This window comes from Melanotaenia boesemani, chromosome 3 (genome assembly GCF_017639745.1).
Source record: "Melanotaenia boesemani isolate fMelBoe1 chromosome 3, fMelBoe1.pri, whole genome shotgun sequence".
Classification (NCBI taxonomy): Eukaryota; Metazoa; Chordata; class Actinopteri; order Atheriniformes; family Melanotaeniidae; genus Melanotaenia; species Melanotaenia boesemani.
Window position 1 is genome coordinate 25,533,408 of NC_055684.1, and position 122,284 is coordinate 25,655,691.

At 38.2% G+C, this 122,284-nt stretch overlaps 5 protein-coding genes across 14 annotated transcripts; 4 read left to right on the plus strand and 1 right to left on the minus strand.

Annotated features, from left to right (window-relative positions):
* The first annotated feature begins 9,816 nt into the window (after positions 1 to 9,816).
* LOC121635225 (migration and invasion inhibitory protein) lies at positions 9,817 to 17,428 on the plus strand. The gene is made up of 9 exons (XM_041978324.1): positions 9,817 to 10,336; positions 10,833 to 11,038; positions 12,467 to 12,572; positions 12,668 to 12,779; positions 12,866 to 12,945; positions 13,043 to 13,169; positions 15,537 to 15,633; positions 15,824 to 15,943; positions 16,677 to 17,428. Exons 1-9 carry the CDS (start codon positions 10,105 to 10,107, stop codon positions 16,776 to 16,778), a joined length of 1,182 nt encoding a protein of 393 aa, XP_041834258.1. The 5' UTR covers positions 9,817 to 10,104; the 3' UTR covers positions 16,779 to 17,428.
* Positions 17,429 to 20,314: 2,886 nt separating this feature from the next.
* On the plus strand, positions 20,315 to 29,202 carry tnfrsf1b (tumor necrosis factor receptor superfamily, member 1B). 2 transcript variants are annotated; one of them, XM_041980520.1, is made up of 8 exons: positions 20,315 to 20,533; positions 22,784 to 22,889; positions 24,821 to 24,946; positions 25,064 to 25,222; positions 25,530 to 25,623; positions 25,701 to 26,062; positions 26,243 to 26,306; positions 27,770 to 29,202. In XM_041980520.1, exons 1-8 carry the CDS (start codon positions 20,483 to 20,485, stop codon positions 28,293 to 28,295), a joined length of 1,488 nt encoding a protein of 495 aa, XP_041836454.1. In that variant the 5' UTR covers positions 20,315 to 20,482; the 3' UTR covers positions 28,296 to 29,202. The 2 variants fall into 2 exon arrangements, with proteins under 2 accessions (XP_041836454.1, XP_041836455.1); XM_041980521.1 differs by having other exon boundaries at positions 20,318 to 20,533; positions 26,243 to 26,301; positions 27,774 to 29,202.
* A 329-nt stretch (positions 29,203 to 29,531) lies between these two features.
* On the plus strand, positions 29,532 to 64,694 carry trim62.1 (tripartite motif containing 62, tandem duplicate 1). Of its 2 annotated transcripts, none has more exons than XM_041980522.1 (6): positions 29,532 to 29,602; positions 30,754 to 31,298; positions 50,755 to 50,850; positions 54,126 to 54,382; positions 56,082 to 56,197; positions 60,947 to 64,694. In XM_041980522.1, the coding sequence occupies exons 2-6, from the start codon at positions 30,891 to 30,893 to the stop codon at positions 61,495 to 61,497; spliced, it is 1,428 nt and encodes a 475-aa protein (XP_041836456.1). In that variant the 5' UTR covers positions 29,532 to 29,602; positions 30,754 to 30,890; the 3' UTR covers positions 61,498 to 64,694. The 2 variants fall into 2 exon arrangements, with proteins under 2 accessions (XP_041836456.1, XP_041836457.1); XM_041980523.1 differs by having other exon boundaries at positions 29,576 to 29,602; positions 30,771 to 31,298.
* A 6,126-nt stretch (positions 64,695 to 70,820) lies between these two features.
* Positions 70,821 to 81,380, minus strand: LOC121636530. 5 transcript variants are annotated; one of them, XM_041980072.1, is made up of 5 exons: positions 78,332 to 78,467; positions 77,904 to 77,945; positions 76,653 to 76,810; positions 75,950 to 76,099; positions 70,821 to 71,918 (listed from the first exon to the last, which is right to left on the minus strand). In XM_041980072.1, exons 3-5 carry the CDS (start codon positions 76,660 to 76,662, stop codon positions 70,825 to 70,827), a joined length of 1,254 nt encoding a protein of 417 aa, XP_041836006.1. In that variant the 5' UTR covers positions 76,663 to 76,810; positions 77,904 to 77,945; positions 78,332 to 78,467; the 3' UTR covers positions 70,821 to 70,824. The 5 variants fall into 5 exon arrangements, with proteins under 5 accessions (XP_041836006.1, XP_041836008.1, XP_041836009.1 ...); XM_041980074.1 differs by having other exon boundaries at positions 78,338 to 78,397; XM_041980075.1 differs by lacking the exons at positions 77,904 to 77,945; positions 78,332 to 78,467 and adding an exon at positions 81,365 to 81,380.
* Positions 78,527 to 104,321, plus strand: znf362a (zinc finger protein 362a). 4 transcript variants are annotated; one of them, XM_041980069.1, is made up of 10 exons: positions 78,527 to 78,594; positions 78,977 to 79,084; positions 82,275 to 82,338; positions 84,241 to 84,481; positions 84,672 to 84,797; positions 90,334 to 90,661; positions 92,998 to 93,222; positions 95,496 to 95,574; positions 96,785 to 96,943; positions 97,039 to 98,837. In XM_041980069.1, exons 3-10 carry the CDS (start codon positions 82,276 to 82,278, stop codon positions 97,156 to 97,158), a joined length of 1,341 nt encoding a protein of 446 aa, XP_041836003.1. In that variant the 5' UTR covers positions 78,527 to 78,594; positions 78,977 to 79,084; position 82,275; the 3' UTR covers positions 97,159 to 98,837. The 4 variants fall into 4 exon arrangements, 3 of the variants coding, with proteins under 3 accessions (XP_041836003.1, XP_041836002.1, XP_041836004.1); XR_006009743.1 differs by lacking the exon at positions 78,527 to 78,594 and adding an exon at positions 104,310 to 104,321 and having other exon boundaries at positions 78,907 to 79,084; positions 97,039 to 98,002; XM_041980068.1 differs by lacking the exon at positions 78,527 to 78,594 and having other exon boundaries at positions 78,907 to 79,084.
* The last annotated feature ends 17,963 nt before the right edge of the window (positions 104,322 to 122,284 follow it).

A 122,284-nucleotide genomic window follows, 5' to 3' on the forward strand; every position in this document is an offset into this window, starting at 1 on the left:
AAATCCTGTTGAAAACCTGTGGGCCCTACTCAAACATGAGGTTTACTGTGTGGAAAGAAAATACACCTGTATGAACAGTATTTGAGAGGCTGTGGTTGCTGTTTCAGCAAACCAGACAGGCTCCTTTAATGGTAGGCTCGTGGCAGCCAGTGAATAGAACAGCTTTGATATTGATCACTGAATATTTCTGGAAAGCAAAAAACAGAAAAAAAGGTGTATTGTCAATTTGTGTTAATTACCTGTTACACCTATTCTAAAACTGAGAATAAAGTGACTACAAACTGTACATATATATATATATATATATATATGCACAGTTTGTAGTCACTTTATTTGTATATATTTATTTATATATATATATATATATACGGTAGTATATATATATATATATATATATATATATATATATATACTACCATTTAAAAGTTTGGGGTCACTTCCCTATTGAATCCCATGGCACAGTGACCCCAAACTTTTGAACGGTAGTGTATATATATATATATATATATATATATATATATATATATATATATATACATATCTTCCCATGATAAAGACAAAGCTTTAGACATTTAGGTCACATATTTCAAAAACATTTTAGACTGTCTGACCCTGTACTCATGCATTAATAAAATTCCCATTGTGAACTAAAAATCACCACCTTGATTACGTAAGGATGGTTCATTGCCTGGAATAAATAGCAGTATTGATTTTTGTTAAGCACAGGTGGCTGCTGAGGCAGTCTGTCTGTCGGACATGACAGTGTTAGTTGTCCTTACACACTCTTTTGTCAGCTTGGTGGCATTCAATTAGATTCATTGTGCTCCCTCAGCCTGAAACAAAGGTTGTGATTAACTGGTATGTTCCCCCTCTTTTGATTTACTGCATGTGTTTAATAGACCTGAGAAAGGCACACAGGCCATTAGGCACAGAGCTGGCATAAAAGCCACTAAATGAGGTCCTGCTGCAGACTGACTCTGAGGAACAAAATGTGAAGAAAACCTCAAGGACCCCACCTCACAAATCAGCATCTGTTAGATAACATCCCAGGCTGTAACATGTTGAAATACGAGTGACCAGAACATTGTTTTCACTGGCACATTCACTCCTCACACAAAACATAAGCATGACAGAGCATAATTGCGTTGGGGATAGACTATTTGAAAATCGCATACAAGCAGGTGATTTGAAAAGAAAGAATTTCTGCTTACAACTCTCACTTTACTTGTACAAATAGAAATAAAAAGCATATCACAAAAAGGAAACTTAATTTGATTTAAATTTTTTGGAAAAAGCCGTTTCCTGATCTTGTCTCACATTATGTTTGTCGTCGCCTAGACACAGCCATAATAAACAGGACTTCCCTTAAATTATTTTGAGAAAAGAAAGTAAAACTATACCAGAGTACTCTGATAATATTAAAAGAGGGAGGACAGTGTGATCTTTCTCAGCTGAAATTAACAATGTCAACATAATGTATGTATCTATTTATGCTGAAGGAATTAAGTCAGATAAAGTTTCTTCAGGCTAAACAATATTATATCATTCTTCACTTCACTATTTGTTGCATTCTTATTGACAAAATGAGGATATAGGAGAAAATGTGGTCTGTCTGAACAGGCCACCTCTCCCCATTGCTCCATGGTCCTGTGCTGACACTCGCATGTCCACTGCAGGTGCTGTCGAGGTGGACAGGGATTAGCTCATGCACTGTGATTGATCTGTGATTGCACAGTTCAACACACAGTAAACTGCAATGCACTGTGTCCTCATGCATTTCTATCAAAGCTTGCATTAAGCTTTCTGTAGATGCTCTTCTCTGGGATGAGACCACTCAAGAGTTCCCAGCAGGCCAATCTCTGCACCTGTGACCCTTTCTCTACTTTAAATCGGTATTAACCACAGCACACCCCACTAAACCTGCTGTCATGGAGATGCTGTGATTGAGTTTACATGGGACTTCTCATAGATGCTCAAGTTCTTGCACACTGCTTCCAACAACTGTGGCCTTTCATACTTCACCCCTTAACAGTGGTTGGAAGGCTGCTACAGACCAATTCAAGGCAACAGCATTCTCTGCTGGCAGTGACCTGTTTCAGCAGGTTAATGTGACATGTCATGCTGAAAAACTTGTCCTAAATATGTCACTCCTTGACAGTTGCAGTTGTAATGAGATAATGAGTGTTATCAGTGGGATGTGCTGAAAGAACAAATTGGATCTATGGGGACCCTGTCCTCAACCTGAAGGATGTAAAGATCTGTTACTGATTGGTTAAAACCTGATACCACAGGACCTGGAAGTGTTGTGGACTTCAGGCTTGACCTGTTTTGGTGGCACCAGCACAGCCAAAGCCATTTGATTTGAATGTTGTGAATAATCAACAACACACGGTTGTTCAGGAATAACATTTTTAGAACCTGAAGTCTTGTTTGTGTCATTTCTCAGTTAAAAGTCTAAGAGTCATTGCAGTTTATTATCTCCATCAACTTTTGAAGCAAATGGCCGCTATTTTCTCCACATTGGTCATCAGCGAATTGTCTGTCTGCTGTTTGATTCTAAGCAAGTGAGTTTGTAGAAAACATCTACATCTGCGTAAAACTGAGCTTTTTACACCCCTAATTTAAAACTATTTGGGATGCTGAGTTCCATGTATATAGAAACAAAATGTAATGAATTGACAGTGTGAAATCTTATGCATGAGAAATATAGGCTTATCTTGAATTTGATGACAGCAGGACATCTTAAAAAAGTTTGGACAGGCTTGTGTTTACCACTGAATAGCATCCCCTTTTCTTTTAACCATAGTCTGTAAACAGCTGGTTGGAGGCCTTTGAGAGAGGGTTCTTGTCACATTCTTGTCTGATATAGAAATCTACCTGCTTGGTTGTGCAGAGCCTTTGTGATATTTTGTGTTTTATGATACACCAAATGCTTTCTGGACTGCCAGTTGGCCAGTAAAGTCAGCAGACTCTGTTGGCCATAAGCTATTCTGTGTGCATTTAGCACTGTCGTGCTGAAATATGCAAGGTCTTCCCTAAATATAAAGTTATCTGGACTGGAGTAAATGTTCTAAAACCTACTGTATATACCTTTCAATACTGATGCTGCTTTTTATAGATTTGCAAGTCAGCATGACTCATTTAGTTTCTTCAGTCACTGAAAGGTGGGCTGACCTCCCCTCCGGGCTTACTCTCCACCTGTCCTTCAGGTTGTGGCAGCTAGGACAGCATTGTGGCAGGTCTAATCCTCCTTATCTTAATGGCATCCTGCACTATCGGTAAAGCTGCAGGGACGATCGACCCTTTCCCTTTTTTATCAGCAAAAAAACACCTCCTTCACCAATCCTGGTGGTCATTCTTCCTGTCAGAGCCCTCTATAATTACCATATCTGCTTGTATTCGATCACAACCTCTGTGTTATTTATGCAGAGATGCCTGACTCCAGGAAAATATAAAAAACCTTGTTGGGAGGTGGTCCTGTTGATGAAAAGGACAAATGCCCATAAACAACCCAAAACATGCACACAAACACAGAATACAGGCTGAATGTGTTCCTTGGCTGTGGGTTGTTGTCCTTCACTTTCTCATATTCCCTCTGTGACTATGGCCACTCTGTAACAGGGGAGACATGAGAGACTTCTCAGATCAGATAAAAAAGCAGAGATATCTGCAAGCAGAATATCATGTTTAAATACCAGACAATATTTTTCAGACCTCACACAGTGACGCTTGTAAAATGACAAACTTTTGTTTCCCTGGATGATTGAACTAAAAACAATTGCTGCAGTAGTGTTTTAGCAGGCATACTCTTCAAAGTCATGTCAAAGCATTATAGTGTATCGATGGTGAAACCCACAGAGCTTTGCTTTAAAACAATATTTACTCTTAGACTGCAGTAAATAAAACCAGCAGCTTAGACTAAATATATGTTAAAACAAGCAAACTTTCATTTAGTCTAAGGGATGTCTTATCATCAGGAGCATTTCTGGACAGAGGGGTCTGTTGAGGGTTGGACCCCTATCATTTGGTTCATTTTTTGGGCAAGAATATTTGCTGCATTAAGGACATGTGCATTGCAATGTGCTACATGTGGACCTTCTTTGCTTTAAAGATACTCATGTAAGTCAACATGAATTAGGAATAACCTATTTTCAGGCATGAAAGTGATGTATTTGTACTTAAATGGTACATTCGCTCTAGCAAAAAAGGCTGGTGCTTGGTGTGTTGTTCACCAATTCTTCAGTTCAAAGTTGAGTTGTGTCTTATTTATGGACAGTGGCAGAGGTAGACTGTTATACATGGGGGGCCAGAGGGTGGGCAAGACTTTATCGGGAGAGAGATGTGAGAAATATAACAAATTTAAGTTAATAATCTGGATCAACAAGTAGAAATGTTTGCAACAAGTTCTAAAAGGTCCATAGAAAGGTACATTGGTTGTTTATTGTGGCACAGTATGTCCGGCTTGATGTGGTAGTAGGAGGATCAATGATTTCTCCCCCTATTAGCTCTGGCTTACTGTCTGGTGGTAGACTTGGCCCTTGGGTCTCACCACACTGACTTATGTGGCTAGCTCTACCCTGGTAGCTATCAGGCTGCTGACACTGGGGCTTTGTCTCGGTCTGAGCTGTGTCCTTCTTAACAAAAAAATTGTAAATGTCTCCCTTGTGCTTCATTTTTATATCTTCCTATACAAAACAAGACTGATTACAGGCTATTTTTCTTCACATTTTCATGCTATAGCTTACTTTATAGTTTTAAAGTATGATGTAAGATGTAAGATGCTGTAAGATGTTTGAATTGAACTGGAACATGTAGCTCTAACTTAGTGCTAAGTGACGTGGATACTGAAGTTCTCGGAGCATTTGTTAGATTTTTTTAACCTTCACTGTCAAAATCTTGATTAACTGAGTTGATGTGTATGGTCCCTAAACAATAACTGAAAACTAAAATAACATGATCATCCCACATTATCTTAAAACTAATCCAGGGCTACCTAGCACTGCTATGTAATCTCGCACTGCTACGTAGCTTCATGCAGAAAATGATTTCTGATAATAAACATATGGTTTCATTAATGATTTTTTTTCATTCAGAAGTTCAAACAGTTCAGCAACAGTTTGATGGTTCTGTGTAATATCTAAGCAGTGTTAGACAGTGTATGTCTCATCCACAGAATGATAAGAATCTGATTAGTCTTCTTCTCTGATACATCTTTTTGAGCATTTAAGGAAAACAATATTTATAGAAACATCACAGTTACTTGCTTTTTAGGGAATTACTGGTGTCACTTTTAGAGGTGTAAATTAAGCCAGTATTGTCTAAAATGAACTGCAATCTATCATATCAATAAATGATGGGGATCTCTTTTTTTTTATAAAACACCATTAACAAATAAAAAGTTTTTCAAAAACTGACTTGGAAGGACTAAAAGCAAAAATTATAATTATGAGGGAGGATAATTATAATATCAAGTGTACTGCTTTGCAAGTGGTAAGCTCAGCTGTCTTTAACACAAAACAGAGGGTATAACCTACATTATGTAGCGTCCTTTACCTCCATAAAAGGTCAGTTGTTAGTTCTACACATTGTGTATGCATTTAACAGACATGTGAGGAATATAATATGTATGGAACGGCAGTTAACTGACTGTCAGTCTTGTATGTGGTTTATATATAACATCAATAACACTTTATGAGCTAAACAATGCCCATTATAGCCTTTAATTTCAAATATGTGGTCCACTTTATTTATGGTAGGTTTCTATGTTACTTTATCATATCTCTTTGCCAGCAGCAGTTAATTGTTTTCCTTCTACCAGTCAAGTGAAATAAGACATTATGTGTGAAATCAATGCCTTTCCCTACTCATGAGCATCTGAATGATAGATGATAGATCATTTTGTTCAAATAAAGAGTTCATAGAGGAACACTGGAGTAATTGATATGACTATTTTATTGACTTTTTAAAGCTATTTAGAAATTAATATTGAAATAATAGACTGTGATTAGAAATGTCACATAACACTTAAAAAGACATAAGACTTAGAAAACAGGCAGTCTTGGAACCTACTAAATATGACGCTGGAATAACCCTTGAGCAAGGGTCTGGTCTTCCCTATGCAACAGCTTCAATCTCAGGATAACTAAAAGCAAACTATCAGGAGGACTCAGTAACCTCGTGGCACGTGAATTTCTAATGGGTTGGAAAGATACAAAGAAACCCCTCTTCTCTCTTTATAAGGACATGCCTAAATCAACTATCCATAAATCAACACAAGTCCTCAACAAGCCTTGTCTTCTTTCATGAGGTCTACCAACCTGCCTGTCACCTCAGTTCACACTCTGGCAAACACAACCACCAAAACCTCACAGCAAGTCAGTTCAGGTTTGGCCATCTGGTATGACAACCCGATTGGCCACAGCCAGCTTCAGACCTCTCACCAGCCAGCTGATCTTGAGTGAAGTAGGCAACACACACTTCAACTCACAGAGTTAAGATTCCTTATTTACTTATTGTAAAACAGTAAATGTGTCATATTGGACAAGAATATCTATTTTCCAGCCCAAAATATAATATTGTTCTGCTCAGAGGCCTGTAGGAGCTGTGGGCTACAGATTTGTTTACATTGCAGTGACCTCCAAGTTCACAGATAAATATACATTATAAGCCCTACATAGAGCCCGAACTTACAGCAGACATGACAAAAAAAAGCCGGTTTTACCTAAACACATCAAGAAAAATATAAAGGATGATTAAGCAATAATTTCTCAATAGTCCATCCAAGCTCTGCTCCAACACAGGTTGATCAATTTGTTGGCAGTGGAGCCTGTGGCCAGCATTAAGTTCCTGAGCATCCACATTTCCTCTGATCTCTCCTGGACTGTGAACACTTTACACCTGATGAAGAAGGTCCAACAACTGCTCTTCTTCCTCAGAAAGTTGAAGTGGACTCTCTTCTCAGCTACTCGTGAACTTTTTGAGAGCATCCTGTATCTCAGTGCGTCAGTGTGGTATAGCAGCTGCACAGCACAGGACAAGAGTAACTTTGCTTTGATGGTGAGGAAGACTCAGGAGATTGTGGGCCACTATCTACCAGATCTGGACTCCATCTATACCGCCCGAGTCCAGAAGAGGGCCAGATGCATTGCAGTCAACCCCACCCACCTGTACCGCTTCCACCAGAAAAGCGGTACAGGAACATTAAAACCACTACAAAAAGACTCAGAGACTGCTTCTTCTACACATTCTCTACCTTTAAAATCAGGCTTAAAACCTTCCTCTTTGATAAATCTTATACTTAGGGGTGGTCTAGCCATCCCTTTGTTATGCTGCCATAGGCTTACACTGCTGAGGGACGTCCCATGATGCACTGAGCACTTCCTTTTCATCTCTCTGCTCCTTATCTTCCATGTATAAATATATGACACTATTGGCATCATTAATATATTTCTCCTCTCTCAGCAAGTCTTCCAGGCTAAAAGATGCAGTTTCTGTTGGTCTCTTTTTCATGTCCTCTCCACCCCAACTGGTTAAGGCAGATGGCTGCTCTCCCTGAGCCGGGTTCTCCTGGAGGTTTTTCCTTCATGTTAAAAGGGAGTTTTTCCTTTCCACTGTTGCCTCTTGCATGCTCAGGATAGGGGATTGGATTGAAGTCAAGATTTGATGCAATGTCCTGGTTTTCCTTAACTACTACTTTTATTTATTATGAACTGGTTCGAAGTGATTTATCTGTAAAATGTCCTGAGATGACATTGCTGTGAAGTGGGACTATACAAATAAAGCTGAATTGAATAATATCAATAATTTTTGCTTTGCAAAATGTCTTCAGCACAAGTATGAGTAATTTCATGTTTTCTTAGTTGTTGTTGATGTGTCTGTTATCTGTGCCTAATGAACAATGAAGCGTTCTGGCAGTGGGCAGTAATTGCTAGGAGCCCACAGTGGGGGTGTAATTGGAGAGACAAGCAGGACTATATGACTTCACGACCAGCCCTGTTTAACGATAATGGGGTGCAACTCCACACTACGGTGGTCAGCTAATCATACTGGACTGGTCGGGACAGCTCTAAACACTACCAAGCCATGACTGGAATACTGAGCAGCAGCTCACCCTCGCAGTTCCACACCATTCCCTCTGCGGGGGATCAGGCATATGATTACAGCTGTGACCCAGCGACACGGCCAACATTGTCATTAGTGCCAGTGTGGATGGACAGGTTAATTGTAAATAAGCTAAAAACTACCAAAACGATAAATGCAGTGTATACCAGTGTCAACAATTTAACAAGCATGCTTGTGCCTTAAGAATGAGAAACATATCATGTTGATCCATTAATGCTGTTCATTTAACAGTAAAATTTAGAGACAGATGGACAGAAAAACATAGGCACTAGTAGTTTTCATGTGAAATTTGATTATTCTGCTCAAATGTTTTTGAGTTTCTTTGTAATTCTGATAAATGTAATATAATTCTCAATAAATTTTCACACAAATCATAATAGTCAATGGTGAGAACTTTAATGAGAGAAATGGGACTATTATTTAACTTCATGAGGCTTTTAAGTGACATTTATTTTTAATTAGGTTGAAATTTTGATGTTTGTTACTGACTTATTGCTTATTACTTACCCTATTTTTTTCTTTCTTTTTTATTGGAAATTCAGTTGCATCTCAGTGTAACAGTGGAACATAGCAAACCACATCAAAAAGTAAACATATGATGCAATAAAAAGCTCTTTCTCAAAACTGATGTAATCTAAAGATGAAAGTGCCCAGCTGAGGTATTCTCTCAAGTGACTTGTGTCCTCCCTCCAGACAAAAATAATACCACACTGTTAAGTGGACCTTGTCACCTGATGGGTTGCAGAGTTATTAAAGAGGCTGCATTTGCAAGCAATAAATCTGCTGACCAAGTATGATTTTACGATGAGCCTTTCCACTTCTTAACCTAAATTGGTCATGAAAAGAATGAGCTTGACTTGTGATTGTATATTTTAGTTTGTTGATGTTAAACTTCCTGACTAGAAGGCCTAGGCTTTGATGTTGACCCTGGTTTTATTGTTTGATACCTCTTGTAGTTCATGTAGGAGTATGTGCCACACTGTCTGGCCTCTCTTATACCTAATTTGGTTTTCTTGGGAGTAGCTTGTGCTACAACGGTGTACATATAAATTAACTGATTCCAGCCTAAAAAACAGCAACTTTTCAAGAATGCTTGCATACATCGTAATCAGCATGACATGAAACTTCAACGCCATAAACTGGGCCATGTATAAGTATCTTTTTTTTATTATTATTATTCATTTAGTTCAATATGCAGGGTGCATGTTCCAAAAAGGAGGAAAAAACTAAATAAAATATTTAATTCAATTAAGGTTTTTATAATCAATAGTGTTCAGAGTAAAATAGCAAATATGATACTATCTATTCAAAATATTATCTTTAATTTGAAGCTATATATAAGTTAAGTAACTTATTCACTCCAACTAATACTAACAACTTGACATAATTATTCCTAATTATAAAAGGCATGATGCATTTTCATTGACAGAAAAAAAAAAACTTGCAAATGTCCATAGTTTTTTATGACACTGGCAGATGACCAACAAAGTTAATTTTGGACCTGTAATTAGACTTCTGGATGATTAATCTGTCAATGAGATATAGATGTTTTTGGACTACTGAATTGTGCAACAGAAGTATAGGTTTTGTATATCTGCGGGAACTTAAATTGTATTTTTATATATATATATATAATTGTACAGTGTGTATAATTAAGGCTCTTAACACAGACATAATAAAGTCATAAATACTAAAGCAATAAATGATAAAGTCTTCTGTATTTGGACCATAAAGTTTCCCAGCAGTCTGTGGTATGAATGCATAAGTACACCGCGCCCTCTGCTGTTCACCGCTATGAGGTGCAGCTTTTATTTAAACACATGCCTGTTACTTTAAGAAAACCCTTCGAAAAGCATTGTGGGTAGCGTGTTCACAGCCAATCAAGTCGCTGTTGTCAGCGCCTTGTTATTGAGTTTGTGGAGTTTGGTTTAACTGACAAAAGGAGTGGAAACTTTTACTGTATTTGAGCATTTATTTCAGAAAATGTTCACAGATCGACTGGACGATCTGCGAGAGCGTAACAAACATTTACTGAAGAAGCTAAGGCAGCACAAAGAGAAGCTTGAGCAACTGAACGGCTGCAACGAAAACCGCAAGAGGGGGAGAGAGCATGAGGATGAGGAGAGGAGGCAGCCCGAGGTGATGGTGACCCTGACCGATGGAGACCGTCGTCCTGCCAAGGCAGCCCTTGCAAGGTCTTCCGTGAGATTTGCTGGTAATTGAATAGTTTGTTTACTTGTATGTAATATTTCGAATCAATTATTATTTCAGTGCTGCTGGTATGTTAAAGCATCAATGCTAATGCCATAATCCAAAATATAAAAGTAAAACCCACAGAGGCAACTTTGATATTTCAGGCAAATGTACGTGATATAATCTGCTTAATCTGTCTTAATCAGTCACAAAGGAATGATGCAATTTAAAGCTTCATAGATAAAACGTTTGGAGCACTGACTTCATCACAGACATGGTGGTAAATGTCTGATTAAAAATAACTCGATAATAAAATATTTTCTTTTAAATTTGATTGACATGTCTTTGGCCTTATTATATTGTCACAATGCATATCAGTGCTTAGTGTTTTGTTGTTATTTTGCACAGGCACTTTGATAAAATTATTACCTTACATTTCATTGTTGTGTGCATTTGCAGAGTAAAATAATCCTTCCAAACAAATAAAAAAAAAGTATGTTCTGCTCTGTATTCATCAGATGTGTGTGAGACAAATTGGAATGAGACACGAAGGAATGACACAAGAAAAAGCATCCAGCACACTACTTCCACATCTTATGAGACCTCTAAACACACGAGATTAGCTACTGAAGACAGCCACAGAAATATTCAAGTCCACAACAGACTGCAAGGAATAGAGCCATTCAGTGCTACGTCCTGTCCACTTAGACACAGCAAAGACCAGGTAAGCCAAAGAACAACAACCATGGCCTTAACTAATATGGTCTAAAACTGATATCTCAATATTTTCAGGTTTTATCCCGATGTACACGATATACATCCCGATGTCGACCTGCATGCGAACATTTAAGAAAACCCAGTGTTTCCCTGATCATTACATTAAAGGGGCGCCCCAGCCTCCCAACAACCCTAGAAGATCAAGTTTATTTTATTTTTTATAATTACTCAATATCTGATATATTTTTTTCATTCTAATATTTTATATTAAAATATTATTTTATTGTTTAGGTTATTTTAATTTTGCCCCAGATCACAACAGAAGTAATTTCAGGTGCCCTTTTCCTAGAACAGGTTTATATTTAATATATATGGTTTTATTTATCTTATTCTTGTGTTGACATGTAATTTTGTCATGTCTGTACATGTCTGTGCATGCACACACAGGTGAGATACACTCCCATCAGTCACATGAACCACCTGTAAAGCTGCCAAAAATATCTGGTTTAAGACCAGCTCTTATTTAATAATAAGAGCAGCTGGAGGAGGAGAAGCAGGTGGAGGAGTTTTCCTGCTCTGGTGTATCAAGAACTTAATGCCCAGTGGGAAACACTCACAGCTGAACAATCAGTCTCGTCATCATTGTCGTTATGTTTGAGGCATATTACTGCTTAAAATAGACGTCTTGCATTCAGCTTCTATCTCTTAACAATCTTAACTAGCCTGCTAGCCAGCTAGCTAGCTGCATACTCCGTGCTTCTTTTTTGTCTCCCCTGAAACAACAACTTGCATGTGTGCAACAGTTTTCTGGGCAGAGGAGTGAGCTCTCTGTCTGCTGTAAGTGAGAGAAGCTAAACTACAAAAAAAAATTACATGTAGATGCTTTAAACGCTGCCCTGTCAGTTTGTACTCAATGTTCGCGATATAGATATTTTATATATCGCTCATAAAACTTTTCAGGATACGTCGAGTATATCCGATATATCGCCCCGTCCTACTTTTCAGTTAGCAGTAATGTCACATAACTCGGTAAATAATTACCGTAATAAGGTCTCCAAAGACCACTGTTGCATATCAGTTTTAGTCTTTGTAAGAAGCATGCCATGGTCATCAGCTATCTCACAATATTCTTGTCATAATTTAGTTTTTCTGAAGCAGACAATTACAGATTTTGTCCCAGTATATATGTTGACATGCCCTATTTTTTCCTTCTGTTAAAAGAAGCAGGGAAATATTAAGGAAATATTACACTTTGGACCCATAAGTTAAAAAAAGATTTGTCCACATTATAATAATAATAACACAATAATAACCCAACAATCTCCTGCCATACAGTTCAACATACTGCCTTCCCCCAAAAAAATCTGAATCTAAAAATGACTGTCCGGGAACATGCTGACTACTAATGTAACACACCACATGTTTGCTTTTGTAGAGGGAAGTCCAGAGTCGAGTCACATTTCAGTCAGATGAATGTGAAGACATACCTGTCTCAGAGAGGCACCGTTTGCAGCCTTTACTTGGATATGACTGGATAGCAGGTAGACCTCTTAAGTTTGTCTGTCACACAGGATCTTCAAGCACATTATGTAGACCTTATGCTTATTTAGTTTTTTTTTTTTCTTTACTCTGTAAGGAGTTCTGGATTCTGAGGACTTGTTGGTAGATCGCTCTGATGAGTTCTTCAATGATTTGCGTGTGTTTCGATCTCTTTATAAAGATGAGTGTGTCCGCAACTCACAACCAAAGTGAGTCTTTTCAATTTATCACACGTGTTAATGATTATTTACAAGTGATATGTAACTGATGAAAGTTTCTTCATTGACTCTTGTAGATTTTCTGAGGAGAGTCATCTTCTCCCCCCACTTCTAAAAGATAAGGATGACCCAGAGGCAAACGTGGATACTCATCAATGTAATACGGATCATTTATTTGATTCTGTGTTACTCTCTAATTTTCTTTAATTACAGCTAAACTAGGACTAACCTCTGCTCGCTCACCTTTTGTGCAGGTACATTCTCCTACAGGATTAACAGCAGACTGTTCCCAGTGCCGCTTCACTCTCAGGAGTGTTGCCCAGTGTGTAAAAGAAAGAAGTCCTCTCACCCTCACACTGCTGCTGAACCAGCTCTCATCAGGTACCCATTTAACAAGTCCTACTCTGCTCCCATATGAATACAAAAGGCAACAGAGATCTAATTAGAGCTGTTACCTCAACAATGTTTTATGCTTTATTGTCTCTGCATGTTTCATACCTGTGTTATTCTAAATTTAGTCGTCTTTCAGCATACTGGATATGGTACATTTACATGAACAGATTATCACAACACTATGTTCCAAGGCAAGGTGTGTGTGTGTGTCTTCAGCAGTCCCTATTAAAATATGTCCATCCATTCATTTCTGTACCTGCTTACTCCAATGCATGGTCACATCTGGCCTGCCTGCATGCTCAGTTAAATCTCTGCAGATGATCCAGAATCCAGCAGCACGTCTGGTCTTCAACCAGCCTAAAAGAGCTCATGTCACTCCGCTGCTAATCGCTCTTCACTGGCTTCCATTTGCAGCACGCATCAAATTCAAAGCTCTGCTTCTGGCTTACAAAACAATAACCCAAACTACTCCTATCTACCTTCACTCCTTAATCCAGAGCTACACTCCCTCTCGACAGTTACGCTCTGCCAGTGAAAAACCCCTAGTGCTCCCACTACAACGTGGTGCAAAATCAGTAGCTAGACTCTTCTCCTCTGTTGTTCCCCGGTGGTGGAACAATCTACCAAACTTCGTCCGATCCACAGAGTCCTTATCTACTTTTAAAAGCAAGCTAAAGACTCAGTTGTTTAAGGAGCATTTCTGCACTTAGCTTAACTCTGCTACTCAACAGAATGAGTTAGAAAGATTTGTTCAGCTCTTTAGCTCAACTAAGTACTGAAGAAGCTGCACGCACTTATGCCCAAGATGATATTGCGTGATGAAATCGTGATCTTGTATTTGAACAAAATGACTTACAAAAAACTAAAACTAAAAAAAAAAAAAAACAGTTATTATATGCACTGCCTCTAGCATTACATGACAGCACCTGGGTCCAACTGGACTCACAGCAGTCTGACTTAATTATGATGTCCCATCTTGGTTGAATTCTTGCTTGTGTTGTTCTTACTCTCAGATGTAAGTCGCTTTGGATAAAAGCGTCTGCTAAATGACTGTAGAATAGAATAGAATAAAATAGAATAGAATAGAATGGAATAGAATAGTGTCATGGTTCCTGGGTTTGGTGTGTTCTTATGTTTGTGTTAGATTTTGATCATGGTTTTGGTTTGTCATGTTCTGTTTTGATCTTAGTTTCTAGTTCTGGTTTTTGTGTGTAGTTTTCTGTTAGGACCATCGTTTGTGTCATGTTATAGTTTTTGTCTTGAGTTTTGGTTCATAGTTCTGGGTTTTGTCACGTTTAGTTCAGTTTTCTTGTTTTCCTTCTTGTGTTCCTGTGGTTTCTGTTTCTGGCTCGGTAGTTCTAATTACTCATCCACTTCACCTGTTCCTTGTTACTCCCTCTGTGCATATATACCCCATGGTTTTCAATTTGCTCTTGTCAGATCCTTATTTGTTTTATCCCTGTCGTGTGTGGTGCACTGTCCTGAGTTTAAGGAAATAAAATCACTTGTCACCTGCACTGTTCTGCCTCCTGCCTCGACTGCCTGCATTTGGGTCCTTACCTCCTTTGACATTCATGACAAATAGGATAGGATAGAATAGAATAGAATAGAATAGAATAGAATAGAATAGAATAGAACAGAACAGTGGGATGGAGCCTTTCCCAGCTGCTACCCACCTGCTAGGTGAGAGGCAGGGTACACCCTGGACAGGTCGCCAGTCCATCACAGAGCCAACACAGAGAGACAAACAACCACTCATGCTCAACTAATCAAGCTAACATGCATATCTTTGGATAATGAGAGGAAGCCTCAGCAGTACCTGGAGAAAACCCACACATACATGAGAAGAACATGACGACTCCCATTAAAATGTGTTGACAATAAAATTTGTAACACAGATTTATTAATTCCTAGTTTGGTAAATTGTATTCATTAGCTAAAATGAAAGTTTAATGATTACCAATAAGTTATCTGTGGTGGTGCCTTAACTACTCAAGTTATTTTAATGATTTCTAAGACAAAGCCAGGATTCAGGAGTCTTAAACAGACCAGGCCCAAAGCATAAGCAAACTAATGACCCTTTTCCACTTAAAAATAATACTGGTTTAATCAACTCCTGCTGCCCGTCATACGGTACATACACAAATACAAGTTCTGTATAGCCCACTCATACATCAATCTGAATATTAAAAGGTGCAAATTAATACTTATCTATTTCACTTTCATGTCATTTAAGACATCACCTGCATGAACAGTATAACAATCCATGTGACAATAGCTACATTTTTATCACCACATAATACATTTCTTCAATATATTAACTCATACTCCTCTTTTCACTGTTTGATTTTTAAGGGTCAGCATCCCTCGCACCACCTTGTTACCATCTTATGAATACAAAGCTCATCGGCGATGCAGCTTTGATCCTTCTGATAGTTTGGGGTTACCATCGGTGAGTTACAGTATTCATAAAATAATCATTCTCTGTGTATGATTTAATCAGTGAACCATTTCTCATGACAGGTTTTGAGTTTATACATTGGGTGGAGTTTGAAACTACTGCTAACACTTCTATTTATTTAAATATTAAGTTGATGTACTTCCAGCTTTTAGTCTTCATGGTTCTCATTGTCTTTGTGCAGCACTGTCTCTCAGGCTGGTCAAATAAAGGTCAGACCACAGTGCCACCACCATGCAGCCTAGATCTGCGGAGCAGCCTTCAAATGAAGAACTCTGATGAATTACTGAATAAAGAGCTGGAGGTGAGACACTCCAAACTGTTTTTATTTATACAGTGCCCTAGAAAAGTATTCATTTTTCAGCCTGACAGTCACCATAAGCATGATGCTAAAACAACACTTCAGTAGTTTAAGGTGAAACATTTAATTGTCCTGAAATGGCTTAAATGTGGTTTAATCTAACTAAGAATCTGTGGTATGGCCTAAAAACGGCTGTATACCAGCAGAGCTCATCAGCCTTTTACAAGCTGGAGCAGTTTTCCCCTGAGGAATGAGATCAAGTTTGTTTTATTTTCCATAACAGAAACCTTCTGCTGCTGTAACTGTTGCTAAAGGAAGGCCTACAAAATATTCATGCAGACATGCAGTTCTAAATATTTTATACTTTTAAAATGGTAGACACATTGTGTTGTTACCAAACCTACTGGAATTCCAGTGTGACAAATGAGGAAAAGATCAAAAGAAGTACTGATTTCACAAGTTCAGAAGCTCCAGAAATATGTAGAGGCTCAACTGACACCAACAATCAAACCTGTTTAGATAGTTTAGGTTTATATGAACAGTAGCTCTGTGGATTTCTTTGCTGCCACATGATTGGCTGATGGATTATTATATAAGAAGGTTGGTATACACATGTAATAATAAAGTGCTTAGTGAGCATTTACAGAGCACATCAAATCAAAATATGTCATGTATCAAAAACATTTTTAGCACCTCATATGGCACAAATAAAAATCAGCTGTCTGATATTTTTCAGGAACTGTCTGGACCCAAAGGGTCTGAAGGCCAACTGCTTGACCGGATGTCAGATGTGTCGCGCTTGGCTCGTCACAACTTTCAGCACTTCCCCAAAAAGTAAACTGGGAAGCACATCTTAGCCTTTATGCTGACAAAACAACTGTCTATTGATTAATCGCTGTAATTCAGTTCACAACACCCTAAAATACTTACCAGTTTTTACACCCAGATTTCTTCTTTATTTTAGGTTTTTTTGGGGGGGGTAAATGTTTTATATCAGCAACACTTTTGCCTCTGATCAAGAAATTAAATCAGTTATAGTTTTAATGTGGAAACAAACAGAATGTAAAGTTTGTAATTCTCAGGTCTTCTCAAGTAAAATAAAGAAAAGAGAGTAAGAAAAAAAACCTGTGTCCCAGACTATTTTCCAAAAACTATATCTATATTATATGACTATGTTTTGGGTCGCTAAGTAATAACTTTAGGATGCTGGGCACACCCATACAGCTAAATGGCATCATGGGTGGCTGCACTTAAGGTGGAAGAAAAAGTTGTAATGTTTACACTTAGTCCATGGCTGAACAAAAGGTGTTAAAAATTTTAAATGGCTTTTTTTTTTTCAACGAGTTAGAGACTGTTAAGATTTATGAAGAAAACAAATGATAGTATTGCTTAATGGATGTGTTAAACAGGCAATTATTTGGGCTGAGATGTTGCTTTTCTGTGTTGCTCACTGTTTAACATTGCATCTTTAATAAAAAGCTGTGCATCTATTTACTCGTAACTGATTTGTATTAACTGCAGTACCTGGAACTACAATCTTTGCAATAGCATACATAATTACTACATAATATGTTTACATTGACATTTTTAAAAGCATTTAATAAACCTCTAGATCAGGGGTGCCCAACTTTTTGCAATGGGCCAAAGTGAAAATGTACCAGTGAGCCGCGGGCCAAACACAATGATTTTAGGAGTGAAACACAAAAATATGTAAATCGCGGTTCTTTTAATTATTGTTAATGCATGCAAATGCATTCTTGTCCTCACTGCAAATAACACACTACAAACATCAGTATGGCAAAATAACAATAAAGGCATAGTTAGAAGGACAACAAACAAAAATTGCAGACACTAAATTTTAGCCAATTATAGTGCAAAATGTCGTCAACAAAAAGAAAAATACTGCATGTTCACTAAATCCAATTGCTAACACTAGAGAGGTGACTGACTAGGTGAATATGTCATTGAGATGTGAGCCAATATTTCAAGTCTGACATACTTAAATAGTTTTGATATCTAGGTGGTGGGCCAGATGTAATGAGCTGGCTGGCCTAATTTTGCCTGCGGGCCCTACTTTGGGCACCCCTTCTCTAGATGTTTGTACTCGTGTCTGTATGGCCTGAATAAAACAACTTGTAAATGTAAGTATGGGACTTCTAAACAGACATAGTTTTGGAAACCTGCTTATTTTATGTTGTATTATATTTTTCATGTGACTTGTTGAGACAGAAGTTGTGTAAAATGAAAGCCTGAGTATATTTAACCTCCACATGTGACCATGTGAGGCCATGCTGAAGTTAAGCAAGTGATTAAGGTTGCGCCACAGTGGATGGCGAGCGCACTTAACACATGTCGGCTGTTTCAGACTTGCATAGTGATGGCTAAACAACATACAGTATTTTCATATCTTGACCTGCAGCATTAAGGAAGTCACATTGACTCATTTGAACCCTTCGTGCAACAGTTTAGCCTTTCCAGCTTTTTTTTTTCTTTTTTTTGACTCCCTGGTCCTCACATACTTCTGTTTTTAACTTCCTTAGCGTGGGAAGCAGAACACTGTAGTTAGCAAAGGCAGGGCATTGTACTTTACAGAAGCTGCTCTTTGCAGGAAACCACAACCACCTATACTTAGTTAGACTTGTTATGTACTTTTACAATCCCACCCATGAGAGTGTAGGTTTGTTTCTAGAAGCATTAACACGTTTAAATATTTTGCATATCACAAAATCTACTAGGTGGTGTTCAAATCATTTTAAAAGGGTGAAGCAAAAGAAAATGTGTTTAAATTGTTCATATTCCCATGTAAAAATGTCATAATCTTCTCAGTTTGATCTGTCTTGCTCGGCAAATCTTTGCCAATAAACTGGATCCAAGATGACTTAAAGTGGTATGTTCCAGAAAGAGGTCATTTTACAGAAACTCACAAGGTGTGCTCACTAATTTACCTCATGAATACCTTCAGCCATTTTTCCAAGCGTTGCTGTGCTGCTTCTGAATGGAAATGCATGGTTCTTTTACCTTAAGGGAGAACCTTGGTTACCATGGAGATGAACAGGATTTGAAACTCTCTTGAGACTGATAGAGCCTCACTGCAAACATCATCCCCATTGTGTCTGCACAGTAATGCCAATACAGAAGCCAGTTTTGATTTGATAGGTGTGCACTGCATTCTATGTCTGCATGATACACACATCTATGTTAGAAATAAAGGCAGGCAGCGTTTTCAGTCCTGACCTGAATACATTTCTACTGTGTCATTCAAAAACTGTGCTGTGCTGTGCTGTATGCACATTTGGAAATTACTCATCAGTACAATGAGTGAACTAAATCAGTGCAGTAATGTAGCATTACAAAAAAGAAGAAAAAAAAAAGGATTATAAAACAGGTTTCACATCTTAGGGGTCCTGTTTTATACTTTTTGTACAGGCTGCATTAAACTCAAGTAACATTGAAGCTGTAAGTTTTACAATCTGCTCAGATTGATGCAATATAAAGGATATGATGTTATGTTACTCTAATTTAGACAAGACATAAGACTGATGGATAGCACGGCAGAGACCGCTGTAGTTGAGTAAGTCAGAAAATTCTGAGGATGTGGGAGGGGAAACTTGCATGTGAAATGTCATCCTCGCACATGAACAAGTAGCAAGTGAAGGGGGTATTAAAATGGGCAGAGTGTGATCTTATACAGTACTGTGAGGACACATTCTAGCCAAGCAGGTTTTAAGGGTGGAATGTCAAAAAGCAAAATTATTTAAGCCTTTGTTTAACAATTCCCATGGCTACAGGAAGGTCAAAATGGAGAGGATGTTGTAAAGTTTAGTGTTGACTAAGCCAAAAAATGCTGTGGCTGCCATAGACAGCCTGTGATTCAGGTTTAAAAACTGGATTCTCTAAAAATTCTTCAATAGTAAAGAAATCAACACGTTACTTTTAGACTGTAGAAACCTAAACTGATGCATAACTGACTGCCTTTGTGTTTACAACCTTTGTTAATTATATTTAGAGGATTAGTTTGTTACAGATCAGTTTTTTTCTTTTCTTTGTAGGCGATACAGCAGGATCTTGGATTTATAAAATTCTTTCTTTCTTTCTTTCTTTCTTTCTTTCTTTCTTTCTTTCCTTCTTTCTTTCTTTCTTTCTTTCTTTCTTTCTTTCTTTCTTTCTTTCTTTCTTTCTTTTTTTCAGGTCTGTTTTTACCCTCCCATTAAACACTTTGTCTCTGTTGATCAATTACAAGAAAACCTTTGACACGCCACACTTCCTGTAATCACTGGATCAAAAGACTAATTTATTGTAGTTTTATGCTGTCGGTGCACTGACACCACATATCAGATCAAATGTGTGGAAGCAGAATTTTGGTTTCTAATACTCTCTAACCTCATCAAGACTACAGTCTGTCTGCTCATTTCCTTCCTTCAGTTCTTGACTCAGTTCAAGGAAATAGCTCCTTCTGAGAGCTGACCCGCCTTCATAATATGAACTATACAGCACACACGCTGGTTGCTCAATCCTCTCCTCTTAATTTATTTAAAAGAAGCCATGAAGGACATACTTGTACTACTGGTTCTGCTGTGTGTCCAAACTGCTAAGGTAGGTTGTCGCATGTTTTTATGGCATTAATTACAGACTGTTTATCCTGTCTGGATATCAGCCAGACAGAATTCAGCGGATGACCAGCCGAGTGTTTGGTTAAGAAGCAGTCGTCTGAAGAAATTCCAGAGCACGTGCTCTTAAAATCAAAGTTGTGGCGCTCATCTTATAATTAAAAACATGAAACATTTATCTTTTTATTTGCCATAGCAGTGAATTTTGTCACCTGTACAGACGCCAGCAAAGGGTGCATTTCTCATTTCTCAGGAAACATTACATAAAAGTCCCCTTCCATAACAAAACAGGTTTTGTCTTCAGCATGATAAGTAAATTATACTGTGGAAATTTGATGCAGACTATACAGCGTGAATATCTGGTTTCGATTACTTGGCATTTTATGCAGTTTCAGACCGCTTCATAGCTGAAATGAAGCTGGCACTTTTTCTTTTGTCTTCACATCCAGTGTTATAGTTAGCTTAGGCATGCAGTCATGAGAAGAAGGGGAAATTACACAATGGGTTTTGAGTTAAGATAAAGTAATGAGACAAAAGTTCAAACCCCATCTAGTTGGACACAACATAGGCAGAAGTCTGATCTGGAACTGAGGGCTATAGGTTGCCGCCTCTGTTTCCTGTAAGATGAGAAATACACCGCTGCAGTCAGCATATTCTTACTTTTGCTTGTCATTGGAAGGTACTGTGGTGAGGTCAGGTATGCACAGAGCTGCTGTGTAACTATTCCTTTCACCACATCAGTGCTGAGTTTTAGTTTGAGTCAAAGCGCTGATGCACATGTGCAGTGACCAGCATTCCAAGATTTTGGAAGACATGAAAGAAATATTCTATAGAAGTAAATTTATAATTATGGCTGCTTATTTGATACTGTCTGCAGTTCAGGCCAGGAGCTTTACCAGAACGGAAAAAGTAGGTGTAGATGTGCGTGGTCTGGTACTACTTTAAGCTTTATTTTTAGAAAACCATAACCACTCATTGGCCATCTTGTCTGTTCCACTCATTATCCAATGATTAAACAGGATATTTTAAATTACTACCTTCATTTATTAGTTGGCTCAGGTTAAGTAGATGCAAGTTGAAGAAAAGTGGTAGGCAAATACAAAAAGTGGACTAAAAATATTTTCCATATTATTTAAAAATGAATAAATGTGGAGGTTCTCTTTGGGAGTGACAGGGATGGATAGGATCACAAATGAGTACTTTAGAGCAGTGGTTCCAATCCTGGGGGTCTGGGACCCCCCAAGGGCATCCCAATAAAGAGCGGGTTCCCTGAGGCTTTGAACATTCAGAGCCATTGTGATTAATGTCCACACATTTTTTTCTATATTTTAAGAAAAAAAAGAAAGGCTAAATGTTTTTAGTTAACTTTGGCTTCATCAAAGGACATGACTCAACCAAAATACATTATTTATGGTGAGAATCTCACTTTTGAAGGCATAAAAAGTGGCAGTGGAGCAGGGGGGCCATGCCTTTTAGTATTTGCATGAAGGGGGTCCCCAAGGAAAATAGGTTGGGAACCACTGCTTTAGAGGGACAGCGCATGCTAGATGTTTTGGAGACAAAGTCAGACAGGCCAGACTAAGATGGTTTGTGCATGTACCATCCTATATTTCAGTGAAGGGATGTTGAAGTTGGAACTACCAAGATGGAAAACTAGACGAAGCCCAAAGAGGAGATTTGGGGATGTAGTAAAAAGGTCATGTTGGTTAGTTAGTGGAAAAGTTAGTTAAGTTAGTTAGTTGGTGGAAAAGAAGAGGATGCAGAGGATAAGGTTAGTAGGGCTGGGCAGACTGATCCAAATATCAATAATATCGATACCAAGGCTAGTATCATTCAATACCAGCGTGACGAGATCAATAGTTTACTTGCAGAGGGCTCTGGAGGCAAAAAGCCAAAGAAAGTGAATAAGAGCCAACCAATAGTAGATTTGGCTTTAGCTTAGCTAATTTGCACTGTTGACTTTATATTTCTCAAACAATTGTGTGATCAAAGGGAATAACGTGTCAATATCATCAATACTTACCCTAGATTTACTTGTTATCAGATCAATACCAAAATTGGTATCACTAAAGGTCAGATAGAGGCAGAGGATTCGCTGTGGCAGCCCCTAAAGGGGGCGGCCAACAAAGAGAACATAAAAAAAGACTAAATTATTCAGGCAAAAGACTGTTATGTTCTTCACAATCTTCAGCTCAAGAGCAGAAAATAAGTTGTTCTTATTCATCCTCTGTCATAGGTCTGCTCCCTGCCTTATGAGGCAGACTCGGAGGGAAATTGCCGTAACACACCAACAGAGTACCTTGCAGATGGTTCCAACTTGTGCTGTAAGAAGTGCCCACCGGGTAAGAGTAATCCCAACTAAACAAGAACTATAATTTAGCAAGTTTTACATTATAACAGTAATGTTCAAACACATTTACCACTGGAAGTGGTATTAGCATGAAAAGTACTTGATGACTCAGATTTTGAAACCTGGTGAAAGTTTGTACACGAGGGTGTGAGAGAATATAAAAAGCACCTACAGTAGCTAATGACATTCATAAGGTGTTTTTTCTTTATGTCAAGACCACGAATATAAAAAGTTTAAGTCGTAGTTATGTAACTATATCATTTTGCTATGTTTTCAGACTAAAGTTAAAAATCTTAAAAATCTGCTGATATGACATTATTGTGAGCATGAGTTTGTTTTCTTACTAATGAATAATTGAATTGAATGAAAGAATATGGCCAATGGTAATGAATGGAAATACATTTGCCTGCATAATAAAATGATACAGCCGATCACTGTGCAAGTGGGATTTACATACACTAGCAATTTATTTTGGTTAAGGCAGTTTGTTCCTCATTCATTTGCTTCAACCTGACATGATTGAAAACTGTCCTGACTCTCTTCATTTTCCTGGTAGCAAGAATCCTGTAAAGGGGTTTAAATGGTTTTAAAAGTCCAGCAGTTTTAGTATTTTATATGTATATATAACACTGGAGATACTACAACTAAGTACACATGGCAGCATCTGGATGTGACATGGAAAAGAGAAAACAGTATTATCCCTGTGTTGTTGAACTTTACCTTAGAAATAAAAAGAGAAAAGCCTTTTGGGACAACACCTGATGTAATCCTTCTGGCTCATGAACCGGTTCTGTTCAGGATTCTTTGAAACTTATAGAGAACCAACCAGAAATTCCACCAGTTTTCAGTAGAACTGTTGTGGTAAGGACATGATATAAAGAACAGGATTATCAACCCAGTCCTTCCAATCTGAATATGACACATACACTGGTGTCATCATAGTTTCTATTTCCAAGGAAAGAAAACTTTTTTAAATTTATTGTTGTTGCTCATGCTGGGAACTAAAGTTTTGGGGTTTCAAATTAGTTGAATTTTTGTAAGTAAATAGGAAAACAAAAAAAGATCAAAACCCATTTATTTCATGTTAGTAGAAAAGAGAATAAGATCATCCAAACTCTGCTATACAGCAATATTTAGCAGAAGATATATATATATGATAGTCCTTAGGGGCTTTTCCGTTGTTCTTTTTTCTCAATTTTTATCACATATCCTGTAACCCAGAAACATTAGTTTGATACCGGTGTACTGTTTGATGTTGAAAGAAATGCGTTGGTTAGATAAACTAATTAGCCAGGCATGCTTACACTTGTAGCTCTGAGCAGAAAACTGCTGCTGTTTTATCTGTGTGAACAGCCACAGACTGCATTTCCTTCCATGTTACTAATGGTAATTTCAGTCATTTTTATTTATTTTTTTATATGTTTCTTCTATTATGTATTAAAGAAATAAGGAACAATTGTAGCTTCTGTATGATTATGTGCTTCGAAGGTGAAAAACAGTGACAGCAGGGGTTTGAGTTGTGCAGAGCAGGCATCTCTGTCCCAGCTCTTGCATAAACAATACAGTAACCTGATCTCATGTGCCTGCTAATCTTATCTCTACCACTCAGTTTACACTTGGTTGCTTTACACCTACTTCTAGTGGATGATTCAGAGAAGCAAGCCAGTGTGTTTTAGACTAAAGATGTAAAATGTGGGCATTTCATCTTGCAGCCACAACATCTTACTGCATTTACAAATCAGATTTATTGCCATTTTATCTCAGAAAATAACATCAAAGCAGGACCGCATTACTCTAGGACTAACAAAGATTTGTTTTTGTAATATGTAAGTGTAGACTGTGGAGACGTATTCTGTATGATTAATTTATGTTACCCAGCCTGATATTAGTGACTGAATAATAATTAACTGGATGTTATTACAGGGCACCGACTGATACAACAGTGCACTAATGAAAATGACAGTATATGTGAACCATGTGGACCAAACTTGTACATGGAGAACTGGAACTTCGCTTCAAACTGTCTCAGGTGCACTGAATGCAAATCAAGTCAGTAGACGCACTGAAATTCTCTGTTAATATTTTCAGATTGATCCATTGTTTTGTTAATTTTTTTGACAAATAACTTTTCATGTAAGCAAAACACACTTTTTTATATTTAACCAGGAAAAGGCCTTCAGAATGCCCAGGAGTGCACTTCTACGATTAACTCCATGTGTGTTTGCCAGCCTGGGAAGTTCTGTCAGATGGGATTCAATAAGCCATACTGCGAAGACTGTAGGCAGTACAGACAGTGCAAAGCTGGTTTCGGTGTGATTGTGGCAGGTAAATACTTTCAATCAAGTATTAGGAGTTTGGCTGTTTACAAGATAGTTAATTGCTATATTTTGCTTTAATGTTTAGGGATAAACGTTTTGTTGGATGAGCCATTGTAAAGAGAACAGAAATATCATTTTTAAAGATTTACATGAGTTCTAAAAACTGTTTCATATGGCTCCTAAAACTTTTAATTTCTGCATATTGTTTAACAAAAATCTGAAATACATTGTCTTTCACTGTATTTTTTTTTTTTTATTATTTATTTTTATTGTTTTTTTATTTAATTTTTTATTCATTTATTTTTTTAAATCAGGAACGCAAAGCACTGATGTTAAATGTGAAAAGTGCCCACACGGGACATTCTCCAGCCATGCCTCTGACACCGATCGCTGTAAGCCTCATAAAAAGTGAGTAGAAGACGAGCGACATTTGTATGCTATTGTTAGGAGCTCACATATATGACCTCTTTTGTTTTTCTCTCCAGCTGTAACGGGAGGTCTGTTGTTAGAAAAGGTGATGTTATCTCAGACACCGTATGTGAAGAGCAAAACACACCGACATGGCTTTCTACTGAGTCTGTGGTCACAACTGCAAGTACAATGAAGACCACAATCGGTGCAAACGTAGTCTCAACAGTGCCATATGGAACAAGTGGCTCAACTAAGTCTGTCAGATCTTCTGTTACAGTCAGAGATTTTAACACAGCAACATATATGATGACAGCTGCACCTGACAGTGACCGAAGTATGACTACAAAAATCAAACTAATAATCGTTGGAGTCATTGGGTTCCTCCTCATCTTCTTCTTGCTCCTGTTGTTCCTTTTTAAAGGAAAATGGAGAAGAGGTACCACCATCCTGCAAAAAGCACATCAGTCATATGCCTGATTTGAGGAAAATTTCAGCTTGTATATTTAACTGTATCTCTGATTACAGAATGAAAACAATCATTTTTTTCAACTTTAACTACTCACTCAATTTTCTTGTGCTACTTCAACTGAATGTTCACTTTTTACTGTTTTCCCAGGTTCTGTCAGAATTCTTCCAAAAATAGATGCAAATGGAAACCATGAGAGTGCAGAAAAAGTAAGTCTCATCTTTCAGACAATTACCAACAATAACAAGACTGAAGCACATCACTTCCGTGAATATTCACACTGTATTTCTGTTCATGGATCTAAAGATGGCTCCACAACCTGACTTAAGTGTCTAAGATCATTGGACACTGTTAAGAAGGCACACGCCTGGCTATTTTAAAGTCTAAAAATTGATGATACATGGAAAAGCAGAAACCAAACCATGACGTCAAGACAATTCTCCAAACCTGTAAAACAGGATTTGGTCAAAGTACAAGTCTAGGGAAAAATACAAGAGCATTTTTGCAGCGAAGTGTTTAAAAGCATGGTGGCCTTTATTTTTCTTAAATGTAAAAGCTTTGGAAACAAATATTTTTTTAGATATATCTGCCAAACTGAATCATTAGTGATGACATAAGACATGTCATCATCCAGATGATGTCATTAATGAAATCCAGATTTTCTCTCTAAAAATGGATAACCCTACAGAAAGAAAACCATCACTGAAATGCTCCACAAATCTGGCTTTCCCTAGTAAAAATACTGTCACTTAAGTATAAGACTACTGGTTTCATGAGAAGTCAAAGACCCTCAGAGATGGATGGATGGATGGATGGATGGATGGATGGATGGATGGATGGATGGATGGATGAATGGATGGATGGATGGATGATGAAGGGAACTTCATTCATTCATCCAAGTAGCACTGTGTTACTTTCTGACCTTAAAAATATGCTTCTGATTAATTTTGATGGCAGAGTAACATTTATTATGTACATTCGAGCTGTCATTGCCCTGCAGCGTCTCCAGGCCGACAAACAATACTTCAACACTTATTTACTGCTGCATCCCTTTACAGCAGCATTTTGCTTTATGACACTGTAACACACCAGTAACAGGATATCATGCACAGTGTCTTTTGCTTGCTGGAGAAAGCTCAGAGTATAGGATGGAAGCTGAATTAGCAGTTGTTAGGGGTGCCACACTGAAAAATCTGCTTCTTTAAAGCCTGGAACTGTCATCAGTTAGAGCTGAAGATGGCTGGTATTACAAGAACCAAGAAAAGAAGTTCATTTGCTTTTTAATAGAGCACTTTAGAGCAAATTTCAAAGACAGTGTAGAATTGATAAAGGTACTGCCTGAATACTGTGTACATTGGATATTATTTTCTTAATTGATTTATTTATTTTTATAAATTCACAAGATTTTTTTTTTACATTGTGGCAAATTTTATGTAGACTGAATGAGGGCGGAAATGGTTTAATTCATTAAGAAGAAAACTTTGAAACATGCTTCAAGGGGTCTGAACACTGTCAACTGTAAACAGAGTCTACAACATCACCACCATTATTATCTAATCTACTACCTATCTATTATCTATCTTATAACGCTATGTTGAACTGTATTTGGATGAGGAGGTGTGAGCATGGCTGTGTTTTTTTTTAAATCTAAAAATATAACTTTCATTTCTTCCACCTACAGAACCATATGAAGGCACGTCAGGGGACATCTTTAACTGTTACCCCAGAACAAGTCTGTCTGCTTGAGAATGGGAAGACTAGTAGCAACCCAAGTCAGTGCAGCAACAACTCTGAAACTTCAACCAGAACAGATAAATATAGCAGCCACGAGTCAATCAGCCCTTTACAACCCACTTTAGCTGTTGACAATGAAACCTCTGCCCTGTCGGAGCCCTTGACTTTACTGTCGAACATAGAGCCTGCCACTCCCCCTCCCAGCATCACAGCACAATCTTCCTCTCAACCCACCAGTCCACAGATCATCAGCCCAGTGACGAACAGCCCCCATGTCAATGTCAACATCACTTTGCACATAGGAAATGGGTCTTGTGGGGCCCCGTCTTTCATTCCCACAGACTTGAGGCAAGCAGAATGTCAACTTCCGTTTGGAGAGGAAGAGGAGTCCTTCAGCACCCCGCAGCAAGAAGCAGGCAAGCAGATGTTGATGTCTGTGCAGGAGGAAAGTGCCAGTTTCAATTCATGAAGACTCATCTACCTAAAAGACTTATGAATGTCCTTATAAAAAATGCCCTTGTACTGCAGAACCAGAAGGCTAAATCCTTTGCCCTATTTTCATGTCAAATACTTGTTTTTATATGTGTATATAGTATGCTGTACAGAAATATGTGAATATAAATCCCTTCCCCAATGTAGGAATATGCATCAAAAGTGAGGAAACAATGTAAATTTTGAGTAAAATGATTAGCTAACTGCTTTTATTGCTTTTATATGTCAAATGTCTCTAAGTCATTTGGGACGGGGTGGCCATGCCAATGTCATATCATTAAAAGTATGGAAGAGAGGAAAGTTTGGCCAACAGAAACTATAGTCCTTCTGTCCTTTATGAGTGATGATGGATCTAAGAGCCACAAGAAGGGCCAGGAATAAGGCCAATATCCATGCACAAATCTTCCTCAGTGAAGTGTGTATTTACCATCCAATGGCATTTTAAACCAAGATTTGTTATGTATAATTTGGAAATTGTTCTGCACTTTATGTTCTTTAAAAATATAGAAAAATGGGACCTAGGAATTCTGAAATCTGATTTCCAATGAATGCACCATCATTCTGCCTTTTAGTCCTTTTTTAAGATGCTGGATTTATGTCTATTCAGAAGTACTTGTTTCTCATTTTACAAGTTGTATTTTCTATTTTTTGTTGTCTTGTTTCTCACAAAATATAAGTACAGTCTATATTTGTAAAGAAGTTCATACTTCTTTCTGAATAGTCAAGCTGTCAGTGACTGGATTGGGACACTTAGATTCATTCAGATGTCAGAATTGGCACATTTGGCGCACAATTGGATCCACCCATTTTTATGAGACATGTAGTTGTTTACTTGCATTTTGTTATTTCGAAGATTTGCATTATAAAGTGTGTACTAACCCCCATCCTATGTGTGGTGATTTTTCTTCACCACTCCGTCTGTTGATTGTGTTTTCTGTAGCCTCTCCTGACACCTCCTGTTTGAAAGTAGGAGGTGCAGTGGGAAAACGAGCGGAGAAGTCTAAACCACTTCATCGTTATAGGGGGATAGTTTACATCTAAACATTTACCTTTTGTACATCTTACCGGCTCAGAAAATATTTTTAATAGTCTTATCTGACATACTATATCTTTTATTCACTCATTTATTATATGCAAGGACGAATTGCGCTTGTTTTGTTAAAACTGTGACCAGGCTCCCCCCATCGCTCAGCCCAGTTGGTTGCATCTGTTGCCGCTGTGTGTTGCTCTTCTTCCTGAAAAGACACTTGAGTTGGAGCCGCTGATGTCCGTAAGGAGATACTGGTGAGTTGGGACACCCTTTACTGATTATATCCGTCTCTGCTTTTAATAATAACCACATTAATGAACGTGTACATTATATATAAAACCAGTAATTTGAATATATCTTAATAATTAGCCTTTTAAACTATTTTTTGTCATGCTCTTTTTGTACCTATTCATCCTACCGTTGTGGTCGGCGGTGTCGTGGGACTCGCTGGTTGTGTTTATACAAATCCAGCTAGCAGGCAAGGTGGATCAAGACAGTTAAATAGAAAATATGCTAATCTGCAATGTATGTGTTGGCTCGATTCTTTGTGAGTTGATAGCGGGAGTTTTAATGTTTGGTCTGGGCTGTTAAAACCCTACTGATAAGGGAGTTTAAAGGAAGCTTTTTAGTACAGGGCAGGGAGGTCGACAGCAACGGAAAACACTGCTGCAGGTGTTTGCCTGTTGGCTGCCTGGTTGCCGCAGAAATCACTGACAATAAGTTGGGGGGGAAAGAGAGATATGACAAAGAGGAGAAACGTTTTCCTATTCGCTTCAGAAGTTGCTCCAGGTAAAGGAGGAAGCCAACAAAGTGAAAGTAAATTGGAGTTATTCTCGTATGGCAGCTGTATTACAAGCACTAAGCTATATATAATTTCTAGATTATTGAAGTAGGAGTGTTTTAAAATAAACGTGCAACAGCATGTTCACTACCTTTGAAGTGGTGGTGGTTTTCACAGGTGATTTGATGAGTCATTTTCAGTTTGATTTGTTGGTTCAGAACAGAGATATTCTGCATACTAACATGTAAAAATGAAAAAGTCAGATTTGGGAAGCAAGGTCGTGATGTTTCTGAGTATCTGCAAAAGAATCATTGAATTAATTATCAAAATTGTTGCTACTTGAAAGCCTGCACTGATCAGAAAAATTGTACTTTCAAGCCCATAATCAGTCATTGTTAGCTGTGTCTCACTTCATATGACTGTGATGGCTCACCAGAAGTTCTTATAAGAAAGATTAAATATTAAATATACTCACACTGAAGTCCATTTAGTTAATGTATCACTTAGTGAATCTGCTGCTATTAGTGATGTCTGTGTTATACATGTTAACCATGCTATTCTCAGATTAAAGATTAGATGCATCTTTTTGTTACTTTTTTCTGACATTTATTGTTTTTCTAACAGTAATATCTCATCCCAAGGTTGCTGAACGTATTGTCAACCTCCACATGGCAGAGTACCACCCATTTACAGAATAAACAAAGTGCCATCAGCTCCAGAACATTGTGCTCTTAGATGCCGCTCAATCTCTGCGTTTGCAAATGGCTTGCTGTCTGAAGGACGAGCTCCTCTGTTCCATCTGCCTCAGCATCTACCAGGACCCTGTCAGCTTTGGCTGCGAGCACTATTTCTGTAGAAAGTGCATCACTGAGCATTGGAGCAGGCAGGAGGCTCACGGAACGCGGGATTGCCCTGAGTGCCGGAGGACCTTCGCCGATCCACTCCTTTCCCCAAGTCTCAAGTTGTCCAACATTGTAGAGCGCTACTCGGCCTTCCCTCTTGACGCCATCCTGAATGCTCAGCGGAGCTCCTACCCCTGCAAGGACCACGAGAAGGTGAAGCTCTTCTGCCTCACTGACAAAAGCCTGGTTTGCTTCTTCTGTGACGAGCCGGCGCTGCACGAGCAACACCAAGTGACAACTATTGACGAGGCGTACGAGGAGATTCAGGTCAGTTGTAGCACATGAACTCCTGACAGCTCATTAGTGAAGATAAGGCTGACATTTTGTTAAAAACCATCAGCACTCTGCATTGCATTCAGGTAGTTGCACTCAGTCACCTCACAGGAGCTGCACAGACTGTTGCTATCACAGAGCAGCTCAACTTAAGCAGTTTGGAGATTTTGTGCTTAACTCATGAGAACTTCAATTGTAGTGGATGTTAAGCAATGAGAGATGTCTAATTTGCTTTTCCCAGCTGCCTGCATGAGTTGTCTGAACTTGGGTCATAATGAGATTCTGTTTGTAACTGGAATGTTATGATCAGGGCTTTTCTGTAGTGAAAATTGAAAGTGTGCAAAGAGATTATTCAGTATGCTGTACATGTTGCCAAATTTACTTGCAAAAAGACTTGAAACTAAAGCAAGAGGTTAGGAAGTTGATGAGTTATTTATTTATTTTATACAACTGTAGCATTGACTTTTTAGGACATCAGTGCTGTTTGGGAGTAAGTCTTTACTGCAGGTGTATGAGTGTATTTGCTCTGTTTGTGTGCTTTGTTCAGCGCTGTAGGTTTCTTTAAAATGAAAAGACATTTGGTTTGTTGGGCTGAGAATTAAATTTGAATGTAATAACAGACCCATAGTGTTTGCTGAAATAAAGGATGGGAGAAAGGGGAAGAAAAATGACACTATCCCTCAATGATTAATTTAATTTTTGATCCAGGTTTCTCAACAGTAATTGGCAGTGGCTGTGAGGATATGAACTTCCCTACAAAGATTAAATGTGTCGTGTGTGTGTGCACTGACTCATGTTTTCCACATGAACAGGAATGGTTCAGTGTTTGCTTACTTCTCACTGTTTGAATAATTCCATTCCCACTGAGCCAAAATCCAATAACTGTGAAACAAAGCTCCTAATCCTGTTCCTTCCTTGCTCCAGTATGCATAGCAACACATTCCAGACTAATGCTACGTAGTCTATCCCAATTTTCACGTCTGCTGCTAACAATCTGCTCCATGTCGCCAGAAACACCTTGTTCTGGCACACAGGGAAGTTTCTGGTTAGAAGTTAATAGAATTTATGCTGTCCAAATGTAGCGTAATGTACAGGCTGCACTGTTATGATTGATATAAAAACACTGCTCATTGATTACAGCTATGCATGTTGCTCTTTTATACAAATTCTGTTTGCAGCACCACTTTTCATGTTTGACTGTCCATGCAGCTGACCTCTTTGAGTCACTGAAAAACAAACAATCAGCAAGCAGACTGTATTATAAATGATCCTGTTTACTGAACTATAAACTATCTCATGGAGAAAAATTGCTGAATAATGGGCAGAAGTTTACTAGACCTCTTAAAGCCAGGTGCATTTGGAAGTTGCTGAAAGAAATTATCTTCCAGCTGGTTCGGGATCCCCCCAAGAGGAACTTACTGGAGACCAGGGTGCACTCAACAATTTAAAAAATAGTCATTTTATATTGCACATCTAATCTAGTCATATTGTCAATATTTTCAGTGGAAACTGATTTGCTTAACTGACAGATTGATTAGAGATGTATAGTATTTGTTAGTAGCAGCTAATACATACTTGGGTGCTACTAACCATTTTGCTTCCTCTGATGCTGCAGTTGTAATTTGATTTTGATGTGCGAGATCTGCATACAGTTTAATGTTTTCATTGTATTATAACCAATTTGTCCTAGCAGGGTGCCTGCCAGAGTGTAAGCTAAATGATTTAAACATGATATTAACAGAAACAAGCATAGTTAATTCAGTCAGATAATTACGTATAAACTGAGTCAGGCGGATTGTTGGTAGAATGAAGCTACAGGTATTTCTCTCTGCATTGATTATTGTAATTGACAACAGTGTTGTGAACACCAGTGCATTCTTTTTTGGTGTCCAATCATGTTCTGCTTGGGAAGCTTGAGAAAGGTCAAAACTGTGTGATCTTGGAGCAGAAGTAATTAGGCCCGGCACAAGATGTTTCTCTTTTCTTGGACACCAGCTCATCCCTCTGCTTGGAGATCTTTTCAAGGCGGCAATCTGGCATTTTGTATTCTGGCAGGAGCTTTGGATGCCTCCCAGATCCACAATACTGAGAGAGGGTATGAACACTGAGGGCCCCATCGGAAACAACCATGACCCTTGATGAGCTTGGCATGCTTGCCCTTTTAGATGGCCTGTTACGTAATGTCTCGTCCAGGGATCAGACAAACAAACATCACAAAGAGGAAGCCTGCAATATTAAGATGATTTGCTTGTCACATTTGTCTCAAAACATAAATGTTATGAGGAATATGTACATACTATGGCAACTAAACTCTTCATTAATTAAAAAATGCCCAGTGATATTAGGGAACTTGCATGCTTTCCTTTTCCTTTTTTTTTCTATGAGCAGATTAGAGCTGCACATGAAAAGGAAGCAAATGTGTGAGAGCTGTGCCTGCAGGCTGAAACTTCACTTAGCATGAGCCTTGACGATGCTTAACAAAATGCCAAAACAGTATGGTGAAAATGTGCTAAAGTGCAACAGCAATCAGCTCAATGTGCAGCAACAATGTGGCCAGAGGGGCACATGCTACGTCAGCTTGGTGGCCCATTTAAAATTAACCTCAGAGTTTTTGTGGGGTGGGAAAGTTTCCTTATGAGTGGAAAAAAGGATTCAGTAGATCGAGAGCCAAAGCTTGGCCCCTTTGTGTTGAATTGTTTGGAATTCAAGAGTAGCTTTTACTTGTTTTCTTCTGCTTCCTGTGTGTTGCTCCTGTGTTTGTCTTTGTTTCGAGGATATGTATATTCTCTAAATGTTAACAATAAATCTCTATATGTAAATCTCTATAAATTAAATGAGTATGAAGATTAGTAGATTCATCTTTTGGCAAGGGCTGAGTGACAGACTGGGTCAGAATTGCCTGAGCTCCAGATGGTTTGGCCAAATGCTGCACACTTCGACAAAAGAACATATTCTAAAAAGACCTCACTGATGCTCAGTCCATTAATTGTTACATTGCTGAATTCAGTCCACATAAGAATATTGAAGGTGTGAACTGTGGTTCCTTCTTCAACATAAGGCTACAGAGCTGTAATGCATCTATATAAATGAGAGATTAAAAAAAAATAAAAAAATTCTTATTTCCAATATTTTTTCTTTTTAATGACTTAATTAGATCATTTGAAATTAGAACCATTCTTTTTAGTTTTTCTGACTTAAGATTTTTTTTCGATAAAAAAAATAATTTTGTTCCTTTGACTCTCTTCTGTAAAATAGATTTGTTCTCAAATAATCAACACCACTTCCAATCTATGGAATATTTTGCATTGTAAGATTTCCTAAGGTTTCATATGTGGCTCTGTTATGTCATACCATCACAGCCTTGACTCTGTGTTGATAATGTTTTGGCTGACCAGTGTCATACGTGTCTTTGGTTAGCGAGTGTCTGGATATAATCTCCTTAGCCTGGCATGTCATTCGGTTGACCTCAAGCCCCGAGTCTTGTTACTGTGTTGAGAGCTTTACCTCATGCTGATTTACATCCTTTTGGCCTCTTAAGCACTTCTGTAGCCCAAGCTGCTATACACAAATGCATCTAACACCTGACTTGTGCATACTGATGTCCATACATCTGGCACACTGGCACATAATAGCTTGCTTGCACAGGAAGGGTGTTGCAGAAAGATCCAGGAGGGTTTGTCTGTGGCTCTGCTGTTTGCTTCAGGGAGCGGAGATTTCAGTTAGCTAATATATTTTGATTAGGATTGGTTAATGTGATTAATATGATATCAATTGTATTGAATGGCATGGAGTAGGATTAAAATGCAGTGTACAAAATCAGAAAACACTCACCAGTAAGTTATTTCAAATTTTCTGAAACATAACAGTAACAGAGCCACAATCAGAACTGAAAATATTCAGGTTTTATACAAGCACTTAATAATTAATTTTTCATTAAATTACAGATATATTTTATCTATTAAAAAAAAAAAAAAGGTTGCAAGTGACCAAGGGAGCCTTTATGCAGTCTTATGTAAAGAGCCCTGCTCTTTCACCCTCCACAGTATTTGTTGTACCTTCTAGAGAAAAAAGCAAAACTTTGATATAGGCAACAAAACTCTCATTATCTCCCTCACTCATGCGACAGTGGGAGACCTGGCGCCATCTTAAACAGAGGTTGGCTGGATTTCTGTATCACTAATTGGGGCTGGATGAAGCTGTGCATTTATTACCACATCTCTGCGGTGTGAAGTTGGCAGCAAATTCCTATGGAGGACAAAATGGAATCCGCTGCAGCCACCATGCTTTAATTGTGATGATAGGGGCAGTCGGTGAGCTGTGTGCATCCACAGTGTTGCAGAACTAGACAGACTCCTCTTGCTGTCAACTCACCCTAGGGATATGTTTCCGCTTCACTTGACAGCGGTGTAAGACCAGATAAGAGGGAAAATTGACTGCAGACCCTGGTTTTCCATGCATATTTAGGGACTTAACTTTTTTTTTTCTATAGACAAACTCTGTAGGTGTTTAGAGAATGACAGCAGGCAGGAATGCTGGACTCTTTGCCTGAAGCCCACGCTGCAGAGGAAATAAATTATTTTCTTTGGTTTTGACTCGCCCACGCATAGCTGTCACTCAGCATTCACACATACACCTGTGTGCTGTTCCCTATTAATACCAGTTTTATTACTAGATGCTCCTTTATCAGGCCACAAACATGAGGTTAATTGCAAAAAATGTATTAGCATTTCCTCATCTGTCTTGCTTTCATGCAAGGTGAGGATGGAGGGATTGAAAAGAAGAATCCGCATGCTTGTCTTTGAAGCGTTCCTTTGGTGGTTTAAAAAAAACAGGCCGTCTTTCACTCTCCAGCTGTCAGCGCCTGACCGAGAGCTCTCTCTGAGCCTGCCATCACCACGCATGGCCGTGCTCCTGCAGTAATGAATCAGGCAGTTTCAAGGGCACCCACGGCTGCCATCTCCCCTGTGGCTTTCCTCAGTCTGCTCTTCTTTCTTTTTGGTGGCTCTATCTCTTCCCATCTTTTCTTTTTTTTTTTTTTTTTTTTTTTCTTCTTTCCTGTGCTTTTTCTCTCAATAATGTCATGCTTTCTAAAATTCTATGCAGTTTATGTGGTGCCACATATTTGTTTTGGTGACCAGTTCTTTTGATTTAGTAAGTTCCCAGCCCCCACCCTAAACAAATGAATTTTTCCCAGCTTGGCAGCCATTCGTGGTGGTGTGGCAGAAGGACTTCTTTCATGCAGAAATGGAGCCTTTAAGTAAAACAGATCATTCATGTTCCATTAGAGAAGACCTGGAATAATATTTTCATTCCCCCCCACAAAGAAATGTCTGTAGCTCACACTGCACTTATTTCTGGTAGCACTGATGGTGCTTGAGGCAGAGCTACGTTTCATGTTTACTTCAGCTTATGTTAGATTAGCAGATAAACAACTGCACTGATGGAAGGAAAAAGGGAGTTGATGCAACGTCCATCACAGAGAGCATTTTGCCTTGTTTACATGATTACTTGGCTCGCATTTAACTTAAGTGAGGCAGATGTCTGTGCATCTGTTGTACATCAGAGATGCTCTTGTTCCCATTCTGCAAAGAGAAGTACATTTTCGAATTGGCTGTATGTCTCCTAGTAGATAAATTGTCTAATTTAAAAAACATTGCAGCTAAAAGCTGTTGAACAGCTACACAATGTACAGAAAGGTGACAAATTAGAGGAAAAAATGTTATGTTGTGGGGGACTTTTTGCCTCCATTGTTGATGTCCTCTTCTCTTTTTGAAGGTAAAAATTCTTGATTTTTTTTAATCACCTCTTTATTTTGTGATGAAACATTTTTTTTTTTTTTTATTCCGATTTTAGAGTCTTTCTTCTAGGATGATTCCTCCATACATGAAGCATGAAGAGTCTCTGAATGGATCATTGTGAAAATTATTTTATTCAAATACGTTTCCAGACACAAGATCTGAACACTGAACACCTTTGAGAGACTTCGAGCCCATATTATAAGTAGTGTTCTCCACAGTCGTCATCAAAGCATTAAATGAGGGAATATCTTTTGGAGAATTGTATTTTTATCCTTTTTACAGAAATTATAGAGTCTTGTGAAGTCAACTGTCTGATATGTGAAGATAGAGCTGGGCGATATAGAAATTTTTCATATCACGTTTTTCATTTCAGGCGGTATCAGTATATATCACAATATAAATCAAATCACTATATTTGTCAAATTTAATGGTTCCATTGCTCATAAGATAGATGTGAAATCATCAGCAGCTTGCTTTGTCATAGGTTAAACACGACCGATGTGCTGAAGGAACATGATAAAACTGTTTCAGATAACTAAAAAAAAAAAAGAAAATGTACAAACTATACAAAAAGTCAAGGCAAAATTTTTCAAGTTTCAAAAGAGAAAATGAACAAAACGGACCACTAAATTGCTTGGTCAACTCCATTTTAAAAACAAAATATTAATTCTAAGAATCAGGTTTTCCAGGAGAACGGACATAAAATGGACATATAAACATTTTTGTCGATATTATAATGATTAAGCTAGAAACTAAAAGCAAATTCTCAGAATCTCTTCTTATATATTTTATTTTAAATTGCTTGTTTTTAAATTAAAAAGTGAAATAAAATAGAATAAAAATAAAAGTGAGGCTAAGGTATTGTCCCGACGTGCGACTTGACCATGTGGTAGCGAAGTATGACACGCTTTGCAGCTCCTTCTCAACAATCTCTTGGCTCTCTGAATAAAGCTTTGGAAGTGCTGAGAGAAATGTTTACACCCAGGGAGTTGGTAACGAGGGTCAATTACCTCAATTAGCTGCTTGAATCCGTCATTTTCGACCTTGTTTATTGGTGTTTTCGATCATGTCTTCGTCATTTGAACCATGATCTGTGTCCTTTTTAGTAAGCTGGTCACCCAAGTTCTGGTTTTCTCCAGATGGAGCACTCATTTTCTCCGTTGCCGAGTCGGCTGCTGCAGCCAAAACATCTAAACGTGTGCCTCTTGCTACTTCACTTGTGCTGTAGGTAACACGTCAACCTAACTTGACGTGGCTCTGTTTCCAGAGCCACGTCAAGTTAGGTTGACGTGTTATTGGTTCGTGATTGGTTCGTGATTGGTTCGGTACGGCGCTACTTAATTCGGATTAGCTATTCTTATGTTTATAAAAAAAAACAAAAAACTGACAAATGAGTTCTATCGCAATAGTCTCACATTTATATTGACAAAAAGTTATTTCGCAATACATATCGTTATTGTTTTATCGCCCAGCCCTATGAGAAGATGTAACTGTTATGAGGTTAACAGAAATCAGTTATCCATACTGTGTGTCATAATCTAGCTTCTGTTTTTTGAGTGCTAGTCCAGACATCTCTAGGCTTGTCACAGTTGTTGCATAATATGGTTGGCATCAGCTCAAACAACTGCGGTCGGTTAATGTAATCAACTTTAACAAAAACTAAAGAGATCTTCCAGATTTCTACCGATTGCCATTCTCTTTAATGACGTAATCACACTTCTTTTAGTTTTTCAGTGACATCAGTAAAGATGCTTTATGCATTTTCTACAGGCCATGTTTCCATGAACGTTTGTTTACATTAACATCGTGGGTCTAGTGCCAAAGTCCAACACTACAGCACTGCTATAGGCACATGCTATTTTAAAGGAAGAGACATTGACATGACTGTTGTGATTAGTCAGTTTTGTTGCAACACGTTGGGTAAAATACTCCTTTTAATTTGCCCAACAGCTGCACTACCATCCTGCCAAGTGTTAATTGTTGAAACTTTTTAAACAAGACTGTCTAGATGTAAAATCTGGGGGTATCAGAAGTTGCCCTGCAAGAACAATAAAAAGCAACTTCATATAGTTTTTATCTTATGCCCATCTTATGTTTTTCATGCTATGTGTTTTTTGTCAGTGATTGATGCTTATTCTTTAGGTTTAGGTAAAGTCTTTAACTGAAGTTATAGGTTTGTTCTATAATAGTTGCCTTAAAATGAGCTGAAAAACTACCATAAATTCCTAATAGCAAAGGCTTGACATTCAATTGTCAACTTTAATTTCATAAACACGACAGCCCTAAACATGATTTAATTAGTACATGTGTGCCTTTCTATCAAGATGTCTTGGTTCTGACAGAAAGGCATCACAGTGGAAATCGTTTAGTGTCAGAAAGCAGAGTTAATTTAAACTGAAGCACAATCTTTTCCTAAACCTAACCACACCCTTTTTCAACCTTTTAATCAGGATGTTATGTTAAGTTTTGGTGATGGCGAAACCTAACCAAAAATCATAGCCTACTATATTTTGAAATCTTATAACCTTTCCCACACCTTTCCTCTCTGCCTTATTAGGATGATGTTGATTGGTGTTTATAGTCAAGAATTATGTTTGCTGTCAATTTTTTATACTGCTGCAGTGTTGTGTCATAGCACAGGCACCAACGGACAACTTGTGTGCATCTTAGGGAGGCCACATCCTTTGACAAACCTGCAGTATTTGATATCTGAGAGAAAGCTCTCACATATGCCCTTTTTATCCAGATGATTCATAGTAATTTAGTGTATGATTTTCTGTTGTTTTACATTTACCTTTTTGGAGATTAAACTTTCAAATCCCAGGAGTGTTGGCTCTGCTGGAGCTGGCATGGCAGGCCAGAAGTTATTAGAAGAATCAGTGAAGAGTGGAGATTTACTGGTCATCTTGCCGAATGAAAGGAGAAATGCTTTCCTTTAAGTTTTGCGGCTTAAAATGAGGCTTAATGCTGAGCCCTGTTTTTCTTAATGTGAGGCTGATCAGCAGGGAGAGCAGCCTGCCCACAGTGATGCTGCTTTAAAGATTACATTAAATTTGAAAGACTGCAGTGAAAGGTGTTGTATAAACAGTTCATGTTTTTAAATTCCCTTTGAGGTTGAATAGGCACTAAAAGGTGGTGAATATGAAATAATAGTTTTGAAGAAGTTTGCTTTGGGCAGAGACAATTGCAGATCTTGGAAAATGTTAAAAATTTAGAGGTGAGTGATAGTGGATTTTTTTTGTTTCTCTCAGTTTGATGTTTTGGTGGATGTGAGCTTCTTTACCCTCTTGCTACAGCCATGAAACTCTGAGCCCTGGGTTGATTAGCTGGGGAATTAAGGCAGATTACAAGCCATTGTTCTCAGGGGGTCCAAGCTGCCCTGGATGGGACCGTAATCTCTTGTAATGCCCTGTGTCCGTGATTTTTTTGAAGATGATTTAATTAGGCTTGCTGCTGATAGTAGTCCTTGTTTAAAGCTTCCAGTCAGTCAACCACAGATCTGTCTCCACCTCGCTGAATTAACTGGTTGCAGTGAAGAAGACAGATCCTGCAAATCTTTAACTGTTCTGTTTTAATGAGGTGCTGGAACTGGACTTCTGTTTAACTACAAATCTGTGATTTTCTTCAGCGTGGGAAAAGGCAGGAGACAACTGATGGGTGGAAAGGTACTGGGAAAGCTCTCACGTAATTAGTTTTGTGTTAGCTAAAGAATTGTCAAATTTTGCAACAGTTCTTCGCTTAACATTGGTATAATTATCATGATAGTAAATAAAATGAGTATCGGCCATTATTGAATAAAGTGAATAAAGTTTCAGAGGATTACCCTGGGTTGGCTTGTTTACTGTGTAAAAATGTAAACCTCATTAAAGGGAAAGTGCACCCAAAAATGTGTTTTTTGAGCTGTAAACAACACAGTATTACTTAATTGTGATAAAAACTTACATATACTGTTGATAAAATTATTATTTTTTTAACTGATTTAAAAAACAGGATTTTGTGGGTAAAAATGGTTCATAATGCCCTCTACAGGGTAAAACCAGGTTATGTTTTTCGTGACATAGAGAGGTTATCTACGTCATGAGAAAATTAAAAAAACCCACAGCCCCGCCCTCCAGATACAGATAGATGGCTCCCCGCCTTGCATTGTGAATCTCACTTTCCATCTTGCCACTGAACTGCTGTTTATGCCTGTGTATCCTGACCCACCCACTCTTTGCTTACTGATCACCCCAAACCTCCCACCCCAACCCAGTTTCAGACATTTTTCAAATTCAGCAGTGGTGGGAGTTACGCAGAGTCAGGGTGTGTAGTTACACTTTAAGCAATTTAGACACCCAACTCCCCAACTCCTTATTAGATACAAGGCTATTTCAAGCTCATACTACAGTTATGAATTCTTTCATGCACTATGATAAATATGCAATGTTTTTTTGGTTCAGTCTAATTTTTTATGAAGAGCCTGCTGCACCTCCTGTCCTCACATTGGCTTCTCATTGGTCTAGGCTGCACATTAACATTATAATTATATATAGATTAAATTCATACAACTGTGCCGCCACAGTCTACAGAAACCATCTGTTATTTTACAGCGTGACTTAACGAAAGAGGCATGGTCCCAAATGATGTCAGGAAACTGAAAGAGAAGCAGGCATACACTATTTGGTCAGGTAGAGCTGTTGGCGAGCTGAAACCTGCACAGTGCATACACCAGAATAGCTTTCAGCTTCACCCATATGGCTAGGATCATGTCTTGGCAAACAAATCCGTTTGTTATCCCTGTCCTTTGAAGCTAGCTGTCATGCATTCATTTCATGTTTTTTTACATGATGATTTCTGTGCCTGACACATACATGGTTTTATGTTGTTGTGCTAACTTTTTTTTTTTTAGGTCTGACTAATCCTAAGAAGCTTTTTCTGAAGAATTACATAAGCTTGAATTTGGTTGAAAAGCTGCTAGCAGTGCAATGTATCCAGGGGTCATTTATAGGGTGTGTTTACTGAGTGTGACTAAAAATGTCATGTTGCCACTCTACAGAAAGAAAGGATTGATAATGGTAGTAGCATCAAAAGCAATTCCTCAGAAAGTGATATCCATGGACTAGTGGTGGGTCATACTCTAGAAGAGGCAGCATTGATATAGAAGGAGACATCCAGTCATTCATACTCAAATCTAAACCTTTGAACAATTTAGGGCCCCTATTAAGTTCAGAGCTGCATGTCTTTGGGCTGCTGGAAGAAGCTGAGGCTTATAGAGACCATGCAAATATAATTTCTAGGAAATTGTTCCCTTTATTTCAAAAAGTCTCCAAATCTTTCCTCTTAAATCTGCCATTCTTCAGCTTTTTTTTTTAAATTTGTGCTTAAATTTTCATTTGTTCCCTTTTTTAATCTATTTAATCTATCATCCTTATATGGAGTAAGATGCATGTATTACTCTAGGGAAAGTGTCTTTTCTTAAGTTGTCAAAATTTCAGTAATCAGGGATTTTGAGTGAAATCTTAAGCAGAACGTGGAATGTCTGTTTTCATTTTGGCTGAATACTCAAAAATTTATGAAAATGAAAAACTAAAACTCAAGCTCAACCTATAAATAACAAAGCAGAACTTTCTAATAATCAAGATAAGAAATAATTATAAACCTCAGTGACTAATGTGAAAATCTTGGTTTCTTTTGATTTTATGTTATTTTACTAGCCTAAAGGAAGTATTTTTTAGGTACTAATGTTTAGTTTTGTTTTGTTTTTACATCAGTTTCCTGTTGAGATTATATATTGCCTTCTTCAAGATTAGATTCTTGCTCTTGAGAGGGCTGATTGATTGATTGCTCTTAACAGAGGGGCTGAGACTAGTTGCTGCAGTGGAAAATTATTCAGAAATTTCAAATTCAGCTTATACGAATTTGAACTGGCTGCCTGTCAGTTTATCCACTGCAGGTGTGAAAAATGTGAGCATATTGGAGTAATTTAAATAGGGTAGTTGTAGAAGCTAGTTCAACTCAGCAGGCAGGAGAGGACGAGCTGTAAAAGCCTGAAGGCTGAAGGGGACGCATTGAGTGACTTTAGACAAGCAGCATACTTACTCTTATCGGTCAACGCCTCTCAGATTTCCACTTTAGTGCCAACAACAATTCTCCAGCTCCTAATTAATGGCTTGTCTTGCTCTGTAGGTTATCAAACTCAATCTTGATGCCACAAAGATCTGTTTTTCTTTCTTAAACACCATCAGACATCCACTACCTTGCTTTCTTGGTAATGCCATGCACCTGCTTCAGCTTATTGTAGACTCTGTAGATCTTTGTCAGCAATTCTGACTTCATGATTTTTTTTTCATTTGAAAGATAAATATAGTAGAGCCCATTTGTTGTTTCTCCTTAGCTGTTGGTGTTTGGGGTGAAACATTTGCATGCTGTGTGCCCTTTTTCAGTGCTGGAAGTGGAACAGCAGCCTCTGAGCATTCATCATTTACATGATTTGCCCTATATTCAGAAGACTGGCGAAGGCCACGGGCAATAGTGTTTCCACTCAACTAACTGCTTTTTTCTCCAAATGCTACAGATGATATTTAAGTAGTGAATAAGAGGTTCATTTGTGAACAGACCCGTGAGCATGACATATGTGAACAGTAGGGATGTGCCATCTTCCAACCTTAAGATTTGATTACGATTCAGGATGCTTCTATTTAATTATTTAACGATTATCAGGATTTTCAATGCATCTTTTTTTCCCCTTTCAGGATTTTTTCCCCTCATTCTGTGGCTACTTCATATTTTAAATCCATTCCATATCTATTCATTCAAGTAACCAAACAAACTTATCTCCACTCCCTTTTATTTATGTCAAACCATAAATACATCCAAAACATATCCAACATATTTATCATGTTTTAGTAATAGTTAAGAGCAGCAACAGGTGTTCTGTCGGTTTGGCATACGCTGTCAGGATAGCAAACCCTTGGTTGGTTGTAGCACAGAAAACTGCAAATGACCCATTAATTCAGAACCACTGACTGCTCAGAAATTGCATCAGCATACAGTAAACTGTGAAGTCACAAGTTAGTTTAGTATATTTTAATACATATTAACTACACATTGCTCAAGTCAAGTGCATCTCTTGTATAGCTAAACTTGAGGGGAATGCACTTAAAAACTCAGGTGAAGTGTATGAAACTAATACAGTTTTTTTTCTGTTAATCTTTTTGTGAGGTTGTAAAGTCGTATAAACACGTATTGTAGCATCGAGTGACTCCTACCAAAGTGGCAAGATGGAACATGTAATGATTAACTTTGAAATAACTGTTGCTTAAAAAAAAATTTATATATGTATTAATATATATATTTTTAAAATTTTCTTGTGATGTATAGAAGCATCAAGGTCAAGTTCGGCTAGGGCTGGGCAATATTTCCTAAAAATAAAATCTCAGATTTTTTTATAACCAAATCTGATTTCTGATTTAATTGATTTTTTTTTCTTTTCTTTTACAAAACATGAATAAACTTATTAAAAGCATTTATTTATTTATATAAATGAATGCCAGCAAAAATAAAGCATATAATGGCATAACTTTTCCACCATATAAACGACTTCATATCTTACATAGAAATATGCAACACAACTGCATCTGTGATCTCTTTCCATCTGGATCCTTATCATACAGGATCCACTGCAGAAATAATTCCCCTGATGAAGGTTGTCTCTTAACTAGAGTTCGTGGGCTAAAGTTGACTTCTGCATCTCATAGAGAGCAGCATTTCTCACTGCAGTTATACCCAAAGCTAAATCCCGACATGAGTGAAGGGTCACTTCACTGAAAATTTGTCAGACAAACACCGTTCTGGTGTGGAGGGAGGGCTAAGTCTGCTGCTAACTAACTGGAAAAAAATCCAGATTTTCATAAAAATAAATTTCCAGAAATGGAAAATTCAATTCATCGATTTTTTTTTTATCTATTAATCGCCCAGCCCTAAGTACGGCTCTACATTACGAAAAACAAAACCTGGTTTTACCCTGTAGGGGGTGTTATGAACCATTTTATTTACCCTTAATCCTGTTCATTTAATGTTTTTTCTTCTTCTTCTGCTTGTTCTGTCTGGCGTCGTAGCAGGCAGAATGATTGTCTGGCTGCTGTGTTGTGCCAAGGGTAGCTTTATGGGTGTAAGTTATGATAATCTTATGTATTTATTGAGAATTATGGAATTTATATGATCTTACTGGACTTGACCGGAGTGGGCAGGAAAAAAAGGAGAACCATGAAGAGAAGTAAAAAGGAAAGTGGAAAGAAGGAAGAGGAGACAAAAACAGTGGGTAGAAGAAAGGCAACAACCCTTCAGTCCAACCTAACACCCAACAACCAACTGCTACACCTGTACAGAAACAAAACAGAATTTTCTACAGCTTTTTACAGGTAAACTAAGCTGACAATCATCAGGAGTTGCTAAAACAAAAAATAACCAAGACAGCAATGACAACATGTATCACAACAACCAAAGTACCAGAAACGCAGACAAAAAAAAAACCTAAACAAAAGTAGCTCTAAGTGTATAAACTCACTGACACTCAGTAAATGTGTCAGCATGCAGAGAATGAGGAATGAGGAGTTATCAGAGATGAGTGTGATCTTGCAAATGCAACCACACCTTTACAAAGGTTAGAGGCAGACTAGAACGGCCCAGAGACCCGAGTGATCAGCAGCAATCACAGAGCACGAACAAAAGCCACCGCACCACGAAAACAACCCCGGACCCACCCAGAGGGTGGCAAATGAAGGCCCCAGCCAGAGCCCCCTGCAGTCACGGGGCACAGGCCCCAGCAGGCCAAGATCAGCAGCCACTGACCCCACCAGGCACCTGCCATCCAGGGCGGCCAGAACGAACGGTGTTCACGACCCCCATCTATGCGACGTGATATTTGTGATTAATTGTTTGATATATCAAATAGATGATCTTGCAGCCATCCTCCAGATGTAAGATTGGAAAACTGTCAGAATCGTCATAAATTGAAGGGTAAAGTGGTTTTTGGTGGTTTACCGCTGTGACAAGGCACCTACATGCCCAAAAACTTCTGTCGCAGAGATAATGTCAAACTCAGATTTTTAATATGACATGTGTACTAACTTTGTTGTTTATAAGTTTAATGTGTTAAAAATTAAGGAGCTAATTTCCATTATTTATCTCTTCATTAATGGTTTATTTTAACAGCTCTAGTAAAAACCCTAAATTTATTTGAAAAATGTTGGCGATATATTTTTCTAAATTATCTGGCAACCCCTTGAAATCATCTTGCGACCCTCATGGGGGTCCCGACCTCCAGTTTGAAAACCACTGCTTTAGACAACTGTGGCTAGATAATTACTGGTCAGCCAGCCCCCTCTCAGTGTTTGAGTTTTCTAATTGAAAAGATTTGGGATCTTCTATTCCCCGAGGCTGCATACAAATACTGTGAAGCAACCCAATAGGCATGCTTTTTTTTTTTTTTTTTTTTCCCCCCTCTCCCCCAATCAATTTTCCTTTCAGGGTCCACCAGATGTTCGCTCTCCCAGCTCTGCAAGTTTTCTTAGTTCACAAGTTGAAGCTAAGTGGGACACAGCAATGTACAGGCTGCTCTTGTCTCAGGCTGACCGTCTCTCACCAGGACATATGTTTGAACTGAATAGTGTGTCCCTGTCTGCCTGTCCTCTGGGCCAGGCTTACTCAGTCAGCTCAGCTGTTCTCTGCCTGCTCTGCTGGCTGAGCTCAGGCTGCAGGGACATAATAGTCCCCCTGGAGAGACTGCAGGCTCTGCTGATGTTTGAAGAAGCAAGGCTGTGAAAAGTAAGGCACAGTTCCAGCTCAATTTCTATACAGAAAATACAGCACAGTTTGCAGCCTGACACAGCATTTAGTTGTCCTGCTTTTGTTTCTTTTCAAGAAGCCACTATACCAAATCCTTTTGTAGTTAAGGGTATTAAGTAAATCATCTACCATATAAAAAAGACTTCTTATGGCTTTGTGCAATCACAGTTTGTTGTATTTCTGCACATCATTGGTCTGTTTAGCTGGCCGGCTGTGTGAGGGAACAAAGCTTCAAACATGACAACACAGTATATTTAAATCCTGCACCTCAGAAGACACAGCTCATATCGAAGCAAGTATTTCTGTGGTTGTGACATCAGTAGTTGCTGTTTACTTGTTGGGGTCTGTTGTTTACGTTCTGACTGAAGACTGAGTCAGTGTCTACAGGCTGGCATTGAGATTCTTGAACTGCGCTGACAGGACCACGCACAAACTAGTCACTTGTTGTCATGTCATCATGTCATCATCAAAACAGGCTGCCATGAGATAAGCTGCACTAGACACTGTTATTTTTGTTTGGGTGTTTTTGCAGCTTTTTTTCTGCCATCTGACTGCCAAAGCCCAGTTTAAAATCACTCACTCACTCACTCACTCACTCACTCACTCACTAACTTAATAAACTGTTTCATTTCAGGCCTTAATAGCTTTGAACACACACTCGGTGTTTTTGATGCTGTGAGTTTGTGTTGTGTTTCTGGACAAGATATTTCTAACTGGGTTCATGACAAATTACAAGAAACCCATAAAGCTTGCTGTCTAACTGTGATGGTTTCGGTGTGTTATTGGCTGATGTCCTGTTTACCCACCCTGTCACCTACCTGGCAGAATTACACCCTCATCTCAGTGAAGGTTATACAAACTGTCCTTGTGAAAGTCACTTGCAGTGGACTGAGTTATTACGTCCTCTCCTCTGGCTGGCCCTTGTTCCGTCACAATGAAAATTATTATTATCCTTCTATATTCTATAGATGAACTGAAAGATTTTTTTGTCCCCATCAGTGCTTGTGAATGAAATGTTTGAAAGCTCCTCTTCTGTGAGGAAGCTCTCCATCCTGTGAGCTTTTTATTATTCATACTGAAACATTGGATTTGTTTTATTTTCCTCTTCGCTGAGGATGACAGTACAGTCCTATAAATTCTGAACAAGCTGCCAAATATAATCAAGCTTACATCTGTAATGACTGATGATTATGTGGAGCCTTATGTGAAGTGTTCAAGAAACGTGTACCAAAAGCCTGTTCATTTGTTCTGTTTTTTTTGTTTGTTTTTTTTTTTAATTTACTCATATATCTACCTAAGAGCATGTGACATGACAGAAGAACAGGAGGAAGAAGGAAATGACAGCAGGATGAAATGAGTTTTAGATTTATAATCCTTCAGCCGTAACCCCCATTTCTTGCAGCTTGATGTCCTGGGGAAATGTCATGTCAGACTTGTGTTGGTCAGATTAGATGGACAGGAGCGAGAAGCCTCCACACACGACACAAAACACACACACACACATCACCACACACATACTCTGCTGTCAGTGTCTGCTTATACCAGCAGTGACATGCCTGAATTTCTTTATGTTGTCTTATGATAATGATTTGCTTCTACTGGCTTTTTGTGTATGTTGTAGTTCGAGACATTTTATTGTCCCAAATGAGAAACTCTACAGACAGGACATTACAACATGAACTGATAAAATCCACTCGCATACACAATAAAGTCTCCAACAAAAGCAACTAAGAAAATAAAAACCACTAAAATTAAATAAAAAAAGAAAACAATTCCCAAAATAATCCTATAATAATAAAAATACCCAAAATAAAACACTATGTAATACTATGTAGGATGATCTATGTTTCCAGGAAGGTTTAAGAGGATTACATAATATTATCTTATGAAGGAGGTTCAGGACCTCGAAGTGTATGACGATTATTCTACTAAGGTTGATCTTTTTTATACCATTAAAGTCAGCTTTGCTTTCTTAAATACATTTTAGGTACACATGTTCCAAGTGGAATATATTTTTACTGAAAAGTGCTACTTGGTTTCTGGAAATAACTGGATTTTCCTAGGTTGTAATGCAGAGAATTACAGAGAATGAATGAATCTGAAATGTAAGTTATTGGAAGAAGCATTTTGCAGATGATTGGAGGTTTGTGTAAAGTTGTGATGGTCTGAGCATCGTTAGTACAGCAGCAGTGACGTTGTCCTCCGCTGACCAGTCAGTCAGTTAGTGAACAGCAGAGAAATGGATGAGCATGTTTTCTCTGCCAGTCTGTCAGCATTCGTCTATCTCATTGTGCAGGAGCGACCTTTGACATGATGCAGACTAATGTGTAGCGACGAGGCAGAGAGCCCACTGAGCTTGCCGCACTCCTATCATTAACATGGAGAGTCATGCTCTCGCTCTGCACCAACAATTGTTTTCTGTTTCTGTCCTTGAGAGGAACCATGCTTTATTTCCAAAAGCCTTTTTTAATTTTTCGGCTGATGATAAAGGACTTTTTCCAATTCATCTCTTGGTAACAGTGGTTTCCTTGAAGATTGTGTAGTAAATTATTATTTATTTTTATATTTCTGGCAAAACAATATTGGTAGTGGTTTTTATTAGCCCTGCCAACCTGACATGATCAGTTTAACAGATTTTTGCTGCAGTTGGTGATCACAGAAGATGGCATAAAGACTTTTTTTGCAATTGCATCAGATAGTCGGACAGCAGGGAGGCTAAGCAGGAGGCTTGATGTATATTTCTCAGATTATTTCCTTAAATTTAGATCTTATTTTTCTATGAGTCAAAGACTAAATAATGTTGACCGTGCAAAGATTTTGTTTAATTTGCAGATGTTGTGTGTAGTTACCTCTTTGGCTGCAAGACATCCTGACCTCAATCTTTAAGCACTATTTCAGGAGTCTTTTCTTAAATTCATTGTAAGATGAATTTATGAGGATTTCTGGATACTTTGCAGTCCTATTCTGGGCTCAGATTGGTTTAGACAAAAGAAATCACATCAGTTTGAGAAGGGCATGGTCTGACTTTTCCAGGTCAGGGATATATTTTTCCTTATTTTGTTCATTGTGGTAACAAAACTTTATACCTGTGCTACATGCATGTGACTGATTGCTTATTGTTTTTATAAGACAGCAATGTCACATTTGTTATGCTCTTTATAAAAGGCGATTTTATCTAAAAACATTATTGCAAGTTGTTTTTCGGGAATATATTTGGACAGTCTTTATCGAAGTTTATATTTAGTCAGACTTTGTTTATGCACATAATGGTATTCACTTGCTGATCACCTCAGGCCTAAAAGCTTAAAGAAATATTTGTGTCCTTTTCATATGGGGCTTGTTAAAACTGCACATAAGTGAAAGCAGTTGCCCCATCGACATACCAAGTCCAGTCCTTGAGCTACTTTCCTGCAGCTTTTGGATGCAATCATCTTTTCACATAGGGACATGTGGGCTTGGACTTTTTTTCCCATAATAATAATAATAATATTTAAAAACTGCATTTTGTGTTTACTTGTGTTGTCTTTGACTAATATTTAAATTTTTTGATGATCTGAAACATTTACGTAAGTGTGACAAACATGGAAAAACATGAGAAATCAGGAATGGGGTAAACACTTTTCCACACCACTTTATATCAACATAATTTCAATGTAATTTAAGTGTTTTTGAGATATTACTGCTGCAACGCAGAAGCTGAGTGTTTTTCATTTTAAAACAACGAAGAACTCCAGATTAATTTTTATAAATATATTTAGCTCCTCTGCTCTGTCGTGTTTCAGTCCAGTCACCAGTTGCTTATGTGTGTCTTGCTGTTTGTGCTGCAGAGGGAGATGAAGGAGCAGCTGGCCACCCTGCAGGACAGTGAGAGGGGACACACCGAGGCCCTGCAGCTCCTGCAGAGACAACTTACTGAGACCAAGGTACTGTAACAGTTGTCCTTTAAAATATCTGTTCTCATACAAAGCTAAACCAACCAAGAATTGCTGTCATTATCTGTAAGAAAATGGTAATCTGAATGTTTTTCTCTTTTTTAGTTATTTGTAGAGATGCAACTCATGATTATAGTAATTTTTTTTTAATGTAGAGCTCTTTTTACGTTGGCCAAAAAAAGCTGCTAACACCTGCTGACTTCTGGCTGTGTGTGCACTTGGATACTGTCCAATTGGCATTTAGTCCTGCATCAAATGACTCTGCAGTAGTTGCTTGTCTTAATTGGCTCCGATTGGCAATGATGGCATCACAACACCCAAGTGCACACATTGTTTTTTAATGAGGGTGCTGCCTTAGGGCTGCAAGAGTGCACACTGCTCTGATTTTCATTATAGAAACACAAGTTTACCAACTATAACGTCCATAACAAAAGAGACATAACTGGCCAGTTTTAGTTGTCTGGCATGCAGCTGTATGGACTTATTTCCGCTTACTCTTCAGAAATAATTAACTACTCTCATTATCTCAAAATTATAACACAACACAACCTGCAGGATGTAGTGTGATGCCATCCAATCGTGGTATCAAAGTACACACTGTAAATTAAAAGTATTTTGTTTGCTTTGCAGCTGTTGATTAAGTTACTGGCGATGATCAAATAAGCACACATGCTGCACCGGCAACTTGCACTCAGTGGTGTTCGTGTACTACTGATGATTGTTTAGCATAATTTGGCTTCAGGGAGATTTGGAGTGGTTTATATACAGCTACAATGCAGCACTGAGTCATACGTTCTTAAAAACTCTTCTTGAATACAGTTTAACTCTACAGTTGAGTACAAAATCAGTCTTTTCTCGTTTTCTAAAACATGGATTTTGAAATCAATCTTTGTCACTCGGTTCAAGCAATATAAATGTTTCCAGTTAGGTCCATTTGGTGACAAATAACTGATTTATCTCATCTCTTACAAAGTTTTGCCTCTTTTTTTTGGCATTATATTATTCTAATAAACATTAAATGTGTGTATACATGAAAGAACCAAGACATTTGTTGGGATAAGAACCACTCTTATAGCAAGTTATTTATATAATGCCAACAAACATCAGAGCAAACTATATGCATATTTATCAAAGCAAGAAATTCTTGCTGTCGTTTTAAGCACTCAAAAGCAGACACCAGAACACTCCTGCAAGTTTTATTTAAGAAAATATCTCATTCAGAAAATACAAAGGGCATGTCTGTTTTATGTTTTTTTTTGTTTGGTTTTTTTTTAAGAAAGCACACTGAATGATTTATGGTTCGTTGTCCTTCTGTACTGCTGTGGGTCATCAGTTAAATTCTAACTTATAAATTGGTCTATTGAGCAGCTTTTTAATTTCGACATCTTGTTTAAAGTCAGTAAACCATGCGCATCTGCTCAGTCTGTCAGTCATTCAAGCTGTCTCACACACACCGTTTTTACTCTCTCCCATAAGAAAACTGGAGTTATTGACCAGGTAGGAGGGACTTGTGATGTTGCAGCCCTCTATGTTTAGGCATTTTTGGGGGGAAAGTCTTAAAAAAAGAAAATACCCTGCCACCTGGAGTTTGCTGCATCACTCACCTTCGTGTCAACCTCTGCAGGGGGACCTAGGGCAGTCCATTGTATGGACTCTCTCTAACTGCGAGATATACGCCTCTCAGCTCATTGGAAATGAGCTGATCTCATTAGTTTTCCATCCATTTACACAGAGTGCTCTTCCTGGAAGAGAGCCACGCTGTGACTGCATTGATCTTTGATGCATTTAGGTAGCTGACAATGAAATGTTTTCCTGCATTTCCACTTGGTTTTGTTAAGTATCCTGACTTATTTTCATTTATAAATGACTTTTACTTTAAAGATAAGTTAGTTGCTCTTTGTTGGTGGTATTAAGATTGAGTTCAGTTCTTGAATGCGGTGCCTTATGCTCCCATCTTATTCCTCTACATATGTGTGGTGAGGTGCCTGGTGCCCACTAGGGATTCACTTGATAATGACATGCTCCTATAAAAGGTGGCCAGCCTGCTGTCTCCATGGGCTTTAGACACCCACTCAGTGCCATTGCAGCCTGCTGGGCCAAAACTGCAAACATGTCAGTGTGACTGATAGCTGGTCTGCTGCAGTCCTCCTACTCCTATTCTACACCATCAGTTTTCAGCTCTTTACCAGGCAGGAGGGCTGTGTTGCAGGCCACCTTAATGTCGGAGTGTTCATGCTTGCTGAGAAATAGTCATCATAACAGGTTCCCACAGGCAGACTGAGAATACCTGTCTCTGGCTTGTGATGAACAGCAGGCAGCCTGCTGTTTGAAAGGGATTGATTGAATCTTTGGGCAACTTGAATTAAAGTGTGGATCACAGCATGTAAATGTAGCTCCTCTTGTGAAGTTCGGTCGATCATTTGAAATTCCCCACAAACAAAATATTAACTGAGGGTTCATACAAAGAAGGTTCATGTTATTGAATCTTTTTTCTGCATCATTGTGATTCCATGTTAATTTTTTTTTTTTTAGTCTTTTTCTGAGTTGCTCTTTGATGTTTGGATATTTTTTATCTTTGAAAAAAAAAAAACATGAGTTTTTTTTCTGTAAAATTGTTTTTGTGGGTGTGTATGTGTGTGTGTGTGTGTGTGTGAGAGAGAGCAAACATTTTAACAAAATATCCAAATTAACATACTCAAAAGCTTCTGAATGGGATCTTTCTGCTCTTCTCTTTGCAATATTTATGCACTTTTCACATCACACCTCTTTGTTCTGTCTTTGACCCTCAGATTGCTAACACTCAGATGATTTATTCTGTTTTATTTCTAAGCTATTTCCCTCTTCAAAGACGATACAAATCATTTTCTTTAACTCTTTAGTTTTAGTTCACTTTCTGTTTGTTTCAACTTTTCTGTTTAACCACTTTTCTTTTCTGTTTAATGTACTTTCCTTACTATATTAGTGTAAAACATTCTTTGTAAGGAGTGACTACAACCTTTTAATGAAACAGAGAACCTCTTAAAATCAATACATGTACATGCTGAATCAATGAACAGCTGTTAATGTAATATTAATACAATTTAGAGTATTCAGCCCTGTGAATTATTGACCCTCGTCTAATTAGTCATGCTGTTATAAATTAAACACTCAACCAAGCAACTAAATACTGTCAATAAATCTGCATCCTTTTAATGTTGTTTGTAAACAATGTGAAAGTGGTTAATTTTTTTTTTTTTTATGAGTGAGCTGTGTTTTTACTTTTTCAGTCCTCAGCCAAGAGCCTGCGAGCAACCATCGGCGATGCATTCGAGCGGCTTCATCGCTTCCTGCGAGAACGTCAGAAGAGCATGTTGGAGGAGTTGGAGATGGATACAGCCCGCAAGCTAGCTGACATCGAACACAAGATCCAGCGTTACAGTCAGCAGCTGCGTGACGTTAAGGAGGGCATCCAGATCCTGCAGGAGCGCCTAAATGAAACAGGCCGCCATGACTTCCTGGAGGGCGTAGCCGTCACATCTGAGAGGTGTGTTTATTGCTCTGAGCTCAGTCCCAGATGTTGTTGTAAATAAATGTACTCTCAGAAGGATTAGACTTACTGAGAATTAATTGCATTAAAATAGTGAACTTTAAATGATACCTTAAAACATGCTAAATGCTTGTTCAGATGTCACTAAGGGTACTGACATTTAGGAGAAAGTAAAGATTTGAGCAACAGCATCAGCTAATCCCTGAACAGATGGCGCTTTAGCCCTGAAATAAACCAGCTCTAATGTTTAATCAAGAGAGGCGCACTAAGGACGATTTAATTGAATACTTTTTTTTTTCTAAAAAGTACAAAAACACTTCAAATTATTTGTTTACACTAAATTATTTATGATGAGTGTAGTGGAATTTTATTTATCAAGGATCACACACTAAGTGAGAATCAAACAAAGCATTTTATTAAGAGCTGATCAGCAATGAGAGTCACACAGTCAAACAGCTTTGGCTGAACGAATCCGCAGAACTACACATGGGCTTGGTTAATATAGATTCGCATGGCATGATATCATTCAAGGTCGTTGAAGCAGGTTCTCAGTACACTGTCTTCAAACCCTGCACAGCCTGGTACAAGGTTTTCTAAAGAGTGTTATCAGTGGTGGGAGAGGAAAAGGAGAGCTCACTAAATATTATCTGGGTACATGTCATACATACGTTCTCCTATTCAGTGAAACAAAAGTCAAGGTTTTAATAATACAAAGTGTAAACTACAGAATATAAGGGTTATGTGTATAAAATTTTCCATTACATGAGTCTTCTAAAAGAAATTGGTTTGTCTTTTTTATTGTCAAGTATTTGCTGCAAAAATGACCAAACATGGTCAAGCATAAACTAAACGATTCAGGGATCAAGAAAAAATAATTTTGGGATAAGAAATGTTTTTTTATTCTTTAGCATTATTACTTTTTCTTGAAAAATCTCTTAAAATGACATCATAGCTAAACTTTAGTCCCTTTCGCCTCACTAATGGAGAATATTTCTCTTTGAATCTGTATGTGAAGGACCTGAGTTTCTACAATGTGATCACAAGATTAAGACGTGAGTTGATGGCACACAGTCTCCAGCTACATCATCCTTACATTGTTTAATCAGGAGATGAATTATGCTTTTTTCTCCTGACTGAGATCCAACCAAACACTTCTGATCATTGATCAGTATTCAAGGTTTTGTGCTGAGATAAGTTAACTTGTCTCTAAAGAACACAAAAAATGCGAAATGGTGAGAACTCGAACATTAAAAAGCTATTAAATTATAGTTTTTTTTTGTATTACACATATGAAAAATGATTGGTATTAAAATGTCGGAAAATTGAAGTTTTTGTCCTGTAAGTGCAACAAACGGAGAATTGCTGGGATGCAGCATGTTTTCATTGTGGGTGCAACTCGCTGAACTTGGAACTACCTGCAATGACTGATTCACTTGGAGGTTCATACTGAATATTTTAATACTGTTGGACTGTAGCCTCCCATGCCTTCTCTCTGATGCAGCCATCCATGTTGCTTGAGGTTGTTGAGACAGTTTGTCAAGTACTAGCATTGCTTGATGTCATGAATGCCACTTTGCCAAACTGCCAAACCAGACTCATTTCATAAAAACATGAGTCTGAGAAAGATGCAGCGTCATGCAGTAGAAAGCATCTGACTGAATTTGAACCTTTTTACTGATTTGTTTTTCTGACCCAGGATTAAAGGGAAGATACATGAGACCAATCTGACGTATGAGGACTTCCCAACATCCAAGTACATGGGGCCCTTACAGTACACAATATGGAAATCACTTTTCCAGGACATTTCACCAGGTATGTGAGCTCAACTTGAACATGAACTACATGGTTCCATAAGTGTGCACACGTTTTTATAATAAAAAAAAGGCTATCTTCACACTCACCCAGTTAAGTAATATTTAGTTTTTATGTTTAATAGTGGCTAGGGCATTTCCTTTAGTTTTATCTTGACTTTTTTGTTGCCTTCAACTGCAAAACCAATATATTATGAAGCTTTCAAAGCCTGTGCTGAATCTCATGGTTGAGCAGAGTTAATCAGAAGAGAGTCACAAACCATTAGCTATACATACCCGAACTGAAAGAACAGTTTATCAACAAGTAGAGAAAATGTGGCTTGTCAGTGATGCAGCAGATAGAGGAAAAATCATGAATGGTTCCAGACAGGAATCAGTGTGAGGGCAAAACTACATGAAAGCTGGAGGTAAACATTTTGCCTTTCAGCACAACAACAATCCAAAGCGTACATCCAAATTAAGAATTCTTACGCCGAAAGATCATTGCACTCTTAGAATAAACCCGAACCCAGACTGGAATCCAGCTGAAAAGATGCTAAATGAGCTGAAGAGAAATATAGAAGAGATGCTTTGCCAACTGATCGAGTCAGAATAATTCTGCAATTAAGAGTGGGATAAAACTACAAACTCAAGATATAGCAGGCTAATTGACTTGTTTAGGAAGTGAAAACATTCAACTTCTTAACTTAAAATACGGGAATATCTTTAGTTCAGAAACATTGATCAGACATATGTGGTGAAGATGCCTTTTAGTCCTGAGGGGAGCTCTGCTCTCTACAGTCAACACAAGAGATTACTTCAAATAACATGCTGAGGATTTTGTAAGTTCTTTTTGATTTCATTTACTCTCACAATCGATTCTCCCATTTTAGCCTCCTGCTGGCTGAGGGGAGGCCAGGAGGTTTCTTGGCCTGCCATGACTGGCTGCCAAGTGGAATAACTGGTTACGGTCCATTAGCAGCAGTTGCCAGAGATCCAACAAAGACACCCCCCTCCCCATCATCTCTCAGCTCTTGCTGTCACTGATGGGTCACCTATTGTGCTATTTTTATTTATTTATTTATCCCCCCCCCCTCTTGTGTTGAGCAAGAAAACTGAAATCTTCAGAAGTGGGTTTGCATGCTTGTTTCTTTATGTGACACCAACAGGCACTCAAGGTATGAAATTTTAATGACTTGATTGTAACAAACACTTAAGTTTTCATTGACTGCAGAAAGTGTTGTCCCATCCACTGGCAGACCGCCAGACATTTCACCTCTATCTGTCCCAGCTCACATGCACCAGAGCTGGAAAAATGCCTTTCCTTCTCTGTCCTGATCTGCTCATGTAAAAGAAAACCAAGGGAACAAGCTATGATTGTTTGAGCTGATGTTCTTTTCTAATAAGTGAATGTTTGCAGAGGGCATGTCTACGCTAAAACCAGATAACTATCCAGAGACCTGGCCTCCTACAGACCTGTGAGCTGAAGCTGCTCCGCCCATCTCTGTAATTACTGCTTCACTGTGTTGTTTGCACTCCTGCGGTGGGTTAATATGACAGAAACAGAGCCACCTTCGAGGGCTCAGGAGAGTACTTGACTTTGAAAGCTCTTATTTATGCATGAAGATAAAAACAGATTATAAGAAATATATGATGGTGTATTCAGTCACACGTATCACACAGCCCAGTGTTTCATTTTTCTTCAGAGCACAGCAACTGTTGGGTGTGCTGTATAAGAACAAACCATCAGTCATCTTTTGCCCCAGGGCATGACTCTGATTGCCTCCTCTAAATCTGGCAGCGGTGTTGGGTATAAAGCATACTGTTAGGTCTTGGGATTGTTCATCTTCACCCATCAGTTCACCTAAAATATAAAACAGTATTTTTTCCACTGACCTTCTGTAGTTTTGTGGCAGATTGGCCCCTCTGCAATACACTAGTAAAATTCAGGAAATCCATGACTGAGAAGAAAATGAACAAACATAAATGCATCCCTTGAAAAATAAATTGGGGATAAAATAAAATAAAATCTGACTTTATTATTTAATCTGTTGGATTTTTGTCATCTGTATTCTGTGGTTTAGTCATGTTAGTCAGATGCTGAAATCCTTTTGTTTCTCATTTAACCACAGCATTTTAAAAAAAAAAAAAGCTGTTGCCCAATCTTGAACCAGTTCTTTGCATTTTAGCCAAAAACATTTTCTTTCAGACAGAAAACTAGTTTCCAGAGCAGTACCAAGTCTTTCCTGCTCATATACAGGTCTGGGGTTGGGATTAAGGTAACCAAGCTGATGGAAAAACAAACAAAAAAAGCATAGTAAGTACCATGCTTGAAGAGAAGTGAAACTGGTAAGAGGTTCAATCATTCTCCTTCCAGAAGAAGGTGCTAATGTAAGGTCAAAACAGTCAGTGAAGTCATTATTTGTCTATTTCTCACCGTTTAAATATTTTAGTCTTACTACTGTATTGTTTTTGAAATATTGATCAAAGTTTAAATGCCATTTACTGGCATTCATAAATCCTGTATACATGTCAGCATTAGCTTTTTTTTTTATTTTTCCAGCATTTATAGACGATTCCTCGAGATCAAATGGCTGGAAGACAAACTGCAGTCCTCTACAAAAGAACATAACAAACCAGAGGCAGAATAAACTAAACAGTAACGTTGGAATCAGCATAAACAGTGATATAATCATGAGGCTCTCTGTCTTGAAGTAAAGTTAACACGTTCCCAGAGGGTTCTCAGGCTCAACCAAATATGATCCAGTAATAACACAAAACCCAGTACAAAAAGGCTCTTGAACTAAACTGAAGATTAAAACAAGATCAGAGGCCTGTACTAGGAAGCTGGATTTTCTCTTATCAAGGTAACTTTAGGGTTAACTCTGGGTTTCGGTCCTTCGACGCTGGTTGACGTCTTACTGGAGTAGCTCACCCTAGCAACTTCTGCTGAGCGTCTAACCTGCTAATGAGCAAGTTATCTTCTGGATATTGATCATCGAGTATAAAAGCACAACCTTATTGCCAATCAGTGCTCTTGGAAAACGACCTGCCCATTCTTAGAATGTCCTTTGGACATTGGTGCGCAGATTGTTCAAAGACCCGATTAGGAGAGAAAGAGTTTTTAGGGATTGATGCAATTCTTTTGATAAAGAAATAAAGGCTTGTCACTGACCGCTTTGGAGTGTGTTTTTGTACTTCTTCTTGACTTGTTCCCAAGTCCATTTAGGGCCACTAGGGTTGCATCTGAAATAACGAGGTTAATAATAATGGTCACAGATGGCTTAACTGCACAACTACTTGTTCCGTCACGGCGAGGAATTAAGTCTGTCCATGCTGCAACTTGTTCTTGAATGAGTGAAATAGGGCTGCAACTAATGACTATTCTTATGGTCGATTAGTCACCGACTATTAAAACGACTAGTCGACCAATCGGATTCTGTATCTCATGATTATTATAAATGGAACTTATTTCACTTTCAGCTTTGAAATTTTGCATAAGGTTGTTAAGTCTGACGTGCCTCCTCTTTAAATGTTCGAGCATTGCAGACGTACTTCCGTGGTACACAAGGTCCGCTTTACAAATCTCACATGTATTTAATTTATTTTGTAAGTTTAACGTGAAGTCATCCCTGACTTTTAACATTTTCCGCCGCCGTTTTCTTCCCTAGTGCCCCACCACATTTTTCCCCTGGCGGACTTCACTGCGCATGTGCAACTCTCAGCAGAGATTAAAAAAGAAGACGATGTCTCACTCTGTATTTTTTTTGTCCCCCCTCTTTGCCCATGTGCATTGTGCAACTCTCAGCAGAGATAGGATTAGAAGACGATGTTTCACTCTGTAGTTTTTTTTTTTTTTTGTTTGTTTGTTTTGGTTTTTTTGCCGACAATAGTCGACGGCTAAATTCGTTGTCGACTATTTTTATTGTCAACTATTGTCGACGACGTCGACTAATCGTTGCAGCCCTAGAGTAAAAGAGTTTCATTTTCCTCCGAGGGGAAATGATAGCAAAAAACTGCAGCTCATATTCTAATGCTATTTATTTTAAAATAACAAAAGGTTTTCTAATGTACCAAAAGTTATTTTAAAAATTTGACAAAAACATTATTGTAGTTTTGATGAACAGCAGAAAACTGCACACACACTAATTTTGTTCAAATGTGTCCACCCAAATGTTAGTAAGCGTATTTCCTGACTTTCCGTATGAATTGTTCTTAGCTAAGAACAAATCAAAGATACGAAGATTGAATGTCACAATATTCGTTAAAAGTTCATAAGTAGGACTTGAGAACAAATCTGTGTGTAACAACAGTTGATAAATGAGGACCCTGGACTACTCAGATTGTGTTTCCTGATATATTAGAAATATAGAAAGTAAGCACTTCATAGTAAAATCCAAGAAACTGAGTCTAAAACTTTTGTAAAGTTGGTACTTCCTGAGACGATGGTGTCCTTTTAATCAGCTGTCAGATGGACTCAGTAGGATCAGACATTGACTGAGCAGCCTGGATGGATTTATTTACTGCTGCAGCATAAAATGGTTGATACAGCAAGAGCCTGACAAAGACAGATGAGGCGCTGAGAATCACACTGCTGCCCTTAGCTGAGTCACAACATATCAGTGTTTAGTTTCTACTTTTTTATACTCCACGTTTTCATGGTGGACCTTTTCATCCAGACAAGCGGCTCTTTCTGTAGTCTTGCATTTGAAGCAAATGCTGACTCTCTAAGCTAACACTGTCTCTTCCTTTGTTTCCTTGTCATCTTCAGTGCCAGCAGCATTGACCCTTGACCCTATCACAGCCCACCAAAGACTGATCCTCTCAGACGACTGCACCATTGTGGCCTATGGGAATCTCCATCCTCAACCTCTGCAGGACTCCCCTCGGCGCTTTGACGTGGAGGTGTCTGTTCTGGGTGCAGAGGGCTTCACATCAGGAGTTCATTACTGGGAAGTGATGGTGTCGGAGAAAACGCAGTGGATGATCGGGGTGGCCAGCGAGACGGTGAGTCGCAAAGGCAGCATCCAGATCCAGCCGAGCCGCGGCTTTTACTGCATTGTAATGCACGACGGGAACCAGTACAGCGCCTGCACTGAGCCCTGGACCCGCCTCAACGTCAAGAGCAAGCTAGAGAAGGTGGGGGTGTTCCTGGACTACGCTAAAGGCCTGCTCATTTTCTATAATGCAGATGATATGTCCTGGCTCTACACCTACCGAGAGAAATTCCCCCTGAAGGTCTTCCCTTACTTCAGCCCAGGCCAGAGTCATGCTAATGGCAAAAATGTGCAACCTCTGCGTATCAACACTGTCCGTCTTTAAGAGCAACACACTTTCGTGGTGGCAGTTGTCCCGACAGTTATGGGTGAATTCACAGAACATGTGTTTAAAAAATGCTTAATAGGGTGTTTGAAATGTTTGTTTCTTTCAGTTTGATGTTAGAAATCATGCTTGATGTTGCTCTCAAAATTTGTGCTTGTTTATTATTTTTCTAATCCTTAAAATGATTGCCTCATTTGCATCATGTTCTACCAAAGTGCTGATTCAGTTTTGGTGTTTGAGCTAGGTCTAAGTAAAGAGGAGGCAAAGAAGTGGTTTGATTTTTTTTCTTTTCCACAGCAGCGTTATTATGTCTCTTTACATCTTTAATCCCATACATGTTTCGACCCACCGTCTTGTGTATTCTGAATTTTGTAAAGGACGACAGTGCAGGGAGGCAGCTAATCCTCACAGGTTACAATATTTTTCCCATTTTTCCTGCAAACCGGTGTCTTAATATCACCAATCTAGTTTATAAACTGTAGCAGCTGGTGTTTGTGAAAGCTGCAATGCTAACAGCCGTTTCCAAACCCTGACCTGACCGGTATTAACGATGCCGCTGTAAACACGGTTTATGCTGCTTTTAGCAGGATATATAAACCCTAAATGGTGAAATGGGAATGTTAAGACATGTGACAACACTTATAAATATAGTTGCGAACGTGATTAATTCTGTTTTAAAATGGTGATTGCAAATGCCGTACTACTTTGACGGCAGCATTTGTTTACGCAATTTATAACATAATATTGATCAGTGACAAATCAGATGAACACACAGCTCTTGTGTTTGCTGCTTTGATTTCACATCCGTGTTGAAACTTTTTTTTTTTTGTTAATTCTCTCTCAAATTAAATAGACCAAACATTACCCTGACTCTGGATTTAAACACATTTTAGTTGCTCTAGTTGTTGCTACTGGTGCACCAGATTTTCAGAGCTGGAGCCAGTGCTTTCTGAGATTGGTTTGAAGTTGGGTATTTAACTCTGCACCAGCACTGGAGCCACTTTGGTGGAAAAGCATCCAATAAGAACGGGAAACCTCCCTTTTACAGTGACTAAGGCCCACCTTGCACTATGTCATGGGGCTTCCTATCAAGCTCTTTGCTTGTTAGACTTGACATTCCTTGTTTTTTTTCACTAAACAGAGAGAATAGTGAAAACCGATCACTTATCTTCTCAGTGCTGTTAAGTTGGTTTAGCTTTTTTTGTGAAATGTGATGTGACACCACTCGTATTGGCTTTTGGTGAGCCATAAATCCACTCTGGTAGCATCAAGTCTGCTGGCTTCCTTTGTTTTTTATAATTATTATTAAAAACTAAAAGCAATTTGGCTTTGATTAGCCCAAAGTAAATAAAGCAACAATCTTATTGATCATGAACTCCATGATCTTAGCTTCTCTTGCTAATCACTTCCACGTGTTTCTGTAGAGTCTTTATCAATGTAAGGAAAGTTCCTGTTACTCGTACCGGCCGTTATTGAAAACTTTCAGTGAAAGAAGGAGAAGCACATACTGCATGCTGTCCCTCTTTATCCGGTGCTCAGTGGTAAGTCTTTAGAGGAGGTAGTTTGTGCAGAAATATGCTGCTAATGTTGGAGGAATAAGTTTGATGTTTGTATTTAAAATATCAAAGTTAAAACTGACTAAGTGTCTCATCATGCTGGCTCATGTTTAAGTTTCTGCCCTTTCCCCCAAACCTATCATTATGGTAAAAATCTCTTACACTACATCTGCGGTGTTTTGTCTTCTTCTTTTTCTTCCTTTTGTTAATTTTCATTTTATGTTTTTTATTTTTTATTTTTATTTTTTTGGTCACTTTGGTGTTAAAGTGAAATACTGTACTACTTCCAGACATGACTATTTTATTTATTATTTCGTCTTAATATCATATAAATATTGAATCGTACTGTCAGATCAGATGAGACCTAACTTCTCAGATGTGAAACACTGCAAACTTTAAGATCTTTTGTTGCTCAAAAAGCTGCAAATGCTGCAAAGACCAACTGTTTTCGTTTTAAGTCTCATCATTAATCAAATGAAATTGAGCTGAATGTTTCGGGGAATGGCAATTGTCAACTATAACAGTGATGGATGGGTGAAGTTTGCACAACGATGCAGTTGCCCACATTGCTAACTCTGCTGCTGTGTTGCATAATGATAACAATCACTGATAATTCCTCTGAGGCTCAATTCGTGTTTATGTCTCTGCCCCCACGTGCCTCAAGTGCTCTTGTTTATCATTAGTTAAACACAAGTCCAGTAAAATCTGCTGTTAGAGCCTGTAGTTCCTCAGCCAGTTCCAGCATACCAAGAGTGTGTGTTTGTGTGTGTGTGTGTGTTTGTGTCTTTGGTTGGGTGTGCCTGTGCAGCCTGGCTCAGCTGCAATTTTAAATCCAGCTTTGGCTGTTGTTGTAAAAGCCCATCTTGTTCTCCAAACATACCCATGCAGTGGCCAAAAATGTTAATTGCACAATACTTTTAGATCAAGTAAAGTTCAACTGATTTTTTTTTTCCCCCTCCTCTCTGAGAAATCCACATATGAACAAAACAAAAATGACAACCTTTCTGTGCCACTGTAGATCTTTGAATTTGTATGTGTGTTGTCTGTGTTGTCATATATAAATGGGGGCAGTGCCCTTACTTTCATAGGAAGTAATACTGGTATGTGCAGTATGATGCAAACTAGGATCAAATTGTGTTCACCTGCACAATATTCTTGGTGTCTGTTTTAACTTGCAGTTAATGTCACTGACCAACACCTGATTAAGTTAATTTTCTAAATATCTGTACCCAGACGAGCCTGCTTGTGGATTTATTGAAGATTTTCAGGATTATTTGTGTAAGATATTTCAGTTATTTTCTCTGAAAAATCTACAATGTAAATCTCAAGCAGCTGCAGCTTCATGCAGGTTTGAACAGTTTGACCCCAGTCTGCCGTGTCACAGACCTCGGTGGACCGCTTCATCAAGACTTTGTGAACATTAAGAGGAAGATTAATGTAAGGTGGTGTAGGTTTACTGGTGATGGTGGTAAAAGCTAATGGTATAAATGATTATAATGATCATAACTATGACACTTTTAATAACTATAATGATGATTGTGATGATGGCCACTGCACACCCATCATTGTGTGAACACACTCTGGTGTGCTTTTCTGCTGGAAGTTTGTGAGAAATGTTTTAATGTACAATAAATGACTATAAAAATCTGACAGTGTCTTAAACTTTATGTATTTGGATGTGCATTAACATTGGTGCTGTAGGGCAGTGGTTTTCTTTTTTTATACCTCTTAAGATACCAGTTCCAATAACTCAGCTTAGGGTGAATAAAATAAATCTGTCTATAACCGCATAACCCCCCCACCCCCCTCCAGGTAATAAAAACTCTTGTCAACAGTCTGCCAAGAGCAAATTAATGATTGTAGAAATCTTGAATTTGTTCTTCGCAGTGATCAGACACGTGTTACTTAATGTAAAGTAATTAACTTGACAGATCTATTATGTCAGATGCCCACCTTAATTCCAATAGGGAGGTGGTGTCAAAATGATCAATATGAGACAGATGGAGAAAATAGCCTTTTTAGGGGTTTCTTGACAAATGTGTATAATTTAATGTAATTTTGTATTAGTGTTACAGAACAAGATACAGTACATTAGAGAGAAACCCAGCCATTACCTTTTGACCAAACGGTGATATTAGGGAAGGATAAAATGAATACACTAACTCCCTTTATAACAGGGAGGATTAAAGTTGCTGTTTTCTGCCTCCACTGGTTGAGCATGAGGAAACAACAATAAACCTAATCAGGTTGATCGTGCAGAAAAGTGCAGGCCCACTTACAGACACCTGCAGAAATTTACACAGAGGGAAACACGGTTAAAAATATGGAATAATAGGATACAAGTGTGTATCCCATGTTGACCCACATTTGTTTAATTTGAGCCAAAGGACATATCCTGTTCAAAAATTTTCCCAAGGTTACTCAAAATAGTACTGGAGGACAAGTTAATGCCACGACTACGAGTGTGTTTCAAATTGGTTGACAGTTTCAGATGTCTGTCTGCTGATGTAACCAAATGCTACCTAAGGAAGAAAAAACAACCTCTGAGAGGAGTCACCTTCATTCTATAGAGTCTGAAAACTACTTCTGTAAATAAAATAGCTGTTATAGTGCTACAGGTTTAATGTGATGTAATAGGAACACATTCTATCACATTTCTGCAAAAACTAGGCCTTCAGTTGAATATGAGATACTAAAATGAAACATGCAAGTCAGATGAGCCCTGTTTGAAATTTACAAAGGCTTTGCCTCTGCTTGTTAATACCTGCTCCCGCTCAGTGAATGTTTCATGTCACATATTTTAGTTGAGACGTGCCAAACTCCCAGCTCTGCTATGCTATCCAGCAGGGAAGCTGTACAATCGTTTTCATTACTTGACTGCTCTCAGGGGGGTGACGTGAAGAATAGAAGAGATATTTGCATTCCCCTCACTGCAGGTGAGCCTCCAACAGGTCCTGTTCATTCAAAATCTGTGCCTTTTCTGAATCGAATGACTTGTTGAAATGCAGAAAAATGTTTAAAATCTCAAAATCAGGACAGAGAACTGGTCTCTGAGTCATGCTCTGCGTCAGAAAGCCAGACAGTACTTCTGATCTGCAACCTGCTGCTTTGTTTTTTGTTTTTTCTTTTCACACTCCAAAGCAATTGAGTTTTGTTGCATCAGAATTACAGCCGATCTGCAACAAATTTTGCAGTTTAAAGAGGAGTGCAGTTTATTTAAAGTCACCCCCCCCCCATCTTTGGATCTGGATGCTTTTCTCTGCTCATTCCTGAGATTTTATCAGAGGAGAAGGCGTTCATCCTGTCACAGACAGTTTATACCTGAGGGAGGGAAGTGTCCATTAAAGAGTGACTGAGCTCTCCTTTGAGATACCGATATCTGATTCCAGTCTGCTGTGGTCCTCCTGAGGCAAGTGTGTGAGGTTTCTAATCTTGTACATGATGGAAAAAAAAGAAAAAAGGAAGGGAATACTCACTTTTATCAACACCCTGGAGAATGTGAGCTTCAGCTGTAATGCTGGTGGCATGAACAGACTAATCTATATTACCGTATGTTTTTGTATTATCTGGTTTAGTAAGTGATTTAAACTGAAAACAACCAAAGGGTTTTACACCATTTCACTGCAGAATAAAATCACTGATAAATCGTTTTGATAATTCATCAAGCCTAAAGGATAAACATTATCTGGTTCCAGGATCTCAAATATGAGGTATTGCTTTTTTTCTATTATAGTGGTATTATTAAGGGTTAATAATCGTTTCAGTTGGATATTGTGGAGTTTATAAAATGAGTATTTTAAAGACAAATAATGGACTTGAGAAATATTTTGTGAGTTTAAAGCTCTAGCAGTTTACGAGAAATTTAAAACAAAAAAAGCTTTGCTAATTCTTCCCTTAAAGAATCTTGGTGAGAATGCACCGTTTATTTATGATGGAGTAATCAGACTTCTTCTTTCTACTTTTTCTATGCATGTTTAACCACTGGACTTACAAGAAGAGCGGTAACTGTGATGGTCTATGTTGATCTAATGTTGAAGCTCTTCAGATCTCCATGAAGAAATAAAGTCTTGACTGTGCAAGTTGAGAATCTGCAGACTACTGCATGTAAGAATTGAAAGCAGAAAAACCGTCATGTGTAGGTGAATCAGAGGATTAGTCATCTGGTGGGGAGCAGTTAAAGTACTTGTGGGTGTCTTCTCAGCACAATAAATTTAACAGCAATGGGAGCAAAAATAAGAAAATGTTTGGGCTCCTGAGCTACACTGTGAGCTCCTGATCTCAAAGAGCCTTACGGGTGTCACTTTGCATTTGAAAAGTGGTGGGGTTATAAGGGCTTAGATAAAAAAAAAGAAGAGTGTTTTTATTTTAAGGTCTTGGGCTCAAGAGGATAATTGCTGGTGGAAAATAAAAGATTCAGAAGAGTGCATAATAAGAAAGTGCTCAGTCTGAATCTGTAGAAAATCAGCAATATGATAAGAGCAAACACGCAACAGCACCTGCCACACTGGAAACACTCATTCATATGCATTTTATTTATAGCAGCAACACCATGTATCACTCACAATGTTGAAAACACCAGTTCCAGCAATCTTCTAAAAGAGGACAAAAAAGATAATTGATGGAAAAATATCAACAGTATTTGATGAACTGAAGATAATAACGCAGTCTTTAGTTAATGCTTGCAGTAACTTACTAATGATAATGCTATTTAACAGGAAAAATATAAAGAAATGTGTGTTTGGTCAATTGTTTCTCTCCTTTAATAATACCAATTGTTGCTGGAAACACATCGCTGGAAAGCTTGATTAGTCACCTTCACAACAAGATATAACATGTAAGGATTGTGCTTCTGTGTAATGAGCAACACAACCAAAAATGTAGGTTGAACATCTCCAAAATTTTCCCAAATCCCCTGAAATGTTCTGTTTGTATTGACTATTGTTTTGAGATTCAAATGCTGCCATGTAGGTGCCAGTGACAGACGTAGGTTTGGCACCGAATTGATTGACTGACATATTGGAATGAGATTTTCTAGCCAGAGGTGATCCCATAATCTTCAGAATCTTGGACCTAACGTCATCCTCCAGAATGACAACACTCTCCACCACAGAGCCAAGATCATCATCTGATCTCCAAAGATGGGGCGGAAAGGATGGCCGCTTATGAATCCAGACCTCAACCCAAAAATAACATTTGTGGGATTGATGTGCTAGAGTGGCATACACAGCCACGTTGGTTGACCTTTAACAACTCCTGGTTGAGGCATGGGATGCCATTCCACAGCAAAATGTGACCAGAACCATGAGGAAGTAAGCTGTTGTAGCTGTGTATGTATCTTCACATGCTACTGAAGACAGTGGATAATGAATAGTGTGTAAAAATGGACAATATTTTTTGTTTTTTCCTTATTATTGTGGGTGAGTGCAATCATCCAATCCACCACACAAGTCAAAACAACAGAATATTGCAGGGGATTTTGGCCCATTTTAGCTGTATTGCTCATTCCACAAATATGCAACACTAACAAGTTTTATCTTGTTGTAAAAAGGACTAATCAGGCTTTCCAATACGACATCAGTTGGTATTAGAATGGTGAAATAATCAACCAAACACCAATTACCTTACCTTTTGTGCTAAGTCTAGCATGCTCCTTAAGAAAATGGGGACAAATTGAGGAGTAGAATGTAAAAATAAAGAAGGCACTGACTCTCAATTCCTTCATGACCAACTTAGGAAGCTTAAAGCAATTATTCCTCTTAATGTCATGCCCTCATTTGAAAATAAAATCCTCAGACACATTCAAAGTAGCTACCCTCATTAATCTTTGACTGCTTTCTCAGACGATCTTGTCAAAGTCAGTGTGTGCAACAGTTTTAAGCATCCATCTGCACAAGACTGCATTTTGAAACAGGGAGGCCTGTGGCTCATTCACAGGTGACTCAAGCCTCCTTTATGCCCCTATTACTCCTCCTGTCAGCTGCTGAAAGCTCTAGCCAACATCTTCAGGGTTTGGGGCCTTTACTGTAGCAGGAGTGCCCTCTGGTGATGTTTCTCTGAGTTTGGTCGACTCTGCTTATAAGTTCAGCAACATTCTTTCTTTTACTCAAACTAATTTATTTGCTTATTGTCTAACGGGAGCTGCACTGATTTCATAAAAGGGCTCTGTTTCATAGGAATATTTAAGGGTGGGTTTATAGGGTTCAGTCAATGTAAAAGTTGCTCTTAGATTATTCTAATGAAAGTTGAAAAGTTGAACAGTAGCTCTGGCATGTAAAACTCTGACATGTTACTACAATGATACCAGTTGGAAAATGAAGGGAAAGGACAGCAGAGTGCAAAAAACTCTTTAGTTTACACTAATTTCATAGCTGGTGAAGAAGAGAAAACTGGCATGTTTCCTGTTAGATAGCAAGAAGACTGCTAGAATCACTTGGTATAAACAATAAAAACACAGGACTCAGTTTTCCATCAAAAGATCATTTATAGACTGTTCTCAGGGTCTTGTGCTCCTTGGAATTGCATCGGCCACATTTTCCCAAGCTGTCATGTAAAGCACATAATAAGAACTTTCAAACATGCTTTCCAGATCCTTACTGATGCAGTATACATTGGGATTTTAATTGCGTTTACATTATTCTATATGATTCTCCTCATTTTTATCCAGGGTTTTGCTGGTTTGAAGCTGTGCAAAGAGGCAATGCACAGAACCGTGCATTACTCACAGGTGTAACGTGACATACAGACTATGCTCATGTTCAGTAAAAACGGCTGGTCAGCCTGACCTAATAATTTGGTTAAACATCTAGATAGAGATCTGATCCCTGTCATCCATAGTGTTTTTTTATTATTATTCTTAGCTTTACATCTATCATCTTCAGTGAGACTTTGGTCCAACAACACAGACTACTTAAATGCAGTATTAGTCCAAATAAAGATATTGTACACAGCTTCATAGGCCACAGTGATCTCTTAAGAAGCTGCAACTAGCACTACACATCTCTTGCATTTCATTTTGGTTCTTTTGTTTCTCTTTGACGGAAATAAGCAGTATTGTATTGATGGGAAAAGTGGGATTACTCTGTACCCAAAGGAACATTCAGCAATCTGTCTATGGTTTAATGTTACACCGTGTCTAAAGGCTTGGTTGCATGGTTTGTTTGTTTGTTGTTAGCTGCAAAATCTCAAATCCCAAAAATAAGTATAAAATCTTTAAGGTACTAGAAATTTTTATTTATCTTTTTTGCACTACACACATGAACGAATCTGGTTACTCTCACCTCTGATAAGAGTTTTCTTATTTTTAGTTCAACTGATTTATAATCAGGAATAAGACAAAGGAATAAAAACGTCTAATGTACCCTCAAGTCATTTAGTATCAACTATAAACAGCTTTATTCACCCTTTGTGTTGTGCAGACTTCATATTACAAAATACTGCTTGCCCCTGGATCAGCTGCATCTAAGCTGGAGAGTTTTGTAACCCATTGTGTGAGGATAAATGGCTGAGGAAACCAAAGCTCTGAACAGTTTAGCGAGCCTTCCAGCCATCTGTTCCACTAAGGTTTAGTGTCTCTACCAAGCACGCCTCAACCTGCCTCCTCAGCACCTATCAGCAGGTTATTCCCAACATGCAAATATCTGCCTAGCAAAGTGTGTTTACTCTCCATTCAAAGTAGTGTTAGAAGGTAGTGTCTGCACACATTAAATATGGATGATAATTTCATGCAAACTGACACCGGTTATCGTTCACTTTTTTTTTTTTGTCTTGTTTTTCAAACTTGTGCTACACTGTGTGAGGTTGATGAGTCTCTAGTGTTTGCTGTAGATGAAAGTAAAGATGTAATGCACCATTCTAGCAGGACGTCTATAGTCCTGATCAAAAGAATATTCACACTAAGATTGAAAGGTAGCATCAAAATGGAAAGCACGCCCACTAACCCTATCATTACATTCACCTCCAGGCTTGGAAAACCCCACCATTGCTGCTCACACTGGCTGTGTGGTGAGTCCACGTGCTTCTCGGTTATAAATGTCAGAGATATACCTCTATGTGAGCTCTCATGCTCCTGTCTTTCCCTTTTTCCAGAAAAACAATCAGGGGAGATGACATCTCCATGGTGACACGTTGACATCTGCACGCTGTTCCAGGAACATGCTGTGTTACCAGTGCAGCTGCTGTCTGTTTTCTCTGGATCAACACACAGTTTTGGCTCTACCACTGACATACCAGGATGCAGAGGCTTGAAAGGTGCTAACAACACTGAAATGAAGTCCTGCCACCAGTAATCACCATCTTTCTCTCCATGTGTGCTCTCTGCCTGTGCAGGGGTCTGGTGTTGTCTCTGCAGGCCTGGGCTGATGGTCAGCAGCAGTAGGAGGAGGAAGAGGAAAGCCATGCTCCAGAAGGGATTCATTGCACTGGGCATGGATGCAAGCAGGTTGGGCAGACATCTGACAAGTGAGTCGGTTGTGTACAAACAGTCCGCAGCCCACTTTTCCTCCACTTTCCAACGCCATCTGACATTCAGGGCGACAACGATCCACACCGACAAGCAACAGAGGAAGCCGCCAACTTGATGCAAGCTCATGTCATTATCCAAGCCGTCGATGTCCTCCTCCTCTTCGACTTTTTCCTCCCCAACATGACACTGCTGTGCACCAGTTTGACTCACCGCCCTGTGACTGACAACAGTGTGAGGCCACAACAGTCTGATCAGATTCTCCGCAGCAATCAGAAATGTACTCAAGAGCAGCACGGCCCCATAGGTGTGGCTGAGGAAGAGCAGGAAGCGCAGAGCAATGACGTCACCTGTTGGGCTCACTTCAGTCAGCCAAGACTCAAAGATGCAAAGCAAACTTAGAAAAACTGGAAACACAAAACAGAATGGGTGGGTTAGATAGCACAGACCAACAGAGACTAGAGCAGACATTTCAGAGTGGCTTTGCTCATCACAAAACAAAAGATAAAGCGAAAGGTCTCTTCTGTAAAGTTAGTTAAAGTCACCGTAACTGTCAGGGATTACTGAGTGTAAATGGAGTGGACTGGCTAGAGCTAAGTGGTGTCTAGATAAGAAGTTTTGATAAGATGAACAATTGTAACTCTGACCAAACACTTTTCAGTCTGACAGCATATGAGACAACAGTGCATGACACATTCAGTGTGCCAGACTATAATTAAGAAGAACTTTCAAAACATTACAATGTATGTGTACATCCTTATTTTCCTTGATCCAAATTTAGCTCAAATCGCCCACCTTCCATACAGCTCACAAATATTACCAATACTTTCTTTTAACAGGTCAATTTTTAAAAAAAAGCACCCTAAAATTCTTGTAGTGCAGCTCAACTAGCTTCCATACATGACTGACTACATTCCTAGTAGAAAGTAGAAAGTCAGCATTATTTGTATGTGAAAGGTGGAGTGATTGCATTCTTTCTTTGTCCTGCAACTTCAGTTAGCTTCACTGTTAGCTACATTTTCCACAGTGTGTAATCTGCGTTGTATTTAGACATTTGTGTATTACATAGTACATGTTAAATATGTATTACTGTGGGTGTTGGCAGACTGCAGGCTTGACATTAAAGAATGCTGGATTAGTGTGCGCTTAAGTCAAAACACCTGCTTTCACTGGAGGACACCATCGCTTGGGAGGTGACCAGAGGCGAGTACACCTCAAGTTCAGACGGTGGTTGAATATGTAAGTAATAAGTAAGTGTTTTCTTCTTCTTCTTCTTCTTTTTGTCCCTAATAGGAGGTCCTCATAATATCAAAAGCATCAAATAATACAGTCCACTCACACGTCAAACATGATTGTCCACTGGAATTACCAATAAAAAACCACTGAGGAAATAAAACTACTAAAATGAAAATTAAAAAAGGAAACAATACAACAATGAACCCTTGAGTAATTAAAAATGCTCAACGTACGCTCCAAATACACTATATAAGCAGCACAGTACCATTAAGCTTGGTAGTTCCTTGTAAAGGAGGGAGAAAACTTACTTAATAAAATGTTTTGTGTATGTTGTGCACTAACTGATATGTGTCCTATGTGCATAAATATACAGCTAACAGGTAGGCAAGAATTAAGCCTCACCAGCTGCAGGTGCCTTACAGGCTGCAGCTGCACACATCCTAGATTTTTGGGACAGTTCCCCACGCTTGTATGGACCAATTCCACCTAATGTCTAGATTTTACCTGGATAACATTCCCTTGTCTGATTGTTCAAATTTTCTCTGCAAGGAAGAGCATTTTTACATTTTTCTCCATCCATTTATTTATTTATTTATGTAAAGTTGTCCCAGTTTCACTCTGCATCTGCAAGTATGGTGGCCGCATCCCACAATGCACCGCAAGATGATGTACTTTTCTAAGCTCTATTACCTCCGCCATAGCGATGTTATGTTTTTGGCAGCATCCGTTTGTCTGTCTGTCTGTTAGCAACATAACTAAAAAAGTAGGGAATAGACGGGTTTTGAATAAATGTTCAGAAAATCTTAGAAATTGATTAAAGTAATTATATCTTGGGGGTGATCTGGATCCAGAGGGGGTTATTTTGACACCGCGCAGAGGAAGCATCACAATCAATTTTTCCCCTAAAGTTCCTTTTACTGTTGAACAGGTTTATACTTTGTCTTTCGATTTAAAAACTAAACAGTCTGATGTTGTTTGATCGGATTTACATGATGGCATGTCATAGCGGCAACCAGTGTTGCTCTGTTCTGATGCCACACATAGACTTGTGTGCATGCACACAGTTGAGCACACTTCCGCCAGCGGATAGAGTGGCATGTCTGAAAACCAGCTGAAAATCAGACAATTTTTTAACTCACCCAGGGAGGTGAAGATGGAAACACTCACTCAAGAGAGAAACGGGTGAAGTATTTGTCCTCCGATGTTACACAGAGAACTTCGTATCCATCGCGGGCACACGCACAGCTGAACAAGCAGAATCTACCATGACCGTCATTGTAGTCAGTCATTTCTAAGTCGTGTTATTCGACCTAAAATAGATCCAAAATTATTTATAGGTTTTAACTTCAAGCATATTTAGTAACTCCATTGAATGAAAAGGTCTTTATCAAGACATTTGCAAAGATTAACTGTTTGTGCCGCGTTTATATCTATATTATATATCTATATTTTTTGTTTGTTTGTTTTTTTCACTGCCTTTCACTCATTTCTGGAAAATTGGTCTGTAATAAAATTTTGAAATGCAACGTGACTTCACAGCTGAGTCTAGCTTTCATGTGATGTTTAAATAAGGCTATTTTGCCATTATTGTGTCATATTTCCACTGTGATGCTGTAATGGGTGGGTAACATGTTACAGCTGCTGAGTTCATGAATACCTGATACAGCAGAGCTGATTATGAGGTTGAGGTTTACTCCCTGTTCATTAGACTTGTACCTAAGTTACACATATGAAACTAAAGTTTATGTTCAAGACAGACTAATTGTTATTTGTTGATGGCTGGATGTGAGTCAATGTCTCCCGCCCCCTCAAGGCTGTGAACCTTGGGGAAACACTGATAAACGTCGCTTTTACAGAAACCAATTTTTCCCCCTTTAAATTATTTTAATAATTCATAAGTAGACAAAGCTTTAATAAATAAATTATTAATTTGTGGGATTACTTTGGGCTTGTAGCTATTTCAAATAGAAAATGTCAGATAGGCTACTAACTTATCAGCTAAATTTCTTCTAGTTGCAGCTCGAGATGAATACTGTCTTGGCATCATGTCAAGGGTGTCTACTTCTATCTTGGTCCTCTTGTAGTAAGAGTAGCTGATCATTTCTCCTCCATCTGAGTCGTCCTCATTCATTTGTTGGAGCATAGTCAAATCTTATTCTGCATTCAGTCTTCTGCTTTTGTTATTATTTTTTTATGTTTTGGCAGCATTAGTTTGTCTGTTAGCAACATAACTGGAAAACACTTATGGATACGTTTTGATTAAATTTTCAGGAAATGTCAGAAATGGAATAAAGGACTAATTGATTAGATTTTAGGGGTGACCGTCTGGATCCAGCAATTTTTTAAGGATTCTTTACTATTGGGTGATAAGAATAATTTTGCCATTGCAGCTTCTAACTCCTCAGATATGCCCCAAATCACTGTCAAAAATAAATAAAGAAATAATTACAAAATGAGATAGGTAGATGTCTTAATCTGACATTGTTTTACCCAGATCATGTTGATATTCTGGATCTGATGGCTTCTAAATATAGAGGGTACTGGATGGGCTTTTGGAGGTTTTTCTCAGGTGAGTGACTCTATGTCTTGGCAGAGATCGTTGCTCTCTGAGTGCTTCTAGTTTGTACATGTGGAGCCATACCTTTTAGATCATATTCAACAACAAATGCTGCCAAAGTTCAGACAATAAATACATTCCATAAGGTTTTACAGCATCACTGTTGTTCCTATCGAACATTTACTTTACATTTGCAGGGTGTTACAACTACTCATGAGGAAAAGGGTTAGCATGAAGCTTTGTGTAAGGTGTATTAAAAGAGCTGCTTAGTGGCTGTTTGAAAGCACCAAGCCTGCTACATTGCTGACTGTGACCAGCACCCTGGTTGGGTGTGGTCAGAGATATAGTCTGTTGCACCTGTAACCACAACTGTGAGTGATGCCACAAGGTGCTGGAGTAAATCTGCACATCACAGCAGCAGAGAATGAGCTGAAACCATCACAGGTCAGAAATAGATTCTCTTGGAGAGCTGTGTTGTATTAAAATATGAAGGTACACGTTGCAAGTATTACAAGTAAAATTGTAAATCGCAATCTGTGTTGGTCTATTACAGTTATGGTAGTACTACAAAGCAATGAATGAACAACCTTTAAAATATATACTAGCTATGAGGTCAGCATTAAATACACCTGGTCATGTCCTCACCTGTGACCTGGAAGTCAGTGAAGATCAGGAGGCAGCAGCAGCAGAAGCTGACCGAGCTATAGGACGCCGTCAGTGAGGGCAGGAAGAGAAGGCTGCAAGCCAGTTTACATACACACAACGCCACTGCTCCTTCTAACACGCCATCCATAGCTGCAACACAACAAAAAATACAGGCCAGCATTTATAAAGCAGGTTTTTATCTTTGCCTCAGGGTGAAGAAGCTCAGGAATGCTAAGCACTCTGCTGAGAGTAAAGCCACAAAAATAGTAAAGATTTCTGCATTTATTTGCGTGTTTTACACAATCATTTCCATGTCAGTGAAACTTTCTGCCTCTTAGTACTGGATCAATATTTCTTTGTGTACACTGGAAATGAACCTTAGACCAGGCTTGAAAAATTCAAAAGTTTAGTAACAGTACCTGTGTGCCTGTGTTAACATGCATAACATTTATTTGCAAACTACACCAGCAATGAATAAGGAAATGCCTGGAAACTTTAGTTATGCAAACAAGTGCATGTTTTGTAGACCTGTCTGCACAGACCTGACCACAAACATGTCCACCTGACACTGTTTAATCAGACTGGTTCAAACTGGAAAAACCTTTCCCTCATCTTTAAAATAATTTGAATTAAATCTATCAGAAAAAAATCATCTAGATATAAAATAAAAAATATGAATTCAGTGAAGTTTATCCATTCTTACCTGTACTCATATGAGCCTGCTGAGAAGCATGCCAATATGTGCTTCAAATGCTTCATCCGCTTTTTTTTTACCTCCCCTTTTGCTCCACCCTCAAAGGGATAATGAGCCTCCCTCCTCTTCGTCGCCTCCCCCTGACTTCTGTGTTCGCTGCACCTGGCCTGTGGAGGTGAGAGAATATGTGCGTCTGGGAGGGTGTGGTAGTGTTTGTGCAGGCAAGAAAACCAGTCCAACGACTCACTGACTTAAACATGAGACGCAAAGCATTGGTCTTTAAATGTGTGTAACAGTACAAACATGTTTCATAAAAGTGTAGAAATGTTTAAAATTAATTTAATTAAGTTAAATAATTGGTTAAATTAAATGAAGAAAGCAACATTTTTATTGTACGTTTATTAAACCTCCAAATTAAATAAAAAAAACAATAAAACATGCAAAAATATCATTTCAGCTGAGATGTAGCTTTTTGCAGTCTGTAGATGTTTCTCTTGTCATCAGAACTCACTTCATTAAGCTGCAGCTTGCATTTTCTTATCATGTTCCAAAGCTGAGATCAGCTTGTGTTTTACATGGAAATCTAAATACTGTATAAACATAAATTTGTGTACTTATCAACAACAACACTTAAAACACTGACATGTATCAGATGGTTGTGAGTTACACAATGCTCTTCTAGAAAAAGCTGCATCATGTTATATAAATGCTACTCTGGTACTTGTCCCCTACCTAACATTCTGCAGGCCAGTAACACCCATTTATCAACAGCAGCATGTCCTGAATAGTCTTTGTCCATCCTAACAGGTCAGAACATTTTCGGAGAAAAAACCTACATATAATACTATAATGTTATGGCTGGTCAGCGTGCGTGTGTGTTTAAATTCAATTATAGCCATCTATCTGTGTGTATGCTATCACCAGTTAAAGTAAAGATGATTACATTGGAAATTATGGATAATAAAGAGCCTGATTAACTTCAGTTGGTGGTTCAACACAGACCTGTAATAAATCCATAAATCTTTGTTTTCAATTAAAAAGCTTACAGTTAAATAATTACTTAAATAAATAAATAAAAATCTAATAAGTAACAATTTTTCATTTTTTTAAGAAACGTTAATAAGCTGCCCATTTGAAGTGTGCATACATATTACCAAACAGAATTGTACAACATTAGAACATGAAACGCAATGTTTTTGTTGCAGTTACAACATCACTTGTGTTAAACATCAAGCAAATATTTCAAGATATGATGCCAACCTCAGCTGTGCTGACACTTTTGCATCTGTGCATGCTTGCTAGCTGTAAAACATGCAAAGAAGCAGAACTTCCTTTAGGTTGCATGCAGTCCTCATTAATACACGTTTGTTCTATTTCAAGTCAAATTGTCATTGCTGTGTTAATATTGATATTGTAATCACTTTCAATTAATTGTGCAGCCCATTGCAATTATATAATAACATTCATTGCAAAGTAATAAGTGCTGTGCTACTGATAATTTGTTTATACAGTTTAAGTACTAACTTTACTTGCAGTTTTACCAAAATGCTTGCCGTGATTTAAATGTAGTTGTAAACCACAGTATCTAAGGCTCCAATCCAATCAACACCTTTCTAAAAACATTTAATCTTGAAACATAAACTGCTAATTTAGTGTGCAATGAAATTATTTCAAAGAAAAGACTTTACCAGCACCATGTGTGGTTGTTAATTGCTCATTTTTCTCCTGTTAATAGTATCTCCTCGTGCTTTTAGCTCTATTGGAGCAACGTCCCCACCAGCTGAGGCTCCATGGTTCTGCGCTGTGGCAGCAGTGCCATCTCCTGCTGAGCTAAGCACAGAGCATATTAGCAGCTTGTCATGCGGCTGGGGCTGAGAGGATTACACTTCATATTTACTGCACCGATGTGATCTGAGATAGACACTCAGCTTTTGCACAGTCCATGAAAAAGGTTACACCTGCATCACCTTTCCCTCCCACGCACTAAAATCCCGGTGCGTCTGTCGCAGCAATGAACATAAAAATTGATTAGGCTATTTTATATGTTTTTTTTTTGTTTGTTTGTTTGTTTTGTTTTGTTTTTCAGAGTATGGCACTCAATTATCCTATTTTAGGGTATATAATATTAAAACACCACCATCGGGGAAGCTTTGTTAGCGTTCCGTGCTTGCAGGCAGGTTTAAGTCCAAATGTACAAATCAGCATCTGCAGGGAAATAGTTAGCGTTCATGTTTGAAAGCAGAAAAATGGGTTAAAATCAAATGAAGCACAGTGTTTTTTCTTTGTCTTTTCTTTTTTTTAAACTTTACACTGAAACAATTCCTCGCCTGCAGCACCCAGAAGTGAACAGCAGGCGACCCGGAAGGTTTGAAGTCCGACTGGAAGCGAGCAGAAAGAGGAGCCTGAACCGTTATTAAATATTTCGTCGCTCCCTGGCGCAGGTATGTTGGCCTCTCTCCGTGCAGATTTTCTTTCTTTTTTTTTACCCCCCGTTTCAGATACTCACAGCTGCTCTGCCGCTTCGTCAAGGTTTTAATGTGAGCCGTGCAAAAGTTGGATTTTTTTAAAAGGCATCTACAGCCGATGGATGATGTGCTACGGAATTATTTCTGTTAAAACCATTCACATCGCGTCATAATCATCATCATCGGCTGTCGGATTTATGGCTCAGCAGCTACACAACACTCAGCAAAGGCATGCTGATTGTTGTAGGAAGTGTCGGGTTTTTTTTTTTCCTCCCCTCCCCAAGCCGGGCTATTCAAACCTGCAAATCAAAGTAAACAATCATTCGGACGCTTAATGCAAATATGCCGCATGCTGTCGCATCGCAAAGGCGTCTAATGACATCCAGAGAGTTATCTGCTTACAATATTCGGATCTGCAGAATATGGCGTCCATTGCTTATAAAAAATAAGACGGGGCTGCCATTTTTGTTTTCCTTTTGTCTGAATTTTTTAATAAACTGTCTGAGAATGTGGGAGAGGCGGCGGACAGATCGAGACGCTGCGCAGGATTGCTCCTCTTTAAGAGAAATGCTCGCTTTTAAAGCAGCTAAAATTATAACAGCATATTCCGTTTATCTTTAGTTAAAAGGGTGGAAAGAGTCATCTCTGTGCGTACGAAAACGTAAAAGTTACTACCCCTAACTTTTGTTTCTGAGATGCGTTCCCATTTTTTTAAGCGTCAAGGAGCAAGGATGCTCTTTGAAGCTGAAAATGGAGGTTTAACATTTGTTTTTTGGCTGTAAAGGACTCACAACAGTGTTTTATCTCCTGGATCTAACAGGCTTATTGTAGCACCCAACATTTAAGCGGAAATCATTATTCTATTAATTTAATAATAATTACTGCGCTATACTTGATTTAAATTAATAGCTGTCGGTTTGGGTTCTTTTCTTCGCAATGAACACTGATTGTAGGCCTATAATAAGACTTTTGTCTTTTCCATTAGGCATAAGTAATATGTCAGTATTTTTTCACTTATAAACATTTAAAATAACCAGCACTAGATACAAATAAGCATCTATGGGGCAGTTTATTTCCTCTAGTCTGGAGGTTGGTCAGGTTGTGTGATCAGTCACACATGTTTTTCATAACCCAAAAGTAATCTCATGTCTTATTGTTGATAATGATTATGTCAGTGGTAATCTCACACATACAAGGGGTCAACCCACATAAATAAACCATAAAACGTTTAGAAATGTTCCAAATGAACAAAACTTTCAAAGATACACAGAAAATCATCAAACTCCACAACTACAATCCACTTGCCTTAATAAAATAAAGCTGTTTTTAAATAATTATCCATCCAAATGACGTCTTCAGAAATAATTGGGGTTTTCTGCTTTGAAAAATGACTCATTAACTGTTGTAAATGTGATTAGTCACAATGGAAAACCAGTTATAGAGGGCTGCATATTAGAAAAGACACATTTGTTTCTGTTTAATTTCTCTTTTAACTATTGAAAAAAAATTTTAGAAAGAGATAAAAACCTTTTTGAAATGCAGTTTGAAGTGTTGACTGATTGATAGTTAATGTAGTGGTTAAACTAAGTATACCTGGTGTACCGTTATAGTTAGTTTTAAAAATGTATTGGTTATCATAGATGTCTCAATAACACGCAACAATATTCCCAGATGTCCCGCTATCATTAATGACAATTTGATGCTGGTGTTTTTGTCACATAAACTGAAATAAACACCATTCAGGCAGCAGTTGCAGTAACTGTAGAAGTAACTCTACAATTTAAAAAAATGAACCCTGACTGGAAAACCTCTGCAGTCTGAAGAGAAACACCAAAGACAGCAAAACACACAAACTGTTAAGTTTTATACAGAATCTCACTGTGAAAACATGTCAGTTCAGAAAGTGGCACAAAGATGTGCAACAGCAGTTAAACTCCCCTGAGACAGAAACCTGGAGGAAGAGAAACCAAACCCCACTGGCATCATTAGAAAAATATTTTGTGAGGTTCATTGTACACTCATACCTCTAGACGTATTGGTTTTGTTTCTCTTGGCTAGCGGATGTGGACTGTGTTATGCCTCTGCTAAGCCAAACAGACTTTGGAATGGTGCAGTGTGCCAAAGCATGCAAAGCAAAATGTTTTAAAAAGAACTTCCTGCAGGGTTGAAAAGAGAAGTTATAGAAAGAAAGGCCCTCAGATTACAACTAGAATTGTATGTATTTCACTCTGCCTTAAAAATAGGAACATTTCTTACCATCTGGTCAGTTAAGAAGAAGCTGGATCAAGCATCCTGTTTTCCTTATGTAGTAATTGTCACAAATAAATGTAGTATGTTGGTTTAGGTTTGGACTCAAGTCTGTGGGGAAAATGCACAATTTTCTCATTGGGGCCCCTTTTTGTGAAGGAGGAGACACGGAGCGACAGATTAGTATCTGAGCCACATCACCCTCTGTTTTCTCAGATAACTGTTTCAGTAAGTTCCTCATCTAATGTTAGAGCCTATCTCCAAGGCAGCATGCCCATCATTCACATTTTTGATAGAGAATCGAAGAAACTAAACATAATTTACAAAATCATTCTCCTTCTAATAAAAAAAAAACTAAAAAAAAAAAATCCTGTTGACTTCACTCACCATGGCGGGTTTTGAAACATCCTTCCTTCTGTCAGTGATGAAGTTTGTAGCTTGAGGATAGTGCTAGAAAGCAAGGTTGGGTGAAATCGAAGACCCCAGAACAGAATGTCTGTGAAAATGCCCTATCACAAGACTGATTATCACATCAAACAGTCAGCTGCTGTCTGGGTGGAGAGCGGTTTTTAACCACGGTATTCAACACTAACAACAGATCCATACATAAATATACTGGTCACAATGTTGAGGAATATCTTACAATATGACTGCTATCCTTCCTTAAATAAATAAGATCAGACAGAAAACATAAAGCAAAGCGAATCATAAAAATTAAAAAGAAGAAGAACATACTATGTAACCATAAAGTATTAGTAAAAGTTCCTTCATTTAACAGGTTGCAAGCTTAAAAAGTTGAAAATTACTTTCATACAAGATTAACTTTAAACATGCGCTTGTACAGGTCCTGATCAGAATTTCACCACCGACCGAGAAGCTGCCGTCATCCTGTTTATGACCGCATTTGTATTTGTTTCAGGATGGCTGAACCCCGCTTTAACAATCCTTACTTTTGGCCTCCACCTCCTGCCATGCCCAGCCAGGTGAGCGACTGGTATTCACACTTGTTTCTGCACACATTCACACAGTGATGTAGAAGGATTTTGACCTTGAGTATTCTTGAAATGACATGCTTTTAATAATAATTATTATTATTCAAAACCCAAAGGAGTTTTTTGACAGTTTTTTTTTGACAATTTTGACAGTTTCAAAAATAAATAAATACATAAAGAGCTAATACTCGTTGCTTTTTGCTCTCCTTATATAAGTATGTAATCATGATGTAGGAATCAATATGCTGACTCAAGTATGTCCAACTCCATTGTGACAGATGGTGCTTGTGCCCTCTTTGTTTTGAATGTATTGGACTTTTCTGGTTGAGCTGTTGCAGCACAGGCTCAAACAGCTGGCAAACATTTACAGTTGTGAGTGGTGAACTGGACAGCTTGACTCCACATCTCTGTAAGAGACATTTACAAATGACACGCACATCATCAGGTGGGGTTATTCTGTCCCCTGCTTCCTCTGGTATTTTCAGGTCAAAGCATAGGATTGGAAATGTGAAGCATTAACAGAGCACCTGACCAGACTGAATTCAACTAAATGTCAACATGCAGGAGTAAACAGACATTCTGCATTATCTGATGCCGTCATAATACCCGACATGGGTATGGTGGTATCTGTAGTTTTGGGTTGCAAAGTTAGATTGCACACTCAAAAAAATGTACTGATCTCCCAAATATGGGAGCATATCACACCCTTGTGGTGGACTTAGCCAACACAGCAGTGGTGCTTACCTTGCTAACAAGGACTTTTTGCATGTTTGCACATAAAGTTTCAGTTACAGGTCAACTATACTGAGGAACGATGGTGTGGATAGGGAAGTGCATTATTCATTATCTCACAATAGTTTGATGTTGTCTTAGCAAGGCCTTCTCCAAAATAGACATATGAATGGCAGCGGATATTTTTCTTATAACATTAATCTTTCAGTGTTGAGTTTTCACAGCTGTGAAAATTACCAATACAAAAATCAAAGTAGTGCCAAGAATCTCATCTGGATCTTTGCAAGAAAGTGGTGTATTGCATATAGAGGGTTTGCCGTTTTGAGGTGCAGTCGGAATTTATATTAAGATTTAATACTTAAATTATACCAAAATGCACCTTAAACTTTTGTATAATGTTTATGATCACTGACCCAATAAACTAAAAGTATCATTTGTATAATATATTTTCTATAAGTTAAAATATATCCTCTATGAAGCTTCAGAGTCATATGTTTGTCTTTTCCATATAATATCAGGCCCCAGATGAAGTTGAAGCTGTGGAGTGAAAAAAATGTGCTGAATGTAATGTGATTATGTAAGCAGAGCAGAAAATCACAACACAAATAGCTCAAGGCATTTAGTATCTGTTTATTTGGGAGAGACATTTCAAATACACTCAAAACAAAAGAAAAGTTGCACCAGATATTTATGGACTGTTCCATTGTGTAACTGCAGTAATGCCATTAAAGGTACAGAGAAAATGTCCAGAAACCCTCTGAGGTTCCAAGGTGAACTGATTAGGTCTTTGGTAGATGTGATGTAAAATATTTACAAAGGCTGCAAGAAAAACCTTAGAACAAGTCAATCTCAGGACAATATTGCTTTAAATCCTCTAAATGAAACAAATATGAGCATTAAAAATTTTGTCATCACAACTTGTCAGCAGGTAGTATTAGAACGAGCTCATGAAAAAACAATTATTCTTATAATTATATCTTATATTATTATAAAATAAATGGTTGGAAAGAAAGCAGCTTTGTAAAGACAGCCCTGGTTTGTTGATGTTATGGCTGCAGTGTCAAGTTTGAGCCACTAGAGGAAACCATTGCCTCTTAAGTGACACTGATTAAACTGATGATGGCTGTTCTCCTGTCACTAATGTTGTTTCCTGGCTGTCAGCTGGATAACCTAGTATTGATCAATAAAATCAAGGAGCAGCTGATGGCGGAGAAGATCCGACCTGCACATCTGCCTGCTGCTTCATCCGCTTCCCAGCAGCCCTTAATGGCTTCTCCAAGCCAGGCTGAAGGCAGCCAGCATGGGATGTCCAAATCTCACCAGATGCCAAACCTCCAGAGCAACAGCCCCTCTCAGCCGGATATCGCCCTGCACGCCCGTCCTGCATCAAGCTCAGTCACAGGTACTCTGACTGCTCACAACCTCCACAAGCCTGAGTTAAGCTGGGTAGAATGGCTGCAGTAAACTCAACAGACAAAAGTGTTACACAGCTTAGTGATGCTTCCTGCAAATATACAGGAGTGTTTTATACTCTGATGCAGCTTTAATGTGCATTTCTACATACATATATTCATTTTTGGTGACTTTACCAGGTCGTATTCTGGGAGATGTTAACTTGAATTTGGATGAAAAGGCAGCTATAAAAGCCAGAGGATTATGGGAAGACTGGCATCTGCGTCAGCTCATAGACCATCCTTCCAGAACAAACCATGTCTCAGGTAAACAAACACTTTTCAGCATGCTATTTCACAAACAGAAGAACAAAGATGGTTGTTTCACCCACATCAGCAGGCTGTGAGCTTCATACATTATTAAGAAAGTCTTTAGAGTTGTTTTACATAGTAAACCGATAAGCTAGGCAAATTAGCTTATGGTTATAAATAATAACTGTACATAAAGGAGTGTTTGGTTTATAGAAACTCTTTTGTCAATGGCCAAAGGAATAATGCAAATTACTGTAGTTATAAACTATTTCTTTTAGTTTTTTTCTGTAACACAGGCCATAAAAGCACGATTGTGTTTACTTCAGCTAAAATATTTCAAATATACTTTTTGGCTCAGATTAAAAAAAATAAAATTAATTGATCTATTTTTACATAAAAACTACTCAATACGTTTCAGAAGATTTTTCCCCTCTTTAAGAACATGTATTCAAATTTATATTTATTCTGTAATTATGGTTCAGAATTGGATGGCATATATGAGTGAGGAGGAGTCATAAATCCTAACAGAAGGTCATATAACAATTAGATTTGCTTTGTCAACCATTCCCAGTCCATAAATTAAGAATATTGGCATATCAGCATACTGAATAGATATGAGAATAAATGAATGTGTTCTTCATTTATGCTATGTGATAGTAAATATGTACATTTTGCTAAATAAATATTAGCTTAAAAATGGGTCAGATGTTTGAGCACTGCGTTTTTCACTTCATTTTTACACCAAATAGTTTCTGTGAACTTTGCCGGCAGCCTTATTTTTTAACATGCTCAACAAAACGCTTGGTAAAAATAAAAAAAATCTGAGCCATTATCCTTTAAAAGTTCAGGAGAATTTTGATCGTTTCTACACAAAACAACTTGGATGAGACCAAAGCATATTTGTAGATTAAACTGAAGCTTGATAGGACACAACAGCATCATATTTATTAAGTAAAATCAAAAAGTTAAAATATTTATATATTTATATATTAAAATAACATCAGCAGCTAGCTGTGTAGAAACATTATGTCTGTCGGATAGTCTTGCGTCTGCAAAAGTCTGTTCAACCCAGCAAAAGTTTAGGAGTGTAAACTTAGGCTGGACAGAAAGACCAAATAGGAGATATTCTAAATTTACACAACTGGTTAAATGTTTTAGAACATCCCAAATTTTCCAGGTTTTTAAGTGAAATTCAAGCAGTTCAAGCACAGCACAAATAAATAAATTATGTTAAAAAGGAAAATTTAAATCCAATTACAAAGTAAAATGCATTCTAATCCTTTCACTCATCAAAGTAGCCACCTTTGGCAGATATCAGCCGAACACATTTCTGGCATTCGCTCTACAACGGGAGTAAAAATGGTCCTGGGAACCGGCCATCACACAAGCTGATGACTCTCAGAAACCCGTCTCTTGTGGCTTTGGGTCTGCCTGACCCTTTTCTGTCAGAGGTTTCCCAGTTTCTGATTGCCTTTTTGTGGTGGAGATTGTACTCAGTGACACCTAGAATTAATTCTCTGAATAGGGAAAGACCTCCACTTTTTAGTGTAATGATAGTCTGTCTCTCTTCCATTGTTAATTGCTCTTTTCTTGCCGTTTTTTAGTGCAACACACTACTTTCTGCATTACGATTTAAAAATGGTCCCAAGGGTATGGTAACACTGTGTGTCCCAACTCTGCTTTTAAACAGGCAGAAGAGTTAGTAGTCAAAATATGTTAGGAGACTTTTAGGAGCTGGTAACATCAACTTCGAAGGCGTATAGCCTCCATTGCTGCAAAACAGCTTTAAGTTGTTAATCCAGTTTACCACTAAACCTAACTTTTGATTGGTAGTGTATAGTTCCTTTAATATTTTCTGAAAAAGGTGGGTTTCTGAAGCTGAAGAAGTGCAAGGTGAGCTGGGGGTAGAGATGTGGAGGAGGATAGGACTGTAAACTTGAAGTGTCATGATGGGAGCTGCAGAAGAGAGGACTGGGTCCCCACCCAGTCCTCTCTGTTTTGAAGCTGTTTTGAAATCATTTCACTATCTACAATCTGAGAACATTCATAACGTACAAGATCATAGTTCATAACAAATATAGTTTCCTTTGGTGCCCTCAGTGAAAACTCTCAACAAAGATCTGAGCTGAAAGTTAGAACTGAAGGAGGGTGGGGTGGTTCTTCCAAGAAAGAGCTAATGAAACTGCAGGGACCGACTGGACTTCAGCCTGAGGAAAATTAGCATAGTTCTGGGAACTACCATAGTTCTGGTAACTAAAGTTTGACCTTCCTAGTACGCTCACAAACAGACAATGTAAGGTGGCTAAAGTATCAACATAAATAAAAGATGTGGTTAGTGGATCTTCTCTTTATTACCCACAGACATTTCAGCAAGATTCTTCTATGTTTCTTTTTTCTCTCTCTCTCTCTTTTTCTTGCACATTTAATACAAGAAAAAACCTGTTTTGGGGAGTGTAAATTACACTGTCTGACTCAGAACTGCAAGGAAAATTCCAGAGTGTTAAACTGCACTGTGGCAAGAAATCGCTGAACAACAGCTACTCAAGTGACTGCATAGTTAAAGAAACTTCTTGCCAACCCATTATAAACAAAATGGTTGATCAAGATCAGCTGGATACCATGAAAGTGCTGCAACTGCCAAACCTTTTTTCTCCACCATTCAATGAAAACACATTTAAAGATACAAAGACCAGAAAAAGGTTGACATCAGACCAGTGAAAGTTATCTTTTCTGACACATTATTCTTCATGTTTCGTTTTTGTTCAGAAAGAATGTATGTATGAAGGAAGCCCAAAGGAGCTTTGATTCTTGTAATCTGACCTTAAGCTTGAACCTTTGAAGTGGTACTATGATGGTTTGTGTCTTTATAATGAAACTCTCCTGTAATAGCACTGCCTAATGGAATTAATTCTAAGGAGTATGTCCATTTTGGGCAACCAAACTCACTCAATAATACAGTTGCCCAGTTATGATGCCACCATCAAGGAAGATAATGTGTTAATTCATTCAGCTAACAGCTAAAAGCACTTCCCAGTTATTTAACACATTTCCATTCATTATACTGATGCAGAGCATTGATCTCACTGTTTCCAGATGGCAAAGACTGTTTGGCCTAAATACTGTTTATACTGAGGTGAGCTGGGGGTAGAGGTGTGGAGGAGGATGCGGCTATAAACTTGAAGTATCATGATGGGAGCTGCAGCAGAGAGGACTGGGCTGGGAGAGGGGCCAGTTACTGGTCAAACCTGTTAAAGAACTTGTTCACATCAGATCAAACTCCACTGATATCATTGTGTTGCAGCTGTGCAGAGAGGCATCTGAGGAGGAAGATTAGGGAGGGGAAGAACAACTACAAGAGGAATATGGAGGAACACAGTGACATCAGTGGAGTTTGGTTTGATGTGGACAAGTTCTTTAACAGGTTTAACCAGTTATCTGCCCCTCCCCCAGCTCAGTCCTCTCTGCTGCAGCTCCCATCATTGACACCTCAAGTTTACAGCCCTATCCTCCTCCACACCTCTACCCCCAGCTCACCTTACACTTAGCCCACAAAGAACTGGTGGTGGATTTCCGCAGGCAGACCATCTCCCCGTCAACATCAATGAGCATCTAGGGAATGGAGATAGATATGGTGACATCTAATAAGTACTGGGTGTTCACCTGAACAATAAACTGGACAGGTCACTGCCGTAACCGACCTTACACAGAAGCCCCGCGAGTATAAATCCAGCTTTATTTTAAGAAGCACTGCTCCCAGCAGACCAAAAACACACAATGTGCAATTTTCTATTTAGATACTGGACCAAGGCTTTTAACCCTGCACCTCACAGAAATAGTCACTTCTGACTTTACCTTCAATTCAAATCTGTAGTGATGAATATATCTTTGTGATAAATCTTTATTTTCTATACATTAGATGTATTTAACACAAGAATGGCCGAGACAGTCATTTTGATCTAAAATGTGTATATTCAATAACTTTGTCAAATGAAACCATTAAGCCTTGCTGGTCCCTGACTTTTCCTAAAACTACATAAGTTTTCGCTAAAACAAGTTGTAATATTTAGTATGTAAATCTACACAGTTTATTATGAGGCTAAAACTATTTAGCAGTCGCAGCCAGAGCAGACCTTGTTTCTTCTCCTGTTGCAGCACTGGGTGCGGCTTTGCTTAGATGCTGCCGGTGTCTAGAGTTTTTATTTTTCTCCCAGCTTCTCCGTACATGGCACCTTTGGATTGTGTTGAAGCTCACTGCTAGACTTCATATAATAAAACAAGATGGTTTAGAACTTACTGGAGGTTTCCTTCTTCTGATACTATTTTATTTGACTTGCCGTTGGTCTCTGTTACATCAGCTGATCACTATGCTGGCACGTCAGCTGTTTTGAAATCATTTCACTATCTAAAATCTGAGAACATTCATAATGTACAAGATCATATTTCATAACACACATAGTTTCCTTTGGTGCCCTCAGAAAAAACTGTCAACAAAGATCTGAGCTAAAAGTTAGAACTGAAGGAGGGTGGGGTGGTTCTTCCAAGAAAGAGCTAATAGGGCATTTACATGTTAACATGCAGCTGAGGTATGAAATGAAACCACAGGGACTGACTGGAGTTCAGCCTGAGGAAAATTATTGTAGTTCTTGGAACTCCAGTGTTAAATGTAAAGTTTGACCTTCTTAGTACGCTCACAAAAGGAGCTATACAATGTAAGGTGGGCAAAATGGCTACAGCATCAACGGAAATAAGAGATGCGGTTGGTAGATCTCCTCTTTATTATCCACAGACGTTTCAGCGAGACTCTTCTATGTTATTTCTATCTCTCTCTCTCTTTCTCTCTCTCTTACCCATAGATATATTTATTTATACCATGGTATGGGCGACGGTTCACGCTGCCGCGTCATCCATTAATTTATGATAATGGACACCTCGTCGGGCATTATCCCACACACACACACGCACACACACACACACACACACACACATATATATATATAGCCGATGGGATAGGCTCCAACCCTCCAATGACCCTATATTAGAAAAAGCTGTCATTGAGTATAAACATGCTTCCATTTTACTGGTCTGAATGTAGTATGAAAGTATGAAAATGAGTGACTTTCTGACTTCCAAAGAGGACAGGTTGTTGCAGATTGTCCTGAAGGCATAGTTAAAACAATAAAAAAAAAACCTGTTTTGGCAAGTGTAAATTACACTGTCTAACTCATAACTGCAAGGAAAATTCCAGAGCGTTAAACTGCACTGTGGCAAGAAATCGCTGAACAACAGCTACTCAAGTGACTGCATAGTTAAAGAAACCTCTTGCCAACCCATTATAAACAAAATGGTTGATCAAGAGCAGCTGGATACCATGAAAGTGCTGCAACTGCCAAACCCTTTTTCTCCACCATTCAATCAAAAACACATTTAAAGATACAAAAACCATAAAAAGGTTGACATCAGACCAGTGAAAGTTATCTTCTCTGTTTTTCTAGATCACTTTTTTTTTTGCTGATTGTATTCATGTCCTTATTCTCCATCTCATATTTATCAGGTGTCGCACTGGCATCCAGAACAGGCAATCTCAGCACCTCAGAGATCATCACCCCCACAACACCCACCTCAAGCAGCCACAGCCGGCTTGGTGGAGCTCCCACTCCTCACCTCATCTCAGGGCTAGCGGGCAGCCACAGGATGGATCCTGGGAAAAGCAACGGGGGACTTTTGGGACTGCTCGGACCTCCTCCAAAGGAGGAACGAGGTCGCAAGAGGATCAAGGCAGAGAATGGGTCTTCCCTATTGGTGGTGCCCTACCCAATCCTCGCATCGGGCAATGACCAGTCTTGTGTCACCATCACTGCCAAAGAGGGAAAAACCTACAGGTGAGAAAAGAATTTTATACAGCAAATCTTGTTTTTCTTACATACTGTAACTAACAAGACTTGTAAATTCATAGTTGACCAAACTGGCTCTAACTTGCTTTTTTGTCAGATCACAGTTCAGAAATTATGACAGGTTTCAGATTTCCTGCTATAGTTAAGAAAGTTAGGAAAGACAGTGACTAATGGTTAATTCTGCAGAAGAGAATTAAACAGAAAAAAACACATAGCCATGCAGCACATTGTACAAAAGAAATTTAGTAAAATAGCAACTCTAAAACATATATTATTAATAATCTAAATGTATAAATCTAACTGGTAAGGAAAGTAAACTGGTAGGGTTGATGGACCTGGAATGAGGGTCCATGTTAAGAGACAAGCCTGTTTCTAAGTTTATGATTTTTTTTTTTAGTAAATGGACGCATTACTCTGCACCTCATTTATTTAAAAAAGAAGTTAAAGGCAAACCAAACACAACACTTCAGACTTGGTACCTCCTCTTCTTTACTGTCAAGTTTTGCTGCATTATTCACAGATTAGATTAAATAAATATAATTTTCTACCGTTCTGTGTTTACTGATAGAGATGACTTTTGGGGAAGCTTTTTCAGAGTTACTGACTTGGAAGTCTGACTTCTTATGGTGCTTTCACGAAACACTGCCAAAGTTAGTTTAAACTTGTGCATTTGTGGGATGAGTAACGCAGCAAAATGTGGGGGTAGTGCTGCAAAAAATTGCCAACATTCTCCTGCTGGTATTCACTAATAACTTTTTTCCATTTTTTTTTAAATACACTGTCAAGGGCCTCAGTAGCGTGTGGAAGATCCATACACAGCCTTAATAGCGTGGCACCTCCTCCTTATGCAGGTCCTGGTCATATTTTCCCATGACATGGCATCCTACTCTTTAACCCCCACTTTGATGAAGGTCAACCAGTGTGGTTCTGTTAGTGAATCTAGCATGTACAGTACACTCAAGCTGATCCCACAGGTGTTCAGTTTAGATGGTCTGAATTCACAGCAGGTTGTTCCATCATCTCCATTCTGAAATTCTGGAGGTGTGATGGAGTCAGGTCTTTTAGGTAGTATGATGATTCTGTTGGGGGAGAGCGCGTTATCATCCTGAAGAATGGAGTTATGGTTCAGATAGTGGCGATATTGTCATGACTGTGTAGAGGGAGGGCTCAAAGGCGGATCCCAGCCGAACAAAAAACAAAGAAGACTTAAAGACTTCTTTAATGAAGGCAAAATCCAAACAAGAAAGTCCTTAGAAAGGCACAAGGTCAATTCAGTCAACGGGATCTGAGGACAAGAGGTTATAATTAGACTTTGGTCCAAGACGGGATTCACTAATGCAACAGGAGCTGGCTTAGTACCACATGGAGAGTTGTTGTCAGACTCGCAAAGAGTGGCTGGAGAAACCAGGCTTTAAGCTGGAGTGTGATGGGGTGATAGACAGCAGCTGTGCTGCCTTCCTATTGAGCCATCAGCACAGCAGTAGATGGAGAGGGAGAACAGGGCGAGCGAGGCGCCAAGAAAGCCAAAAACTGCAGAAAGGAGAACGAAAAAAGGACAGCAAAGGATGCCAAAGAGGCAGGGTGGCAGTGTCCCATGACAGATACTTAAAGGTATAAGAGCTATAAGTTATACCTAGTTGTAAAAGTGACTACTCAGGTTTTCCAAAATGTATAATGCGACTCCCACTGGTATCAGATCAAATTTTATTTCTAAAACCTAATAAGAACAATTTATACAAATTTTTAAAAAAAGCCTTCACACACCAGAGTATATAACAGCAATTTAAAAACACACACCTCCATTATAGTCTCTCACACATGCGTACTCACACACACACACACACGAACGAAGCGCACGTACACTCCCCCCACCCCTACCCTATTTGGTACAAACGTGAGCTCCCATCCCTAATTTATTCCTAATCAAAGGAGAAAAAATAATTGACCAAACACAAATTTCCTTCATTTTTGTGTTAAATTTTTAGATTCAGTTGTTCTTTGTCCTACATTTAAAAGATTTTTTTTATTGTTTATCAGCTCTTTTGTACAATATACAGCAAAAAAAAAGGGAGTGGGGGGTTATATCTCACTGATCTCTCACACTAAAATTTCAACCAGAATGTGTGAACAGTAAATGTTGTGCTGCAACACTTTGAGGGGTGGGGACAAAAAAAAAATAGAACTGGCAATGCATAATTTCAGCCTGCTTCCTTCTTTTCACCAGCTATGATTTGTGTGCATTTGAACATGTGTCCAAGCACACTTTCCTCTGGGCATCTTTTTGATGCATGTGCTCCTTCTGTGTCACTGTTTCCTTATTGCAGGTGTAAAGTTTGTCCTCTGACTTTCTTCTCCAAGTCAGACATGCAGATTCACTCCAAAACACACACAGAGGCGAAGGCTCACAGGTGTCCTCACTGCACAAAGACCTTTGCAAACCTGTCCTATTTGGCCCAGCATCTGCGCATTCACCTGGGCGTCAAGCCGTACCGCTGCTCCTACTGTGAGAAATGCTTTCGCCAGCTTTCCCACCTGCAGCAACACACCAGGTTTGTTCTTTGACACAGTCGCGCTGCATTTGTTACAGTTAGTTTTGTCATACTGTTATGGTTCAGTAGCAGATATACAATATGTTGATGCTGTAGCAACACTCTTTAATGTACTGTTTCACTAGCAGCCCAGCTAAGCTAACAAAATCTAATTGCAAAATAACATGAGAGTTAAGCCACTACTATTCATTCATTTTAAACGAGTAGATGTGTCCAAACTTAAGTACAATAATTACACTGGCTCATATTTTTTGGATTAAGATCAATTTTCTAGGCTTTAGGAAAGTGAGGAAACTTCTGTTAACTTTCTTCTTATTACTTAAAAAACAAACAGAATTTTCTTTAAGAGTCTTTTTTTTTCCAAAATTTTTATTTAGCAGTACCAACTCAGCTCAAGCAGTGACAAGTTTGAAGCTGCGGGTAATGCTCAGTGTGATGAAAACAACTTGACACATCCATGTGTGAGTCAGGCATTTTAGAGTGGGAGAGGCTATTAGGTGAGGCGGTATTCTCAGGTGAGGCTGTTGTAATACGTCCCTGCTCTGATTGCATTTGGTAGCTCATTTCACCATCCAGGAATAAAAGCGGATAATAGTTTAGATTATGGCTGCCCTGCTTAATAATGGCATTACCAGATGATGTTCCTCAGAGCAGCTAGCCCACACATCTTGACTACATAAGGAACAGGGTGGCATACTGAATCAGATAGGGTTGTTTTTCTTATGTTGTAAAGTTCAGAGTCAGAATCGTCTGTCCCGTGAGCCAAAGCTGCTGCACTACCCACGAATGAGATTGGAGTTCAACATAGTTTTGCTAATTATGTTAATCTTAAATTAACTTCTGCTTGGAAGGCACTTAAAAACCATTTCCAGCTTTTTTTAAAGTGATCAAAATTTAATGGGCACGACCAATCCTGTCTGTACCGTTCTAGATGAGATAAATTGAATTCAGTTTTAGGTACATTTCCTACAAAGTATTTACTCAAGAACAATGACTACGTTCTTTCTGACGTTAAATAAACATATCTATTTCCCAGTCCAGGGTCACTGTTGGCTGGAGCCTGCCACAGCTGACACCTTTAAAACACAACCAAAGAAATATTCAGATTATTATAATTACTGCATCACATATTCACAAAAATATTTTTATTTTTACAGCTGATGGGTATTTTTCTATCATAAAATAAGACACAAAGAACTCAGAGTGAAGTCAGCTTCATCATGATGGGGAGAGACGGTGGTTCAGCACTTAGAGAGTGTCTGGTGTCAACTCCGAAGTCTCAACCCCAGCGCAGCCTCTTTATTGAGCAGATATCGCACTTCAGTAGAGCAAGCAAAGTTCAAACAGGGAAACACATCAGCATAAATCACTTCATGACCCTTATTGCACAGAGCAGTGACCACCACATCCTGTCCTCTGCAGGGCGGGAATCCGCAAATTATTACCCAACCTTAAGGGAGAAACTTTAAACTGTCCACTTCTGCTTACTCTAACAACAGCCAACAACTTCTAACAGTTCATTTTAACAAAGACAGAGATAAGGCGTAATTTGCTGCTCCAGATCTTATCTGTACCGATGTCTGATTTGAATTAATTGATGTTGTTAGTTACTGACTGTTACATTTACACTCCATGTTGTCATCTTAGCTGTGCAAACATCACAATGTCCTCTTGTGTGTGAATAACTGTAGTTTCTAAACTACAATCTGTTTTTGTTTGGCTTGCACAGGCTGAAATCAGTCATGACTTAGGAGAGCTGTGCAATGATTCAGTTGTGCTGATTTAATGTTTCGCATTAAATACATTAAAGCTTAAATAAGTTCATTTAAAAGTGTAAATACTGGAAAGAACAGATCTTTGTTTGTAAGTGTAGGAAGTAGAAGTTATTAAAAATATGTAAAATAACACCGAAGCAGTCTTTGGAATCCCAAAGATTTCCTAAAGAACTCTCAAAGGGTTTAAACAGACATATTTTTTAAATGAACTATACTGGATAAACCTTTAGAATAAACTTTTTATTATTGTATTAATGGCGACTCAACAGCAGCTTTAGTAATTATGATTTTTTTAGCAAAATCCTGTAAGCGATTATTAAGCAGTTATTTTTGGGCTGTTTTAAAACAAGAAATCTTAAGACTTACCAACTAAGTAAGTATAAAAAGACAGTTAAGAAGACTTTTGTGCAAGAAAATGTTTTCAGGCTGCTGGTTGGTGTTGAGTTTCTTCAGCTTTCTGTGTGACCTGTTTCATCTAACTCATTTTTATTGTTTCAGAATCCACACGGGTGATCGGCCATACAAATGTGCTCAACCTGGATGTGAAAAGGCTTTTACCCAATTATCTAATCTGCAGGTAAACATGAGCTACTTTTTTTTTCCTTTGACTGTTTTATCCTTCTGACCTGTGTAGGAGAGAATAATGGGTTAGTCAGGCTTGAAGTGGCAGTTTTGACAACAGAGGTATTTCTTTCCTTATCTGACATGATGTTTCTGTAATAACTTATGCTGATCATAAAACCTGCTTCCGAGGAAGAAATGTTCGAAGGATCCATTTTAAACTTAAAACATGAAAGTTAAATTTCTTCCATATTGACTACAGCTGTCACTGTGAGTTGTAAGAAAAACATGAGTCAGATGATCTGGAAGCTGCCTCTGATGCAATGCAGGGAGTTGTTTGTTCAGACGTTTTGTCAAAAGATATCAAGTTCTGCTATAAAACATTGAAAGCACTTGTTCGATTGATGTTGAATAAATCCAAGACTGGGAGCCAAAGCTGAGAGCTAAATTGGAAATCTATCAAGTTGTATATTAAGTTTTCTTTGGACATATTTTCCCCCACAAGTTGGTTTGTGTAAATTACTTATAAGTAGTCTGCTTCCCCTTCAGTAAACAGCAATCAGAGCACTATTAGTTTGCAGAAATTGGAAGAAATTCTGGTGGGAAGCTAAGCTAGAAGTTCTAAACTTAGTGTTCTTTACACCTACCGGTGTAGCATCTCCCCGCTGTATCCTGCTGTTGATCAGGATTAGACTTTTAGTCTAAGTCCAAAATAAAATTGACGAGATGGTAAAAAAAAAAAAAAATAGTTGGATACTGAAAACACAATCAAATTAAATTTTTAAAGTCTTTTCAAAAGTATTGCCCAACCGTGAGCTTTTCAACCGGTTGAACAGCTCCCGGCTGACGCAGCAGATCAGCATCATGGATGTTCAGAGAATGGTGGCAAAATAAAGAACTGTCTAAACCTGATATGTTGTCAAGATCACATTTGATCAAAGTGCTACAATTTTGGGAGTTTGAGTTGATTTAGAAAGCAAAAATCTGCTCTTCGGTTACCCCTATTTTAAGTGTTAACTTCCATCATCAGAATTCCTCCCTGATTCCTCCCTGATTCTCCAACCTAAGCACGGTTTGATTGCTACAGTCTATTTAGTGTTAGATGTAGATGCAGAAAAAGGGTCTAATGATCTGTCAAAAGCCCATTTTTTGGGAGTGTAGTAGAGCCTGCAAACAACACAAAAACATGGCTGTGTTGATTACCTATTTTTTCCCCTCTTCTGAAGTCTCATCAGAGGCAGCACAACAAAGACAAGCCCTTCAAATGCTCCAACTGCTACCGTGCCTATTCAGACTCTGCCTCGCTGCAGATCCATATGTCTGCGCATGCCATCAAAAATGCCAAGGCCTACTGCTGCAGCATGTGTGGCAGGGCGTACACCTCAGTGAGTGCAAAACCATGTAATTAGTTTTCTGTAACATGAATGTGCTGCTTGAGCAATTTTATCTAAAGGAGATGTTTATTTCCTGTCCTTTCCAGGAGACATACCTTATGAAGCATATGTCCAAACATGCCATGGTGGAACATGTGGTGCCCCATCATTCACCTTCGCACAGGACAGAGTCTCCCACCATTCCTATACGGATCTCCCTTATCTGATCTCAGCCATTTCCTGTCCTCTAATCACACTCTTCTTGTGATCACATATTTCTGCTCATTTCATGGACAAGATTACCCAGAAATGGGCTTAAAAAGATGTGCCAGTATTTTGAGAAGAGGCGCTCCCTTGGCGAGTGTATCCTACTTCCCTTTCTTGCTGACCAGATAGTATTAACGGGGACATCCAAAGATGATTTCTCAGCACTTTGAGGCCTGAGACTTACAGGCCAAAAATGTCTTTTATATGTGACTTGGACAGAAAAAAAGTATTGCTCCAGGCAGCTACATGGAAAATCTTTTTAAACTTTGTGTTTTACAAATTACTTTGTCGGTTTTTTTATGCTCCTTTATTTTTTTTTCCCTTGAGTTTTTGCAAAAATATATATTTGCATCAGAAATAGTCTTCCATTAGCTGGGTGGTCAACTTAACATTAATGTGTATGTATATGTATTCATGTGAATCATACCACCTCTCGTATTGGTGTTTGCAAACACATAGCTCTGATGAACACAAGAAGGATCTTTTAGGATTTTTTTTTGTTGTTGTTGTTTTGTTTTGTTTTATTATTTAAATTTTATTTTGTCATCCCAAAAAGTTGAGGACAGAGTGGAAATTGAATTTTTCAACATATTTGAACAAGAAAAACAGGCGACTATGCCTGCAGGTTTAGGAGGCATACTTTAACACCACTACATAGGAAAAAAATAGGAATTAAAATAGGTTATCTAACCAAACAAAAGATTTAATGTTAACAGAAAAATGTAAGTGCACTCTTTGCCTAAAAAAGCCTGACCTTTTAGCAGATATAACTTCCTGTGGGTTCTTGTTTGGCATCACAACACTGTTATGGTAAATGGTTGGCACAAATACAGGCTGCAGGTGAGAAATGCAGGTGTAGGAACAAAAGTAAGCTTTACTTAAAGGTGACATGCAATGACAAAAGTCCAGGATCCTTAGCAAGATCCAGTAAGTGGCAGTCAACTATTAAGGGACATGTACAACACTACACACTATTTGAATGTGGAAGCATGGTAGGATGCCGCAGAGAGGGTATGCATATTATAAAAGTAAGAGGCAGAAATGCAAATATTTAAACAGATGATTTGATGAGATGTGCTTTAACATTCAACGCAGAGCAGGCAGTAACCAGCGAGAAAGTGAAGCCAGACATCACACACTAGGAAAATACTTTCTTTTGAATAAAACAGGAAATACAGCAAATACAAACTAAACACAAACTAATAGGTATAAAACAAGAAAACCAAAAGTAAAATCTATTGACAATAACACCTGTACCTCCTACTTCAGATCTCCTCCAGGCTTTCACATCAACTACAATTTCTTCTTTGTTAAGGGGTCTGGTTGTGTACCCTTGTCTTGTTGCGTCATTGGGTAAATTTTAGTTCAGCTTCAACTTTCAGTGAGCAAGACTGTCATTTTTTTTTCTTTTTTATTACATGGTACACACTCTGGAGCTGAGTCAGTGTCAGCAAGCGGCCTACATATACATATATAGTCAAAAATAATGCGGTAACTAATTTATGTAATTAATTGCGTTAAAATTTTTAACGCATGTGCAGCATTCGTCGTTTATGACAGCGAGACATGGAGGTATCTAAAGGTGAGCTGGCTCACTCTATGGATGGGTTTGAGGGTGTCACCCCCCGTGGAGGATGAGGATGTTTGAACACCCTCACTTTTCATGGTGAAAAGGTTCAACACTCGCCTTTTTTTTTTTTTTTTTTTTTACCTCACATAGTTTTGCACAAACATTACTGTTCCAGTCATCTCTGTGCTAGCCTCCCCTCGCTCTCCTGTTGTGAATGACGGCTGTTGGTGATCAGCTGATTGACTTTTCTGTTGCCTTGCTAGTACCTTCTCTCCTGTTGCATTTGTTTGTGGTTCAGCTTAGAAGCAGGAAACTTGCAGTTCATGGTTCGCACTGGCATATATTTACCCAGAAGTATTGTTCTTGGACACACTGGCAAAAGTACTAAGCAACATTTATCATTCTCATGTTAATCTGATGCATGCCACTGTCACGTGAAGCTGAAGAGTGGAAAATTTTGATAACAGCCTATTTAAGATTGATATTGTTTGCCTTTATTTCATATTACTTTAAAGTATTAATGAGGTTTGCTAGGGAAACGGCTGTAAAATCTACTAATTATAAGACAGCCATGCAAACATCTATGAAGATAATTCAGGTTCATATATGTGGTGAAAGTGAAACAGCCAAAGGAAGCAACTCTAAATAATTGGTGCTGTGCAGATGCTGGAGACACAGGTCTGATCATTTATGGGCCATGAACGTGGTGAGAGAAATTATCAGGATCTGAAATCGGAGCAGGACCCTTTACTAACGAAGTAGATGACAGGTGGTAAAAAGGATTTATACTTCAGCAGGGGCAGGTTTAGATAAGTTTTGATGGGGGGCCAGGCAAGGGCACTGGCATTGAAAAATGGGGCTCAAATTACATATATTTTTTAAGTACTTGATCTGTAATATTTAACTGACTATTACAGCTAAAGTAATCTAATGTAAAAATGTGAAGAAAAACTCAAGTGAGCATTGGCTTCCTTTTTGTTGATACAATATAGTGAAAATTGGCATATTTCATGCAGTTGTGAATAGTCAATAATCATGTTTACAAATTGTAGTAATTTGCCAGACAGCCCTAATATATATATATATATATATATATATAAATATATAAAACGTGCTTTCCAAACTGCTATACTTGCACCTAACAAGCTGAAAAAGTAGTCTAGATTGTTTTTTTCCTAAACAGGAGAGAATTATCACATCAAAAAAAGGTTTAGGGAAAGACTTCTCAACATTGTGAGTCCATTTGATGTTCTGAGCCCCCACTTGTTAATTGTCAAACTGCAGTTTTGCTTTAATGTAATATTTGGACAGCATAGTTTTAGACTAGAAAAACTCCCATGCAAAATAGGTTCAGTCTGTTTCTGATTTTTTAAAAATGTTTTTGCACATTAACACCATCAGGTGTACAAGACACCTGCAGACTGGAGGGATATTTCAGAGTTTTTGAAGAAAATGTTTTGCATATTATGGCCTGTTACTTAGCCAGTGTAGCCTGGACTAGTCGGCAGCCATTTGAAATCTACACTACACATTGATAATTTTCTTTGGAATAACTTTTTTAAATAATTGTCTTTTAAAATAATTCATCACACTCATCACTATCCTCAAACCTTTTCTAAGAGCCTTTTGGCTCTTGGTATGATGATACTAACCTCGGTAGCAAAGAGAGAACTAGACGGTTTTAGTAAGACCAGTTCCATTTGCCACAACATGGGGCTTTTCGAATCTTTGGTACCAAACCTGGAACTCCTAATTCACAAGGGGATGTGATAAACCTAAAGGTTTGTTAATTTTTTTCACATGATGGATCTGTTTACTTATGTACTCAATTAAAAAAAATAAATTTATGTGTTATATATTCTAGTCTATTGACTTTATTTAGCATTTAAAGAGGATCAATTTATAACTTCTTTAAATATGTTGAAAAGTAAACAGTTTCCATGGAGTACAATTTCATTTCCACTACTGTGTTTTGCTGTCATATGCTCAAAGCAACAACCAAGTTGTCTACTCAGTTTATATTAGTCATGTTTTTATAGAACAATATACTGGTAGAGCTTTTAAAAGGCCACAAATTAAAACCTCAAACACATAAAAGCTCTGAACAATTGAGAGTAGACTATGGATGTTACATTCATTTGGATGTGGAAATAGATAAAATGTCATCACAAGACTCTACCACTGATGTGCTCCAGCTACGCAGACAAATGTTACTGTCTCGTTAAACATCAGCCATTATCTTTGTTTTTCAGCTTCAAGCTGTATTGTGTGGTGGAAATAAACTTTTTATTTCTTTAATTTATGACTAGTTAATTTGCCATTTAATATATTTTTAAGCCTTAATTTTGCTACAACTTTTGAGTTCATTTGTTCACTTAAATTTAGCTTTTTACTTCAGAGCATGATATATACTGTAAATAAACTATACAAACTGTCAACCCATTTATAATAAAGAGCCATGCAAGACAGTTTTCTTGATTTCTTGGTGCCACACTGTGTTGACTTTGAAACTGAGTTTTATTTTTATTTTTTAACCATATTGCATACTTCAGATGCTGTGCTGCACTCACTACTGGTATAGCCTTAGTTTGTGTGTTTTATATGTAATGGTTGTGACCGCACTGGGTTTAACCTACACAGCAGCGTATGACTTCTCAAAAGGTTGCATCTAAGGTTCATACTGCTCATCTGACTGCTGAACACTGACAAGCATAACGTTTCAGTTCCAAAGCACTGCTTAGTGCCTGTGGAGAAAAGATTAAAATATAAAAATAAAATGAACAAAAAAGAGAAAAGAAAAGGAACTAAGCTGAGAAGACCACACTCAAGTTTATTAGCTCATGCAGCATAAGGAGAGCAGTCACAGAAGCCTGACAGGAGATGTGGCTCCCTTTTTATCTTGGAGAGCTTGGAAAAGACAGAATATGGTTCAGATGGGAAGGGGGGAAAAAAACAGATGGTTTAATTGTTACCGGTGTGTGTGTGTGTGTTGCCACCTTTTGTACGAAAGCCCTTGAATGACAGAATGATCCAGATAGGAAGTAGGGACGAAACAAATGGTTTAGCTGTTACATGAGAAGATGGAGGGCTTTTGCATACAGGCAGGATTTAAAGTTATTTCCCCTAAATGCAATTTGCATTCTTTTGCATATAAACAAACCTCTGCATACTGTATAATAGTGGCCCAATATGATGATGATATAAAATTTCCAAGGTCCCATGCTGTGGTCCCTTCCTCTCGTCATGGTTTTACATGTTTTTTCAACGGGTTGTGGCCAGCAATCGGAAGTACTGAACATGCTTAATATTTATGACCAAATACCTTCACGTGTGTGAGGAAAGCCGACGACTCCTGAGTTGTGACTGTGTGAGTTGTGACGCGGAACGGAATGTAGCCAATCAGAGAGCAATCTGACTGGAGAACAAGGAAGGATATAAAGTCTGTGTTCATGCTGTCTCAAGTCTGTTATTTTTTTTCTGTTCTGGATTTTTCTGTTAATAATAATCACAAGACCACAAACAAACTTCTGCATACTGTATAATAGTGGCCCATTATGACGATGATATAAAATTTTTAAGGTCTCATGCTGTGGTCTCTTCCTCTTGTCATGGTTTTTCAACTCTCAAACCTAAACCTAATGTCCATGTTCATCAGGACTATGTGGCAACTTCACCCAGTCTACATTTGAGGAGTGGGGAGTACCCACCTAATTTTCAGTTTTCTTTACTAAAATAAAACTTTACACCCTCAAGGGGGGGAGTGTGTGTCATGGAAAATTATCATTTGGAGAAATTTTGGTAATGTGTCAAACTGTTTATTCATATTGTCATATTTCAAGGTTTTCAGAGATGATGATGATGCAGGAGTACAGGCAGGTGGTGGACGATTTTGTGCAGTAGGCTGGTTAAAATCACCTGATGCTGAATGTGGATAAGGTGGTGATTGACTTCAGGTGAAGGAGGACAGCTTCACAGCATCTTGCATCTTGGGGAGGAATATCAACATGGTGGAGAACTACAAGTACCTGGGTGTGAAAACTGATAGCAGACTGGACTGGAAGACCAACAGTAATGAGCCAACTCTTTTTCCTAAGGAAGCTCAAATCCTTCAACGTGTGCAGAAGAATGTTGGAGATGTTCTACCTGTCTGTTGTTTTCAGCATCTTGTTCTTCACCATGGTCTGCTGGGGGAGAAGCATTGGAACCAGAGACAAGATCAAATTCAACAAACTGGTCAGGAAAGCTGGCTCTGTGATTGGCTGCACCCAGGAAACATTTGAGGCTGTGGTGGAGGGGAGGACTGTAGACAAACTGTTAGGCCTGGTACAGACATAAAGATTATCGGGCTGTTTTTGTCCCGATTTTGCCCCTTCCCAACCAAGGACCAAACACCCGATTATCTTACACCTTATACGATTTTCCTATAAAATTATCATTTGGTATGAGGTGTGTTAAGAGCAAATTTGTCCCCATAATCGGCTCTAAAACGGGTCGTGGACGACAGTCAGAGTATTGAACATGTTAAATATTTACGACCAAATACCTTCACATGTGTGAGGAAAGCCTGACGACTCCTGAGTTGTGACTGTGTGGATTGTGACGTGGAATGGAATGTAGCCAATCAGAGAGCGAGCTGACTGGAGAGCAAAGATGGATATAAACTCACGCTGTCTCCAGTCTGTTATTTTTTTCAGTTCTGGATTTTTCCGTTAATAATAGTCCCAAGACCACCATCATCATGTTGCTATGGTTCTTCTTCTTCGTTTTTGTTAGATCACTTTTGATCACGTGAGATTTCCGGCTCGGAGGACTAGATTGTAGATCGGCTGTGGGACAGCATCATTATGTATGTGTTGCTCTGTGATGAGATTATTGGACCATACCACACACATTATGATCAATACTGTTAAATGCCTGTTTTTTATCTTCAGGTGTGAGGTTTCGAACAAATAAAAAATTTTATCAGATTAAAAAAATCTTCATGTTTGTACCTAGCCTTATCTATCATGGATAGTCCAGACCACCCTCTCCACCACACAGTGGATAGACAGTGGAGCTCCTTCTCCAGGAGACTCATCCAGCTCCGCTGTCACAAAGAACGCTACCTGAGATCTTTCCTGCCACAGGCCATAACACTTCTTCTCTGTCAGACAGAAACTCCAGACTCACAACTGCTCTGCTTCTTACTCTGTTTTTTCATGCCCCACCGTACTTCTGTTTTTAATCTTGTACCCTATATTGTTTCATTATTCCTCTTGTTATTTTTACCTGGATACTTATTTGTGAATTGTATATTGTAAATAGTATTTTTTATCTATATTTTTATATTTATATATGTATATTTATATGTATGTATACATAAGCATGCATATATAATTCTTTACATATATATGTAAATATTTTTTTGTGTCACATCTCTCATTCTTTTATATTACTGTATATAGAATTTATGCATCTTATAGTTTTATTTAACTCTTTTTTCTCTCTCTGACATTTATGCTGCTCCTAACACTGAAATGACCTAATCTGGAATTATTAAAGTATGTCTGATTCTAATTCTTTTAGGATATTAGTGTAAGGAGAGGTTACAATTTAGCCCAAATATGACTTGTGTCGTATGTCAGTGGTGTGTCAAGGTGCATTGTTCAACACAGATTAATTTGTATGTATATTGCTGGGTTCAGCTGGCATCTTGGCTCTAGGCATGCCTTGTTTTTATTCCCATGTGTCATGGTCTGTGTGTTTTTGGTTTAGTTTCATTGTCCTATGGGTTCATTGCCTTGTCTGGTTTTCTGTTTGTATTTTGTGGTTCATTCCCCTTGTGTGTTGTCCTTTGTTTTGCTTCGTGCTTGAGAACTCACCTGGTTTAATTAGCAAAGTCTCTTCACCTGTTCCCTATTAGTTCCTCAGTGTGTTTATACCCCTTGGTTTCAGTTTTCTTGGTTTTATTTGTCGTGTTTCTCCATCACGTCTCCTGTTTCATTAAAAAACCTGGATTCCTGGATTCAGTCTGCCTCCTGGCTCCGAGTCCTGCATTTGGGTCCACTTCCTCATCTCTGCCACACTGTGACACCATGTTGTTACCTTGGTAAGGTTGCATAAATGTCTTTATGAAATTATTGTGTTTGCAAATCATTGCATTCTTTTACATTTTATGGAGCATCCCAACTTGTAACTGAGGTTGTATTTTGCCTAGTGAATGAGACATTGTTGGAACACCTCTGGTCACACGTTCAAAGATTTGGTGAGGGGAACGGATTCCATTTAACCTACATACTGAAAACAATCATTTCAAGCTACATTCTCACATCACCATGAAACTGTTTGCCTTGTACGACACAAACAGGACATCTTATTAAAAATACAAATATTGTTAGTCAAAATGGAGTCTGAGGGGTTAAACATACAAGTGAACTTTGAAACATATGTTGAGTCACGGGTGAATCATATAGCCTAATTTGTTTCAGTTGAGCACATAACCTTACAGAGTGACTTGAAATAGTTTCCAATATTTATCGGTTACAATGTGGTCAGGTTATCTAAAGTAAATCTAACTTATCTAAAGTTTGCTCAGGCCAGAGGGAGACCAGTTTACTTTCTGTGGGGGAATCAATGGGAAAGAAATCATCATCATTACCACCGTTAATTATACAAGGAAGTACAAAGAAGATAAACTCTACCTTCATAAAAAGTAGCATAAAGACCAGATTTAAAAGAACTAAGGTTTGCAGCAGATTTTGGGGTTTCTGGTAGATATTGGGCACATAAAATCTAAACACTGATTCTCTTTGTTTAGTTTTGAAAGGGGAAAAAGGGGATTCTTAGGCCAGGTTGTTCCGGGATAGCAATGCTAGTAATGTTTAATCAGTGTTAGAAGTGTTCCTGTTTTACTGGAAAAGTTAATACCAAACTGTTCAACTGTTTAACTGAAGTTGGGTGCAAATATGGCCTAAATATTTTGAGTGCATTTCCTTATTAAATGTTACATGCAGGATTTTTTTTTTCTAGGATTAGTGCTTGTCATTGTCTTCTTGTCTTCTATTGCTCAATATATAGGTCTACTAAGTGCTTTTCTCCTATCACAGATTCACACTCCAATAGACACATCAGATGGCAATGTGGGGTTAAATGTCTTGCCCAAGGACACTTTGGCATAGTTAGGGGAAGCCTGGAATCAATCCACCGACTTTGTCTACAAGTTTCCTGATTTGACCAGAGTCTCAGTTCTGTTTTTTGATCAAGCTAAATGTAGTGCTTTTATAAATGTGCCGGGGGATTGTTACCCAGGACAGCTCTGAGCTTTCCATTATGTGTTTGTCATGTGGTGTTCATTTGGATTATCTGTTTTTGGTCTACATCTTGTATTTTAGAAGTAGTAGGTGGTAGCGGATATCAGATAGTGGATAATTAATTACTATTAGAAATTTATCATGGTTTCTTAGTGCCAGTCATTTGTCACAGAAATATTGCGAACCTAGTGGTGAAAACAGTTCAACTTTCTATGATATTTTAGGACTTTTCCAGTGATTGATCATATCATATTTAGAACCAAAAGATTCCTTGTAATTTCAGGACTGTGAGCGATACCATGTCATATGAGAAAATGAATGAAACAAGCTGTAACCATCTACCAAAGGCTCTACCATAATTTTACATAGGGTTAAAATGAGTTAAAAGCAACAGAGAAGTAGAATATTCAAACTAAACTTCAAGGCCACGATAAATTAAAAATAAGACCTATTATGTGACCTATTGTTGGTAAATTTAAGTCAGACTTTAAATTATAGAAACAATTTGATCTTAAAAAATTTCTGTCTAATTACTTCTCTATTACTCAATTCATATGATTACAGGTTTTCACAATTGCTTTTATATATATATATATATATTTCAATCCTGAAATATGCTAAACCATATTTTGTGAAACCTCTACTCATTTTCTCAGAACAGTTATCCTGATTTTAAAACCAAACAATTTGTTCAGATCATGCATTCAGCATCCAAACATATTCAAACAAATCTAATTTTATTTATAAAGCACTTACATGAGTACAAAGAGGTTTTGCAACCATATGTGGTTTCAGTGCAGAATCCCCCAGCCATCCAAACAAGAGCCATCTCCATGGCAACAGCCCTGCAGACCAAGCAAAGCTCCCAGCCTGGAGGATCCTCAGGAGGAAAACACTTGCATGAAAAATAAAAAACTTAAAAACAATAAGAACACCACCGTTCTGTATGTTAGGATGCTGGACAGGACAGGGTTAAAAAAAAAAAAACAATAAGAACAAATGAGAGCGACAAGTATGAAAGTATAGGTAAAAGGGTTAATAAAAACAATGTGCCTTAGTAAAACAAAACCATAATATAACTTTTAAGTAAACTAAACAGTTCAGGTTTCTGTTATCATCAGTTCGCCTTAGTTGTCAGCACCATGGCTTTAGTTCTCAAAGGCCATGGTGCTGCTAAGTAACACAAACGTTAGTGGAAAAAAAAAAGTAAAAAATATAGAATACATAAAAATTAAGTAATAAGATCAAGTCAAGTTATAAAATTGAGTAAATAAATAGGACAAGTAGAATAGAATAGAAATACTTTATTAATCCCTTCGGAGACAAAATAAAATAAAAAAATAAAATAGACTGAACAAAATAACTATTCAATTAAAAGCGGAGTCTTCTTAAAACCATCAACAGTCTCTGCAGCCCTGAAGTTCTCTGGTTCTCTGGACTGATAGAACGTGGCCTCGCCACGAGTCTTAGTTCTAACTTTAGGAACACCTAAGTGGCAGGTACCAGCGGACCTCAATATCCACATGAGCTTTTCATTTAAAAGCAGGTAAATGAAATAAGAAGGCCCACAACCATTTAGACATTTATAAACCAATTTATAAACAAACTTAAAATCCATCCTGAAACAGAAGGCGAGCTGATGTAATGTTTTCCCACACGCTGGCCCTCATAAGAGCACGAGCTACAGAGTTCTTACAGTTTTTCTCAGTTGCTAAAACAAAACAATATTACATCAAGTGAAATACTTTTACCAAGGACTAAACAACTTTACATTTCTTGAAAAAAAAACAACTGTACAAAACATGAAACACTTTTACAATCTTTGGTGCAAACTACACGTGCAACTGCAAAACATTTTTACAAAGTTCTGAATGCTTTGTTGAAACACTTTTACCAACAACAAAACAACTTGAAACCAGCGTGAAAAATAATTACAAAGACAGGTGTTTCACCAAAATCTGTGACCCTCTGTGATCGTGGCTATGTGAAGGTCTCATTATGTTAGAAGAGTCCAGACTAAAGGGGTGACATAGGTCACCGTTTCTGATAGCCATCAGAATGTGTGACTTTACTGTACCTGCATTATAATGAACTCAGTCTTCAATAAAAGTGTTTTTAAACCTTTGCTTGTCTTCTAAAAACATAGGCTACATACAGGGAAATGTAGGCAAGGCAAGGCAGTTTATTTGTATAGCACATTTCATGTGCAGGACAATTCAGTGGTAAAAAAAGCTGTCTTAGTGACAGCTTTGACGTGGCTGCTGAAAGTTAGGTCTGAGTCTATCAACATTCCAAGGTTACGAACTCTCTGGCCTTGCACAGCTCATTGTTATAGTTACACAGGCTTTGTTTGTCATAGTGAATTTGAAGTTTATTTTTCCGCTATTTCCGCTTAGTTTTTCTGCATTCTCTTTTTAGGCTGGTAACCACAGTGGTGTTTCTCCATGGTGTTTTCTGTTTGCTCAAGGTGCTCTTGATTCTTATCAGTGCAATAGCATCCATTACATTCAAGACTTTCAGATTGAAATTATCCAGGAGTCCATCAGCTGACTCTGCACTGGTTGTTGGTAACATAGCTATGGCCTCCACAAACTTAGCACTTGTTCTTTCATTAATGTACCTCTTCCTAACGGAGGAGCAGGTTGGTTGGACATTCTGAGTGATCAGTAAATCAAACAAAAAACGAAAATGGAATGATAAGACCAAGTCACAAGATACATGTTGCCACAAACCAAACATGTCCAATATGGAAGAAATTTCCTTGACATTACCATCTGTCATGTTATCTATGTGAATGTTAAAATCCCCAGTTAAGATAAAATGGTTAAAATCAGTAGAGATAGCCGACAATAATTCAGATGTACATCATCTTCCCTGCGGCCACAGCGAAGAAGAGGAGGAGGAGGAGGAGGAGGAGGAAGAGGAGGAGGAGAAGAAATAATTCACACTTCATCCAGCCTGGGAAAGAGCAGTTTTGCCAACTGCCCCCTACAGACCCCTACAGCCATGGGCGTAGCTGACGCATCTCTGCCCTCTGTCCCCTGCACTTTTTACAGCCATTACAACCTCTTAGTTAAATTTTAACATGTGGAAACACATTTTTCGGAGCCATATCATGAGCAAGCGAAACTAAGGTGGCAAACAAACACCATGTGTGAACAGAATCGGGCTATCTTTGGTGTGATTCACATCTTCAGACAAGTTTAGCAAACCAAGAGGCATAAAACTTTGGAAAGTTACTTCCAAACAAACCATGAAAGATGAGTAATGCTGTTGAATGTAGATACTGTTTAGCTAAAACAGAGACGTTCTATATTGTATATTATATATTATATTGCCTATGAGGACTTTAAAAGATGACAGATGTCAGTTTAGTTAGCTAAGCTAGCTAGTTAAAGTAGAGGTGGTAGTATCTACTCCCTGACATTTACTTTGATAACTTTTTGGATAAATTGTACTCTTGAGTTGTTTTGTTGCTAAATAATTTTTACTTTTACTTGAGTAATATTATTCTAAAGTAACAACAGGCTGCTCTTACTCAAGTAACGTTAGGCTACTGTTTTGGCTACTCTAAGATTACTCACTTCTGGGTAGAAAATAAGAATATAAATGTATTTGTGCTCCTTTTACTGTTATATTTGTAAAGATCTAATTTATTTTGTGGTAGTTAAAGTTTAAAGTACATGAATTTGCTGATTACTGATTATTATTTTAATTGAATGATTGCATTAGTCTTAGTTGATGAATAAATCAGACATTAGGCTACACAGTACTTTAGTTTTTTCACTAAATACATTTTTACTCTTAAGTAATAAATTGGATGAGTACTTTTTACTTCTACGCAAATAATATTGCTCTAAAGAAACAATACCCTTACTTGAATTTTTGACTAATCTACCTCCTAGGATTAAATCCATTCCTCCTTAATCTCTGCACAGAACTTGTGTTCACTGTTGTTTTGCACATATTTTTAAATCTTTATATAATAGAAAGAGCAGGGTGAGGGAGGAGAAAACGGGCCAGAGGCCAGCAGCAGGGATGGACGTGGAGGATCTTCACAGCAGGTGAAGAGAAATTATAACAAAAGTCCTTAGAATAATGGCTGAGAGAAAATATCCATAGCATTAAAAGGGATTTTGAGGTTAAATTCTACAACAGTTTCACTGTTGCTACTGTATTCCTAATTCTATTTCAAAATGTTGCTTTCCACATATTTTTTTATATTTATTTCCACAGTAGAAAGAGCAGGGTGAGAGGGGAGACAGTGGACCAGAGGATAACAGGGATGATTATGCAGGGTCACAGGTGAGAAAAGAATATAACTAGCTGAGAAAAAGTATTGATGTCATGACTGACTTTGTGATTAATGTCCATAGCTATGTCACCACTACTATTCTTAATTCTATTTATAAATTTGCTTTGCATGTTTATGTTGGACTGGTGACCTGTCCATGCTGTACCTGCCTCTTACCTGTTAAATGCTGGGATAGGCTCCAGCTTACCCGCGAACCATAATGGACTAAGCGGTACAGAGAATTAATGAATGTTCATATTATTGCACGAGAAATTGTAGGAGAAATTATAACTGGCTAAGGAACTGTATTTAGGATAAGAGTGACTCTAAGATTAGCATTTCCACTGCTATTTCAGAACTACTTTTATTTATACTAAATGTTTTTGTCTGTGTTGCAACAGGCAGCACAGGGAGAAGGTCATGTGTCAGGGGAGAGACCAGGCTGCAGCACTGACAGGCAGGGAAATGCTTCAGACAGAGATATAGCACAGCATGGACCTTCTGTGGCCACTTTAAAAACCACATCGGCCAGATTCTAAGACCATTGTGTCTCAGAGATTGGCAGACAAAACTAAGATTTCAGGGGCAATGGTATCAGGACTTACCTTGGGTTCATTTCATCCCAGGTGTTGAATGAGCATTGTGCTTTTACTGTCACAAAGCATTTGAAAAGAAAACAACACAGCTTGCAAAAAACACAGAGAATACATTCATTTCCACTGGTTTTAAAACTGGAAGAAGGGCCATGAAAGGTTTGCATTACATGCTTGATCAGAATGTCACAAAATAGCTTTGACAATGTAAATCTACGAGACAAGATCAGTAGCTGTGCAACTGTCTAATGTACAGGCATCACAGCAAGAGGAGGCATGAATCTGTCTGTTAAAAACAGTCTGTGCTGTGCAGTTCTTCGTGAGGCAGGGTCTAGCTCTAAGAGCGCATAATGACAGTGAAAGAAATTTTGCACAGCTATTGAAATGGTTGACTTCCCGAATTGACTGTACATGTCCCCAAGTTCAAAATGAGATCCTGAATTTATTGAGCCACTCAATAATCTGTGAAATTGCAGATAACGTCAGGTCACTTCTGCAACTGCAGTTTTCTGTGATTATTGATAGAACACAAGACGTGTCAGGAAAGGAGCAGGAGGCACTGTGTGTGAGATATATTGATCATGATGAAGAATTTGTTTGCATGTATGAAGTATCTGAGCACAGGAGAAAACCTTGCAAAGGTTATTATGGATGTACTGCTCCATCTGAATTTGTCAATCACTGGGTTAAGAGGGCAAGCCTATGATGGTGCTGCAAACAAGGCAGGGGCACAGGCTGTTGTCAGGAAGCATCAACCTCTGGTTCGTTATGTACATTGCAGGGCCCATTGTGGAAACCTAATCACACAACATGCCTGCACAGTGTTGTGGAATTTTTATTATCAAAGATCACGCACTAAGTGAGAATCAAACGAAGTATTTTATCAAGAGCTGATCAGCAATGGGAGTCACACAGTCAAACAGCTTTGGCTGAGCGAGTCCGCAGAGATGCACATGGGCTTGGTTAATAAAGACTCGCATGACGTGATAGCATCAAGCTTGTTGGTGCAAATCCTCAGTACACTGTCTTCAAACCCTGCACAGCCTGGTACAAGGTTTTCTAAAGAATGTTATCAGTGGTGGGAGAGGAAAAGGAGAGCTCACTAAATATTATCTGGGTATAAGTCATTCTCCTCCTCAGTGAAACATAAGTCAAGGTTTTAATAATACAAAGTGTAGACTACAGAATATAAGGGTTATGTATAAATTTTTCCATTACAACAGCCTCTTCTGTTGTCCGTGACTTTTTGCAGTGGGCTCATGAACTGGGACTTCTGTTTGGCTAGTCAATGAAACTGAAGTCCATTTTTCAGGATATTGCAAAAGCAAAGTATGGGCCAGCACAGTCTATCAGACCGTTGTGTCCCACAAGGTGGACTGTACGTACAGGTGTCATTTGTTTACTAGTGAACCAGTATCAGCTTGTGATGCTAGTTTTAGAGGAAACGACATCTGGTAAGTCAGATTCAGCCGGCAAAGCAAATGGCTTGCTTGAAAGATAGCAAAAGGGCAATGTAGTTCTTGGTATTCTGCTTGCCTTGGAGGTTACAGAGGAACTGGAGTGCCTCAGTAGGTCTCTTCAGAGTCATTCACAGACAGTTGATGGTATGCTTGCTGCTGTCACATGCATCAAAGAGAGCATAGCTGAAAAAAGAACACCTGAGAGATTTCAAAGTATCAACACCAAAGCATCACAAATGTGTGAAAAACTCAACCTGTCTCCAACTGAAATTCGGGTCCAAAACCCTTCAGAACAGAAGTTTTCAAGGTTCTGGACTCTGTGAGTTTGCAATTAGCAGAACGTTTCAAAAATGAAGGACTGCTGATGATAAAGAAACTCAAAAAAGTACTCTTAACAGGAGTGACAGATAATGATGTTTTGCTGCAATACTCAGAAGTGTCCAGACCTTCTCTTCAAGTTGAAAATGTTCAAGTCCAAGTATGCTTTTAAAAGGCCACAAATTAAAACCTCAAACACATAAAAGCTCTGAACAATTGAGAGTAGACTATGGATGTTACATTCATTTGGATGTGGAAATAGATAAAATGTCATCACAAGACTCTACCACTGATGTGCTCCAGCTACGCAGACAAATGTTACTGTCTCGTTAAACATCAGCCATTATCTTTGTTTTTCAGCTTCAAGCTGTATTGTGTGGTGGAAATAAACTTTTTATTTCTTTAATTTATGACTAGTTAATTTGCCATTTAATATATTTTTAAGCCTTAATTTTGCTACAACTTTTGAGTTCATTTGTTCACTTAAATTTAGCTTTTTACTTCAGAGCATGATATATACTGTAAATAAACTATACAAACTGTCAACCCATTTATAATAAAGAGCCATGCAAGACAGTTTTCTTGATTTCTTGGTGCCACACTGTGTTGACTTTGAAACTGAGTTTTATTTTTATTTTTTAACCATATTGCATACTTCAGATGCTGTGCTGCACTCACTACTGGTATAGCCTTAGTTTGTGTGTTTTATATGTAATGGTTGTGACCGCACTGGGTTTAACCTACACAGCAGCGTATGACTTCTCAAAAGGTTGCATCTAAGGTTCATACTGCTCATCTGACTGCTGAACACTGACAAGCATAACGTTTCAGTTCCAAAGCACTGCTTAGTGCCTGTGGAGAAAAGATTAAAATATAAAAATAAAATGAACAAAAAAGAGAAAAGAAAAGGAACTAAGCTGAGAAGACCACACTCAAGTTTATTAGCTCATGCAGCATAAGGAGAGCAGTCACAGAAGCCTGACAGGAGATGTGGCTCCCTTTTTATCTTGGAGAGCTTGGAAAAGACAGAATATGGTTCAGATGGGAAGGGGGGAAAAAGACAGATGGTTTAATTGTTACCGGTGTGTGTGTGTGTGTTGCCACCTTTTGTACGAAAGCCCTTGAATGACAGAATGATCCAGATAGGAAGTAGGGACGAAACAAATGGTTTAGCTGTTACATGAGAAGATGGAGGGCTTTTGCATACAGGCAGGATTTAAAGTTATTTCCCCTAAATGCAATTTGCATTCTTTTGCATATAAACAAACCTCTGCATACTGTATAATAGTGGCCCAATATGATGATGATATAAAATTTCCAAGGTCCCATGCTGTGGTCCCTTCCTCTCGTCATGGTTTTACATGTTTTTTCAACGGGTCGTGGCCAGCAATCGGAAGTACTGAACATGCTTAATATTTATGACCAAATACCTTCACGTGTGTGAGGAAAGCCGACGACTCCTGAGTTGTGACTGTGTGAGTTGTGACGCGGAACGGAATGTAGCCAATCAGAGAGCGATCTGACTGGAGAACAAGCAAGGATATAAAGTCTGTGTTCATGCTGTCTCAAGTCTGTTATTTTTTTCTGTTCTGGATTTTTCTGTTAATAATAATCACAAGACCACAAACAAACTTCTGCATACTGTATAATAGTGGCCCATTATGACGATGATATAAAATTTTTAAGGTCTCATGCTGTGGTCTCTTCCTCTTGTCATGGTTTTTCAACTCTCAAACCTAAACCTAATGTCCATGTTCATCAGGACAATGTGGCAACTTCACCCAGTCTACATTTGAGGAGTGGGGAGTACCCACCTAATTTTCAGTTTTCTTTACTAAAATAAAACTTTACACCCTCAAGGGGGGAATGTGTGTCATGGAAAATTATCATTTGGAGAAATTTTGGTAATGTGTCAAACTGTTTATTCATATTGTCATATTTCAAGGTTTTCAGAGATGATGATGATGCAGGAGTACAGGCAGGTGGTGGACGATTTTGTGCAGTAGGCTGGTTAAAATCACCTGATGCTGAATGTGGATAAGGTGGTGATTGACTTCAGGTGAAGGAGGACAGCTTCACAGCATCTTGCATCTTGGGGAGGAATATCAACATGGTGGAGAACTACAAGTACCTGGGTGTGAAAACTGATAGCAGACTGGACTGGAAGACCAACAGTAATGAGCCAACTCTTTTTCCTAAGGAAGCTCAAATCCTTCAACGTGTGCAGAAGAATGTTGCAGATGTTCTACCTGTCTGTTGTTTTCAGCATCTTGTTCTTCACCATGGTCTGCTGGGGGAGAAGCATTGGAACCAGAGACAAGATCAAATTCAACAAACTGGTCAGGAAAGCTGGCTCTGTGATTGGCTGCACCCAGGAAACATTTGAGGCTGTGGTGGAGGGGAGGACTGTAGACAAACTGTTAGGCCTGGTACAGACATAAAGATTATCGGGCTGTTTTTGTCCCGATTTTGCCCCTTCCCAACCAAGGACCAAACACCCGATTATCTTACTCCTTATACGATTTTCCTATAAAATTATCATTTGGCATGAGGTGTGTTAAGAGCAAATTTGTCCCCATAATCGGCTCTAAAACGGGTCGTGGACGACAGTCAGAGTATTGAACATGTTAAATATTTACGACCAAATACCTTCACATGTGTGAGGAAAGCCTGACGACTCCTGAGTTGTGACTGTGTGGATTGTGACGTGGAATGGAATGTAGCCAATCAGAGAGCGAGCTGACTGGAGAGCAAAGATGGATATAAACTCACGCTGTCTCCAGTCTGTTATTTTTTTCAGTTCTGGATTTTTCCGTTAATAATAGTCCCAAGACCACCATCATCATGTTGCTATGGTTCTTCTTCTTCGTTTTTGTTAGATCACTTTTGATCACGTGAGATTTCCGGCTCGGAGGACTAGATTGTAGATCGGCTGTGGGACAGCATCATTATGTATGTGTTGCTCTGTGATGAGATTATTGGACCATACCACACACATTATGATCAATACTGTTAAATGCCTGTTTTTTATCTTCAGGTGTGAGGTTTCGAACAAATAAAAAATTTTATCAGATTAAAAAAATCTTCATGTTTGTACCTAGCCTTATCTATCATGGATAGTCCAGACCACCCTCTCCACCACACAGTGGATAGACAGTGGAGCTCCTTCTCCAGGAGACTCATCCAGCTCCGCTGTCACAAAGAACGCTACCTGAGATCTTTCCTGCCACAGGCCATAACACTTCTTCTCTGTCAGACAGAAACTCCAGACTCACAACTGCTCTGCTTCTTACTCTGTTTTTTCATGCCCCACCGTACTTCTGTTTTTAATCTTGTACCCTATATTGTTTCATTATTCCTCTTGTTATTTTTACCTGGATACTTATTTGTGAATTGTATATTGTAAATAGTATTTTTTATCTATATTTTTATATTTATATATGTATATTTATATGTATGTATACATAAGCATGCATATATAATTCTTTACATATATATGTAAATATTTTTTTGTGTCACATCTCTCATTCTTTTATATTACTGTATATAGAATTTATGCATCTTATAGTTTTATTTAACTCTTTTTTCTCTCTCTGACATTTATGCTGCTCCTAACACTGAAATGACCTAATCTGGAATTATTAAAGTATGTCTGATTCTAATTCTTTTAGGATATTAGTGTAAGGAGAGGTTACAATTTAGCCCAAATATGACTTGTGTCGTATGTCAGTGGTGTGTCAAGGTGCATTGTTCAACACAGATTAATTTGTATGTATATTGCTGGGTTCAGCTGGCATCTTGGCTCTAGGCATGCCTTGTTTTTATTCCCATGTGTCATGGTCTGTGTGTTTTTGGTTTAGTTTCATTGTCCTATGGGTTCATTGCCTTGTCTGGTTTTCTGTTTGTATTTTGTGGTTCATTCCCCTTGTGTGTTGTCCTTTGTTTTGCTTCGTGCTTGAGAACTCACCTGGTTTAATTAGCAAAGTCTCTTCACCTGTTCCCTATTAGTTCCTCAGTGTGTTTATACCCCTTGGTTTCAGTTTTCTTGGTTTTATTTGTCGTGTTTCTCCATCACGTCTCCTGTTTCATTAAAAAACCTGGATTCCTGGATTCAGTCTGCCTCCTGGCTCCGAGTCCTGCATTTGGGTCCACTTCCTCATCTCTGCCACACTGTGACACCATGTTGTTACCTTGGTAAGGTTGCATAAATGTCTTTATGAAATTATTGTGTTTGCAAATCATTGCATTCTTTTACATTTTATGGAGCATCCCAACTTGTAACTGAGGTTGTATTTTGCCTAGTGAATGAGACATTGTTGGAACACCTCTGGTCACACATTCAAAGATTTGGTGAGGGGAACGGATTCCATTTAACCTACATACTGAAAACAATCATTTCAAGCCACATTCTCACATCACCATGAAACTGTTTGCCTTGTACGACACAAACAGGACATCTTATTAAAAATACAAATATTGTTAGTCAAAATGGAGTCTGAGGGGTTAAACATACAAGTGAACTTTGAAACATATGTTGAGTCACGGGTGAATCATATAGCCTAATTTGTTTCAGTTGAGCACATAACCTTACAGAGTGACTTGAAATAGTTTCCAATATTTATCGGTTACAATGTGGTCAGGTTATCTAAAGTAAATCTAACTTATCTAAAGTTTGCTCAGGCCAGAGGGAGACCAGTTTACTTTCTGTGGGGGAATCAATGGGAAAGAAATCATCATCATTACCACCGTTAATTATACAAGGAAGTACAAAGAAGATAAACTCTACCTTCATAAAAAGTAGCATAAAGACCAGATTTAAAAGAACTAAGGTTTGCAGCAGATTTGGGGGTTTCTGGTAGATATTGGGCACATAAAATCTAAACACTGATTCTCTTTGTTTAGTTTTGAAAGGGGAAAAAGGGGATTCTTAGGCCAGGTTGTTCCGGGATAGCAATGCTAGTAATGTTTAATCAGTGTTAGAAGTGTTCCTGTTTTACTGGAAAAGTTAATACCAAACTGTTTAACTGAAGTTGGGTGCAAATATGGCCTAAATATTTTGAGTGCATTTCCTTATTAAATGTTACATGCAGGATTTTTTTTTTCTAGGATTAGTGCTTGTCATTGTCTTCTTGTCTTCTATTGCTCAATATATAGGTCTACTAAGTGCTTTTCTCCTATCACAGATTCACACTCCAATAGACACATCAGATGGCAATGTGGGGTTAAATGTCTTGCCCAAGGACACTTTGGCATAGTTAGGGGAAGCCTGGAATCAATCCACCGACTTTGTCTACAAGTTTCCTGATTTGACCAGAGTCTCAGTTCTGTTTTTTGATCAAGCTAAATGTAGTGCTTTTATAAATGTGCCGGGGGATTGTTACCCAGGACAGCTCTGAGCTTTCCATTATGTGTTTGTCATGTGGTGTTCATTTGGATTATCTGTTTTTGGTCTACATCTTGTATTTTAGAAGTAGTAGGTGGTAGCGGATATCAGATAGTGGATAATTAATTACTATTAGAAATTTATCATGGTTTCTTAGTGCCAGTCATTTGTCACAGAAATATTGCGAACCTAGTGGTGAAAACAGTTCAACTTTCTATGATATTTTAGGACTTTTCCAGTGATTGATCATATCATATTTAGAACCAAAAGATTCCTTGTAATTTCAGGACTGTGAGCGATACCATGTCATATGAGAAAATGAATGAAACAAGCTGTAACCATCTACCAAAGGCTCTACCATAATTTTACATAGGGTTAAAATGAGTTAAAAGCAACAGAGAAGTAGAATATTCAAACTAAACTTCAAGGCCACGATAAATTAAAAATAAGACCTATTATGTGACCTATTGTTGGTAAATTTAAGTCAGACTTTAAATTATAGAAACAATTTGATCTTAAAAAATTTCTGTCTAATTACTTCTCTATTACTCAATTCATATGATTACAGGTTTTCACAATTGCTTTTATATTTATATATATATATATATATATATATATATATATATATTTCAATCCTGAAATATGCTAAACCATATTTTGTGAAACCTCTACTCATTTTCTCAGAACAGTTATCCTGATTTTAAAACCAAACAATTTGTTCAGATCATGCATTCAGCATCCAAACATATTCAAACAAATCTAATTTTATTTATAAAGCACTTACATGAGTACAAAGAGGTTTTGCAACCATATGTGGTTTCAGTGCAGAATCCTCCAGCCATCCAAACAAGAGCCATCTCCATGGCAACAGCCCTGCAGACCAAGCAAAGCTCCCAGCCTGGAGGATCCTCAGGAGGAAAACACTTGCATGAAAAATAAAAAACTTAAAAACAATAAGAACACCACCGTTCTGTATGTTAGGATGCTGGACAGGACAGGGTTAAAAAAAAAAAAACAATAAGAACAAATGAGAGCGACAAGTATGAAAGTATAGGTAAAAGGGTTAATAAAAACAATGTGCCTTAGTAAAACAAAACCATAATATAACTTTTAAGTAAACTAAACAGTTCAGGTTTCTGTTATCATCAGTTCGCCTTAGTTGTCAGCACCATGGCTTTAGTTCTCTAAGGCCATGGTGCTGCTAAGTAACACAAACGTTAGTGAAAAAAAAAAAGTAAAAAATATAGAATACATAAAAATTAAGTAATAAGATCAAGTCAAGTTATAAAATTGAGTAAATAAATAGGACAAGTAGAATAGAATAGAAATACTTTATTAATCCCTTCGGAGACAAAATAAAATAAAAAAATAAAATAGACTGAACAAAATAACTATTCAATTAAAAGCGGAGTCTTCTTAAAACCATCAACAGTCTCTGCAGCCCTGAAGTTCTCTGGTTCTCTGGACTGATAGAACGTGGCCTCGCCACGAGTCTTAGTTCTAACTTTAGGAACACCTAAGTGGCAGGTACCAGCGGACCTCAATATCCACATGAGCTTTTCATTTAAAAGCAGGTAAATGAAATAAGAAGGCCCACAACCATTTAGACATTTATAAACCAATTTATAAACAAACTTAAAATCCATCCTGAAACAGAAGGCGAGCTGATGTAATGTTTTCCCACACGCTGGCCCTCATAAGAGCACGAGCTACAGAGTTCTTACAGTTTTTCTCAGTTGCTAAAACAAAACAATATTACATCAAGTGAAATACTTTTACCAAGGACTAAACTTTACATTTCTTGAAAAAAAAACAACTGTACAAAACATGAAACACTTTTACAATCTTTGGTGCAAACTACACGTGCAACTGCAAAACATTTTTACAAAGTTCTGAATGCTTTGTTGAAACACTTTTACCAACAACAAAACAACTTGAAACCAGCGTGAAAAATAATTACAAAGACAGGTGTTTCACCAAAATCTGTGACCCTCTGTGATCGTGGCTATGTGAAGGTCTCATTATGTTAGAAGAGTCCAGACTAAAGGGGTGACATAGGTCACCGTTTCTGATAGCCATCAGAATGTGTGACTTTACTGTACCTGCATTATAATGAACTCAGTCTTCAATAAAAGTGTTTTTAAACCTTTGCTTGTCTTCTAAAAACATAGGCTACATACAGGGAAATGTAGGCAAGGCAAGGCAGTTTATTTGTATAGCACATTTCATGTGCAGGACAATTCAGTGGTAAAAAAAGCTGTCTTAGTGACAGCTTTGACGTGGCTGCTGAAAGTCAGGTCTGAGTCTATCAACATTCCAAGGTTACGAACTCTCTGGCCTTGCACAGCTCATTGTTATAGTTACACAGGCTTTGTTTGTCATAGTGAATTTGAAGTTTATTTTTCCGCTATTTCCGCTTAGTTTTTCTGCATTCTCTTTTTAGGCTGGTAACCACAGTGGTGTTTCTCCATGGTGTTTTCTGTTTGCTCAAGGTGCTCTTGATTCTTATCAGTGCAATAGCATCCATTACATTCAAGACTTTCAGATTGAAATTATCCAGGAGTCCGTCAACTGATTGCACTGGTTGTTGGTAACATAGCTATGGCCTCCACAAACTTAGCACTTGTTCTTTCATTAATGTACCTCTTCCTAACGGAGGGGCAGGTTGGTTGGACATTCTGAGTGATCAGTAAATCAAACAAAAAACGAAAATGGAATGACAAGACCAAGTCACAAGATACTTGTTGCCACAAACCAAACATGTCCAATATGGAAGAAATTTCCTTGACATTACCATCCGTCATGTTATCTATGTGAATGTTAAAATCCCCAGTTAAGATAAAATGGTTAAAATCAGTAGAGATAGCCGACAATAATTCAGATGTACATCATCTTCCCTGCGGCCACAGCGAAGAGGAAGAGGAAGAGGAAGAGGAGGAGGAGGAGGAGGAGGAGGAGAAGAAGTAATAATAATAATAATAATAATAATAATAATAATAATAATAATTCACAATTCATCCAGCCTGGGAAAGAGCAGTTTTGCCAACTGCCCCCTACAGACCCCTACAGCCATGGGCGTAGCTGACGCATCTCTGCCCTCTGTCCCCTGCACTTTTTACAGCCATTACAACCTCTTAGTTAAATTTTAACATGTGGAAACACATTTTTCGGAGCCATATCATGAGCAAGCGAAACTAAGGTGGCAAACAAACACCATGTGTGAACAGAATCGGGCTATCTTTGGTGTGATTCACATCTTCAGACAAGTTTAGCAAACCAAGAGGCATAAAACTTTGGAAAGTTACTTCCAAACAAACCATGAAAGATGAGTAATGCTGTTGAATGTAGATACTGTTTAGCTAAAACAGAGACGTTCTATATTGTATATTATATATTATATTGCCTATGAGGACTTTAAAAGATGACAGATGTCAGTTTAGTTAGCTAAGCTAGCTAGTTAAAGTAGAGGTGGTAGTATCTACTCCCTGACATTTACTTTGATAACTTTTTGGATAAATTGTACTCTTGAGTTGTTTTGTTGCTAAATAATTTTTACTTTTACTTGAGTAATATTATTCTAAAGTAACAACAGGCTGCTCTTACTCAAGTAACGTTAGGCTACTGTTTTGGCTACTCTAAGATTACTCACTTCTGGGTAGAAAATAAGAATATAAATGTATTTGTGCTCCTTTTACTGTTATATTTGTAAAGATCTAATTTATTTTGTGGTAGTTAAAGTTTAAAGTACATGAATTTGCTGATTACTGATTATTATTTTAATTGAATGATTGCATTAGTCTTAGTTGATGAATAAATCAGACATTAGGCTACACAGTACTTTAGTTTTTTCACTAAATACATTTTTACTCTTAAGTAATAAATTGGATGAGTACTTTTTACTTCTACGCAAATAATATTGCTCTAAAGAAACAATACCCTTACTTGAATTTTTGACTAATCTACCTCCTAGGATTAAATCCATTCCTCCTTAATCTCTGCACAGAACTTGTGTTCACTGTTGTTTTGCACATATTTTTAAATCTTTATATAATAGAAAGAGCAGGGTGAGGGAGGAGAAAACGGGCCAGAGGCCAGCAGCAGGGATGGACGTGGAGGATCTTCACAGCAGGTGAAGAGAAATTATAACAAAAGTCCTTAGAATAATGGCTGAGAGAAAAT

Bases quoted from the DNA above. Each gene is read 5' to 3' on its own strand.
- LOC121635225 (XM_041978324.1), top strand. From the start codon at position 10,105: ATGTTCACAGATCGACTGGACGATCTGCGAGAGCGTAACAAACATTTA. The intron at 12,573-12,667 runs GTAGACCTCTTA...TTACTCTGTAAG, and splicing joins TGGATATGACTGGATAGCAG to GAGTTCTGGATTCTGAGGAC. The intron at 13,170-15,536 runs GTACCCATTTAA...TTGATTTTTAAG, and splicing joins GCTGAACCAGCTCTCATCAG to GGTCAGCATCCCTCGCACCA.
- tnfrsf1b (XM_041980520.1), top strand. From the start codon at position 20,483: ATGAAGGACATACTTGTACTACTGGTTCTGCTGTGTGTCCAAACTGCT. The intron at 20,534-22,783 runs GTAGGTTGTCGC...CCTCTGTCATAG, and splicing joins TGTGTGTCCAAACTGCTAAG to GTCTGCTCCCTGCCTTATGA. The intron at 22,890-24,820 runs GTAAGAGTAATC...ATGTTATTACAG, and splicing joins CTGTAAGAAGTGCCCACCGG to GGCACCGACTGATACAACAG.
- trim62.1 (XM_041980522.1), top strand. From the start codon at position 30,891: ATGGCTTGCTGTCTGAAGGACGAGCTCCTCTGTTCCATCTGCCTCAGC. The intron at 31,299-50,754 runs GTCAGTTGTAGC...TTTGTGCTGCAG, and splicing joins AGGCGTACGAGGAGATTCAG to AGGGAGATGAAGGAGCAGCT. The intron at 54,383-56,081 runs GTGTGTTTATTG...TTTCTGACCCAG, and splicing joins GTAGCCGTCACATCTGAGAG to GATTAAAGGGAAGATACATG.
- LOC121636530 (XM_041980075.1), bottom strand. The intron at 71,919-75,949 runs GTGAGGACATGA...TTGTGTTTCCAG, and splicing joins CACTGACTTCCAGGTCACAG to TTTTTCTAAGTTTGCTTTGC.
- znf362a (XM_041980069.1), top strand. From the start codon at position 82,276: ATGGCTGAACCCCGCTTTAACAATCCTTACTTTTGGCCTCCACCTCCT. The intron at 90,662-92,997 runs GTGAGAAAAGAA...TCCTTATTGCAG, and splicing joins AAAGAGGGAAAAACCTACAG to GTGTAAAGTTTGTCCTCTGA. The intron at 96,944-97,038 runs GTGAGTGCAAAA...TGTCCTTTCCAG, and splicing joins GTGGCAGGGCGTACACCTCA to GAGACATACCTTATGAAGCA.